Source organism: Engystomops pustulosus, chromosome 9 (genome assembly GCF_040894005.1).
Source record: "Engystomops pustulosus chromosome 9, aEngPut4.maternal, whole genome shotgun sequence".
Taxonomy (NCBI): Eukaryota; Metazoa; Chordata; class Amphibia; order Anura; family Leptodactylidae; genus Engystomops; species Engystomops pustulosus.
Genome location: NC_092419.1, coordinates 106991455 through 107135633, shown reverse-complemented (window position 1 = coordinate 107135633; position 144179 = coordinate 106991455). Strand labels below are relative to the sequence as shown.

General features: G+C 47.2%; 5 protein-coding genes and 1 long non-coding RNA gene across 11 annotated transcripts in view; 5 read left to right on the top strand and 1 right to left on the bottom strand.

Annotated features, from left to right (window-relative positions):
* The first annotated feature begins 36124 nt into the window (after positions 1–36124).
* Positions 36125–119177, top strand: LOC140077847 (lipocalin). Of its 4 annotated transcripts, none has more exons than XM_072125393.1 (7): positions 36125–36284; positions 37406–37545; positions 37653–37729; positions 38740–38853; positions 38928–39029; positions 41075–41101; positions 44368–44487. In XM_072125393.1, the coding sequence occupies exons 1-6, from the start codon at positions 36189–36191 to the stop codon at positions 41086–41088; spliced, it is 543 nt and encodes a 180-aa protein (XP_071981494.1). In that variant the 5' UTR covers positions 36125–36188; the 3' UTR covers positions 41089–41101; positions 44368–44487. The 4 variants fall into 4 exon arrangements, with proteins under 4 accessions (XP_071981494.1, XP_071981495.1, XP_071981492.1 ...); XM_072125394.1 differs by having other exon boundaries at positions 38740–38857; positions 38932–39029; XM_072125391.1 differs by lacking the exons at positions 41075–41101; positions 44368–44487 and adding an exon at positions 119086–119177.
* On the top strand, positions 50879–80718 carry LOC140077360 (olfactory protein-like). Its single transcript, XM_072124451.1, has 8 exons — positions 50879–50962; positions 56614–56761; positions 75427–75563; positions 75650–75720; positions 76144–76254; positions 78921–79022; positions 80242–80267; positions 80569–80718. Exons 2-7 carry the CDS (start codon positions 56669–56671, stop codon positions 80259–80261), a joined length of 534 nt encoding a protein of 177 aa, XP_071980552.1. The 5' UTR covers positions 50879–50962; positions 56614–56668; the 3' UTR covers positions 80262–80267; positions 80569–80718.
* On the top strand, positions 95876–106444 carry LOC140077846 (protein AMBP-like). The gene is made up of 10 exons (XM_072125390.1): positions 95876–96053; positions 96757–96899; positions 97027–97103; positions 97180–97293; positions 97548–97649; positions 101402–101439; positions 101645–101720; positions 105590–105757; positions 105956–106129; positions 106208–106444. The coding sequence occupies exons 1-10, from the start codon at positions 95946–95948 to the stop codon at positions 106237–106239; spliced, it is 1032 nt and encodes a 343-aa protein (XP_071981491.1). The 5' UTR covers positions 95876–95945; the 3' UTR covers positions 106240–106444.
* LOC140077849 (uncharacterized) lies at positions 97541–113015 on the bottom strand. The gene is made up of 3 exons (XR_011849843.1): positions 112602–113015; positions 98157–98308; positions 97541–98023 (listed from the first exon to the last, which is right to left on the bottom strand). It is a non-coding gene; the product is annotated as an uncharacterized lncRNA (long non-coding RNA).
* LOC140077848 (inter-alpha-trypsin inhibitor-like) lies at positions 117016–126435 on the top strand. 3 transcript variants are annotated; one of them, XM_072125398.1, is made up of 6 exons: positions 117016–117038; positions 120922–121079; positions 121513–121576; positions 123856–124023; positions 126099–126261; positions 126339–126435. In XM_072125398.1, coding segments are annotated over exons 2-6 (483 nt in total). In that variant the 5' UTR covers positions 117016–117038; positions 120922–120992; the 3' UTR covers positions 126340–126435. The 3 variants fall into 3 exon arrangements, with proteins under 3 accessions (XP_071981499.1, XP_071981496.1, XP_071981497.1); XM_072125395.1 differs by lacking the exon at positions 117016–117038 and adding an exon at positions 117956–118069; XM_072125396.1 differs by lacking the exon at positions 117016–117038 and adding an exon at positions 120344–120459.
* Positions 126436–141781: 15346 nt separating this feature from the next.
* Positions 141782–144179, top strand: part of LOC140077304 (inter-alpha-trypsin inhibitor-like) — a 15176-nt gene continuing 12778 nt past the window's right edge. The window contains exon 1 of the mRNA XM_072124339.1: positions 141782–141903. The gene's annotated coding sequence lies outside the window, so the exon portion shown is untranslated. The remainder of the gene's footprint in view (positions 141904–144179) is intronic.

The following is a 144179-nucleotide window of genomic DNA, read 5'->3' as shown; positions in this document are numbered from 1 at the left end:
TGTATCTATATGCAGTATGTGTGTATATGTATGTATGTGTGTATATGTATGTTTATGCAGTATGTGTGTATATGTATGTATATGCAGTATGTGAGTATATGTATGTATATGCAGTATGTGCTATATGTATTTATATGCAGTATGTGTGTATATTTATGTATATGAAGTATGTGCTATATGTGTGTATATGCAGTATGTGTGTATATGCTGTGTAAAATTGTTAGTGTAGAACTTTGGAATGTATATAAATGTGTGGATACATGTGTGTATAAATGTGATTGTATAAACATATAAGTTCATAAATATGTATACAGTATATTTTCTTAAGGAGAAGAGGGCCCCATGAGGAGGCCTGCTATGGGGCAAGCCTCTCCTAGTTATGCCTCTGAGTACAATGTATAATCTGTATGTAGTGAGCTCCCCCTAGTAGTTGTGTATAATCTGTATGTAGTGAGCTCCCCCTAGTGGTGGAGTATAACCTGTATGTAGTGATCTCCCCCTAGTGGTGGTGTAGAATCTGTATGTAGTGATCTCCCCCTAGTGGTGGTGTAGAATCTGTATGTAGTGATCTCCCCCTAGTGGTGGTGTATAATGTGTATGTAGTGATCTCCCCCTAGTGGTGGTGTATAATGTGTATGTAGTGATCTCCTCCTAGTGGTGGTGTATAATCTGTATGTAATGATCTCCTCCTAGTGGTGGTGTATAATCTGTATGCAGTGATCTCCTCCTAGTGGTGGTGTATAATGTGTATGTAGTGATCTCCCCCTAGTGGTGGTGTATAATCTGTATGTAGTGATCTCCCCCTAGTGGTGGTGTATAATCTGTATGCAGTGATCTCCTCCTAGTGGTGGTGTATAATGTGTATGTAGTGATCTCCCCCTAGTGGTGGTGTATAATGTGTATGTAGTGAGCTCCCCCTAGTGGTGGTGTATAATCTGTATGTAGTGATCTCCTCCTAGTGGTGGTGTATAATCTGTATGTAGTGATCTCCCCCAAGTGGTGGTGTATAATCTGTATATAGTGAGCTCCCCATAGTGGTGGTGTATAATATGTATGTAGTGACCTCCCCCTAGTGGTGGTGTATAATCTGTATGTAGTGATCTCCCTCTAGTGGTGGTGTATAATCTGTATGTAGTGATCTCCCCCTAGTGGTGGTGTATAATATGTATGTAGTGATCTCCCCCTAGTGGTGATGTATAATCTGTATGTAGTGATCTCCTCCTCGTGGTGGTGTATAATCTGTATATAGTGAGCTCCCCCTAGTGGTGGTGTATAATCTGTATGTAGTGATCTCCTCCTAGTGGTGGTGTATAATGTGTATGTAGTGATCTCCTCCTAGTGGTGGTGTATAATGTGTATGTAGTGAGCTCCTCCTAGTGGTGGTGTATAATGTGTATGTAGTGATCTCCCCCAAGTGGTGGTGTATAATCTGTATATAGTGAGCTCCCCCTAGTGGTGGTGTATAATCTGTATGTAGTGATCTCCCTCTAGTGGTGGTGTATAATCTGTATGTAGTGATCTCCCCCTAGTGGTGGTGTATAATATGTATGTAGTGATCTCCCCCTAGTGGTGATGTATAATCTGTATGTAGTGATCTCCTCCTCGTGGTGGTGTATAATCTGTATATAGTGAGCTCCCCCTAGTGGTGGTGTATAATCTGTATGTAGTGATCTCCTCCTAGTGGTGGTGTATAATGTGTATGTAGTGATCTCCTCCTAGTGGTGGTGTATAATGTGTATGTAGTGAGCTCCTCCTAGTGGTGATGTATAATCTGTATGTAGTGATCTCCCCCTAGTGGTGGTGTATAATCTGTATGTAGTGAGCTCCCCCTAGTGGTGATGTATAATCTGTATGTAGTGAGCTCCCCCTAGTGGTGGTGTATAATGTGTATGTAGTGATCTCTCCCTAATGGTGGTGTATAATATGTATGTAGTGATCTCCCCCTAGTGGTGGTGTATAATCTGTATGTAGTGATCTCCCCCTAGTGGTGGTGTATAATCTGTATGTAGTGATCTCTCCCTAATGGTGGTGTATAATCTGTATGTAGTGATCTCCTCCTAGTGGTGGTGTATAATCTGTATGTAGTGATCTCCCCCTAGTGGTGGTGTATGATCTGTATGTAGTGATCTCCCTCTAGTGGTGTATAATCTGTATGTAGTGAGCTCCCCCTAGTGGTGGTGTATAATCTGTATGTAGTGAGCTCCTCCTAGTGGTAGTGTATAATGTGTATGTAGTGATCTCCTCTTAGTGGTGGTGTATAATCTGTATGTAGTGAGCTCCCCCTAGTGGTGGTGTATAATGTGTATGTAGTGATCTCCCCCTAGTGGTGGTGTATAATGTGTATGTAGTGAGCTCCCCCTAGTGGGGGTGTAGAATCTGTATGTAGTGAGCTCCCCCTAGTGGTGGTGTATAATGTGTATGTAGTGATCTTCCCCTAGTGGTGGTGTATAATCTGTATGTAGTGATCTCCTCCTAGTGGTGTTGTATAATCTGTAGGTAGTGAGCTCCCCCTAGTGGTGATGTATAATCTGTATGTAGTGATCTCCCCCTAGTGGTGGTGTATAATCTGTATGTAGTGATCTCCCCCTAGTGGTGGTGTATAATCTGTATATAGTGATCTCCTCCTAGTGGTGGTGTATAATCTGTATGTAGTGATCTCCCCCTAGTGGTGATGTATAATGTGTATGTAGTGATCTCCCCCTAGTGGTGATGTGTAATCTGTATATAGTGAGCTCCCCCTAGTGGTGATGTATAATCTGTATGTAGTGATCTCCCCCTAGTGGTGGTGTATAATCTGTATGTAGTGATCTCCCCCTAGGGGTGGTGTATAATCTGTATGTAGTGAGCTCCCCCTAGTGGTGGTGTATAATCTGTATGTAGTGATCTCCCCCTAGTGGTGGTGTATAATGTGTATGTAGTGATCTCCTCCTAGTGGTGGTGTATAATCTGTATGTAGTGATCTCCCCCTAGTGGTGGTGTATAATCTGTATGTAGTGAGCTCCCCCTAGTGGTGGTGTATAATCTGTATGTAGTGATCTCCTCCTAGTGGTGGTGTATAATCTGTATGTAGTGACCTCCCCCTAGTGGTGGTGTATAATCTGTATGTAGTGATCTCCCTCTAGTGGTGGTGTATAATCTGTATGTAGTGATCTCCCCCTAGTGGTGGTGTATAATCTGTATGTAGTGATCTCCCCCTAGTGGTGGTGTATAATCTGTATGTAGTGATCTCCTCCTAGTGGTGGTGTATAATGTGTATGTAGTGATCTCCTCCTAGTGGTGGTGTATAATCTGTATGTAGTGATCTCCCCCTAGTGGTGGTGTATAATCTGTATGTAGTGAGCTCCCCCTAGTGGTGGTGTATAATCTGTATGTAGTGATCTCCCCCTAGTGGTGGTGTATAATCTGCATGTAGTGAGCTCCCCCTAGTGGTGGTGTATAATCCGTATGTAGTGATCTCCTCCTAGTGGTGGTGTATAGTCTGTATGTAGTGATCTCCTCCTAGTGGTGGTGTATAATCTGTATGTAGTGATCTCCCTCTAGTGGTGGTGTATAATCTGTATGTAGTGATCTCCCCCTAGTGGTGGTGTATAATCTGTATGTAGTGATCTCCCCCTAGTGGTGGTGTATAATCTGTATATAGTGACCTCCCCCTAGTGGTGGTGTATAATCTGTATGTAGTGATCTCCCTCTAGTGGTGGTGTATAATCTGTATGTAGTGATCTCCCCCTAGTGGTGGTGTATAATCTGTATGTAGTGATCTCCCCCTAGTGGTGGTGTATAATCTGTATGTAGTGATCTCCTCCTAGTGGTGGTGTATAATGTGTATGTAGTGATCTCCTCCTAGTGGTGGTGTATAATCTGTATGTAGTGATCTCCCCCTAGTGGTGGTGTATAATCTGTATGTAGTGAGCTCCCCCTAGTGGTGGTGTATAATCTGTATGTAGTGATCTCCCCCTAGTGGTGGTGTATAATCTGCATGTAGTGAGCTCCCCCTAGTGGTGGTGTATAATCTGTATGTAGTGATCTCCTCCTAGTGGTGGTGTATAGTCTGTATGTAGTGATCTCCTCCTAGTGGTGGTGTATAATCTGTATGTAGTGATCTCCCTCTAGTGGTGGTGTATAATCTGTATGTAGTGATCTCCCCCTAGTGGTGGTGTATAATCTGTATGTAGTGATCTCCCCCTAGTGGTGGTGTATAATGTTTATGTAGTGAGCTCCCCCTAGTGGTGGTGTATAATCTGTATGTAGTGAGCTCCCCCTAGTGGTGGTATATAATCTGTATGCAGTGATCTCCCCCTAGTGGTGGTGTATAATCTGTATGTAGTGATCTCCCCCTAGTGGTGGTGTATTATCTGTATGTAGTGATCTCCTCCTAGTGGTGGTGTATAATCTGTATGTAGTGAGCTCCCCCTAGTGGTGGTGTATAATCTGTATGTAGTGATCTCCTCCTAGTGGTGGTGTATAATGTGTATGTAGTGAGCTCCCCCTAGTGGTGGTGTATAATGTGTATGTAGTGATCTCCCCCTAGTGGTGGTGTATAATGTGTATGTAGTGATCTCCCCCTAGTGGAGGTGTATAATCTGTATGTAGTGATCTCCCCCTAGTGGTGGTGTATAATCTGTATGTAGTGATCTCCTCCTAGTGGTGGTGTATAATCTGTATGTAGTGAGCTCCCCTAGTGGTGGTGTATAATGTGTATGTAGTGATCTCCCCCTAGTGGTGGTGTATAATCTGTATGTAGTGATCTCCCCCTAGTGGTGGTGTATAATCTGTATGTAGTGATCTCCTCCTAGTGGTGGTGTATAATGTGTATGTAGTGATCTCCTCCTAGTGGTGGTGTATAATCTGTATGACCTCCTCCTAGTGGTGGTGTATAATCTGTATGTAGTGATCTCCCCCTAGTGGTGGTGTATAATGTGTATGTAGTGATCTCCCCCTAGTGGTGGTGTATAATCTGTATATAGTGACCTCCCCCTAGTGGTGGTGTATAATCTGTATGTAGTGATCTCCCTCTAGTGGTGGTGTATAATCTGTATGTAGTGATCTCCCCCTAGTGGTGGTGTATAATCTGTATGTAGTGATCTCCCCCTAGTGGTGGTGTATAATGTGTATGTAGTGATCTCCTCCTAGTGGTGGTGTATAATGTGTATGTAGTGATCTCCCCCTAGTGGTGGTGTATAATCTGTATGTAGTGAGCTCCCCCTAGTGGTGGTGTATAGTAAGTTATTTGCACTATATGTACTTGCAGTGATGAGGTTCAGCCTTCCTCTCTCACGTTGCCCCCTACTCCCCCCTTTGTATCTCTCTTTCTGTATAATGAGATTATGGGATTATCATGGCAGTGCCGCTCCGGCATCTATAACATTCTCCGGCACAATTCTCCGGTTCGGCTGCGGTCAGATTCCACAGGATCAGGTTTATGTCCTGCAGGGAACCACAAGTCGCCCCAATGACGGAGACCCCGGGGGAAGCAAATCCCTTCATAATCTAACGGAAAATGTAATTCAAAGTGGATAATCCGGGATCATTAAAGGGGAGGGGGCAGAGAATGTGATGTACGGTGCATGGAGAGGGGACCCCAGGACATGCGCACTATGGCTGAACTCTGACCTTCCTGGCCAAGGTGTAATTCCCTTTTAAGTGCTCTGATCTCTCCTGCACAGAGTGTCCATGGCTGGGGGTCCGCGATCTGCTGGGTCAGTTGCTGGGACACAATTCTGGGTGAATAACATGTTTTCCCTGACATCACAGCACAAGCCGAACCTGCCAGAAGCCCAGAACAGCACAACCCAGGCCCAATGTCCTCTATATATATGGGGGGGGGTATTATATATACACTCACCGGCCACTTTATTAGGTCCACCATGCTAGTAACGGCTTGGACCCCCTTGTGCCTTCAGAACTGCCTCAATTCTTCGTGGCATAGATACAACAAGGTGCTGGAAGCTCCTCAGAGATTTTGCTCCATATTGACATGATGGCATCACACAGTTGCCGCAGATTTGTCGGCTGCACATCCATGATGCGAATCTCCCGTTCCACCACATCCCAAAGATGCTCTATTGGATTGGGATCTGGTGACTGTGGAGGCCATTTGTGTCCAGTGACCTCATTGTCATGTTCAAGAAACCAGTCTGAGATGATTCCAGCTTTATGACATGGCGCATTATCCTGCTGAAAGTAGCCATCAGATGTTACAGGGTACATTGTGCTCATAAAGGGATGGACATGGTCAGCAACAATACTCAGGTAGGCTGTGGCGTTGTACCAAGGGGCCCAAAGACACCATGACACCACCACCACCAGCCTGACCCGCTGATACAAGGCAGGATGGATCCATGACACCACCACCACCAGCCTGAGCCGCTGATACAAGGCAGGATGGATCCATGACACCACCACCACCAGCCTGACCCGCTGATACAAGGCAGGATGGATCCATGACACCACCACCACCAGCCTGAGCCGCTGATACAAGGCAGGATGGATCCATGACACCACCACCACCAGCCTGACCCGCTGATACAAGGCAGGATGGATCCATGACACCACCACCACCAGCCTGAGCCGCTGATACAAGGCAGGATGGATCCATGCTTTCATGTTGTTGACGCCAAATTCTGACCCTACCATCCGAATGTTGCAGCAGAAATCGAGACTCATCAGACCAGACAACGTTTTTCCAATCTTCTACTGTCCAATTTCAATGAGCTTGTGCAAATTGTTGCCTCAGTTTCCTGTTCTTAGCTGAAAGGAGTGGCACCCGGTGTGGTCTTCTGCTGCTGTAGCCCATCTGCCTCAAAGTTGGACGTACTGTGCGTTCAGAGATGCTCTTCTGCCTACCTTGGTTGTAACGGGTGGTGATTTGAGTCACTGTTGCCTTTCTATCAGCTTGAACCAGTCTGCCCATTCTCCTCTGACCTCTGGCATCAACAAGGCATTTCCGCCCACAGAACTGCCGCTCACTGGATGTTTTTTCTTTTTCGGACCATTCTCTGTAAACCCTACAGATGGTTGTGCGTGAAAATCCCAGTAGATCAGCAGTTTCTGAAATACTCAGACCAGCCCTTCTGGCACCAACAACCATGCCACGTTCAAAGGCCACAAATCACCTTTCTTCCCCATACTGATGCTCGGGAGAACTGCAGGAGATTGTCTTGACCATGTCTACATGCCTAAATGCACTGAGGTGCCGCCATGTGATTGGCTGATTAGAAATTAAGTGTTAACGAGCAGTTGGACAGGTGTACCTAATAAAGTGGCCGGTGAGTGTATATTGTATACATAATGGGGCAGATTTACTTACCCGGCCCATTCGCGATCCAGCGGCGTGTTCTCTGCGGTGGATTCGGGGCTTCCGGTGATTCACTAAGGTAGTTCCTCCAACGTGAGCTGAAATTCCCCGGAATGCACTGATCTTCACCAAGCCGGGCCGAGTGAAGGTAAGCGCGAGTCCCGCGACAATTTTTTTTCCGAATCCTTCGGGTTTTCATTCGGCCACGCCCCCCGATTTCCGTCACGTCCATGCCAGCGCCGATGCACTACAATCCGAACACGTGCGCCAAAATCCCGGGGCAATTCAGGGAAAAATCGTCGGAAATATTCGGGTAACACGTCGGGAAAACGCAAATCGGGCCCTCAGTAAATGACCCCCAATGTGTATATATTGGGGATCATTTACTAAGGGCCCGATTCGCGTTTTCCCGACGTGTTACCCGAATATTTCCGATTTGCGCCGATTTTCCCTGAATTGCCCCGGGATTTTGGCGCACGCGATCGGATTGTGGCGCATCGGCACCGGCATGCACGCAACGGAAATCGGGGGCGTGGCCGAACGAAAACCCAACGGATTCGGAAAAAACGAATTTAAAAAAGGAAATTGTGTCGCGGAGCTTGCACTCACCTTCATCCAGGATAGGATCGTGAACTTCAGTGCATTTCAGGGAACTTCAGCGCAGCAGCGCCACCTGGTGGACGTCGGAGGAACTGCCTTGATGAATCCGAGCCGGACCCGAATCCAGCGCAGAAAACGCACCGCTGGATCGCGAATGGACCGGGTAAGTAAATCTGCCCCAATATATACTATATACACCATGTACACTATACGCACCATATACACCATATACACCATACACACTATTTACACCCCATACACCATGTACACTATATACACCATGTACAGTATATACACCATGTACACTATATACACCATATACACCATGTACACCATATACATTATATACACTGTGTACACTATATACATTATAAACACCATGTACACCATATACATTATATACACTGTGTACACTATATACATTATATACACCATGTACACTATATACACCATATACACCATGTACACCATATACATTATATACACTGTGTACACTATATACATTATATACACCATGTACACTATATACACTATATACATTATATACATCATGTACACTATATACACCATATACACTATATACACCATATACACTATATACACCCCATACACCATGTACACCATATGCACCTTCTGCCACCCTCTGCCACATCGTCACCCCCTGCCACACCCCCTGGGGGATGTGTAGATGACACTGTTATGGGGGGATGTGTAGGTGACGCTGTTATGGGGGGATGTGTAGGTGACACTGTTATGGGGGATGTGTAGGTGACACTGTTATGGGGGGATGTGTAGGTGACACTGTTATGGGGGGATGTGTAGGTGACACTGTTATGGGGGATGTGTAGGTGACACTGTTATGGGGGGATGTGTAGGTGACACTGTTATGGGGGATGTGTAGGTGACACTGTTATGGGGGGAGGTGTAGGTGACACTGGTATGGGGGAGGTGTAGGTGACACTGTTATGGGGGATGTGTAGGTGACACTGTTATGGGGGGGGTGTAGGTGACACTGTTATGGGGGGATGTGTAGGTGACACTGTTATGGGGAGATGTGTAGGTGACACTGTTATGGGGGGATGTGTAGGTGACACTGTTATGGGGGATGTGTAGGTGACACTGTTATGGGGGATGTGTAGGTGACACTGTTATGGGGGGATGTGTAGATGACACTGTTATGGGGGGATGTGTAGGTGACACTGTTATGGGGGATGTGTAGGTGACACTGTTATGGGGGGATGTGTAGGTGACACTGTTATGGGGGATGTGTAGGTGACACTGTTATAGGGGGATGTGTAGATGACACTGTTATGGGGGGATGTGTAGGTGACACTGTTATGGGGGGATGTGTAGATGACAATGTTATGGGGGGGATGTGTAGGTGACACTGTTATGGGGGATGTGTAGATGACACTGTTATGGGGGATGTGTAGGTGACACTGTTATCGGGGATGTGTAGATGACACTGTTATGGGGGATGTGTAGGTGACACTGTTATGGGGGGATGTGTAGGTGACACTGTTATGGGGGGATGTGTAGGTGACACTGTTATGGGGGGATGTGTAGATGACACTGTTATGGGGGATGTGTAGATGACACTGTTATGGGGGGATGTGTAGATGACACTGTTATGGGGGGATGTGTAGGTGACACTGTTATGGGGGGAGGTGTAGGTGACACTGTTATGGGGGGAGGTGTAGAGGACACTGTTATGGGGGATGTGTAGGTGACAGTGTTATGGGGGGATGTGTAGATGACACTGTTATGGGGGATGTGTAGAGGACACTGTTATGGGGGATGTGTAGGTGACAGTGTTATGGGGGGATGTGTAGATGACACTGTTATGGGGGATGTGTAGGTGACACTGTTATGGGGGATGTGTAGGTGACAGTGTTATGGGGGGATGTGTAGATGACACTGTTATGGGGGGGGATGTGTAGGTGACACTGTTATGGGGGGATGTGTAGGTGACACTGTTATGGGGGATGTGTAGATGACACTGTTATGGGGGATGTGTAGGTGACACTGTTATGGGGGATGTGTAGATGACACTGTTATGGGGGATGTGTAGGTGACACTGTTATGGGGGATGTGTAGATGACACTGTTATGGGGGATGTGTAGGTGACACTGTTATGGGGGGATGTGTAGGTGACACTGTTATGGGGGATGTGTAGGTGACACTGTTATGGGGGGATGTGTAGGTGACACTGTTATGGGGGGGATGTGTAGATGACACTGCTATGGGGGGATGTGTAGGTGACACTGTTATGGGGGGATGTGTAGGTGACACTGTTATGGGGGATGTGTAGGTGACACTGTTATGGGGGGATGTGTAGGTGACACTGTTATGGGGGATGTGTATGTGACACTGTTATGGGGGGATGTGTAGGTGACACTGTTATGGGGGATGTATAGGTGACAGTGTTATGGGGATGTGTAGGTGACACTGTTATGGGGATGTGTAGGTGACACTGTTATGGGGGGATGTGTAGGTGACACTGTTATGGGGGAGGTGTAGGTGACACTGTTATGGGGGGATGTGTAGGGGACACTGTTATGGGGGGATGTGTAGGTGACACTGTTATGGGGGATGTGTAGATGACACTGTTATGGGGGATGTTTAGGTGACACTGTTATGGGGGATGTGTAGGTGACACTGTTATTGGGGGATGTGTAGATGACACTGTTATGGGGGATGTGTAGGTGACACTGTTATGGGGGATGTGTAGATGACACTGTTATGGGGGGATGTGTAGGGGACACTGTTATGGGGGAGGTGTAGGGGACACTGTTATGGGGGGGGGTGTAGGTGACACTGTTATGGGGGATGTGTAGGTGACACTGTTATGGGGGGATGTGTAGGTGACAGTGTTATGGGGGGATGTGTAGGTGACACTGTTATGGGGGATGTGTAGGTGACACTGTTATGGGGGATGTGTAGGTGACACTGTTATGGGGGGATGTGTAGGTGACACTGTTATGGGGGATGTGTAGGTGACACTGTTATGGGGGATGTGTAGGTGACACTGTTATGGGGGGATGTGTAGGTGACACTGTTATGGGGGATGTGTAGATGACACTGTTATGGGGGATGTGTAGGTGACACTGTTATGGGGGATGTGTAGATGACACTGTTATGGGGGATGTGTAGGTGACACTGTTATGGGGGATGTGTAGATGACACTGTTATGGGGGATGTGTAGGTGACACTGTTATGGGGGGATGTGTAGGTGACACTGTTATGGGGGATGTGTAGGTGACACTGTTATGGGGGGATGTGTAGGTGACACTGTTATGGGGGGGGATGTGTAGATGACACTGCTATGGGGGGATGTGTAGGTGACACTGTTATGGGGGGATGTGTAGGTGACACTGTTATGGGGGATGTGTAGGTGACACTGTTATGGGGGGATGTGTAGGTGACACTGTTATGGGGGATGTGTATGTGACACTGTTATGGGGGGATGTGTAGGTGACACTGTTATGGGGGATGTATAGGTGACAGTGTTATGGGGATGTGTAGGTGACACTGTTATGGGGATGTGTAGGTGACACTGTTATGGGGGGATGTGTAGGTGACACTGTTATGGGGGAGGTGTAGGTGACACTGTTATGGGGGGATGTGTAGGGGACACTGTTATGGGGGGATGTGTAGGTGACACTGTTATGGGGGATGTGTAGATGACACTGTTATGGGGGATGTTTAGGTGACACTGTTATGGGGGATGTGTAGGTGACACTGTTATTGGGGGATGTGTAGATGACACTGTTATGGGGGATGTGTAGGTGACACTGTTATGGGGGATGTGTAGATGACACTGTTATGGGGGGATGTGTAGGGGACACTGTTATGGGGGAGGTGTAGGGGACACTGTTATGGGGGGGGTGTAGGTGACACTGTTATGGGGGATGTGTAGGTGACACTGTTATGGGGGGATGTGTAGGTGACAGTGTTATGGGGGGATGTGTAGGTGACACTGTTATGGGGGATGTGTAGGTGACACTGTTATGGGGGATGTGTAGGTGACACTGTTATGGGGGGATGTGTAGGTGACACTGTTATGGGGGATGTGTAGGTGACACTGTTATGGGGGATGTGTAGGTGACACTGTTATGGGGGATGTGTAGGTGACACTGTTATGGGGGATGTGTAGATGACACTGTTATGGGGGATGTGTAGGTGACACTGTTATGGGGGGATGTGTAGGTGACACTGTTATGGGGGATGTGTAGATGACACTGTTATTGGGGGATGTGTAGGTGACACTGTTATGGGGGATGTGTAGATGACACTGTTATGGGGGGAGGTGTAGGGGACACTGTTATGGGGGAGGTGTAGGGGACACTGTTATGGGGGGGATGTGTAGATGACACTGTTATGGGGGATGTGTAGATGACGCTGTTATGGGGGATGTGTAGGTGACACTGTTATGGGGATGTGTAGGTGACACTGTTATGGGGGGATGTGTAGGTGACACTGTTATGGGGGAGGTGTAGGTGACACTGTTATGGGGGGATGTGTAGGTGACAGTGTTATGGGGGATGTGTAGGTGACACTGTTATGGGGGATGTGTAGGTGACACTGTTATGGGGGAGGTGTAGGGGACACTGTTATGGGGGGATGTGTAGGTGACAGTGTTATGGGGGATGTGTAGATGACACTGTTATGGGGGATGTGTAGGTGACACTGTTATGGGGGGATGTGTAGGTGACACTGTTATGGGGGATGTGTAGGTGACACTGTTATGGGGGATGTGTAGATGACACTGTTATGGGGGATGTGTAGGTGACACTGTTATGGGGGGATGTGTAGGTGACACTGTTATGGGGGGATGTGTAGATGACACTGTTATGGGGGGATGTGTAGGTGACACTGTTATGGGGGGAGGTGTAGGGGACACTGTTATGGGGGGATGTGTAGGTGACACTGTTATGGGGGGATGTGTAGGGGACACTGTTATGGGGGGATGTGTAGGTGACACTGTTATGGGGGTGTGTGTAGATGACACTGTTATGGGGGGGATGTGTGGGGGACACTGTTATGGGGGGTGTGTAGATGACGCTGTTATGGGGGATGTGTAGATGACACTGTTATGGGGGGAGGTGTAGGGGACACTGTTATGGGGGATGTGTAGGTGACACTGTTATGGGGGGATGTGTAGGTGACACTGTTATGGGGGTGTGTGTAGATGACACTGTTATGGGGGGGATGTGTAGGGGACACTGTTATGGGGGGATGTGTAGATGACACTGTTATGGGGGGATGTGTAGATGACACTGTTATGGGGGATGTGTAGATGACACTGTTATGGGGGATGTGTAGGTGACACTGTTATGGGGGGATGTGTAGATGTTATGGGGGATGTGTAGGTGACACTGTTATGGGGATGTGTAGGTGACACTGTTATGGAGGATGTGTAGGTGACACTGTTATGGGGGATGTGTAGGTGACACTGTTATGGGGGGGATGTGTAGGTGACACTGTTATGGGGGGATGTGTAGATGACACTGTTATGGGGGGGATGTGTAGGTGACACTGTTATGGGGGATGTGTAGGTGAAACTGTTATGGGGGGGATGTGTAGGTGACACTGTTATGGGGGATGTGTAGGTGACACTGTTAAGGGGGGGATGTGTAGCTGACACTGTTATGGGGGGATGTGTAGGTGACACTGTTATGGGGGATGTGTAGGTGACACTGTTATGGGGGGATGTGTAGATGACACTGTTATGGGGGGATGTGTAGGTGACACTGTTATGGGGGGATGTGTAGATGACACTGTTATGGGGGATGTGTAGATGACGCTGTTATGGGGGATGTGTAGGTGACACTGTTATGGGGGATGTGTAGATGACACTGTTATGGGGAGATGTGTAGGTGACAATGTTATGGGGGGATGTGTAGATGACACTGTTATGGGGGGATGTGTAGGTGACACTGTTATGGGGAGATGTGTAGATGACACAGTTATGGGGGATGTGTAGATGACACTGTTATGGGGGGATGTGTAGGTGACACTGTTATGGGGGATGTGTAGGTGACACTGTTATGGGGGATGTGTAGATGACACTGTTATGGGGGGATGTGTAGATGACACTGTTATGGGGGATGTGTAGAAAACACTGTTATGGGGGATGTGTAGGTGACACTGTTATGGGGGATGTGTAGGTGACACTGTTATGGGGGATGTGTAGGTGACACTGTTATGGGGGGGATGTGTAGGTGACACTGTTATGGGGGATGTGTAGATGACACAGTTATGGGGGGATGTGTAGGTGACACTGTTATGGGGGATGTGTAGGTGACACTTATGGGGGGATGTGTAGGTGACAATGTTATGGGGGATGTGTAGGTGACACTGTTATGGGGGATGTGTAGGTGACACTGTTATGGGGGGGATGTGTAGGTGACACTGTTATGGGGGATGTGTAGATGACACTGTTATGGGGGGATGTGTAGGTGACACTGTTATGGGGGATGTGTAGGTGACACTGTTATGGGGGGGATGTGTAGGTGACAATGTTATGGGGGATGTGTAGGTGACACTGTTATGGGGGATGTGTAGGTGACACTGTTATGGGGGGATGTGTAGGTGACACTGTTATGGGGGGATGTGTAGATAACACTGTTATGGGGGGATGTGTAGATGACACTGTTATGGGGGATGTGTAGGTGACAATGTTGTGGGGGATGTGTAGGTGACACTGTTATGGGGGATGTGTAGGTGACACTGTTATGGGGGATGTGTAGGTGACACTGTTATGGGGGGGATGTGTAGGTGACAATGTTATGGGGGATGTGTAGGTGACACTGTTATGGGGGATGTGTAGGTGACACTGTTATGGGGGATGTGTAGGTGACACTGTTATGGGGGGGATGTGTAGGTGACAATGTTATGGGGGATGTGTAGGTGACACTGTTATGGGGGATGTGTAGGTGACACTGTTATGGGGGGATGTGTAGGTGACACTGTTATGGGGGATGTGTAGATGACACTGTTATGGGGGATGTGTAGAAAACACTGTTATGGGGGATGTGTAGGTGACACTGTTATGGGGGATGTGTAGGTGACACTGTTATGGGGGGATGTGTAGATGACACTGTTATGGGGGATGTGTAGGTGACACTGTTAGGGGGGGGGAGGTGTAGGTGACACTGTTATGGGGGGATGTGTAGGTGACACTGTTATGGGGGGGGGTGTAGGGGACACTGTTATGGGGGGATGTGTAGATGACACTGTTATGGGGGATGTGTAGATGACACTGTTATGGGGGGATGTGTAGGTGACACTGTTATGGGGGGATGTGTAGGTGACACTGTTATGGGGGATGTGTAGGTGACACTGTTATGGGGGGATGTGTAGATGACACTGTTATGGGGGATGTGTAGGTGACACTATTATGGGGGATGTGTAGATGACACTGTTATGGGGGGAGGTGTAGGGGACACTGTTATGGGGGATGTGTAGGTGACACTGTTATGGGGGGATGTGTAGATGACACTGTTATGGGGGATGTGTAGGGGACACTGTTATGGGGGGATGTGTAGATGATACTGTTATGGGGGGGATGTGTAGGTGACACTGTTATGGGGGGATGTGTAGATGACAATGTTATGGGGGGGATGTGTAGATGTTATGGGGGGATGTGTAGATGACACTGTTATGGGGGATGTGTAGGTGACACTGTTATGGGGGGGATGTGTAGGTGACACTGTTATGGGAGATGTGTAGATGACACTGTTATGGGGGGGATGTGTAGATGACACTGTTATGGGGGATGTGTAGGTGACACTTATGGGGGATGTGTAGATGACACTGTTATGGGGGATGTGTAGGTGACACTGTTATGGGGGGGATGTGTAGGTGACACTGTTATGGGGGGATGTGTAGATGACACTGTTATGGGGGATGTGTAGATGACACTGTTATGGGGGGATGTGTAGATGACACTGTTATGGGGGATGTGTAGATGACACTGTTATGGGGGATGTGTAGATGACACTGTTATGGGGGATGTATAGGTGACACTGTTATGGGGGGATGTGTAGGTGACACTGTTAGGGGGGATGTGTAGATGACACTGTTATGGGGGGGATGTGTAGATGTTATGGGGGGATGTGTAGATGACACTGTTATGGGGGATGTGTAGGTGACACTGTTATGGGGGGGATGTGTAGGTGACACTGTTATGGGGGGATGTGTAGGTGACACTGTTATGGGGGGGATGTGTAGGTGACACTGTTATGGGGGGATGTGTAGGTGACACTGTTATGGGGGGGATGTGTAGGTGACACTGTTATGGGGGATGTGTAGGGGACACTGTTATGGGGGGATGTGTAGATGATACTGTTATGGGGGAGGTGTAGGTGACACTGTTATGGGGGGGATGTGTAGGTGACACTGTTATGGGGGGGATGTGTAGGGGACACTGTTATGGGGGGTGTGTAGATGACGCTGTTATGGGGGATGTGTAGGTGACACTGTTATGGGGGATGTGTAGGTGACACTGTTATGGGGGATGTGCAGGTGACACTGTTATGGGGGATGTGTAGGTGACACTGTTATGGGGGGATGTGTAGGTGACACTGTTATGGGGGGGATGTGTAGGTGACACTGTTATGGGGGGATGTGTAGGTGACATTGTTATGGGGGATGTGTAGGTGAAACTGTTATGGGGGATGTGTAGGTGACACTTATGGGGGGGATGTGTAGGTGACACTGTTATGGGGGGATGTGTAGATGACGCTGTTATGGGGGATGTGTAGATGACACTGTTATGGGGGGATGTGTAGATGACACTGTTATGGGGGATGTGTAGGTGACGCTGTTATGGGGGATGTGTAGGTGACACTGTTATGGGGGGATGTGTAGATCACACTGTTATGGGGGATGTGTAGGTGACACTGTTATGGGGGATGTGTAGGTGACACTGTTATGGGGGATGTGTAGATGACACTGTTATGGGGGGATGTGTAGGTGACACTGTTATGGGAAGATGTGTAGGTGACACTGTTATGGGGGATGTGTAGATGACACTGTTATGGGGGTGATGTGTAGATGACACTGTTATGGGGGATGTGTAGGTGACACTGTTATGGGGGGATGTGTAGATGACACTGTTATGGGGGATGTGTAGGTGACGCTGTTATGGGGGATGTGTAGGTGACACTGTTATGGGGGATGTGTAGATCACACTGTTATGGGGGATGTGTAGGTGACACTGTTATGGGGGGATGTGTAGGTGACACTGTTATGGGGGATGTGTAGGTGACACTGTTATGGGGGGATGTGTAGATGACACTGTTATGGGGGATGTGTAGATGACACTGTTATGGGGGATGTGTAGGTGACACTGTTATGGGGGATGTGTAGGTGACGCTGTTATGGGGGATGTGTAGGTGACACTGTTATGGGGGGGATGTGTAGATGACACTGTTATGGGGGGAGGTGTAGGTGACACTGTTATGGAGGGTGTATAGGTGACACTGTTATGGGGGATGTGTAGATGACAATGTTATGGGGGGATGTGTAGGTGACACTGTTATGGGGGGATGTGTAGGTGACACTGTTATGGGGGATGTGTAGGTGACACTGTTATGGGGGGATGTGTAGATGACACTGTTATGGGGGATGTGTAGGTGACACTGTTATGGGGGATGTGTAGATGACACTGTTATGGGGGATGTGTAGATGACACTGTTATGGGGGATGTGTAGGTGACACTGTTATGGGGGATGTGTAGGTGACACTGTTATGGGGGATGTGTAGGTGACACTGTTATGTGGGATGTGTAGGTGACACTGTTATGGGGGATGTGTAGGTGACACTGTTATGGGGGATGTGAAGGTGACACTGTTATGGGGGGATGTGTAGGTGACACTGTTATGGGGGGGGTGTAGGTGACAGTGTTATGGGGGGATGTGTAGGTGACACTGTTATGGGGGAGGTGTAGATGACACTGTTATGGGGGTGATGTGTAGATGACACTGTTATGGGGGATGTGTAGGTGACACTGTTATGGTGGATGTGTAGGTGACACTGTTATGGGGGGATGTGTAGGTGACACTGTTATGGGGGATGTTTAGGTGACACTGTTATGGGGGGATGTGTAGATGACACTGTTATGGGGGATGTGTAGATGACACTGTTATGGGGGGATGTGTAGGGGACACTGTTATGGGGGGATGTGTAGATGACACTGTTATGGGGGGAGGTGTAGGGGACACTGTTATGGGGGAGGTGTAGGGGACACTGTTATGGAGGATGTGTAGGTGACACTGTTATGGGGGATGTGTAGATGACACTGTTATGGGGGGAGGTGTAGATGACACTGTTATGGGGGGGATGTGTAGGGGACACTATTATGGGGGGTGTGTAGATGACGCTGTTATGGGGGGATGTGTAGATGACACTGTTATGGGGGGATGTGTAGGTGACACTGTTATGGGGGGATGTGTAGATGACACTGTTATGGGGGGAGGTGTAGGGGACACTGTTATGGGGGAGGTGTAGGGGACACTGTTATGGAGGATGTGTAGATGACACTGTTATGGGGGATGTGTAGATGACACTGTTATGGGGGGAGGTGTAGGGGACACTGTTATGGGGGAGGTGTAGGGGACACTGTTATGGGGGATGTATAGGTGACAGTGTTATGGGGGATGTGTAGATGACACTGTTATGGGGGGATGTGTAGATGACACTGTTATGGGGGGGGTGTAGGTGACACTGTTATGGGGGGATGTATAGGTGACAGTGTTATGGGGGGATGTGTAGGTGACACTGTTATGGGGGGGGGTAGGTGACACTGTTATGGGGGATGTATAGGTGACAGTGTTATGGGGGGATGTGTAGGTGACAATGTTATGGGGGATGTGTAGGTGACACTGTTATGGGGGGATGTGTAGGTGACACTGTTATGGGGGGATGTGTAGGTAACACTGTTATGGGGGATGTGTAGGTGACACTGTTATGGGGGATGTGTAGGTGACAGTGTTATGGGGGGATGTGTAGGTGACACTGTTATGGGGGATGTGTAGGTGACACTGTTATGGGGGATGTGTAGGTGACACTGTTATGGGGGATGTGTAGGTGACACTTATGGGGGGATGTGTAGGGGACAGTGTTATGGGGGGATGTGTAGGTGACACTGTTATGGGGGATGTGTAGGTGACACTGTTATGGGGGGATGTGTAGGTGACACTGTTATGGGGGATGTGTAGATGTTATGGGGGGATGTGTAGGTGACACTGTTATGGGGGGAGGTGTAGGGGACACTGTTATGGGGGGATGTGTAGGTAACACTGTTATGGGGGGATGTGTAGGTGACACTGTTATGGGAGATGTGTAGGTGACACTGTTATGGGGGGATGTGTAGGTGACACTGTTATGGGGGGATGTGTAGGTGACACTGTTATGGGGGATGTGTAGGTGACACTGTTATGGGGGATGTGTAGGTGACACTGTTATGGGGAGATGTGTAGGTGACACTGTTATGGGGGGATGTGTAGGTGACACTGTTATGGGGGATGTGTAGGTGACACTGTTATGGGGGATGTGTAGGTGACACTGTTATGGGGGATGTGTAGGTGACACTGTTATGGGGGGATGTGTAGGTGACACTGTTATGGGGGAGGTGTAGGTGACACTGTTATGGGGGGGATGTGTAGGGGACACTGTTATGGGGGATGTGTAGATGACACTGTTATGGGGGATGTGTAGATGACACTGTTATGGGGGATGTGTAGGTGACACTGTTATGGGGGATGTGTAGGTGACACTGTTATGGGGGATGGGTAGATGACGCTGTTATGGGGGATGTGTAGGTGACACTGTTATGGGGGGAGGTGTAGGGGACACTGTTATGGGGGGATGTGTAGGTGACACTGTTATGGGGGATGTGTAGGTGACACTGTTATGGGGGGATGTGTAGATGACACTGTTATGGGGGGGATGTGTAGGGGACACTATTATGGGGGGTGTGTAGATGACACTGTTATGGGGGGATGTGTAGGTGACACTGTTATGGGGGATGTGTAGATGACACTGTTATGGGGGATGTGTAGGTGACACTGTTATGGGGGGATGTGTAGGTGACACTGTTATGGGGGGATGTGTAGGTGACACTGTTATGGGGGATGTGTAGATGACACTGTTATGGGGGGATGTGTAGGTGACACTGTTATGGGGGATGTGTAGATGACACTGTTATGGGGGGAGGTGTAGGGGACACTGTTATGGGGGAGGTGTAGGGGACACTGTTATGGGGGGGATGTGTAGATGACACTGTTATGGGGGATGTGTAGATGACGCTGTTATGGGGGATGTGTAGGTGACACTGTTATGGGGGGATGTGTAGGTGACACTGTTATGGGGGATGTGTAGATGACACTGTTATGGGGGGAGGTGTAGGTGACACTGTTATGGGGGATGTGTAGATGACACTGTTATGGGGGGATGTGTAGGTGACACTGTTATGGGGGATGTGTAGGTGACACTGTTATGGGGGGATGTGTAGGTGACACTGTTATGGGGGAGGTGTAGGTGACACTGTTATGGGGGGATGTGTAGGTGACAGTGTTATGGGGGATGTGTAGGTGACACTGTTATGGGGGATGTGTAGGTGACACTGTTATGGGGGGAGGTGTAGGGGACACTGTTATGGGGGATGTGTAGGTGACACTGTTATGGGGGATGTGTAGATGACACTGTTATGGGGGATGTGTAGGTGACACTGTTATGGGGGGATGTGTAGGTGACAGTGTTATGGGGGATGTGTAGGTGACACTGTTATGGGGGATGTGTAGGTGACACTGTTATGGGGGGAGGTGTAGGTGACACTGTTATGGGGGGATGTGTAGATGACACTGTTATGGGGGATGTGTAGGTGACACTGTTATGGGGGATGTGTAGGTGACACTGTTATGGGGGATGTGTAGATGACACTGTTATGGGGAGATGTGTAGGTGACACTGTTATGGGGGGATGTGTAGATGACACTGTTATGGGGGGATGTGTAGGTGACACTGTTATGGGGGGAGGTGTAGGGGACACTGTTATGGGGGGATGTGTAGGTGACATTGTTATGGGGGTGTGTGTAGATGACACTGTTATGGGAGGGATGTGTAGGGGACACTGTTATGGGGGATGTGTAGGTGACACTGTTATGGGGGATGTGTAGATGACACTGTTATGGGGGGATGTGTAGATGACACTGTTATGGGGGATGTGTAGGTGACACTGTTATGGGGGATGTGTAGGTGACACTGTTATGGGGGATGTGTAGATGACGCTGTTATGGGGGATGTGTAGATGACACTGTTATGGGGGGAGGTGTAGGGGACACTGTTATGGGGGATGTGTAGGTGACACTGTTATGGGGGGATGTGTAGGTGACATTGTTATGGGGGTGTGTGTAGATGACACTGTTATGGGAGGGATGTGTAGGGGACACTGTTATGGGGGATGTGTAGGTGACACTGTTATGGGGGATGTGTAGATGACACTGTTATGGGGGGGATGTGTAGATGACACTGTTATGGGGGATGTGTAGGTGACACTGTTATGGGGGGATGTGTAGGTGACACTGTTATGGGGGATGTGTAGATGACGCTGTTATGGGGGATGTGTAGATGACACTGTTATGGGGGGAGGTGTAGGGGACACTGTTATGGGGGATGTGTAGGTGACACTGTTATGGGGGGATGTGTAGGTGACACTGTTATGGGGGTGTGTGTAGATGACACTGTTATGGGGGGGATGTGTAGGGGACACTGTTATGGGGGGATGTGTAGATGACACTGTTATGGGAAGATGTGTAGGTGACACTGTTATGGGGGAGGTGTAGGTGACACTGTTATGGGGAGGATGTGTAGATGACACTGTTATGGGGGATGTGTAGGTGACACTGTTATGGGGGGATGTGTAGGTGACACTGTTATGGAGGGATGTGTAGGTGACACTGTTATGGGGGGATGTGTAGATGACACTGTTATGGGGGGGATGTGTAGGGGACACTATTATGGGGGGTGTGTAGATGACACTGTTATGGGGGGATGTGTAGGTGACACTGTTATGGGGGATGTGTAGGTGACACTGTTATGGGGGATGTGTAGGTGACACTGTTATGGGGGATGTGTAGATGACACTGTTATGGGGGGATGTGTAGATGACACTGTTATGGGGGGATGTGTAGATGACACTGTTATGGGGGATGTGTAGATGACACTGTTATGGGGGATGTGTAGGTGACACTGTTATGGGGGGATGTGTAGATGTTATGGGGGATGTGTAGGTGACACTGTTATGGGGATGTGTAGGTGACACTGTTATGGAGGATGTGTAGGTGACACTGATATGGGGGATGTGTAGGTGACACTGTTATGGGGGGGATGTGTAGGTGACACTGTTATGGGGGGATGTGTAGATGACACTGTTATGGGGGGGATGTGTAGGTGACACTGTTATGGGGGATGTGTAGGTGACACTGTTATGGGGGGGATGTGTAGGTGACACTGTTATGGGGGGATGTGTAGGTGACACTGTTATGGGTGATGTGTAGGTGACACTGTTATGGGGGGGATGTGTAGGTGACACTGTTATGGGGGATGTGTAGGTGACACTGTTATGGGGGATGTGTAGGTGACACTGTTATGGGGGTGTGTGTAGGTGATACTGTTATGGGGGGGATGTGTAGGTGACACTGTTATGGGGGGATGTGTAGGTGACACTGTTATGGGGGGATGTGTAGATGACACTGTTATGGGGGATGTGTAGGTGACACTGTTATGGGGGGATGTGTAGATGACACTTATGGGGGGATGTGTAGGTGACACTGTTATGGGGGGATGTGTAGGTGACACTGTTATGGGGGGATGTGTAGGTGACACTGTTATGGGGGATGTGTAGGTGACACTGTTATGGGGGATGTGTAGATGACACTGTTATGGGGGGATGTGTAGATGACACTGTTATGGGGGATGTGTAGAAAACACTGTTATGGGGGATGTGTAGATGACACTGTTATGGGGGATGTGTAGGTGACACTGTTATGGGGGATGTGTAGGTGACACTTATGGGGGATGTGTAGGTGACACTGTTATGGGGGGGATGTGTAGGTGACACTGTTATGGGGGATGTGTAGATGACACTGTTATGGGGGATGTGTAGAAAACACTGTTATGGGGGATGTGTAGGTGACACTGTTATGGGGGATGTGTAGGTGACACTGTTATGGGGGGATGTGTAGATGACACTGTTATGGGGGATGTGTAGGGGACACTGTTATGGGGGGATGTGTAGATGACACTGTTATGGGGGATGTGTAGGTGACACTGTTATGGGGGGGATGTGTAGGTGACAATGTTATGGGGGGATGTGTAGGTGACACTGTTATGGGGGATGTGTAGGTGACACTGTTATGGGGGGATGTGTAGATGACACTGTTATGGGGGATGTGTAGGTGACACTTATGGGGGATGTGTAGGTGACACTGTTATGGGGGGATGTGTAGGTGACACTGTTATGGGGGGATGTGTAGGTGACACTGTTATGGGGGGATGTGTAGGTGACATTGTTATGGGGGATGTGTAGGTGACACTGTTATGGGGGATGTGTAGGTGACACTTATGGGGGGATGTGTAGGTGACACTGTTATGGGGGGATGTGTAGATGACACTGTTATGGGGGGATGTGTAGATGACACTGTTATGGGGGATGTGTAGGTGACGCTGTTATGGGGGATGTGTAGGTGACACTGTTATGGGGGGATGTGTAGATCACACTGTTATGGGGGATGTGTAGGTGACACTGTTATGGGGGATGTGTAGGTGACACTGTTATGGGGGATGTGTAGATGACACTGTTATGGGGGGATGTGTAGGTGACACTGTTATGGGAAGATGTGTAGGTGACACTGTTATGGGGGATGTGTAGATTACACTGTTATGGGGGATGTGTAGATGACACTGTTATGGGGGGATGTGTAGATGACGCTGTTATGGGGGATGTGTAGGTGACGCTGTTATGGGGGGATGTGTAGATGACACTGTTATGGGGGATGTGTAGGTGACACTGTTATGGGGGATGTGTAGGTGACACTGTTATGGGGGGAGGTGTAGGTGACACTGTTATGGGGGATGTGTAGGTGACACTGTTATGGGGGGATGTGTAGGTGACACTGTTATGGGGGGAGGTGTAGGTGACACTGTTATGGGGGGGATGTGTAGGTGACACTGTTATGGGGGGATGTGTAGGTGACACTGTTATGGGGGGATGTGAAGGTGACACTGTTATGGGGGATGTGTAGGTGACGCTGTTATGGGGGATGTGTAGGTGACACTGTTATGGGGGATGTGTAGATGACACTGTTATGGGGGATGTGTAGGTGACACTGTTATGGGGGATGTGTAGGTGACACTGTTATGGGGGGATGTGTAGATGACACTGTTATGGGGGGGATGTGTAGATGACACTGTTATGGGGGGATGTGTAGATGACACTGTTATGGGGGATGTGTAGGTGACACTGTTATGGGGGATGTGTAGGTGACACTGTTATGGGGGGAGGTGTAGGTGACACTGTTATGGGGGATGTGTAGGTGACACTGTTATGGGGGGATGTGTAGGTGACACTGTTATGGGGGGAGGTGTAGGTGACACTGTTATGGGGGGGATGTGTAGGTGACACTGTTATGGGGGGATGTGTAGGTGACATTGTTATGGGGGGATGTGAAGGTGACACTGTTATGGGGGATGTGTAGGTGACACTGTTATGGGGGATGTGTAGGTGACGCTGTTATGGGGGATGTGTAGGTGACACTGTTATGGGGGGGATGTGTAGATGACACTGTTATGGGGGGATGTGTAGGTGACACTGTTATGGAGGGTGTATAGGTGACACTGTTATGGGGGATGTGTAGATGACAATGTTATGGGGGGATGTGTAGGTGACACTGTTATGGGGGGATGTGTAGGTGACACTGTTATGGGGGATGTGTAGATGACACTGTTATGGGGGATGTGTAGGTGACACTGTTATGGGGGATGTGTAGGTGACACTGTTATGGGGGATGTGTAGGTGACACTGTTATGTGGGATGTGTAGGTGACACTGTTATGGGGGATGTGTAGGTGACACTGTTATGGGGGATGTGAAGGTGACACTGTTATGGGGGGATGTGTAGGTGACACTGTTATGGGGGGGGTGTAGGTGACAGTGTTATGGGGGGGATGTGTAGGTGACACTGTTATGGGGGAGGTGTAGATGACACTGTTATGGGGGTGATGTGTAGATGACACTGTTATGGGGGATGTGTAGGTGACACTGTTATGGTGGATGTGTAGGTGACACTGTTATGGGGGGATGTGTAGGTGACACTGTTATGGGGGATGTTTAGGTGACACTGTTATGGGGGGATGTGTAGATGACACTGTTATGGGGGATGTGTAGATGACACTGTTATGGGGGGATGTGTAGGGGACACTGTTATGGGGGGGATGTGTAGATGACACTGTTATGGGGGATGTGTAGATGACACTGTTATGGGGGGATGTGTAGGTGACACTGTTATGGGGATGTGTAGATGACACTGTTATGGGGGATGTTTAGGTGACACTGTTATGGGGGGATGTGTAGATGACACTGTTATGGGGGATGTGTAGGTGACACTGTTATGGGGGATGTGTAGATGACACTGTTATGGAGGGATGTGTAGATGACAGTGTTATGGGGGGATGTGTAGGTGACACTGTTATGGGGGGATGTGTAGGTGACACTGTTATGGGGGGATGTGTAGGTGACACTGTTATGGGGGGAGGTGTAGGTGACACTGTTATGGGGAGATGTGTAGATGACACTGTTATGGGGGATGTGTAGGTGACACTGTTATGGGGGGATGTGTAGGTGACACTGTTATGGGGGATGTGTAGATGACACTGTTATGGGGGATGTGTAGATGACAATGTTATGGGGGATGTGTAGGTGACACTGTTATGGGGGAGGTGTAGGTGACACTGTTATGGGGGATGTGTAGGTGACACTGTTATGGGAGGATGTGTAGGTGACACTGTTATGGGGGATGTGTAGATGACACTGTTATGGGGAGATGTGTAGGTGACAATGTTATGGGGGGATGTGTAGATGTTATGGGGGATGTGTAGGTGACACTGTTATGGGGGGATGTGTAGGTGACACTGTTATGGGGGATGTGTAGGTGACACTGTTATGGGGGATGTGTAGATGACACTGTTATGGGGGATGTGTAGGTGACAATGTTATGGGGGATGTGTAGATGACACTGTTATGGGGGGATGTGTAGATGTTATGGGGGATGTGTAGGTGACACTGTTATGGGGGATGTGTAGGTGACAATGTTATGGGGGATGTGTAGATGACACTGTTATGGGGGATGTGTAGATGACACTGTTATGGGGGATGTGTAGATGTTATGGGGGGATGTGTAAATGACACTGTTATGGGGGGATGTGTAGATGACACTGTTATGGGGGATGTGTAGGTGACACTGTTATGGGGGATGTGTAGGTGACACTGTTATGGGGGGGATGTGTAGGTGACACTGTTATGGGGGATGTGTAGATGACACTGTTATGGGGGATGTGTAGGTGACACTGTTATGGGGGATGTGTAGGTGACACTGTTATGGGGGGATGTGTAGGTGACAATGTTATGGGGGATGTGTAGGTGACACTGTTATGGGGGGGATGTGTAGATGTTATGGGGGGATGTGTAGATGACACTGTTATGGGGGATGTGTAGGTGACACTGTTATGGGGGGGATGTGTAGGTGACACTGTTATGGGGGGATGTGTAGGTGACACTGTTATGGGGGGATGTGTAGGTGACACTGTTATGGGGGATGTGTAGATGATACTGTTATGGGGGATGTGTAGATGACACTGTTATGGGGGATGTGTAGGTGACACTGTTATGGGGGATGTGTAGGGGACACTGTTTATGGGGAATATCACGTGAAAGTTATGGGGGGGATGCTGTAGGTGACACTGTTATGGGGGGGGGGGATGTGTAGGTGACCAACTGTTTATGGGGGTGACACTGTTATGGGGGGGGGATGTGTAGGTGACACTGTTATGGGGGGATGTGTAGGTGACACTGTTATGGGGGGGATGTGTAGGTGACACTGTTATGGGGGATGTGTATGTGACACTGTTATGGGGGGATGTGTAGGTGACACTGTTATGGGGGGATGTGTAGGTGACACTTATGGGGGGGATGTGTAGGTGACACTGTTATGGGGGGATGTGTAGATGACGCTGTTATGGGGGATGTGTAGATGACACTGTTATGGGGGGATGTGTAGGTGACACTGTTATGGGGGGGATGTGTAGGTGACACTGTTATGGGGGATGTGTATGTGACACTGTTATGGGGGGATGTGTAGGTGACACTGTTATGGGGGGATGTGTAGGTGACACTTATGGGGGGGATGTGTAGGTGACACTGTTATGGGGGGATGTGTAGATGACGCTGTTATGGGGGATGTGTAGGTGACACTGTTATGGGGGATGTGAAGGTGACACTGTTATGGGGGGATGTGTAGGTGACACTGTTATGGGGGGGGTGTAGGTGACAGTGTTATGGGGGATGTGTAGGTGACACTGTTATGGGGGAGGTGTAGATGACACTGTTATGGGGGTGATGTGTAGATGACACTGTTATGGGGGAGGTGTAGATGACACTGTTATGGGGGGGATGTGTAGATGACACTGTTATGGGGGATGTGTAGGTGACACTGTTATGGGGGGATGTGTAGATGACACTGTTATGGGGGATGTGTAGGTGACACTGTTATGGGGGATGTGTAGGTGACACTGTTATGGGGAGATGTGTAGGTGACACTGTTATGGGGGATGTGTAGGTGACACTGTTATGGGGGATGTGTAGGTGACACTGTTATGGGGGATGTGTAGATGACACTGTTATGGGGGATGTGTAGGTGACACTGTTATGGGGGGATGTGTAGATGACACTGTTATGGGGGATGTGTAGGTGACACTTATGGGGGATGTGTAGATGACACTGTTATGGGGGATGTGTAGGTGACACTGTTATGGGGGATGTGTAGGTGACACTGTTATGGGGGGATGTGTAGGTGACACTGTTATCGGGGATGTGTAGGTGACACTTATGGGGGATGTGTAGATGACACTGTTATGGGGGAGGTGTAGGTGACACTGTTATGGGAGGATGTGTAGGTGACACTGTTATCGGGGATGTGTAGGTGACACTTATGGGGGATGTGTAGATGACACTGTTATGGGGGAGGTGTAGATGACACTGTTATGGGGGAGGTGTAGGTGACACTGTTATGGGGGGATGTGTAGATGACACTGTTATGGGGGATGTGTAGGTGACACTGTTATGGGAGGATGTGTAGGTGACACTGTTATGGGGGATGTGTAGGTGACACTGTTATGGGGGATGTGTAGGTGACACTGTTATGGAGGGATGTGTAGGTGACACTGTTATGGGGGATGTGTAGGTGACACTGTTATGGAGGGATGTGTAGGTGACACTGTTATGGGGGGATGTGTAGATGTTATGGGGGATGTGTAGGTGACACTGTTATGGGGGATGTGTAGGTGACACTGTTATGGGGTATGTGTAGGTGACACTGTTATGGGGGGATGTGTAGGTGACACTGTTATGGGGGATGTGTAGATGACACTGTTATGGGGGGATGTGTAGGTGACACTGTTATGGGGGATGTGTAGATGACACTGTTATGGGGGATGTGTAGATGACACTGTTATGGGGGATGTGTAGATGACACTGTTATGGGGGATGTGTAGATGACACTGTTATGGGGGATGTGTAGGTGACACTGTTATGGGGGGAGGTGTAGGTGACACTGTTATGGGGGGAGGTGTAGGTGACACTGTTATGGGGGGAGGTGTAGAGGACACTGTTATGGGGGATGTGTAGGTGACGCTGTTATGGGGGATGTGTAGATGATACTGTTATGGGGGGATGTGTAGATGACACTGTTATGGGGGGATGTGTAGGTGACACTGTTATGGGGGTTGTGTAGGTGACACTGTTATGGGGGATGTGTAGGTGACACTGTTATGGGGTATGTGTAGGTGACACTGTTATGGAGGATGTGTAGGTGACACTGTTATGGGGGATGTGTAGGTGACACTGTTATGGGGGATGTGTAGGTGACACTGTTATGGGGGATGTGTAGGTGACACTGTTATGGGGGGGATGTGTAGGGGACACTGTTATGGGGGGATGTGTAGATGACACTGTTATGGGGGATGTGTAGATGACACTGTTATGGGGGGATGTGTAGATGACACTGTTATGGGGGATGTGTAGGGGACACTGTTATGGGGGGATGTGTAGATGACACTGTTATGGGGGATGCTTAGGGGACACTGTTATGGGGGGATGTGTAGATGACACTGTTATGGGGGATGTGTAGGTGACACTGTTATGGGGGATGTGTAGGTGACACTGTTATGGGGGGATGTGTAGGTTACACTGTTATGGGGGGGATGTGTAGATGACACTGCTATGGGGGATGTGTAGGTGACACTGTTATGGGGGAGGTGTAGGTGACACTGTTATGGGGGATATGTAGGTGACACTGTTATGGGGGAAGGTGTAGGGGACACTGTTATGGGGGATGTGTAGGTGACACTGTTATGGGGGATGTATAGGTGACAGTGTTATGGGGATGTGTAGGTGACACTGTTATGGGGATGTGTAGGTGACACTGTTATGGGGGATGTGTAGGTGACACTGTTATGGTGGATGTATAGGTGACAGTGTTATGGGGGATGTGTAGGTGACACTGTTATGGGGGATGTGTAGGTGACACTGTTATGGGCGATGTGTAGGTGACACTGTTATGGGGGATGTGTAGGTGACACTGTTATGGGGGGGATGTGTAGGTGACACTGTTATGGGGGGATGTGTAGATGACACTGTTATGGGGGATGTGTAGATGACACTGTTATGGGGGGATGTGTAGATGACACTTTTATGGGGGATGTGTAGGGGACACTGTTATGGGGGGATGTGTAGATGACACTGTTATGGGGGATGTGTAGGGGACACTGTTATGGGGGGATGTGTAGATGACACTGTTATGGGGGATGTGTAGGTGACACTGTTATGGGGGATGTGTAGGTGACACTGTTATGGGGGGAGGTGTAGGGGACACTGTTATGGGGGGATGTGTAGGTGACACTGTTATGGGGGGATGTGTAGGTGACACTGTTATGGGGGATGTGTAGGTGACACTGTTATGGGGGGATGTGTAGGTTACACTGTTATGGGGGGGATGTGTAGATGACACTGCTATGGGGGATGTGTAGGTGACACTGTTATGGGGGAGGTGTAGGTGACACTGTTATGGGGGATGTGTAGGTGACACTGTTATGGGGGAAGGTGTAGGGGACACTGTTATGGGGGATGTGTAGGTGACACTGTTATGGGGGATGTATAGGTGACAGTGTTATGGGGGATGTGTAGGTGACACTGTTATGGGGATGTGTAGGTGACACTGTTATGGGGGATGTGTAGGTGACACTGTTATGGGGGATGTGTAGGTGACACTTATGGGGGGATGTGTAGGTGACACTGTTATGGGGGGATGTGTAGATGACACTGTTATGGGGGGATGTGTAGATGACACTGTTATGGGGGGATGTGTAGGTGACACTGTTATGGGGGGGATGTGTAGGTGACACTGTTATGGGGGATGTGTAGATGACACTGTTATGGGGGATGTGTAGGTGACACTGTTATGGGGGGATGTGTAGGTGACACTGTTATGGGGGATGTGTAGGTGACACTGTTATGGGGGATGTGTAGGTGACACTGTTATGGGGGATGTGTAGATGACACTGTTATGGGAGATGTGTAGATGACACTGTTATGGGGGGATGTGTAGATGACACTGTTATGGGGGGAGGTGTAGGGGACACTGTTATGGGGGAGGTGTAGGGGACACTGTTATGGAGGATGTGTAGGTGACACTGTTATGGGGAATGTGTAGATGACACTGTTATGGGGGGAGGTGTAGGGGACACTGTTATGGGGGAGGTGTAGGGGACACTGTTATGGGGGATGTATAGGTGACAGTGTTATGGGGGATGTGTAGATGACACTGTTATGGGGGGGTGTAGGTGACACTGTTATGGGGGGATGTATAGGTGACAGTGTTATGGGGGGATGTGTAGGTGACACTGTTATGGGGGGGGTAGGTGACACTGTTATGGGGGGATGTATAGGTGACAGTGTTATGGGGGATGTGTAGGTGACACTGTTATGGGGGATGTGTAGGTGACACTGTTATGGGGGGATGTGTAGGTGACACTGTTATGGGGGGATGTGTAGGTAACACTGTTATGGGGGATGTGTAGGTGACACTGTTATGGGGGGATGTGTAGGTGACACTGTTATGGGGGATGTGTAGGTGACACTGTTATGGGGGGATGTGTAGGTGACACTGTTATGGGGGATGTGTAGATGTTATGGGGGGATGTGTAGGTGACACTGTTATGGGGGGAGGTGTAGGGGACACTGTTATGGGGGGATGTGTAGGTAACACTGTTATGGGGGGATGTGTAGGTGACACTGTTATGGGAGATGTGTAGGTGACACTGTTATGGGGGATGTGTAGGTGACACTGTTATGGGGGGATGTGTAGGTGACACTGTTATGGGGGATGTGTAGGTGACACTGTTATGGGGAGATGTGTAGGTGACACTGTTATGGGGGATGTGTAGGTGACACTGTTATGGGGGGATGTGTAGGTGACACTGTTATGGGGGAGGTGTAGGTGACACTGTTATGGGGGGGATGTGTAGGGGACACTGTTATGGGGGATGTGTAGATGACACTGTTATGGGGGATGTGTAGATGACACTGTTATGGGGGATGTGTAGGTGACACTGTTATGGGGGATGTGTAGGTGACAGTGTTATGGGGGATGTGTAGGTGACACTGTTATGGGGGATGGGTAGATGACGCTGTTATGGGGGATGTGTAGGTGACACTGTTATGGGGGGAGGTGTAGGGGACACTGTTATGGGGGGATGTGTAGGTGACACTGTTATGGGGGATGTGTAGGTGACACTGTTATGGGGGGATGTGTAGATGACACTGTTATGGGGGGGATGTGTAGGGGACACTATTATGGGGGGTGTGTAGATGACACTGTTATGGGGGGATGTGTAGGTGACACTGTTATGGGGGATGTGTAGATGACACTGTTATGGGGGATGTGTAGGTGACACTGTTATGGGGGGATGTGTAGGTGACACTGTTATGGGGGGATGTGTAGGTGACACTGTTATGGGGGATGTGTAGATGACACTGTTATGGGGGGATGTGTAGGTGACACTGTTATGGGGGATGTGTAGATGACACTGTTATGGGGGGAGGTGTAGGGGACACTGTTATGGGGGAGGTGTAGGGGACACTGTTATGGGGGGGATGTGTAGATGACACTGTTATGGGGGATGTGTAGATGACGCTGTTATGGGGGATGTGTAGGTGACACTGTTATGGGGGGATGTGTAGGTGACACTGTTATGGGGGATGTGTAGATGACACTGTTATGGGGGGAGGTGTAGGTGACACTGTTATGGGGGATGTGTAGGTGACACTGTTATGGGGGGATGTGTAGGTGACAGTGTTATGGGGGATGTGTAGGTGACACTGTTATGGGGGATGTGTAGGTGACACTGTTATGGGGGGAGGTGTAGGGGACACTGTTATGGGGGGATGTGTAGGTGACACTGTTATGGGGGATGTGTAGATGACACTGTTATGGGGGATGTGTAGGTGACACTGTTATGGGGGGATGTGTAGGTGACACTGTTATGGGGGGAGGTGTAGGGGACACTGTTATGGGGGGATGTGTAGGTGACACTGTTATGGGGGGATGTGTAGGGGACACTGTTATGGGGGGATGTGTAGGTGACACTGTTATGGGGGGGTGTGTAGATGACACTGTTATGGGAGGGATGTGTAGGGGACACTGTTATGGGGGGATGTGTAGGTGACACTGTTATGGGGGGATGTGTAGGTGACACTGTTATGGGGGGGTGTGTAGATGACACTGTTATGGGAGGGATGTGTAGGGGACACTGTTATGGGGGGTGTGTAGATGACGCTGTTATGGGGGATGTGTAGATGACACTGTTATGGGGGGAGGTGTAGGGGACACTGTTATGGGGGATGTGTAGGTGACACTGTTATGGGGGGATGTGTAGGTGACACTGTTATGGGGGTGTGTGTAGATGACACTGTTATGGGGGGGATGTGTAGGGGACACTGTTATGGGGGGATGTGTAGGTGACACTGTTATGGGGGGATGTGTAGATGACACTGTTATGGGGGATGTGTAGATGACACTGTTATGGGGGATGTGTAGGTGACACTGTTATGGGGGGATGTGTAGATGTTATGGGGGATGTGTAGGTGACACTGTTATTGGGATGTGTAGGTGACACTGTTATGGAGGATGTGTAGGTGACACTGTTATGGGGGATGTGTAGGTGACACTGTTATGGGGGGGATGTGTAGGTGACACTGTTATGGGGGATGTGTAGATGACACTGTTATGGGGGGATGTATAGGTGACAGTGTTATGGGGGATGTGTAGGTGACACTGTTATGGGGGATGTGTAGGTGACACTGTTATGGGGGATGTGTAGGTGACACTGTTATGGGGGGATGTGTAGGTGACACTGTTATGGGGGGAGGTGTAGGGGACACTGTTATGGGGGGATGTGTAGGTGACACTGTTATGGGGGATGTGTAGGTGACACTGTTATGGGGGGATGTGTAGATGACACTGTTATGGGGGGGATGTGTAGGTGACACTGTTATGGGGGATGTGTAGGTGACACTGTTATGGGGGGGATGTGTAGGTGACACTGTTATGGGGGGATGTGTAGGTGACACTGTTATGGGGGATGTGTAGGTGACACTGTTATGGGGGGATGTGTAGATGACACTGTTATGGGGGGATGTGTAGGTGACACTGTTATGGGGGGATGTGTAGATGACACTGTTATGGGGGATGTGGAGGTGACACTGTTATGGGGGATGTGTAGATGACACTGTTATGGGGGATGTGTAGGTGACACTGTTATGGGGGGATGTGTAGGTGACACTGTTATGAGGGATGTGTAGGTGACACTTATGGGGGATGTGTAGATGACACTGTTATGGGGGGATGTGTAGATGACACTGTTATGGGGGATGTGTAGATGACGCTGTTATGGGGGATGTGTAGGTGACACTGTTATGGGGGATGTGTAGATGACACTGTTATGGGGAGATGTGTAGGTGACAATGTTATGGGGGGATGTGTAGATGACACTGTTATGGGGGGATGTGTAGATGACACTGTTATGGGGGGATGTGTAGATGACACTGTTATGGGGGGATGTGTAGGTGACACTGTTATGGGGGGGATGTGTAGGGGACACTGTTATGGGGGGATGTGTAGATGACACTGTTATGGGGGGATGTGTAGGTGACACTGTTATGGGGAGATGTGTAGATGACACTGTTATGGGGGATGTGTAGATGACACTGTTATGGGGGGATGTGTAGGTGACACTGTTATGGGGGATGTGTAGGTGACACTGTTATGGGGGATGTGTAGGTGACACTGTTATGGGGGATGTGTAGGTGACACTGTTATGGGGGGATGTGTAGGTGACACTGTTATGGGGGATGTGTAGGTGACACTGTTATGGGGGATGTGTAGATGACACTGTTATGGGGGGATGTGTAGATGACACTGTTATGGGGGATGTGTAGATGACACTGTTATGGGGGGATGTGTAGGTGACACTGTTATGGGGGATGTGTAGAAAACACTGTTATGGGGGATGTGTAGATGACACTGTTATGGGGGATGTGTAGGTGACACTGTTATGGGGGATGTGTAGGTGACACTTATGGGGGATGTGTAGGTGACACTGTTATGGGGGGGATGTGTAGGTGACAATGTTATGGGGGATGTGTAGGTGACACTGTTATGGGGGATGTGTAGGTGACACTGTTATGGGGGATGTGTAGGTGACACTGTTATGGGGGGATGTGTAGGTGACACTGTTATGGGGGGATGTGTAGGTGACACTGTTATGGGGAGATGTGTAGATGACACTGTTATGGGGGGATGTGTAGATGACAATCTTATGGGGGGATGTGTAGGTGACACTGTTATGGGGGGATGTGTAGGTGACACTGTTATGGGGGATGTGTAGGTGACACTGTTATGGGGGAGATGTGTAGGTGACACTGTTATGGGGGGATGTGTAGATGACAATCTTATGGGGGGATGTGTAGGTGACACTGTTATGGGGGGATGTGTAGGTGACACTGTTATGGGGGATGTGTAGGTGACACTGTTATGGGGGAGATGTGTAGGTGACACTGTTATGGGGGGATGTGTAGATGACAATGTTATGGGGGGATGTGTAGGTGACACTGTTATGGGGGATGTGTAGATGACACTGTTATGGGGGATGTGTAGATGACACTGTTATGGGGGATGTATAGGTGACACTGTTATGGGGGGATGTGTAGGTGACACTGTTATGGGGGGATGTGTAGATGACAATGTTATGGGGGGATGTGTAGGTGACACTGTTATGGGGGATGTGTAGATGACACTGTTATGGGGGATGTGTAGATGACACTGTTATGGGGGGATGTGTAGATGACACTGTTATGGAGGGATGTGTAGGTGACACTGTTATGGGGGGATGTGTAGGTGACACTGTTATGGGGGATGTGTAGATGACACTGTTATGGGGGATGTGTAGGTGACACTTATGGGGGATGTGTAGGTGACACTGTTATAGGGGATGTGTAGGTGACACTGATATGGGGGATGTGTATGGGGGGCTTGGTATCACACGTTGTTGTGTCCCCCCATTATTGCACTTTGTACAGGTTCTGTATTAGGGGTTGCAGGGGGCTCATCCTGACATTACTCCGTACACAGCACTTCCAGGGATTCTGCGCTTCCAGGGATTTTGTTATTCGATGAGCTGCACAGCTGGAACAGGCAGAAAATCTGATGACACCTGTGTACCCGGCCCCAGCGTCCCCCTACCCACTGGGCACATTCCATAACCTTCTCTGCGGGGGCACATGGGGGGGCGCCATGGAATGTGCCCGGCTCCCGCCCCCGGCCAGGAGAACCTGTATATAAGAGCGTCAGCTCCAGCATCAGCATCAGTACAGCCAGCAGAGACATCAGAGCCACCAGGACCATGAAGGGACTCATGCTCAGCCTCGCCCTCCTCGCCCTCTCTGCCCTCTGTGCCCAGGGCGATGTGCCCGTACAGCCAGACTTCCAAGAGGACAAGGTAAGTCCCAGCACAGCTCCGGCACTGCTATGTTACTCTAGACTGATTATATATACACAGAGATGAGTTTGTCTTTTGACGCAGTAGGATTTACATAGGACTGCTTAGAGAATAAGGGCTACTACAGAAGTAATAAAACTTTCCAATATAGTTCATCCTCGAAATCAAGATCACTGCTTGCTGCCTGTGAATAGGGCTATTCTTGTGTACATCACAGCTGAGGGTCTGTTACAATTGTATCCAGTCCAGGCTGTCCCCTGACGCTCTTTAGTTTTTATCTCGCTGTGCCTTGTGCACTATATTTAGTCGGCGCCACAATATTTGTCCTTTTTGGACACTCGCTCCTTTTTTTTTTCGGCGCAGCTTTGAAATCCTGACACTTTTTCTTTACTTTTAGTTTTCTGCAACTTTTTTTTGGCGCAATTTCTAGTGCACACTCAGAGCTACAATAACCGGCTGCACCAAGGTCTATGTCACCATCATGGATGTGGAGACAGTTTTGACACTTTTGGGTCCCGTGCCAATTCATTAAGCCCTTGCACCACAATTTAAAAAACCGGACACTTTGCCCTCCAACGTATGAATACGGGTAGGAAGCCTCAGCCTGGAGTCTGGGTGGTTTGGAATACCCAGAGGAGACATATTCTAGCAAACCCTCAGCCAGCTTAGATGTGGATGATTCTATTTACTGACAGCAAGCAGAGATCATAATGGTAAATGTATCCAAAATTTACAAAGGGGCATTTATTATTTTAGGCGCAGGGCGGTTCTGCTAGATTTTTCCGTGTGATGTAAGTTAGTGGAGCAAGGGATGAATGAATTGGCGCACGGACTAAAAGTTTTAGAACTCCCCAGACTGTCTTTTAGCTGCTCTAATTTTGCGCCACAAAAGGAGTCCGAAATCTAGAAGCGCATAAAAACTGTTGGATTCACGAGCGGCACCACAATTTTGCACCCAAAAAAGGAACAAGTTATGAGAGTCAGAAAACACGAATATGGTGAAAGCACAGAAAGGAAAAAAAAAGTGAAATAAATTGCGCCAGTTTTCCGCGTGGAAGTGGGTGATTTCTATATTATTACTATATGTAGCCATGTGATATAACGTGCGCTGCGTTCTGTAGATTGTGGGGAAGTGGTACGGCATCGGACTGGCCTCCAACTCCAACTGGTTCCAGGCCCGCAAGCAGCAGATGAAGATGTGCACCACCGTCATCACCCCCACCGCCGATGGGAACCTGGACGTCGTCGCCACCTATCCCAAGTAAGTAACGAGCCCCCTCCTATCTGCATCTGGGAAAGCTGGGTGGCAACTAAACTGACTGCCAATACAGCTGCTCCGAAATGATCATATCCGCTCTAATATTCCAGGCAGGATCGATGTGAGCAGAAGAGCATGACCTACATCAAGACCGAGGAGCCCGGACGCTACCTGTCCAAGAGTCCACGTAAGTCGCGCCCCAGCGGATCCAACAATGTAGAGACCATAGAACGCACAGCGTTACACAACACACACCCCACCTCCACTTATTACTGCACGTAGAGAGAGAGATAAGTGGCCGCAGGACCTACCTGGTGCCAATGACCTTTAGTAAGTAGTCAGCATCACCGGGAGCTGCAGAGATCATCATGTACAATGTTCACTGTGTAGAATGTAAAATACAATAATAGTCTAGAATCAAATGTAACAATGTAACAGAATATAACAATGTAACAGAATATAACAATGTAACAGAATATAACAATGTAAAATATAGTAATGGGATATAATGAATAATTGTCAAGGAAATCTCCCATCACAATCCATCCTGATAAACCAGGGACATTACTCATAGATCCAGGCATAGACTGTGATAATCTTCTTATACTCGTTATTTGTGCAGCCTCCTTCCTTCTAAAATCGACTTTTATAATTCTACCAATGAGCTTGGGGTGTTACCGGGGCCCCTCTGTGCTGTAGCTTCAGGAGGTTTTTACACTATGCTAGTAACCCCCCGCCCACTGTTTGAGATTATATCAAGCAGAGGGTGGGGGTAGTGCTGTGGAAGCAGAATAGAGGGATGATCAGGAGACAGTGTAACAGCCTGTGAAGCTACAGATTGATTGTAAAAGGAAGGAGGCAATGGATAATACATACAAGCAGATCACCACAGTCCCGGTGCCTGGATCTATGAGGAAGTGTCTCTGGTTTATCAGGAAGCATTGTGATAATAGAATGTAAAATAACTTACTTTAAAACATTTTTACTAATATGATATAATGTACATAAATATTTGATAAAAATGAAAGATAATACAAAATGTAAGGTAATATAGAAGAATGGAATAATTTGAGTGACATCAAATAATTAAAAACAATATAAAATAATAATTGAATGTATGAAAGATGATGTAATATTACATAATAATCTATATAACATAATATATAATATGTATAATAATCTGCTTCCTCCTCCCAGGTTACGGCAGTGACCACGTTATCCGCGTGGTGGAGACCAACTATGACGAGTACACCCTGATGTACACCCTCAAGACCAAGGGCAACGAGGTCAGCACCATCGTGTCTCTGTTTGGTAAGTCTCAACCATGCGGGGTCAGGGGTCATGGGTCGTATCATGATAAGATCTCATCACTCTCTACATTGCAGGCAGGACACCGGTCCTGAGACCCGAGCTCCTGGAGAAATTTCAGAAATTTGCCAAGGAACAAGGACTGACCGAGGACCAGACTCTAATCCTGCCCCAGACTGGTAATATATGACGTCTTCCTCCATGTGTAGTCCCTATGACAAACGCCACGTCCTCATGGCAGCTACTGTGGTGCAGCGCACCTATGACAACTACTACAGGGCCATAGAGGCAGCACAAAGTCCAGTGACCCAGGATGACCCTCAGCTGTCTCTCAGGCAGCCATAGTGCCCCATGGTCCATAGTGGGCATTCCCTGCCACTGCACCCCCCATGATACCTGTTATGTCCCCTATGGGACAGCCCCTATGTGCCACTATAATATATGTAGTGGCACCTTCACTATTACTGAGCCCCTATGACAGTGGTGGCGAACCTATGGCATGCGTGCCAGACAGGGCACGCAGAGCCCTCTCTGCTGGCACGCGCACCATTGCCTCCACCATGTCTGTTTTATTAATGGAGCTCCGGCCAGGCTACAAGCTGCTGCTACGTGCCGGAGCTCCAGTGATTCAATAAGCATCGGAGAGGCAGAGCAGAGGGTAACACACTCTCTGCTCTGCTACATACACCTCAGCCCTCGGACGGACTGTCGGCTTCACAGTGCAGGCAGCAGCTGACCTGTCCTGCCATAACTTGTGAAGCAGCAGCAGTGTGTCACTGCCTCTCTTTGCTCCCTCCCTCCTCCTCCTCACTGAACCTGAGCCCGGGAAGCCAGAAGCCGGCAGCCAGGAGTTCACAGCAGCAAGATGACTGCTAAGGAAGATAAGGGAATGCAGTCCTTCACTACAGGCAGGGGAAGCCAGGTACTGCATTGTCTGCTGTCTGTGTAAGTGTTAATAATTGACTTCAGTGTTTTGTGCCCTCCACCCCACAACACCCAGTTTGCCCCAGTGAGGAGATCTTGCTAAATAGGTTTCCCCATCCCCCTCAGTGCCTGATAGTTTGTATTTATTGTACCAGATGCGACTTGGACCTCATTGAGTCACTTTTCCTGGCACTTTCAGTCCCTGCCCCTGTTTCCCTCTCCCACAGCGCTGCTTTCACCTTCTAAATTTTGATAGATTAAGGCCCCTTTCACACTTGCGAGTGTGATGCGCTGAACTTGCATGCGCTGGATTGCCCGGGCTGAATGCTGCAAACCAGAACTGACCTGACCTGACATGCTGAATTCAGTACCAGTTTGCAGCGTTCAGGCCGGGAGATCCAGGCAGCGCATGCTGCGAGTTCAGCGCATCACGCTCACAAGCGTGGAAGAGGCTTTAAGCCTAAATTCTTGTGATTGACATAGATCCCCACATGTTTGGATTGTAAACAATGGAAAACATGGGGTGCGAGTTCATGGATGCGATGGTGCAGTCAGACGTACCGCTCTGATTAAGTTTAGAAACTGAATTAAAGTGCATGGGGGCTAACCATGGCTCGATTTATATATGTGTTTCTATGTCTTGTTGAAAGCAAGACACTGGGTGCTAGCTGACAATCTAATGCACTTCCATAGCAATGCATATATGATCGGGCCATGGCTCACGCCCCCCCCCCCCCCCATTCACTTTTAATGCTCTTTCTAAACATAATGAAAGTGGTGCATCTGATCGCACCCTCAGTCAATCACAGTGTGTGAACATGGACTAAAGAAGAGGACTAATCCTAAGAGGAAGCAAGAAAGGGAACGCTAAAACTGGTGTAGCAGTAGCATTGGTGTCCTTTTACATGATGCCATATCTTCACTGTATGGCGGTGATAATTATCACTATATGGCGCCAATGTTCATCACTGGCATTAAAAGCAATTACTGTATGGTGGTAATATTAAGCATGATGCCATGTTGTTGTAATAGTGATGCTCATCATGTGGCAGTATTATTTGGCCTTTAAATAGTGTTATTGTGGGTATTATTGGTCTAAATTACCATGCTGGCACTTTGCGATAGATAAGTGGGTGTAGGCTTGCAGTTTGGGCACTCGAGTTCTGAAAGGTTCGCCATCACTGCCCTATGACAACCATAATATCACAATGTTAGGGCTCCATCATCTGTGTCATCCTCTGCATTGTACTTTACAACACTTTGTAGCCCAAACTCATCCAATCTTGTCTTCTCCTTCCAGACAACTGCATGTAAACAAGTCTACAGGGTGAGTATAGGCTCCTCTGTATGGCATGTCTATGTGTGATCTCCAGTATAGGCTCCTCTGTATAACAGGTCTATGTGTGATCTCCAGTATAGGCTCCTCTGTATGGCATGTCTATGTGTGATCTCCAGTATAGGTTCCTCTGTATGGCATGTCTATGTATAATCTCCAGTATAGGCTCCTCTGTATAGTAGCTCTATGTGTGATCTCCAGTATAGACCCCTCTGTATAGCAGCTCTATGTGTGATATCCAGTATAGGCTCCTCTGTATAGCAGGTCTATGTATAATCTCCAGTATAGGCTCCTTTGTATAACAGGTCTATGTGTGATCTCCAGTATAGGCTCCTCTGTATAGCAGGTCTATGTGTGATCTCCAGTATAGGCTCCTCTGTATAGCAGGTCTATGTGTGATCTCCAGTATAGGCTCCTCTGTATAGCAGGTCTATGTGTGATCTCCAGTATAGGTTCCTCTGTATAGCAGCTCTATGTGTGATCTCCAGTATAGGCTCCTCTGTATAGCAGGTCTATGTATAATATCCAGTAAAGGCTCCTCTGTATAGCAGGTCTATGTATAATCTCCAGTATAGGCTCCTCTGTATAGCAGGTCTATGTGTGATCACCAGTATAGGCTCCTCTGTATAGCAGGTCTATGTGTGATCTCCAGTATCGGCTCCTCTGTATAGCATGTCTATGTGTGATCTCCAGTATAGGCTCCTCTGTATAGAAGCTTTATATGTGATCTCCAGTATAGGCTCCTCTGTAAAGAAGCTATGTGTGTGATCTCCAGTATAGGCTCCTTTGTATAAAAGCTCTCTGTGTGATCTCCCGCATAGGCACCTCTGTAAAGCAGGTCTATGTGTGATCTCCAGTATAGGCTCCTCTGTATAGCAGCTCTATGTGTGATCTCCAGTATAGGCTCCTCTGTATAGCAGGTCTATGTGTGATCTCCAGTATAGGCTCCTCTGAATAGCAGTTCTATGTATAATCTCCAGTAAAGGCTCCTTTGTATAGCAGGTGTATATGTGATCTCCAGTATAGGCTCCTCTGTATAGCAGCTCTATGTGTGATCTCCAGTATAGGCTCCTCTGTGTAGCATGTCTATGTGTTATCTCTAGTATAGGCTCCTCTGTATAGCAGCTCTATGTGTGATCTCCAGTATAGGCTCCTCTGTATAGCAGTTCTATGTGTGATCCCCAGTATAGGCTCCTCTGTATAGCATGTCTATGTGTAATCTCCAGTATAGGCTCCTCTGTATATCATGTCTATATGTGATCACCAGTATAGGCTCCTCTGTACAGCAGCTCTAAGTGTGATCTCCAGTATAAGCTCCTCTGTATAGCAGGTCTATGTGTGATCTCCAGTATAGGCTCCTCTGTATAGCAGCTCTATGTGTGATCACCAGTATAGGCTCCTCTGTATAGCAGCTCTATGTGTGATCACCAGTATAGGCTCCCCTGTATAGCAGCTCTCTGTGTGATTTCCAGTATAGGCTCTTCTGTATAGCAGCTCTATGTGTGATCTCCAATATAGGCTCCTCTGTATAGAAGCTCTATGTGTGATCTGCAGTATAGGCTCCTCTCTATAGCAGCTCTATGTGTGATCTGCAGTATAGGTTCCTCTGTATAACAGGTCTATGTGTGATCTCCAGTATAAGCTCCTCTGTATAGCAGCTCTATGTGTGATTTTCAGTATAGGCTCTTCTGTATAGCAGCTCTATGTGTGATCTCCAGTATAGGCTCCTCTGTATAGCAGGTCTATGTGTGATCTCCAGTATAGGCTCCTCTGTATAACAGGTCTATGTGTGATCTCCAGTATAGGCTCCTCTGTATAGCAGCTCTATGTGTGATTTCCAGTATAGGCTCCTCTGTATAGCAGCTCTATGTGTGATCTCCAGTATAGGTACTTCTGTATAGCAGCTCTATGTGTGATCTCCAGTATAGGCTCCTCTGTATAGCAGCTCTATGTGTGATCTCCAGTATAGGCTCCTCTGTATAACAGGTCTATGTGTGATCTCCAGTATAAGCTCCTCTTTATAGCAGCTCTATGTGTGATTTTCAGTATAGGCTCTTCTGTATAGCAGCTCTATGTGTGATCTCCAGTATAGGCTCCTCTGTATAGCAGGTCTATGTGTGATCTCCAGTATAGGCTCCTCTGTATAACAGGTCTATGTGTGATCTCCAGTATAGGCTCCTCTGTATAGCAGCTCTATGTGTGATCTCCAGTATAGGCTCCTCTGTATAGCAGTTCTATGTGTGATCCCCAGTATAGGCTTCTCTGTATAGCATGTCTATGTGTAATCTCCAGTATAGGCTCCTCTGTATAGCATGTCTATGTGTAATCTCCAGTATAGGCTCCTCTGTACAGCAGCTCTGTGTGTGATCACCAGTATAGGCTACCCCGGAATATAGCAGCTCTCTGTGTGATTTCCAGTATAGGCTCTTCTGTATAGCAGCTCTATGTGTGATCTCCAATATAGGCTCCTCTGTATAGAAGCTCTATGTGTGATCTCCAATATAGGCTCCTCTGTATAGAAGCTCTATGTGTGATCTGCAGTATAGGCTCCTCTCTATAGCAGCTCTATGTGTGATCTCCAGTATAGGCTCCTCTGTATAACAGGTCTATGTGTGATCTCCAGTATAGGCTCCTCTGTATAACAGGTCTATGTGTGATCTCCAGTATAGGCTCCTGTGTATAGCAGCTCTATGTGTGATTTCCATTATAGGCTCCTCTGTATAGCAGCTCTATGTGTGATCTCCAGTATAGGTACTTCTGTATAGCAGCTCTATGTGTGATCTCCAGTATAGGCTCCTCTGTATAGCAGCTCTATGTGTGATCTCCAGTATAGGCTCCTCTGTATAGCAGCTCTATGTGTGATCTCCAGTATAGGCTCCTCTGTATAGCTGGTCTATGTGTGATCTCCAGTATAGGCTCCTCTGTATAGCAGCTCTATGTGTGATCTCCAGTATAGGCTCCTCTGTATAGCAGGTCTATGTGTGATCTACAGTATAGGCTCCTCTGTATAGTAGGTCTATGTGTGATCTTCAGTATAGGCTCCTCTGTATAGCAGCTCTATGTGTGATCTCCAGTATAGGCTCCTCTGTATAGCAGCTCTATGTGTGATCTCCAGTATAGGCTCCTCTGTATAGCAGACCTTTGTGGAGTATCGGTATCGTCCTATATATTAACTGAATCTGTTGCAGACCCACTGACTACACAGGGATTACACAAATGACACATTTACTAAAAGCTGAAATCTCTTTTCTCCCCAGATTGAAGCTGCAGTACCCTGAAGTGTCCACTAGACGGCGTCTGTGTTGTAGATGGAGATAGCGCTACAGTAATGTCTGTACATTTCTGCTGCTCTCAATAAATTGCATGACCCCCCACAAGTAGTTTTTGCATCATTGACTGTGTATCCCCCCCCCCCCCCCTACGCTATATACCCCGGGGACACAACATGCAGCCTTATTCTCACTAATATTATCACAAGCGGATACTTTCACTTGCAAGCAGTGCTCTGCCATCTTCTGAAATACTTTGTGCTGCTGGACAGATCACTTATGTCCCAATACTCAGCATTCCCATCCCCTGACATACTCTGTGCTGCTGGGGCAGCCATATATTTAGGTGTAAACCCATCCGTACATTGTGGGGCTGACCCGTGACCTGAGCTGACCTCTTTGTGCGTCTTAAATTACGGGTGTTATCACTGAGCCGAGGGGGAAGGAGCCGGGATGTTCTCTCGTCAGATAAGGCGCAGGATTTGGCAGAACCTGCGCCTGATAAGAAAAAAAAATGTGAATAGGATCTGATCCGATACTCGAGAGGTGGTAATACAATCTGTACCTGAGTGTTGTGGCCGCGACCTTATCACCTACCTGTGACCCATAAGTCACGACACCCCATCGACCGGCCGGATCAGCACAGCCACAGCTTTTGTATCTGGAATTAGAACTTGTAGATAAGAGGAGACCGGAGGCGCCAGATATACGAATACGACCAGTGATTTACCATCATCCAAAGATACAGAAAATACACTAAAACCTTAGTATTAGGGGGGGTATGTGACTGATTACATGGGGACAATGTCGCCTCTCAGTGTCCAGGTCCCGCCATACTGGGAGCAAGATGATGGGGGCCAATTATCAATTGTGGTGCAAGGTCCCTTTTTTTGGGACACGAATCGTGTGATAATTTGCACCGGGATATTAGATGGTGGTGCAACGCATGTATTAGTTGGTGCACAACCGAAAATGGTCCAAACTAACTCCACACTCATGAAAGTGAAATAGAACTTGATAGAGCAGCTTTATGTTGCACTTATTATGCACCACAAATTGATGGGTTTTCTTTCTCGGCGTGAAAGAGCTCCCATGCTGACCCCTGACCACTGCTGGCTATGATAGAAAGGTGTCAGGACACACAGGACATGGCAGCTCGCTGTGTATGGGGGGTGTAGTCACAGAGGGGTCAGAGCGTCCATGCTGACCCCTGACCACTGCTGGCTATGATAGAAAGGTGTCAGGACACACAGGACATGGCAGCTCGCTGTGTATGGGGGTGTAGTCACAGAGGGGTCAGAGCTCCCATGCTGACCCCTGACCACTGCTGGCTATGATAGAAAGGTGTCAGGACACACAGGACATGGCAGCTCGCTGTGTATGGGGGGTGTAGTCACAGAGGGGTCAGAGCGTCCATGCTGACCCCTGACCACTGCTGGCTATGATAGAAAGGTGTCAGGACACACAGGACATGGCAGCTCGCTGTGTATGGGGGTGTAGTCACAGAGGGGTCAGAGCTCCCATGCTGACCCCTGACCACTGCTGGCTATGATAGAAAGGTGTCAGGACACACAGGACATGGCAGCTCGCTGTGTATGGGGGGTGTAGTCACAGAGGGGTCAGAGCGTCCATGCTGACCCCAGACCACTGCTGGCTATGATAGAAAGGTGTCAGGACACACAGGACATGGCAGCTCGCTGTGTATGGGGGGTGTAGTCACAGAGGGGTCAGAGCACCCATGCTGACCCCTGACCACTGCTGGCTATGATAGAAAGGTGTCAGGACACAGGACATGGCAGCTCGCTGTGTATGGGGGTGTAGTCACAGAGGGGTCAGAGCGCCCATGCTGACCCCTGACCACTGCTGGCTGTGATAGAAAGGTGTCAGGACACACAGGACATGGCAGCTCGCTGTGTATGGGGGGTGTAGTCACAGAGAGGTCAGAGCACCCATGCTGACCCCTGACCACTGCTGGCTATGATAGAAAGGTGTCAGGACACAGGACATGGCAGCTCGCTGTGTATGGTGGGTGTAGTCACAGAGGGGTCAGAGCGCCCATGTTGACCCCTGACCACTGCTGGCTATGATAGAAAGGTGTCAGGACACACAGGACATGGCAGCTCACTGTGTATGGGGGGTGTAGTCACAGAGGGGTCAGAGCACCCATGCCAACCCCTGACCACTGCTGGCTATGATAGAAAGGTGTCAGGACACACAGGACATGGCAGCTCGCTGTGTATGGGGGCTGTAGTCACAGAGGAGTCAGAGCCCCCATGCTGACCCCTGACCACTGCTGGCTATGATAGAAAGGTGTCAGGACACAGGACATGGCAGTTCGCTGTGTATAGGGGGTGTAGTCACAGAGGGGTCAGAGCACCCATGCTGACCCCTGACCACTGCTGGCTATGATGGAAAGGTGTCAGGATACACAGGACATGGCAGCTCGCTGTGTATGGGGGTGTAGTAACAGAGGGGTCAGAGCACCCATGCTGACCCCTGACCACTGCTGGCTATGATAGAAAGGTGTCAGGACACACAGGACATGGCAGCTTGCTGTGTATGGGGGGGGGGGTGTAGTCACAGAGGGGTCAGAGCGCCCATGCTGACCCCTGACCACTGCTGGCTATGATAGAAAGGTGTCAGGACACACAGGACATGGCAGCTCGCTGTGTATGGGGGGTGTAGTCACAGAGGGGTCAGAGCACCCATGCTGACCCCTGACCACTGCTGGCTATGATAGAAAGGTGTCAGGTCACACAGGACATGGCAGCTCGCTGTGTGTGGGGGTGTAGTCACAGAGAGGTCAGAACGCCCATGCTGACCCCTGACCACTGCCGGCTATGATAGAAAGGTGTCAGGACACACAGGACATGGCAGCTCGCTGTGTATGGGGGGTGTAGTCACAGAGGGGTCAGAGCACCCATGCTGACCCCTGACCACTGCTGGCTATGATAGAATGGTGTCAGGACTCACAGGACATGGCAGCTCGCTGTGTATGGGGGGTGTAGTCACAGAGGGGTCAGAACGCCCATGCTGACCCCTGACCACTGCTGGCTATGATAGAAAGGTGTCAGGACACAGGACATGGCAGCTCGCTGTGTATGGGGGGTGTAGTCACAGAGAGGTCAGAGCTCCCATGCTGACCCTTGACCACTGCTGGCTATGATAGAAAGGTCACAGGACATGGCAGTTCGCTGTGTATAGGGGGTGTAGTCACAGAGGGGTCAGAGCGCCCATGCTGACCCCTGACCACTGCTGGCTATGATAGAAAGGTGTCAGGACACACAGGACATGGCAGCTCGCTGTGTATGGGGTTGTAGTCACAGAGGGGTCAGAGCGTCCATGCTGACCCCTGACCACTGCTGGCTATGATAGAAAGGTGTCAGGATACACAGGACATGGCAGTTCGCTGTGTATGGGGGGTGTAGTCAAAGAGGGGTCAGAGCGCCTATGCTGACCCCTGACCACTGCTGGCTATGATAGAAAGGTGTCAGGACACAGGACATGGCAGCTCCCTGTGTATGGAGGGTGTAGTCACAGAGGGGTCAGAGCGCCCATGCTGACCCCTGACCACCGCTGGCTATGATAGAAAGGTGTCAGGACACACAGGACATGGCAGCTCTCTGTGTATGGGGGGTGTAGTCACAGAGAGGTCAGAGCGCCCATGCTGACCCCTGACCACTGCTGGCTATGACAGAAAGGTGTCAGGACACACAGGACATGGCAGCTCGCTGTGTACAGGGGGTGTAGTCACAGAGGGGTCAGAGCGTCCATGCTGACCCCTGACCACTGCTGGCTATGATAGAAAGGTGTCAGGACACAGGACATGGCAGCTCGCTGTGTATGGGAGGTGTAGTCACAGAGGGGTCAGAGCGTCCATGCTGACCCCTGACCACTGCTGGCTATGATAGAAATGTATAAGGACACACAGGACATGGCAGCTCGCTGTGTATGGGGGGTGTAGTCACAGAGGGGTCAGAGCGTCCATGCTGACCCCTGACCACTGCTGGCTATGATAGAAAGGTGTCAGGACACACAGGACATGGCAGCTCGCTGTGTATGGGGGTGTAGTCACAGAGAGGTCAGAGCACCCATGCTGACCCCGGACAACTGCTGGCTATGATAGAAAGGTGTCAGGACACACAGGACATGGCAGCTCGCTTTGTTTGGGGGGTGTAGTCACAGAGGGGTCAGAGCACCCATGCTGACCACTGACCACTGCTGGCTATGATAGAAAGGTGTCAGGACACACAGGACATGGCAGCTCGCTGTGTATGGGGGGGTGTAGTCACAGAGGGGTCAGAGCGCCCATGCTGACCCCTGACCACTGCTGGCTATTATAGAAAGGTGTCAGGACACACAGGACATGACAGCTCGCTGTGTATGGGGGTGTAGTCACAGAGGGGTCAGAGCGTCCATGCTGACCCCTGACCACTGCTGGCTATGATAGAAAGGTATCAGGACACACAGGACATGGCAGCTCGCTGTGTATGGGGGTGTAGTCACAGAGGGGTCAGAGCCCCCATGCAGACCCCTGACCACTGCTGGCTATGATAGAAAGGTGTCAGGACACAGGACATGGCAGCTCGCTGTGTATGGGAGGTGTAGTCACAGAGGGGTCAGAGCGTCCATGCTGACCCCTGACCACTGCTGGCTATGATAGAAAGGTATAAGGACACACAGGACATGGCAGCTCGCTGTGTATGGGGGGTGTAGTCACAGAGGGGTCAGAGCGTCCATGCTGACCCCTGACCACTGCTGGCTATGATAGAAAGGTGTCAGGACACACAGGACATGGCAGCTCGCTGTGTATGGGGGTGTAGTCACAGAGAGGTCAGAGCACCCATGCTGACCCCGGACAACTGCTGGCTATGATAGAATGGTGTCAGGACACACAGGACATGGCAGCTCGCTTTGTTTGGGGGGTGTAGTCACAGAGGGGTCAGAGCACCCATGCTGACCACTGACCACTGCTGGCTATGATAGAAAGGTGTCAGGACACACAGGACATGGCAGCTCGCTGTGTATGGGGGGGTGTAGTCACAGAGGGGTCAGAGCGCCCATGCTGACCCCTGACCACTGCTGGCTATTATAGAAAGGTGTCAGGACACACAGGACATGACAGCTCGCTGTGTATGGGGGTGTAGTCACAGAGGGGTCAGAGCGTCCATGCTGACCCCTGACCACTGCTGGCTATGATAGAAAGGTATCAGGACACACAGGACATGGCAGCTCGCTGTGTATGGGGGTGTAGTCACAGAGGGGTCAGAGCCCCCATGCAGACCCCTGACCACTGCTGGCTATGATAGAAAGGTGTCAGGACACAGGACATGGCAGCTCGCTGTGTATGGGGGGTGTAGTCACAGAGGTCAGAGCGCCCATGCTGACCACTGCTGGCTATGATAGAAAGGTGTCAGGACACACAGGACATGGCAGCTCGCTGTGTATGGGGGGGTGTAGTCACAGAGGGGTCAGAGCACCCATGCTGACACCTGACCACTGCTGGCTATGATAGAAAGGTGTCAGGACACACAGGACATGGCAGCTCGCTGTGTATGGGGGTGTAGTCACAGAGGGGTCAGAGCGCCCATGCTGACCCCTGACCACTGCTGGCTATGATAGAAAGGTGTCAGGACACACAGGACATGACAGCTCGCTGTGTATGGGGGGTGTAGTCACAGAGGTCAGAGCGCCCATGCTGACCACTGCTGGCTATGATAGAAAGGTGTCAGGACACACAGGACATGGCAGCTCGCTGTGTATGGGGGGGTGTAGTCACAGAGGGGTCAGAGCGCCCATGCTGACCCCTGACCACTGCTGGCTATGATAGAAAGATGTCAGGACACAGGACATGGCAGCTCGCTGTGTATGGGGGATGTAGTCACAGAGGAGTCAGAGCACCCATGCTGACCCCTGACCACTGCTGGCTATGATAGAAAGGTATCAGGACACACAGGACATGGCAGCTCGCTGTGTATGGGGGGTGTAGTCACAGAGTTCTTAACCTTTAGGTTCATGTGCCAAATTATTAATCCCTTGTGCCCCTATCTTACATCCCACACAACTGTGGCCCAAACACATAGGGGATTATTTACTTACATTCCCTTTGTAGTTCACAGAAAGTGCATTTTCACTAAGATCGTGCGCCGGATATCCTGCATGTGTCGCTTCCCCGCTCAAGTCCCCGGAGTTCACCTTCTTCTTCCTGGTGCATGTAAGTGCATTGTCCATGTATAATGCGATATGCGGGGAGTCACTAAGATCGTGCGCCCGATATCCTGCATGTGTCGCTTCCCCGCTCAGGTCCCTGGAGTTCACCTTCTTCTTCCTGGTGCATGTAAGTGCATTGTCCGTGTATAATGCGCTGTGCGGGGAGTCACTAAGATCGTGCGCCCGATATCCTGCATGTATCGCTTCCCCGCTCAGGTCCCCGGAGTTCACCTTCTTCTTCCTGGTGCATAAAAGTGCATTGTCCGTGTATAATGCGCTGTGCGGGGAGTCACTAAGATCCTGCCCCCGATATCCTGCATGTGTCGCTTCCCCGCTCAAGTCCCCGGAGTTCACCTTCTTCTTCCTGGTGCATGTAAGTGCATTGTCCGTGTATAATGCGATGTGCGGGGAGTCACTAAGATCCTGCACCCGATATCCTGCATGTGTCACTTCCCCGCTCAGGTCCCCGGAGTTCACCTTCTTCTTCCTGGTGCATGTAAGTGCATTGTCCATGTATAATGCGATGTGCGGGGAGTCACTAAGATCGTGCGCCCGATATCCTGCATGTGTCGCTTCCCCGCTCAGGTCCCCGGAGTTCACCTTCTTCTTCCTGGTGCGTGTAAGTGCATTGTCCGTGTATAATGCGCTGTGCGGGGAGTCACTAAGATCCTGTGCCCGAAATCCTGCATGTGTCGCTTCCCCGCTCAGGTCCCCGGAGTTCACCTTCTTCTTCCTGGTGCATGTAAGTGCATTGTCCGTGTATAATGTGCTGTGCGGGGAGTCACTAAGATCCAGCTCCCAATATCCTGCATGTGTCGCTTCCCCGCTCAGGTCCCTGGAGTTCACCTTCTTCTTCCCGGTGCATGTAAGTGCATTGCCTTGCGACACTATTTGAAAGTTGAATCCAGCGCTCAGTCCGAATCAGTCAGATCCTCGGATGGCACGCCCCCTAATTTTTGTCGCATGGAAGCAGCGCAGCTGTGCCAAAAAACTGTCGCATGTGATACAATCCCTGCGCCGACCCCTGTTAAATACCTGTCCAAGCCGTGCACTCCCCAAAAAAGGCGAACAGTCCGACAAAAGTGCAGCATGACCCTTAGTAAATGAGCCCCATAATAAATACATATGCTCCAAAGACGTTTCTCTTTAGTCCAAACAACTGAATTGCATCATGTGAACGTGGCCTTAAGTTCCAACCAATTGGGCCCCTCTCATCTCCCCCTAATATTGTGGTCCCTAATCTCTTCATGTTGTGGCTCCTTCTCATCTCTCCCTTATATTGTGGCTCATCATCTCTCCCTTATATTGTGGCTCAGCATCTCATCCTCTTATTTTGACTCCTCTTCTCCCACTCATATTATAACCTCATTTCCCCTTAAAATTGTAGCCTCTCATCTCCCCCTCATATTTTGGCTTCTTACATTGTATCTCCTTCTTATCACCATATTACTGAGGCCCCTCATATCCTTCTCATTTTGTGGCTCCTTGTTTGCACCTAAGATTTTGGCCCCAATCTCCTCCTCATATTGTGGCCTCTCATCACCCCCACATATTGTGGGCCCTCAACTCTCCATTATTTGGGGCCCCTTATCTCCCCCCATATAATGTCCTCTCTCCCTAATATTTTGGCACCTCTTATAAACCTCTCATATTGTGGCCCCATTCATAATCTCTTCATATTGTGGGCACTCATCTTCACCTCATATTGTGACCTCTTATCTTCTCCCACCTTTGATCTTTCCTTATATTGAGGTCTAACATCTCCTTATGTTATAACCTCTCATCTCCCCCTCATATTTTGCTCCTTTTTATCTCCCCCTGATATTGTGTCCTCTCATCTCCCCCTCATATTGTGGTCCCTCATCTCCTCCTCATATTGTGGCCTCTCATCTCCCCTCATATTGTGGCCTCTCATCTCCCCTCATATTGTGCCCCCTCTCATCTCCCCCTCATATTGTGTCCTCTCATCTCCTCCTCATATTGTGCCCTCTCATCTCCCCCTCATATTGTGGTCCCTCATCTCCTCCTCATATTGTGGCCTCTCATCTCCCCTCATATTATGGCCTCTCATCTCCTCCTCATATTGTGTCCCCTCTCATCTCCCCCTCATATTGTGTCCTCTCATCTCCTCCTCATATTGTGGCCCCTCTCATCTCCCCTCATATTGTGGTCTCTCATCTCCTCCTCATATTGTGGTCCCTCATCTCCTCCTCATATTGTGGCCTCTCATCTCCCCTCATATTATGGCCTCTCATCTCCTCCTCATATTGTGTCCCCTCTCATCTCCCCCTCATATTGTGTCCTCTCATCTCCCCCTCATATTGTGTCCCATCTCATCTCCTCCTCATATTGTGTCCCCTCTCATCTCCTCCTCATATTGTGTCCCCTCTCAACTCCTCCTCATATTTTGGTCCCCCTCATCTCCCCTCATATTGTGGCCTCTCATCTCCCCCTCATTTTGTGGTCCGTCATCTCTCCCTCATCATGTGGCCCCTCTCATCTCCTCCTCATATTGTGTCCCCTCTCATCTCCCCCTCATATTGTGGTCCCTCATCTCCCCTCATATTGTGGTCCCTCATCTCCCCTCATATTGTGGCCTCTCATCTCCCCCTCATATTGTGATCCCTCATCTCCCCTCATATTGTGGCCTCTCAACTCCTCCTCATATTTTGGCCCCTCTCATCTCCCCTCATATTGTGGCCTCTCATCTCCCCCTCATATTGTGGTCCCTCATCTCCCCTCATATTGTGGCCTCTCAACTCCTCCTCATATTTTGGCCCCTCTCATCTCCCCTCATATTGTGGCCCCTCTCATCTCCCCTCATATTGTGGACCCTCTCATCTCCTCCTCATATTGTGGCCCTTCTCATCTCCCCCTCATATTGTGTCCTCTCATCTCCTCCTCATATAGTGGCCTCTCATCTCCTTCTCATATTGTGGCCTCTCATCTCCTCCTCATACTGTGGTCTCTCATCTCCCCCTCATATTGTGGCCTCTCATCTCCCCCTCATATTGTGGCCTCTCATCTCCCCCTCATATTGTGGCCCCTCTCATCTCCCCCTCATCTTGTGGCCCCTCTCATCTCCCCCTCATATTGTGGCCCCTCTCATCTCCCCCTCATATTGTGGCCGCTCTCATCTCCCCCTCATATTGTGGCCGCTCTCATCTCCCCCTCATATTGTGGCCTCTTATCTCCCCCTCATATTTTGGCCTCTCATCTCCCCCTCATATTGTGGCCGCTCTCATCTCCCCCTCATATTGTGGCCGCTCTCATCTCCCCCTCATATTGTGGCCGCTCTCATCTCCCCCTCATATTGTGGCCGCTCTCATCTCCCCCTCATATTGTGGCCTCTCATCTCCCCCTCATATAGTGGCCTCTCATCTCCCCCTCATATAGTGGCCTCTCATCTCCTCCTCATATTGTGGCCTCTCATCTCCTCCTCATATTGTGGCCTCTCATCTCCTCCTCATATTGTGTCCCCTCTCATCTCCCCCTCATATTGTGTCCTCTCATCTCCCCCTCATATTGTGTCCCCTCTCATCTCCTCCTCATATTGTGTCCCCTCTCAACTCCTCCTCATATTTTGGCCCCCCTCATCTCCCCTCATATTGTGGCCTCTCATCTCCCCCTCATATTGTGGTCCGTCATCTCTCCCTCATCATGTGGCCCCTCTCATCTCCTCCTCATATTGTGTCCCCTCTCATCTCCCCCTCATATTGTGGTCCCTCATCTCCCCTCATATTGTGTCCCCTCTCATCTCCCCCTCATATTGTGGTCCCTCATCTCCCCTCATATTGTGGCCTCTCATCTCCCCCTCATATTGTGGTCCCTCATCTCCCCTCATATTGTGGCCTCTCAACTCCTCCTCATATTTTGGCCCCTCTCATCTCCCCTCATATTGTGGCCTCTCATCTCCCCCTCATATTGTGGTCCCTCATCTCCCCTCATATTGTGGCCTCTCAACTCCTCCTCATATTTTGGCCCCTCTCATCTCCCCTCATATTGTGGCCCCTCTCATCTCCCCTCATATTGTGGACCCTCTCATCTCCTCCTCATATTGTGGCCCTTCTCATCTCCCCCTCATATTGTGTCCTCTCATCTCCTCCTCATATAGTGGCCTCTCATCTCCTTCTCATATTGTGGCCTCTCATCTCCTCCTCATACTGTGGCCTCTCATCTCCTCCTCATACTGTGGTCTCTCATCTCCCCCTCATATTGTGGTCTCTCATCTCCCCCTCATATTGTGGCCTCTCATCTCCCCCTCATATTGTGGCCTCTCATCTCCCCCTCATATTGTGGCCCCTCTCATCTCCCCCTCATATTGTGGCCCCTCTCATCTCCCCCTCATATTGTGGCCGCTCTCATCTCCCCCTCATATTGTGGCCTCTCATCTCCCCCTCATATTTTGGCCGCTCTCATCTCCCCCTCATATTTTGGCCGCTCTCATCTCCCCCTCATATTGTGGCCGCTCTCATCTCCCCCTCATATTGTGGCCGCTCTCATCTCCCCCTCATATTGTGGCCGCTCTCATCTCCCCCTCATATTGTGGCCGCTCTCATCTCCCCCTCATATTGTGGCCTCTCATCTCCCCCTCACATAGTGGCCTCTCATCTCCTCCTCATATTGTGGCCTCTCATCTCCTCCTCATACTGTGGCCTCTCATCTCCCCCTCATATTGTGTCCTCTCATCTCCTCCTCATAGTGTGTCTCCTCTCATCTCCCCCTCACATTGTGGCCGCTCTCATCTCCCCCTCATATTGTGTCCTCTCATCTCCCCCTCATATTGCTCTTCTCATCTCCTCATATTGTGTCCTCTCATCTCCCCCTCATATTGTTCTTCTCATCTCCTCATATTGTGTCCTCTCATCTCCCCCTCATATTGTGGCCTCTCATCTCCTCCTCATATTGTGGCCTCTCATCTCCTCCTCATATTGTGGCCTCTCATCTCCTCCTCATATTGTGGCCTCTCATCTCCTCCTCATATTGTGGCCTCTCATCTCCTCCTCATATTGTGGCCTCTCATCTCCTCCTCATATTGTGGCCTCTCATCTCCTCCTCATATTGTGACCTCTCATCTCCCCCTCATATTGTGGCCTCTCATCTCCCCCTCATATTGTGACCTCTCATCTCCCCCTCATATTGTGGCCTCTCATCTCCTCCTCATATTGTGGCCTCTCATCTCCTCCTCATATTGTGGCCTCTTATCTCCCCCTCATATTGTTCTTCTCATCTCCTCATATTGTGGCCTCTCATCTCCCCCTCATATTGTTCTTCTCATCTCCTCATATTGTGGCCCTTCTCATCTCCCCCTCATATTGTTCTTCTCATCTCCTCATATTGTGGCCCTTCTCATCTCCCCCTCATATTGTGTCCCCTCATCTCCTCCTCCTAGGGGGTTGGACATTGGGGCACATTTACTAAGGATCCGTCGGACGCATTTCCCTTGGGTTTTCCCAAATTTTTTCATTTTGCGCTGAATTACCCCCGGTTTTTGGCGCACGCGATCAGATTGTGGTGCATCGGCGCCGGCTTTCATGCAACACAGATCGGGGGGCGACTGTAGGACAACCCAACTGATTCGGACAAAGTGCCGAATTTAAAAACCAAATTGTGTCGCACTCACTTGCACCGGGAAAAAGATGGTGAACTCCGGCGGACCTCAGCGGGGAAGCGACACCTGCAGGAAGTTGGACGCATGATCTTAGTGAATCGCGGCAGCTCCGAATCCTCCTCGGACATTCCGGGTCGGTGGCGTCAATGGGACGGGTAAGTAAATGTGCCCCATTATCATTTCCATTGTGGGGCTGAGAAGTAATCCCACAGCCGGACCACTCACTGTACAATGTGCAACTCTGCATAAAATATCACGGATTCATTTCACCCTTTTGGCACCTGTTCTGCTTGTGGTGACATTGATCCCTCAACCAGCAGAACCAGAGGCGCCAATTACATAATGCAAGATTCTCCAACAATGGATTTTTATGTTTGGTATTTTACAATTGTCACCAATTTGTGTATAAATAGAGAGGCTCGGAGTCAGGAACCTCACATCTACTCACTACTCCTCACTACCACAACCATGATCCAATATACCGCAGCCATCCTGCTCCTCCTCTCCATCCAATGCCAGGCTCAGGAGGTGAAGCCTCAGGAAAACTTGGACATGCACAAAGTAAGTTGAGTATTATAGTAGTTATATTCCTGTACATAGGGGGTAGTATTATAGCAGTTATAGTCTTGTACATAGGGGGCAGTATTATAGTAGTTATATTCTTGTACATAGGGGGCAGTATTATAGTAGTTATATTCTTGTACATAGGGGGCAGTATTATAGTAGTTATATTCCTGTACATAGGGGGCAGTATTATAGTAGTTATATTCCAGTACATAGGGGCAGTATTATAGTAGTTATATTCCTGTACATAGGGGGCAGTATTATAGTAGTTATATTCCTGTACATAGGGGGCAGTATTATAGTAGTTATATTCTTGTACATAGGGGGCAGTATTATAGTAGTTATATTCTTGTACATAGGGGGCAGTATTATAGTAGTTATATTCTTGTACATAGGGGGCAGTATTATAGTAGTTATATTCTTGTACATAGGGGGCAGTATTATAGTAGTTATATTCCTGTACATAGGGGGCAGTATTATAGTAGTTATATTCCAGTACATAGGGGCAGTATTATAGTAGTTATATTCCTGTACATAGGGGGCAGTATTATAGTAGTTATATTCCTGTACATAGGGGGCAGTATTATAGTAGTTATATTCCTGTACACAGGGGGCAGTATCATAGTAGTTATATTCTTGTACATAGCGGCAGTATTATAGTAGTTATATTCCTGTACATAGGGGGCAGTATTATAGTAGTTATATTCCTGTACATAGGGGGCAGTATTATAGTAGTTATATTCCTGTACATAGGGGGCAGTATTATAGTAGTTATATTCCTGTACATAGGGGGCAGTATTATAGTAGTTATATTCTTGTACATAGGGGGCAGTATTATAGTAGTTTTATTCTTGTACATAGGGGGCAGTATTATAGTAGTTATATTCCTGTACATAGGGGGCAGTATTATAGTAGTTATATTCTTGTACATAGGGGGCAGTATTATAGTAGTTATATTCCTGTACATAGGGGCAGTATTATAGTAGTTATATTCCTGTACATAGGGGGCAGTATTATAGTAGTTATATTCTTGTACATAGGGAGCAGTATTATAGTAGTTATATTCTTGTACATAGGGGGCAGTATTATAGTAGTTATATTCCTGTACATAGGGGGCAGTATTATAGTAGTTATATTCCTGTACATAGGGGGCAGTATTATAGTAGTTATATTCCTGTACACAGGGGGCAGTATCATAGTAGTTATATTCTTGTACATAGCGGCAGTATTATAGTAGTTATATTCCTGTACATAGGGGGCAGTATTATAGTAGTTATATTCCTGTACATAGGGGGCAGTATTATAGTAGTTATATTCCTGTACATAGGGGGCAGTATTATAGTAGTTATATTCCTGTACATAGGGGGCAGTATTATAGTAGTTATATTCTTGTACATAGGGGGCAGTATTATAGTAGTTTTATTCTTGTACATAGGGGGCAGTATTATAGTAGTTATATTCCTGTACATAGGGGGCAGTATTATAGTAGTTATATTCTTGTACATAGGGGGCAGTATTATAGTACTTATATTCCTGTAAATAGGGGCAGTATTATAGTAGTTATATTCCTGTACATAGGGGGCAGTATTATAGTAGTTATATTCTTGTACATAGGGAGCAGTATTATAGTAGTTATATTCTTGTACATAGGGGGCAGTATTATAGTAGTTATATTCCTGTACAGAGGGGGCAGTATTATAGTAGTTATATTCCTGTACATAGGGGGCAGTATTATAGTAGTTATATTCCTGTACACAGGGGGCAGTATCATAGTAGTTATATTCTTGTACATAGCGGCAGTATTATAGTAGTTATATTCCTGTACATAGGGGGCAGTATTATAGTAGTTATATTCCTGTACATAGGGGGCAGTATTATAGTAGTTATATTCCTGTACATAGGGGGCAGTATTATAGTAGTTATATTCCTGTACATAGGGGGCAGTATTATAGTAGTTATATTCTTGTACATAGGGGGCAGTATTATAGTAGTTTTATTCTTGTACATAGGGGGCAGTATTATAGTAGTTATATTCCTGTACATAGGGGGCAGTATTATAGTAGTTATATTCCTGTACATAGGGGGCAGTATTATAGTAGTTATATTCTTGTACATAGGGGGCAGTATTATAGTAGTTATATTCTTGTACATAGGGGGCAGTATTATAGTAGTTATATTCTTGTACATAGGGGGGCAGTATTATAGTAGTTATATTCCTGTACATAGGGGGCAGTATTATAGTAGTTATATTCTTGTACATAGGGGGCAGTATTATAGTAGTTATATTCTTGTACATAGGGGGCAGTATTATAGTAGTTATATTCTTGTACATAGGGGGCAGTATTATAGTAGTTATATTCTTGTACATAGGGGGCAGTATTATAGTAGTTATATTCTTGTACATAGGGGGCAGTATTATAGTAGTAATATTCTTGTACATAGGGGGCAGTATTATAGTAGTTATATTCTTGAACATAGGGGGCAGTATTACAGTAGTTATATTCCTGTACATAGGGGGCAGTATTATAGTAGTTATATTCCTGTACATAGGGGGGCAGTATTATAGTAGTTATATTCTTGTACATAGGGGGCATTATTATAGTAGTTATATTCTTGTACATAGGGGGCAGTATTATAGTAGTTATATTCCTGTACATAGGGGGCAGTATTATAGTAGTTATATTCCTGTACATAGGGGGCAGTATTATAGTAGTTATATTCTTGTACATAGGGGGCAGTATTATAGTAGTTATATTCTTGTACATACGGGGCAGTATTATAGTAGTTATATTCTTGTACCTAGGAGCAGTATTATAGTAGTTATATTCTTGTACATACGGGACAGTATTATAGTAGTTATATCCTTGTACATAGGGGACAGTATTATAGTAGTTATATTCTTGTACATAGGGGTAGTAATATAGTAGTTATATTCTTATACATAGGAGGCAGTATTATAATAGTTATATTCTTGTACATAGGGGACAGTATTATAGTAGTTATATTCCTGTACATAGGGGGCAGTATTATAGTAGTTATATTCTTGTACATAGGGGGCAGTATTATAGTAGTTATATTCTTGTACATAGGGGGCAGTATTATAGTAGTTATATTCTTGTACATAGGGGTAGTAATATAGTAGTTATATTCTTATACATAGGAGGCAGTATTATAATAGTTATATTCTTGTACATAGGGGACAGTATTATAGTAGTTATATTCCTGTACATAGGGGGCAGTATTATAGTAGTTATATTCTTGTACATAGGGGGCAGTATTATAGTAGTTATATTCTTGTACATAGGGGGCAATATTATAGTAGTTATATTCTTGTACATAGGGGACAGTATTATAGTAGTTATATTCCTGTACATAGGGGGCAGTATTATAGTAGTTATATTCCTGTGCATAGGGGGCAGTATTATAGTAGTTATATTCCTGTACATAGGGGGCAGTATTATAGTAGTTATATTCTTGTACATAGGGGGCCGTATTATAGTAGTTATATTCCTGTACATAGGGGGCAGTATTATAGTAGTTATATTCCTGTACATAGGGGGCAGTATTATAGTAGTTATATTCCTGTACACAGGGGGCAGTATTATAGTAGTTATATTCTTGTACATAGCGGCAGTATTATAGTAGTTATATTCCTGTACATAGGGGGCAGTATTATAGTAGTTATATTCTTGTACATAGGGGGCAGTATTATAGTAGTTATATTCTTGTACATAGGGGGCAGTATTATAGTAGTTATATTCTTGTACATAGGGGGCAGTATTATAGTAGTTATATTCCTGTACATAGGGGGCAGTATTATAGTAGTTATATTCCTGTACATAGGGGGCAGTATTATAGTAGTTATATTCTTGTACATAGGGAGCAGTATTATAGTAGTTATATTCTTGTACATAGGGGGCAGTATTATAGTAGTTATATTCCTGTACATAGGGGGCAGTATTATAGTAGTTATATTCCTGTACATAGGGGGCAGTATTATAGTAGTTATATTCCTGTACATAGGGGGCAGTATTATAGTAGTTATATTCTTGTACATAGGAGGCAGTATTATAGTAGTTATATTCTTGTACATAGGGGGCAGTATTATAGTAGTTATATTCCTGTACATAGGGGGCAGTATTATAGTAGTTATATTCTTGTACATAGGGAGCAGTATTATAGTAGTTATATTCTTGTACATAGGGGGCAGTATTATAGTAGTTATATTCCTGTACATAGGGGGCAGTATTATAGTAGTTATATTCCTGTACACAGGGGGCAGTATTATAGTAGTTATATTCTTGTACATAGCGGCAGTATTATAGTAGTTATATTCCTGTACATAGGGGGCAGTATTATAGTAGTTATATTCCTGTACATAGGGGGCAGTATTATAGTAGTTATATTCTTGTACATAGGGGGCCGTATTATAGTAGTTATATTCCTGTACATAGGGGGCAGTATTATAGTAGTTATATTCTTGTACATAGGGGGCAGTATTATAGTAGTTATATTCTTGTACATAGGGGGCAGTATTATAGTAGTTATATTCTTGTACATAGGGGGCAGTATTATAGTAGTAATATTCTTGTACATAGGGGGCAGTATTATAGTAGTTATATTCTTGAACATAGGGGGCAGTATTACAGTAGTTATATTCCTGTACATAGGGGGCAGTATTATAGTAGTTATATTCCTGTACATAGGGGGGCAGTATTATAGTAGTTATATTCTTGTACATAGGGGGCATTATTATAGTAGTTATATTCTTGTACATAGGGGGCAGTATTATAGTAGTTATATTCCTGTACATAGGGGGCAGTATTATAGTAGTTATATTCCTGTACATAGGGGGCAGTATTATAGTAGTTATATTCTTGTACATAGGGGGCAGTATTATAGTAGTTATATTCTTGTACATAGGGGGCAGTATTATAGTAGTTATATTCTTGTACCTAGGAGCAGTATTATAGTAGTTATATTCTTGTACATACGGGACAGTATTATAGTAGTTATATCCCTGTACATAGGGGACAGTATTATAGTAGTTATATTCTTGTACATAGGGGTAGTAATATAGTAGTTATATTCTTATACATAGGAGGCAGTATTATAATAGTTATATTCTTGTACATAGGGGACAGTATTATAGTAGTTATATTCCTGTACATAGGGGGCAGTATTATAGTAGTTATATTCTTGTACATAGGGGGCAGTATTATAGTAGTTATATTCTTCTACATAGGGGGCAGTATTATAGTAGTTATATTCTTGTACATAGGGGTAGTAATATAGTAGTTATATTCTTATACATAGGAGGCAGTATTATAATAGTTATATTCTTGTACATAGGGGACAGTATTATAGTAGTTATATTCCTGTACATAGGGGGCAGTATTATAGTAGTTATATTCTTGTACATAGGGGGCAGTATTATAGTAGTTATATTCTTGTACATAGGGGGCAATATTATAGTAGTTATATTCTTGTACATAGGGGACAGTATTATAGTAGTTATATTCCTGTACATAGGGGGCAGTATTATACTAGTTATATTCTTGTACACAGGGGGCAGTATTATAGTAGTTATATTCTTGTACATAGGGGGCAGTATTATAGTAGTTATATTCTTGTACATAGGGGGCAGTATTATTGTAGTTATATTCTTGTACATAGGGGGCAGTATTATAGTACTTATATTCCTGTACATAGGGGCAGTATTATAGTAGTTATATTCCTGTACATAGGGGGCAGTATTATAGTAGTTATATTCTTGTACATAGGGGGCAGCATTATAGTAGTTATATTCTTGTAGATAGGGGGCAGTATTATAGTAGTTATATTCCTGTGCATAGGGGGCAGTATTATAGTAGTTATATTCCTGTACATAGGGGGCAGTATTATAGTAGTTATATTCTTGTATATAGGGGGCCATATTATAGTAGTTATATTCCTGTACATAGGGGGCAGTATTATAGTAGTTATATTCCTGTACATAGGGGGCAGTATTATAGTAGTTATATTCCTGTACACAGGGGGCAGTATTATAGTAGTTATATTCTTGTACATAGCGGCAGTATTATAGTAGTTATATTCCTGTACATAGGGGGCAGTATTATAGTAGTTATATTCCTGTACATAGGGGGCAGTATTATAGTAGTTATATTCTTGTACATAGGGGGCAGTATTATAGTAGTTATATTCTTGTACATAGGGGGCAGTATTATAGTAGTTATATTCTTGTACATAGGGGGCAGTATTATAGTAGTTATATTCCTGTACATAGGGGGCAGTATTATAGTAGTTATATTCCTGTACATAGGGGGCAGTATTATAGTAGTTATATTCTTGTACATAGGGAGCAGTATTATAGTAGTTATATTCTTGTACATAGGGGGCAGTATTATAGTAGTCATATTCCTGTACATAGGGGGCACTATTATAGTAGTTATATTCCTGTACATAGGGGGCAGTATTATAGTAGTTATATTCCTGTACATAGGGGGCAGTATTATAGTAGTTATATTCTTGTACATAGGAGGCAGTATTATAGTAGTTATATTCTTGTACATAGGGGGCAGTATTATAGTAGTTATATTCCTGTACATAGGGGGCAGTATTATAGTAGTTATATTCTTGTACATAGGGAGCAGTATTATAGTAGTTATATTCTTGTACATAGGGGGCAGTATTATAGTAGTTATATTCCTGTACATAGGGGGCAGTATTATAGTAGTTATATTCCTGTACACAGGGGGCAGTATTATAGTAGTTATATTCTTGTACATAGCGGCAGTATTATAGTAGTTATATTCCTGTACATAGGGGGCAGTATTATAGTAGTTATATTCCTGTACATAGGGGGCAGTATTATAGTAGTTATATTCTTGTACATAGGGGGTCGTATTATAGTAGTTATATTCCTGTACATAGGGGGCAGTATTATAGTATTTATATTCCTGTACATAGGGGGCAGTATTATAGTAGTTATATTCCTGTACATAGGGGGCAGTATTATAGTAGTTATATTCTTGTACATAGGGAGCAGTATTATAGTAGTTATATTCTTGTACATAGGGGGCAGTATTATAGTAGTTATATTCCTGTACATAGGGGGCAGTATTATAGTAGTTATATTCCTGTACATAGGGGGCAGTATTATAGTAGTTATATTCCTGTACATAGGGGGCAGTATTATAGTAGTTATATTCTTGTACATAGGAGGCAGTATTATAGTAGTTATATTCTTGTACATAGGGGGCAGTATTATAGTAGTTATATTCCTGTACATAGGGGGCAGTATTATAGTAGTTATATTCTTGTACATAGGGAGCAGTATTATAGTAGTTATATTCTTGTACATAGGGGGCCGTATTATAGTAGTTATATTCCTGTACATAGGGGGCAGTATTATAGTAGTTATATTCTTGTACATAGGGGGCAGTATTATAGTAGTTATATTCTTGTACATAGGGGGCAGTATTATAGTAGTTATATTCTTGTACATAGGGGGCAGTATTATAGTAGTAATATTCTTGTACATAGGGGGCAGTATTATAGTAGTTATATTCTTGAACATAGGGGGCAGTATTACAGTAGTTATATTCCTGTACATAGGGGGCAGTATTATAGTAGTTATATTCCTGTACATAGGGGGGCAGTATTATAGTAGTTATATTCTTGTACATAGGGGGCATTATTATAGTAGTTATATTCCTGTACATAGGGGGCAGTATTATTTTAGTTATATTCCTGTACATAGGGGGCAGTATTATAGTAGTTATATTCTTGTACATAGGGGGCAGTATTATAGTAGTTATATTCTTGTACATAGGGGGCAGTATTATAGTAGTTATATTCTTGTACCTAGGAGCAGTATTATAGTAGTTATATTCTTGTACATACGGGACAGTATTATAGTAGTTATATCCCTGTACATAGGGGACAGTATTATAGTAGTTATATTCTTGTACATAGGGGTAGTAATATAGTAGTTATATTCTTATATATAGGAGGCAGTATTATAATAGTTATATTCTTGTACATAGGGGACAGTATTATAGTAGTTATATTCCTGTACATAGGGGGCAGTATTATAGTAGTTATATTCTTGTACATAGGGGGCAGTATTATAGTAGTTATATTCTTCTACATAGGGGGCAGTATTATAGTAGTTATATTCTTGTACATAGGGGTAGTAATATAGTAGTTATATTCTTATACATAGGAGGCAGTATTATAATAGTTATATTCTTGTACATAGGGGACAGTATTATAGTAGTTATATTCCTGTACATAGGGGGCAGTATTATAGTAGTTATATTCTTGTACATAGGGGGCAGTATTATAGTAGTTATATTCTTGTACATAGGGGGCAATATTATAGTAGTTATATTCTTGTACATAGGGGACAGTATTATAGTAGTTATATTCCTGTACATAGGGGGCAGTATTATACTAGTTATATTCTTGTACACAGGGGGCAGTATTATAGTAGTTATATTCTTGTACATAGGGGGCAGTATTATAGTAGTTATATTCTTGTACATAGGGGGCAGTATTATTGTAGTTATATTCTTGTACATAGGGGGCAGTATTATAGTACTTATATTCCTGTACATAGGGGCAGTATTATAGTAGTTATATTCCTGTACATAGGGGGCAGTATTATAGTAGTTATATTCTTGTACATAGGGGGCAGTATTATAGTAGTTATATTCTTGTACATAGGGGGCAGTATTATAGTAGTTATATTCCTGTGCATAGGGGGCAGTATTATAGTAGTTATATTCCTGTACATAGGGGGCAGTATTATAGTAGTTATATTCTTGTATATAGGGGGCCATATTATAGTAGTTATATTCCTGTACATAGGGGGCAGTATTATAGTAGTTATATTCCTGTACATAGGGGGCAGTATTATAGTAGTTATATTCCTGTACACAGGGGGCAGTATTATAGTAGTTATATTCTTGTACATAGCGGCAGTATTATAGTAGTTATATTCCTGTACATAGGGGGCAGTATTATAGTAGTTATATTCCTGTACATAGGGGGCAGTATTATAGTAGTTATATTCTTGTACATAGGGGGCAGTATTATAGTAGTTATATTCTTGTACATAGGGGGCAGTATTATAGTAGTTATATTCTTGTACATAGGGGGCAGTATTATAGTAGTTATATTCCTGTACATAGGGGGCAGTATTATAGTAGTTATATTCCTGTACATAGGGGGCAGTATTATAGTAGTTATATTCTTGTACATAGGGAGCAGTATTATAGTAGTTATATTCTTGTACATAGGGGGCAGTATTATAGTAGTCATATTCCTGTACATAGGGGGCACTATTATAGTAGTTATATTCCTGTACATAGGGGGCAGTATTATAGTAGTTATATTCCTGTACATAGGGGGCAGTATTATAGTAGTTATATTCTTGTACATAGGAGGCAGTATTATAGTAGTTATATTCTTGTACATAGGGGGCAGTATTATAGTAGTTATATTCCTGTACATAGGGGGCAGTATTATAGTAGTTATATTCTTGTACATAGGGAGCAGTATTATAGTAGTTATATTCTTGTACATAGGGGGCAGTATTATAGTAGTTATATTCCTGTACATAGGGGGCAGTATTATAGTAGTTATATTCCTGTACACAGGGGGCAGTATTATAGTAGTTATATTCTTGTACATAGCGGCAGTATTATAGTAGTTATATTCTTGTACATAGGGAGCAGTATTATAGTAGTTATATTCTTGTACATAGGGGGCAGTATTATAGTAGTTATATCCCTGTACATAGGGGGCAGTATTATAGTAGTTATATTCTTGTACATAGGGGGCAGTATTATAGTAGTTATATTCCTGTACATAGGGGGCAGTATTATAGTAGTTATATTCTTGTACATAGGGGGCCGTATTATAGTAGTTATATTCCTGTACATAGGGGGCAGTATTATAGTATTTATATTCCTGTACATAGGGGGCAGTATTATAGTAGTTATATTCCTGTACATAGGGGGCAGTATTATAGTAGTTATATTTTTGTACATAGGGAGCAGTATTATAGTAGTTATATTCTTGTACATAGGGGGCAGTATTATAGTAGTTATATTCCTGTACATAGGGGGCAGTATTATAGTAGTTATATTCCTGTACATAGGGGGCAGTATTATAGTAGTTATATTCCTGTACATAGGGGGCAGTATTATAGTAGTTATATTCTTGTACATAGGAGGCAGTATTATAGTAGTTATATTCTTGTACATAGGGGGCAGTATTATAGTAGTTATATTCCTGTACATAGGGGGCAGTATTATAGTAGTTATATTCTTGTACATAGGGAGCAGTATTATAGTAGTTATATTCTTGTACATAGGGGGCAGTATTATAGTAATTATATTCCTGTACATAGGGGGCAGTATTATAGTAGTTATATTCCTGTACACAGGGGGCAGTATTATAGTAGTTATATTCTTGTACATAGCGGCAGTATTATAGTAGTTATATTCCTGTACATAGGGGGCAGTATTATAGTAGTTATATTCCTGTACATAGGGGGCAGTATTATAGTAGTTATATTCTTGTACATAGGGGGCAGTAATATAGTAGTTATATTCTTGTACATAGGGGGCAGTATTATAGTAGTTATATTCTTGTACATAGGGGGCAGTATTATAGTAGTTATATTCCTGTACATAGGGGGCAGTATTATAGTAGTTATATTCCTGTACATAGGGGGCAGTATTATAGTAGTTATATTCTTGTACATAGGGAGCAGTATTATAGTAGTTATATTCTTGTACATAGGGGGCAGTATTATAGTAGTTATATTCCTGTACATAGGGGGCAGTATTATAGTAGTTATATTCCTGTACATAGGGGGCAGTATTATAGTAGTTATATTCCTGTACATAGGGGGCAGTATTATAGTAGTTATATTCTTGTACATAGGAGGCAGTATTATAGTAGTTATATTCTTGTACATAGGGGGCAGTATTATAGTAGTTATATTCCTGTACATAGGGGGCAGTATTATAGTAGTTATATTCTTGTACATAGGGAGCAGTATTATAGTAGTTATATTCTTGTACATAGGGGGCAGTATTATAGTAGTTATATTCCTGTACATAGGGGGCAGTATTATAGTAGTTATATTTCTGTACATAGGGGGCAGTATTATAGTAGTTATATTCCTGTACATAGGGGGCAGTATTATAGTAGTTATATTCTTGTACATAGGGAGCAGTATTATAGTAGTTATATTCTTGTACATAGGGGGCAGTATTATAGTAGTTATATTCCTGTACATAGGGGGCAGTATTATAGTAGTTATATTCCTGTACATAGGGGGCAGTATTATAGTAGTTATATTCCTGTACATAGGGGGCAGTATTATAGTAGTTATATTCTTGTACATAGGGGGCAGTATTATAGTAGTTATATTCTTGTACATAGGGGGCAGTATTATAGTAGTTATATTCCTGTACATAGGGGGCAGTATTATAGTAGTTATATTCTTGTACATAGGGGGCAGTATTATAGTAGTTATATTCCTGTACATAGGGGGCAGTGTTATAGTAGTTATATTCCTGTACATAGGGGGCAGTGTTATAGTAGTTATATTCCTGTACATAGGGGCAGTATTATAGTAGTTATATTCCTGTACATAGGGGGCAGTATTATAGTAGTTATATTCTTATACATAGGAGGCAGTATTATAATAGTTATATTCTTGTACATAGGGGGCAGTATTATAGTAGTTATATTCCTGTACATAGGGGACATTATTATAGTAGTTATATTCCTGTACATAGGGGGCAGTATTATAGTAGTTATATTCTTGTACATAGGGGGCAATATTATAGTAGTTATATTCTTGTACATAGGGGACAGTATTATAGTAGTTATATTCCTGTACATAGGGGGCAGTATTATAGTAGTTATATTCTTGTACACAGGGGGCAGTATTATAGTAGTTATATTCTTGTACATAGGGGGCAGTATTATAGTAGTTATATTCTTGTACATAGGGGGCAATATTATAGTAGTTATATTCTTGTACACAGGGGGCAGTATTATAGTAGTTATATTCTTGTACATAGGGGCCAGTATTATAGTAGTTATATTCCTGTACATAGGGGCCAGTATTATAGTAGTTATATTCCTGTACATAGGGGGCAGTATTATAGTAGTTATATTCTTGTACATAGGGGGCAGTATTATAGTAGTTATATTCTTGTACATAGGGGCAGTTTTATAGTAGTTATATTCTTGAACATAATGGGCAGTATTATAGTAGTTATATTCTTGTACATAGGGGGCAGTATTATAGTACTTATATTCCTGTACATAGGGGCAGTATTATAGTAGTTATATTCCTGTACATAGGGGGCAGTAATATAGTAGTTATATTCTTGTACATAGGGAGCAGTATTATAGTAGTTATATTCTTGTACATAGGGGGCAGTATTATAGTAGTTATATTCCTGTACATAGGGGGCAGTATTATAGTAGTTATATTCCTGTACATAGGGGGCAGTATTATAGTAGTTATATTCCTGTACACAGGGGGCAGTATCATAGTAGTTATATTCTTGTACATAGCGGCAGTATTATAGTAGTTATATTCCTGTACATAGGGGGCAGTATTATAGTAGTTATATTCCTGTACATAGGGGGCAGTATTATAGTAGTTATATTCCTGTACATAGGGGGCAGTATTATAGTAGTTATATTCCTGTACATAGGGGGCAGTATTATAGTAGTTATATTCTTGTACATAGGGGGCAGTATTATAGTAGTTTTATTCTTGTACATAGGGGGCAGTATTATAGTAGTTATATTCCTGTACATAGGGGGCAGTATTATAGTAGTTATATTCCTGTACATAGGGGGCAGTATTATAGTAGTTATATTCTTGTACATAGGGGGCAGTATTATAGTAGTTATATTCTTGTACATAGGGGGCAGTATTATAGTAGTTATATTCTTGTACATAGGGGGGCAGTATTATAGTAGTTATATTCCTGTACATAGGGGGCAGTATTATAGTAGTTATATTCTTGTACATAGGGGGCAGTATTATAGTAGTTATATTCTTGTACATAGGGGGCAGTATTATAGTAGTTATATTCTTGTACATAGGGGGCAGTATTATAGTAGTTATATTCTTGTACATAGGGGGCAGTATTATAGTAGTAATATTCTTGTACATAGGGGGCAGTATTATAGTAGTTATATTCTTGAACATAGGGGGCAGTATTACAGTAGTTATATTCCTGTACATAGGGGGCAGTATTATAGTAGTTATATTCCTGTACATAGGGGGGCAGTATTATAGTAGTTATATTCTTGTACATAGGGGGCAGTATTATAGTAGTTATATTCTTGTACATAGGGGGCAGTATTATAGTAGTTATATTCCTGTACATAGGGGGCAGTATTATAGTAGTTATATTCCTGTACATAGGGGGCAGTATTATAGTAGTTATATTCTTGTACATAGGGGGCAGTATTATAGTAGTTATATTCTTGTACATAGGGGGCAGTATTATAGTAGTTATATTCTTGTACCTAGGAGCAGTATTATAGTAGTTATATTCTTGTACATACGGGACAGTATTATAGTAGTTATATCCCTGTACATAGGGGACAGTATTATAGTAGTTATATTCTTGTACATAGGGGTAGTAATATAGTAGTTATATTCTTATACATAGGAGGCAGTATTATAATAGTTATATTCTTGTACATAGGGGACAGTATTATAGTAGTTATATTCCTGTACATAGGGGGCAGTATTATAGTAGTTATATTCTTGTACATAGGGGGCAGTATTATAGTAGTTATATTCTTGTACATAGGGGGCAGTATTATAGTAGTTATATTCTTGTACATAGGGGGCAAAATTATAGTAGTTATATTCCTGTACATAGGGGGCAGTATTATAGTAGTTATATTCTTGTACATAGGGGCAGTATTATAGTAGTTATATTCTTGTACATAGGGGGCAGTATTATAGTAGTTATATCCTTGTACATAGGGAGCAGTATTATAGTAGTTATATTCTTGTACATAGGGGACAGTATTATAGTAGTTATATTCCTGTACATAGGGGGCAGTATTATAGTAGTTATATTCTTGTACACAGGGGGCAGTATTATAGTAGTTATATACTTGTACATAGGGGGCAGTATTATAGTAGTTATATTCTTGTACATAGGGGGCAGTATTATTGTAGTTATATTCTTGTACATAGGGGGCAGTATTATAGTACTTATATTCCTGTACATAGGGGCAGTATTATAGTAGTTATATTCCTGTACATAGGGGGCAGTATTATAGTAGTTATATTCTTGTACATAGGGGGCAGTATTATAGTAGTTATATTCTTGTACATAGGGGGCAGTATTATAGTAGTTATATTCCTGTGCATAGGGGGCAGTATTATAGTAGTTATATTCCTGTACATAGGGGGCAGTATTATAGTAGTTATATTCTTGTACATAGGGGGCCGTATTATAGTAGTTATATTCCTGTACATAGGGGGCAGTATTATAGTAGTTATATTCCTGTACATAGGGGGCAGTATTATAGTAGTTATATTCCTGTACACAGGGGGCAGTATTATAGTAGTTATATTCTTGTACATAGCGGCAGTATTATAGTAGTTATATTCCTGTACATAGGGGGCAGTATTATAGTAGTTATATTCCTGTACATAGGGGGCAGTATTATAGTAGTTATATTCTTGTACATAGGGGGCAGTATTATAGTAGTTATATTCTTGTACATAGGGGGCAGTATTATAGTAGTTATATTCCTGTACATAGGGGGCAGTATTATAGTAGTTATATTCCTGTACATAGGGGGCAGTATTATAGTAGTTATATTCTTGTACATAGGGAGCAGTATTATAGTAGTTATATTCTTGTACATAGGGGGCAGTATTATAGTAGTTATATTCCTGTACATAGGGGGCAGTATTATAGTAGTTATATTCCTGTACATAGGGGGCAGTATTATAGTAGTTATATTCTTGTACATAGGAGGCAGTATTATAGTAGTTATATTCTTGTACATAGGGGGCAGTATTATAGTAGTTATATTCCTGTACATAGGGGGCAGTATTATAGTAGTTATATTCTTCTACATAGGGAGCAGTATTATAGTAGTTATATTCTTGTACATAGGGGGCAGTATTATAGTAGTTATATTCCTGTACATAGGGGGCAGTATTATAGTAGTTATATTCCTGTACACAGGGGGCAGTATTATAGTAGTTATATTCTTGTACATAGCGGCAGTATTATAGTAGTTATATTCCTGTACATAGGGGGCAGTATTATAGTAGTTATATTCCTGTACATAGGGGGCAGTATTATAGTAGTTATATTCTTGTACATAGGGGGCCGTATTATAGTAGTTATATTCCTGTACATAGGGGGCAGTATTATAGTAGTTATATTCCTGTACATAGGGGGCAGTATTATAGTAGTTATATTCCTGTACATAGGGGGCAGTATTATAGTAGTTATATTCTTGTACATAGGGAGCAGTATTATAGTAGTTATATTCTTGTACATAGGGGGCAGTATTATAGTAGTTATATTCCTGTACATAGGGGGCAGTATTATAGTAGTTATATTCCTGTACATAGGGGGCAGTATTATAGTAGTTATATTCCTGTACATAGGGGGCAGTATTATAGTAGTTATATTCTTGTACATAGGAGGCAGTATTATAGTAGTTATATTCTTGTACATAGGGGGCAGTATTATAGTAGTTATATTCCTGTACATAGGGGGCAGTATTATAGTAGTTATATTCTTGTACATAGGGAGCAGTATTATAGTAGTTATATTCTTGTACATAGGGGGCAGTATTATAGTAGTTATATTCCTGTACATAGGGGGCAGTATTATAGTAGTTATATTCCTGTACACAGGGGGCAGTATTATAGTAGTTATATTCTTGTACATAGCGGCAGTATTATAGTAGTTATATTCCTGTACATAGGGGGCAGTATTATAGTAGTTATATTCCTGTACATAGGGGGCAGTATTATAGTAGTTATATTCTTGTACATAGGGGGCAGTATTATAGTAGTTATATTCTTGTACATAGGGGGCAGTATTATAGTAGTTATATTCCTGTACATAGGGGGCAGTATTATAGTAGTTATATTCCTGTACATAGGGGGCAGTATTATAGTAGTTATATTCCTGTACATAGGGGGCAGTATTATAGTAGTTATATTCTTGTACATAGGGAGCAGTATTATAGTAGTTATATTCTTGTACATAGGGGGCAGTATTATAGTAGTTATATTCCTGTACATAGGGGGCAGTATTATAGTAGTTATATTCCTGTACACAGGGGGCAGTATTATAGTAGTTATATTCTTGTACATAGCGGCAGTATTATAGTAGTTATATTCCTGTACATAGGGGGCAGTATTATAGTAGTTATATTCCTGTACATAGGGGGCAGTATTATAGTAGTTATATTCTTGTACATAGGGGGCAGTATTATAGTAGTTATATTCTTGTACATAGGGGGCAGTATTATAGTAGTTATATTCTTGTACATAGGGGGCAGTATTATAGTAGTTATATTCCTGTACATAGGGGGCAGTATTATAGTAGTTATATTCTTGTACATAGGGAGCAGTATTATAGTAGTTATATTCTTGTACATGGGGGCAGTATTATAGTAGTTATATTCCTGTACATAGGGGGCAGTATTATAGTAGTTATATTCCTGTACATAGGGGGCAGTATTATAGTAGTTATATTCCTGTACATAGGGGGCAGTATTATAGTAGTTATATTCCTGTACATAGGGGGCAGTATTATAGTAGTTATATTCTTGTACATAGGAGGCAGTATTATAGTAGTTATATTCTTGTACATAGGGGGCAGTATTATAGTAGTTATATTCCTGTACATAGGGGGCAGTATTATAGTAGTTATATTCTTCTACATAGGGAGCAGTATTATAGTAGTTATATTCTTGTACATAGGGGGCAGTATTATAGTAGTTATATTCCTGTACATAGGGGGCAGTATTATAGTAGTTATATTCCTGTACACAGGGGGCAGTATTATAGTAGTTATATTCTTGTACATAGCGGCAGTATTATAGTAGTTATATTCCTGTACATAGGGGGCAGTATTATAGTAGTTATATTCCTGTACATAGGGGGCAGTATTATAGTAGTTATATTCCTGTACATAGGGGGCAGTATTATAGTAGTTATATTCTTGTACATAGGGAGCAGTATTATAGTAGTTATATTCTTGTACATAGGGGGCAGTGTTATAGTAGTTATATTCCTGTACATAGGGGGCAGTATTATAGTAGTTATATTCCTGTACATAGGGGGCAGTATTATAGTAGTTATATTCCTGTACATAGGGGGCAGTATTATAGTAGTTATATTCTTGTACATAGGGGGCAGTATTATAGTAGTTATATTCTTGTACATAGGGGGCAGTATTATAGTAGTTATATTCCTGTACATAGGGGGCAGTATTATAGTAGTTATATTCTTGTACATAGGGGGCAGTATTATAGTAGTTATATTCCTGTACATAGGGGGCAGTGTTATAGTAGTTATATTCCTGTACATAGGGGGCAGTATTATAGTAGTTATATTCCTGTACATAGGGGCAGTATTATAGTAGTTATATTCCTGTACATAGGGGCAGTATTATAGTAGTTATATTCCTGTACATAGGGGACAGTATTATAGTAGTTATATTCTTGTACATAGGGAGCAGTATTATAGTAGTTATATTCTTGTACATAGGGGGCAGTATTATAGTAGTTATATTCTTGTACATAGGGGGCAGTATTATAGTAGTTATATTCCTGTACATAGGGGGCAGTATTATAGTAGTTATATTCCTGTACATAGGGGGCAGTATTATAGTAGTTATATTCTTGTACATAGGGAGCAGTATTATAGTAGTTATATTCTTGTACATAGGGGGCAGTGTTATAGTAGTTATATTCCTGTACATAGGGGGCAGTATTATAGTAGTTATATTCCTGTACATAGGGGGCAGTATTATAGTAGTTATATTCCTGTACATAGGGGGCAGTATTATAGTAGTTATATTCTTGTACATAGGGGGCAGTATTATAGTAGTTATATTCTTGTACATAGGGGGCAGTATTATAGTAGTTATATTCCTGTACATAGGGGGCAGTATTATAGTAGTTATATTCTTGTACATAGGGGGCAGTATTATAGTAGTTATATTCCTGTACATAGGGGGCAGTGTTATAGTAGTTATATTCCTGTACATAGGGGGCAGTATTATAGTAGTTATATTCCTGTACATAGGGGCAGTATTATAGTAGTTATATTCCTGTACATAGGGGCAGTATTATAGTAGTTATATTCCTGTACATAGGGGACAGTATTATAGTAGTTATATTCTTGTACATAGGGAGCAGTATTATAGTAGTTATATTCTTGTACATAGGGGGCAGTATTATAGTAGTTATATTCTTGTACATAGGGGGCAGTATTATAGTAGTTATATTCCTGTACATAGGGGGCAGTATTAAACTAGTTATAATATCTATTAGGAATATAACTATACTTTAATAGCGCCCCCTCTCTTCATGAATTATCTCCTCAGTTTTCAGGTAAGTGGTATGGCATTGTAGCCGCATCAAACTGCCCAATGTTTCTACAAATGAAGAAGGGTATGACCCTCCCTACTGTGATTTATTCCGTGGATGGAAATGTTGTGAAGAACAAAGCAGCCTTTAAGACGTAAGTAACTTCCGGCCACTTTTCTAGGTTGATAAATAATCTGTAGGTGAATGATACAATGTTTTCTTCCTATTTCCTAATCTTAGACCCGATGGCTGCAAGCAGATGGAGGCCGTCTTTACCACCATCGCCAATGGTCATTATACTCATAAATCAGGTCAGTACCTGACATCAGACCCCCCTCCCCCCATCTCACCCCCTACGACACCCCCCGGATGTGAGCAGGAGCAGATCAGGACAACGTTTCTAGTTCTGAATATAAACAATAAATATCTTCAGTCACTGACAGCAAACAGAGATTTTGAAAATGATAGAGATAGCAGAATTTGTACAAGAGAATGAAGCCAGCAGAACAGCCCCATTCTCTGTCTAGTGGCCAAACTGTGTTACTGCAGCTCAGCCCCAATATGCTGCATTACCTGGCCTGGCCACTGCATGGAGTAGGGAGCTGTACTTCTTTCAGGATCAGAATCAGTTGATGATGGGGGGGTCCCGGCCATCACCCCCCCATATTATATAGATCCTGATACATACTGGTGTCACTGGTCTTCCCATATAATAATCATTTTTTCCCTTGCAGTGCATGGAGACAATGAGGTCATCATCATTGGCACAGACTACTTGTTATTCGCCATGGAATATACAAAGACTGTCCATGAGGGACAGACCTGCATAACCCTCAAACTGCTAGGTAAGTGATGCAGGAAGCTGGGTAAAGGGGAGACCCTCTAAATAGCCTGGGCAGAGAGAATCCCACCACTGAAACCTCCAGCGATCACCTGCAGATCCTTTATAGTGAACTAGCTGTAGCCCCCGGCGTTGTCCGGGATAGTAAATAACTGCTATAACAAAAAAGAATGGGTTAACAAAAAGTATTTTATATGTATCTATAGACTATCTCCGTCACTGACACTGTCTGTCTCAGGCAGTCTCCGTCACTGACACTGTCTGTCTCAGGCAGTCTCTGTCACTGACACTGTCTGTCTCAGGCAGTCTCCGTCACTGACACTGTCTGTCTCAGGCAGTCTCTGTCACTGACACTGTCTGTCTCAGGCAGTCTCTGTCACTGACACTGTCTGTCTCAGGCAGTCTCCGTCACTGACACTGTCTGTCTCAGGCAGTCTCCGTCAATGACACTGTCTGTCTCAGGCAGTCTCCGTCAATGACACTGTCTGTCTCAGGCAGTCTCCGTCACTGACACTGTCTGTCTCAGGCAGTCTCTGTCACTGACACTGTCTGTCTCAGGCAGTCTCTGTCACTGACACTGTCTGTCTCAGGCAGTCTCTGTCACTGACACTGTCTGTCTCAGGCAGTCTCCGTCACTGACACTGTCTGTCTCAGGCAGTCTCCGTCAATGACACTGTCTGTCTCTGGCAGTCTCCGTCACTGACACTGTCTGTCTCAGGCAGTCTCCGTCAATGACACTGTCTGTCTCTGGCAGTCTCCGTCACTGACACTGTCTGTCTCAGGCAGTCTCCGTCACTGACACTGTCTGTCTCAGGCAGTCTCCGTCACTGACACTGTCTGTCTCAGGCAGTCTCCGTCACTGACACTGTTTGTCTCAGGCAGTCTCCGTCACTGACACTGTCTGTCTCTGGCAGTCTCCGTCAATGACACTGTCTGTCTCAGGCAGTCTCTGTCACTGACACTGTCTGTCTCAGGCAGTCTCTGTCACTGACACTGTCTGTCTCAGGCAGTCTCTGTCACTGACACTGTCTGTCTCAGGCAGTCTCTGTCACTGACACTGTCTGTCTCAGGCAGTCTCCGTCACTGACACTGTCTGTCTCAGGCAGTCTCCGTCAATGACACTGTCTGTCTCAGGCAGTCTCCGTCACTGACACTGTCTGTCTCAGGCAGTCTCTGTCACTGACACTGTCTGTCTCAGGCAGTCTCCGTCACTGACACTGTCTGTCTCAGGCAGTCTCCGTCACTGACACTGTCTGTCTCAGGCAGTCTCCGTCACTGACACTGTCGGTCTCTGGCAGTCTCCGTCAATGACACTGTCGGTCTCAGGCAGTCTCCGTCAATGACACTGTCGGTCTCAGGCAGTCTCCGTCACTGACACTGTCTGTCTCAGGCAGTCTCCGTCACTGACACTGTCTGTCTCAGGCAATCTCTGTCACTGACACTGTCTGTCTCAGGCAATCTCTGTCACTGACACTGTCTGTCTCAGGCAATCTCTGTCACTGACACTGTCTGTCTCAGGCAATCTCTGTCACTGACACTGTCTGTCTCAGGCAATCTCTGTCACTGACACTGTCTGTCTCAGGCAATCTCTGTCACTGACACTGTCTGTCTCAGGCAATCTCTGTCACTGACACTGTCTGTCTCAGGCAATCTCTGTCACTGACACTGTCTGTCTCAGGCAATCTCTGTCACTGACACTGTCTGTCTCAGGCAATCTCTGTCACTGACACTGTCTGTCTCAGGCAGTCTCTGTCACTGACACTGTCTGTCTCAGGCAGTCTCTGTCACTGACACTGTCTGTCTCAGGCAGTCTCTGTCACTGACACTGTCTGTCTCAGGCAGTCTCTGTCACTGACACTGTCTGTCTCAGGCAGTCTCTGTCACTGACACTGTCTGTCTCAGGCAGTCTCCGTCACTGACACTGTCTGTCTCAGGCAGTCTCCGTCAATGACACTGTCTGTCTCAGGCAGTCTCCGTCAATGACACCGTCTGTCTCAGGCAGTCTCTGTCACTGACACCGTCTGTCTCAGGCAGTCTCTGTCACTGACACTGTCTGTCTCAGGCAGTCTCTGTCACTGACACTGTCTGTCTCAGGCAGTCTCTGTCACTGACACTGTCTGTCTCAGGCAGTCTCCGTCACTGACACTGTCTGTCTCAGGCAGTCTCCGTCAATGACACTGTCTGTCTCAGGCAGTCTCCGTCACTGACACTGTCTGTCTCAGGCAGTCTCTGTCACTGACACTGTCTGTCTCAGGCAGTCTCCGTCACTGACACTGTCTGTCTCAGGCAGTCTCCGTCACTGACACTGTCTGTCTCTGGCAGTCTCCGTCAATGACACTGTCGGTCTCAGGCAGTCTCCGTCACTGACACTGTCTGTCTCAGGCAATCTCTGTCACTGACACTGTCGGTCTCAGGCAATCTCTGTCACTGACACTGTCTGTCTCAGGCAATCTCTGTCACTGACACTGTCTGTCTCAGGCAATCTCTGTCACTGACACTGTCTGTCTCAGGCAGTCTCTGTCACTGACACGGTCTGTCTCAAGCAGTCTCTATCACTGACACTGTCTGTCTGTCTGTCTGTCTGTCTATGCCACGTCCGCAGAGATCAGGGGTGCTGTGGGATGGTGTAACACTGTTCAGTAACTGGAATTAATGCTTCTTTATCCTCAGCGAGAGACACAGCACTGCCCGATGAAATACAACATAAATTTAAGGATTTCATGCACGGCATGGGCCTCAAGGATGACGACATGGCTATATTCCCAAAAGGAGGTACATGGAGAAAACAGGATCCACATGTGGGAAGATACTGGGATATAGGATTGTAATGTGGGAATTATAGGAGTAAATTATCAGAATATGTGATATAGGATTATAATATGGGATTACGTCATATATAGGAGTGTGGGAATGTACAAAAGGACTAGAGGATTGTAATATATTAGTAATCTGGGAATGTGTGATAGAAAGGGCTTTACCTGGGGATGTACTGAGATATATACTTGTAATATAATATGGGAATACACTGGAGTGTAGGGTTATTATATGGGATTATATTGTAGTGCAGGGTTACACTATGGGATTATATTGTAGTGTAGAGTTATAATATGGAATTATATTGTAGTGTAGAGTTATAATATGGGATTATATTGTAGTGTAGGGTTATAATATGGGATTATATTGTAGTGTAGAGTTATAATATTGGATTATATTATAGTGTAGGTTTATTATATGGGAATATATTGCAGTGTAGGGTTATAATATGGGATTATATTGTAGTGTAGGGTTATAATATGGGATTATATTGTAGTGTAGGGTTATAATATGGGATTATATTGTAGTGTCAGGTTATAATATGGGATTAGATTGTAATGTAAAGTTATAAAATGGGATTATATTGTAGTGTAGGGTTATAATATGGGATTACATTGTAGTGTAGGGTTATAATATGGGATTATATTGTAGTGTAGGGTTATAATATGGGATTATATTGTAGTGTAGGGTTATTATATGGGAATATAATGCAGTGTAGGGTTATAATATGGGATTATATTGTAGTGTAGGGTTATAATATGGGATTATATTGTAGTGTAGGGTTATAATATGGGAATACACTGTAGTGTAGGGTTATAATATGGGATTATATTATAGTGTAGGGTTATTATATGGGAATATACTGCAGTGTAGGGTTATAATATGGGATTATATTGTAATGTAGGGTTATAATATGGGATTAGATTGTAGTGTAGGGTTATAATATGGGATTATATTGTAGTGAAGAGTTATAATATGGGATTATATTGTAGTGTAGGGTTATAATATGGGATTATATTGTAGTGTAGGGTTATATTATGGGGTTATATTGTAGTGTAGGGTTATATTATGGGATTATATTGTAGTGTAGGGTTATTATATGGGAATACACTGGCATATAGTGTTTTATGGGGTCTTTTTATTACAATGTTTGATACCATTTTCAATCAATTTGCAGATATTTGTGTCCCCAAGTGATTGTAGGTAAGTCTGTTTTATAATTCTAATATCTGATAATCCAGAGTGTGGTCCTGGCATATGGCTGCACAGCTATTCTCTGCAGCTCCACATACACCTGCACACCCAGCTCACACTCTATACCAATGATATGGAGGGAAGGTGTTTGCTCCTGATTTGTCCAATTTCCTAATAATCCAGAATATTTCTACTTATCTATGTATCTGTACAGACTGGCAGTGCGCGGCTTCTACCAATATTGACTGTGACAGGCGGCTGCTCCCGGGATCAGTCACCTCTGACCTTCTCTTCTGTTTATGTTTTACAGAGATTACACCAAGAGCGTCCCCCACACATCCCCCCGAAACTCTGCACATCCCCCCGAATCTCTGCACATCCCCCCGAATCTCTGCACATCCCCCCACACCCTCCCCGTATCATGAAATCATCTCTGATCTACTAAAACATCTAATAAATCCATAGAAAGCAAAGAATTGTCTTCTGTATTGTATGTTTACATAACTCATGTGATACAGTGTATCTAATCCTATCGTGTGTGGTCCTGCCTGCTGAACCGTGTATCTAATCCTATCGTGTGTGATAGCCTGCTGGGGTACAGTCCTGGTATCTCAGCCACTCTCTAGAGGTGCACGGCCCCATCATCATATATTTGTTTTTTGGGATCTATTGGAAAACAAGGAGAAACTTTACTTTTAGATCTTAAAGATAAACTTCTGCTTCTGGTTAATGATTCTGAGCAAATGAAAGGAAAAGTTCAAAGATGAGAAGAGAAAAGTTACGGTCAGAAATAACATCACACCTGAGATAGAATGGGGGAGACAGCGGACACCCGAAAATACATCATGTATATCCTCAGCGTCAATGTATAGGAAAGAGGACACTGCCCCTGTCCCCCAAGTGTCAGCGCGTCCCTGTCCTGTCCCCCAAGTGTCAGCGTGTCCCTGTCCTGTCCCCCAAGTGTCAGCGTGTCCCTGTCCTGTCCCCCAAGTGTCAGCGCGTCCCTGTCCTGTCCCCCAAGTGTCAGCGTGTCCCTGTCCTGTCCCCCCAAGTGTCAGCGTGTCCCTGTCCTGTCCCCCAAGTGTCAGCGTGTCCCTGTCCTGTCCCCCCCAAGTGTCAGCGTGTCCCTGTCCTGTCCCCCCAAGTGTCAGCGTGTCCCTGTCCCGTACCCCCAAGTGTCAGCGTGTAACTGTCCTGTCCCCCAAGTGTCAGCGCGTCCCTGTCCTGTCCCCCAAGTGTCAGCGTGTCCCTGTCCTGTCCCACAAGTGTCAGCGTGTCCCTGTCCTGTCCCCCAAGTGTCAGCGTGTCCCTGTCCTGTCCCCCAAGTGTCAGCGTGTCCCTGTCCTGTCCCCCAAGTGTCAGCGTGTCCCTGTCCTGTCCCCCCAAGTGTCAGCGTGTCCCTGTCCTGTCCCCCAAGTGTGAGCGTGTCCCTGTCCTGTCCCCCCAAGTGTCAGCGTGTCCCTGTCCTGTCCCCCCAAGTGTCAGCGCGTCCCTGTCCCCCAAGTGTCAGCGTGTCCCTGTCCTGTCCCCCCAAGTGTCAGCGTGTCCTTGTCCTGTCCCCCAAGTGTCAGCGTGTCCCTGTCCTGTCCCCCAAGTGTCAGCGTGTCCCTGTCCTGTCCCCCCAAGTGTCAGCGTGTCCCTGTCCTGTCTCCCCAAGTGTCAGCGTGTCCCTGTCCTGTTCCCCAAGTGTCAGCGTGTCCCTGTCCTGTCCCCCAAGTGTCAGCGTGTCCCTGTCCTGTCCCCCCAAGTGTCAGCGTGTCCCTGTCCTGTCCCCCCAAGTGTCAGCGTGTCCCTGTCCTGTCCCCCCAAGTGTCAGCGCGTCCCTGTCCTGTCCCCCCAAGTGTCAGCGTGTGCCTGTCCTGTCCCCCAAGTGTCAGCGTGTCCCTGTCCTGTCCCCCAAGTGTCAGCGTGTGCCTGTCCTGTCCCCCAAGTGTCAGCGTGTCCCTGTCCTGTCCCACAAGTGTCAGCGTGTCCCTGTCCTGTCCCACAAGTATCAGCGTGTCCCTGTCCTGTCACCCCAAGTGTCAGCGTGTCACTGTCCTGTTCCCCCAAGTGTCAGGGTGTCCCTGTCCTGTCCCCCAAGTGTCAGCGTGTCCCTGTCCTGTCTCCCCAAGTGTCAGCGTGTCCCTGTCCTGTCCCCCCAAGTGTCAGCATGTCCCTGTCCTGTACCCCCCCAAGTGTCAGCCTGTCCCTGTCCTGTCCCCCCAAGTGTCAGCGTGTCCCTGTCCTGTCCCCCAAGTGTCAGTGTGTCCCTGTCCTGTCCCCCAAGTGTCAGCGTGTCCCTGTCCTGTCTCCCCAAGTGTCAGCCTGTCCCTGTCCTGTCCCCCCAAGTGTCAGCGTGTCCCTGTCCTGTCCCCCCAAGTGTCAGCGTGTCCCTGTCCTGTCCCCCCAAGTGTCAGCGTGTCCCTGTCCTGTCCCCCCAAGTGTCAGCGTGTCCCTGTCCTCTCCCCCAAGTGTCAGCGTGTCCCTGTCCTGTCCCCCAAGTGTCAGCGTGTCCCTGTCCTGTCCCCCAAGTGTCAGCGTGTCCCTGTCCTGTCCCCCCAAGTGTCAGCGTGTCCCTGTCCTGTCCCCCCCAAGTGTCAGCGTGTCCCTGTCCCCCCAAGACTGCCCAAATAAAATTAAAACCATACCCACCGGGAGCTCAGGCCCCTTTAACCCTAACTAATATTCGCCGATAAAATAACACAGAGACTTGTATTAAAGTTGAACTTATGTGGGTTGACGTGAGGGTCGGCCACAATATTAATGTAATAAAATTTCTTAAATTTTTATATATTATTTTTTGTATTTTTTAAAACATAATCTTAACCCCTTCGTGTCTATGCCATTTTAGACCTTCAGGACCAGGCCTGATTTTTTAAATTTGCCCTGTGTCATTATAGGTGGTTATAACTTTGTGACGCTTTAACATATCCAGGGGATTTTGAGATTGTTTTACCGTCACACATTGTACTTCAAAGTAATAGAAAAATTTTGATGATATCTTTTGTGTTTAGTTATGAATAGAGATGAGCGAACATGCTCGTCCGAGCTTGATGCTCGGTCGAGCATTAGGGTACTCGAAACTGCTCGTTACTCGGACGAATACTTCGCCCGCTCGAGAAAATGGCAGCTCCCGCCGTTTTGCTTTTTGGCGGCCAGAAACAGAGCCAATCACAAGCCAGGAGACTCTGCACTCCACCCAGCATGACGTGGTACCCTTACACGTCGATAGCAGTGGTTGGCTGGCCAGATCAGGTGACCCTGGGATAGACTAGCCGCTGGCCGCGCTGCTCGGATCATTCTGTCTCTGGATGCCGCTAGGGAGAGAGCTGCTGCTGGTCAGGGAAAGCGTTAGGGTGTTCTATTAGCTTACTGTTAGGCAGGAGTGATTCTCCAAGAACCCAACAGCCCTTCTTAGGGCTACAATAACGTTCTACTTTTTTTATTTTAATTTGCATCTAGTACCATTTTGTGAGGAATTAGCAGGGGGACTTGCTACCGTTGTGTTTAGCTCTTAGTGGCACACATATCCATAGCAAAGACCGAAGTGGGAAAATTCAGTAGGGGTTGGATTTCAATTAGGCACTAACTCAGTGTCATCTCATCTGGCATAGTAGTGTGCTTTGATACTTGGCTAGAAAATAGCCATAGGAGAATACAAAGAGCTTACTTACGCGTACAGTAGCGTTCTATATATTTGATTTCTGGTTGATCTGCTGGTGGCTGTACTTTCTGCAGTGCATGTACTAGCCAATTCTGAGCAATTTGTAGTGAGACTTGCGACCGCTGTGTTCTGCGCTTAGTGACGCACATATCCATAGCAAAGACCGAAGTGGGAAAATTCAGTAGGGGTTGGATTTCAATTAGGCACTAACTCAGTGTCATCTCATCTGGCATAGTAGTGTGCTTCCTTTGATACTTGGCTAGAAAATAGCCATAGGAGAATACAAACAGCTTCTTGAAGCCTACAGTAGCGTTCTATATATTTGATTTCTGGTTGATCTGCTGGTGGCTTTAGTTTCTGCAGTGCATGTACTTGCCAATTCTGAGCAATTTGTAGTGAGACTTGCGACCGCTGTGTTCTGCGCTTAGTGGCGCACATATCCATAGCAAAGGCCGAAGTGGGAAAATTCAGTAGGGGTTGGATTTCTATTAGGCAATAACTCAGTGTCATCTCATCTGGCATAGTAGTGTGCTTCCTTTGATACTTGGCTAGAAAATAGCCATAGGAGAATACAAACAGCTTCTTGAAGCCTACAGTAGCGTTCTATATATTTGATTTCTGGTTGATCTGCTGGTGGCTGTAGTTTCTGCAGTGCATGTACTTGCCAATTCTGAGCAATTTGTAGTGAGACTTGCGACCGCTGTGTTCTGCGCTTAGTGGCGCACATATCCATAGCAAAGGCCGAAGTGGCAAAATTCAGTAGGGGTTGGATTTCTATTAGGCACTAACTCAGTGTCATCTCATCTGGCATAGTAGTGTGCTTCCTTTGATACTTGGCTAGAAAATAGCCATAGGAGAATACAAACAGCTTCTTGAAGCCTACAGTAGCGTTCTATATATTTGATTTCTGGTTGATCTGCTGGTGGCTTTAGTTTCTGCAGTGCATGTACTTGCCAATTCTGAGCAATTTGTAGTGAGACTTGCGACCGCTGTGTTCTGCGCTTAGTGGCGCACATATCCATAGCAAAGGCCGAAGTGGGAAAATTCAGTAGGGGTTGGATTTCTATTAGGCAATAACTCAGTGTCATCTCATCTGGCATAGTAGTGTGCTTCCTTTGATACTTGGCTAGAAAATAGCCATAGGAGAATACAAACAGCTTCTTGAAGCCTACAGTAGCGTTCTATATATTTGATTTCTGGTTGATCTGCTGGTGGCTGTAGTTTCTGCAGTGCATGTACTTGCCAATTCTGAGCAATTTGTAGTGAGACTTGCGACCGCTGTGTTCTGCGCTTAGTGGCGCACATATCCATAGCAAAGGCCGAAGTGGCAAAATTCAGTAGGGGTTGGATTTCTATTAGGCACTAACTCAGTGTCATCTCATCTGGCATAGTAGTGTGCTTCCTTTGATACTTGGCTAGAAAATAGCCATAGGAGAATACAAATAGCTTCTTGAAGCCTACAGTAGCGTTCTATATATTTGATTTCTGGTTGATCTGCTGGTGGCTGTAGTTTCTGCAGTGCATGTACTTGCCAATTCTGAGCAATTTGTAGTGAGACTTGCGACCGCTGTGTTCTGCGCTTAGTGGCGCACATATCCATAGCAAAGGCCGAAGTGGGAAAATTCAGTAGGGGTTGGATTTCTATTAGGCAATAACTCAGTGTCATCTCATCTGGCATAGTAGTGTGCTTCCTTTGATACTTGGCTAGAAAATAGCCATAGCAATAGGATAGGATTGTTTGGTTTTAAAAACTCAAAAAAAAACAAAAAACACAAAAAAAAAACAAAAAACACAAAAAAACACAAAAAAAAACAAAAAGAAGTAAAAAAAAAAAAAAAGTTATAACTCTCATTTTAAAAATGTTTAACCCGAGGGCTAGGGGTAGAGGACGAGGGCGGGGACGTGGGCGTCCAACTACTGCAGGGGTCAGAGGCCGTGGTCCTGGGCGGGGTGAGACACCACCTGCTGATGAGGGAGCAGGGGAACGCCGCAGAGCTACACTCCCTAGGTTCATGTCTGAAGTTACTGGGACTCGTGGTAGAGCACTGTTGAGGCCAGAACAGTGCGAACAGGTGATGTCGTGGATTGCTGACAATGCTTCGAGCAATTTGTCCACCACCAGTCAGTCTTCCACGCAGTCCACCCATGTCACCGAAATCCCCACTCCTCCAGCTCCTGCACCTCAGCCTCCTCCCCCCCAGTCTGCCCCCTCCCAGGAAAATTTGCCATTGGAACCGGCATACTCTGAGGAACTGTTTTCTGGACCCTTCCCACAGTCACAAACCACTTGTCCGGTTGCTGCTGAGCAATTTTCCGATGCCCAGGTTTTCCACCAGTCACAGTCTGTGGGTGATGATGACCTTCTTGACGTAGTGGAAGTGTGTAAAGAGGTGTCCGACGATGAGGAGACACGGTTGTCAGACAGTGGGGAAGTTGTTGTCAGGGCAGGAAGTCCGAGGGGGGAGCAGACTGAGGGATCGGAGGATGATGAGGTGACAGACCCAAGCTGGGTTGAGAGGCCGGGTGAACACAGTGCTTCTGAGACGGAGGAGAGTCCTCGACCTGAACAGGTTGGAAGAGGCAGTGGTGGGGCCAGACGGAGAGGCAGGGCCAGAGCTGGTGCATCAGCGCCACTGTCAACTAGTGAAGCTCCCGTGGTGAGGGCTCTTGCGGCGAGGGCTAGATCTTCAGAAGTGTGGAGGTTCTTTAAGGAAACACCGGATGACCGACGGACTGTGGTGTGCAACATTTGCCAAACCAGGCTCAGCAGGGGTTCCACCACTACTAGCTTAACTACCACCAGTATGCGCAGGCATATGAATGCTAAGCACCCCACTCAGTGGCAACAAGCCCGTTCACCTCCGGCCGTGCACACCACTGCTCCTTCCCCTGTGTCAGCTGCTAGTCAGCCCCCTGCCCAGGACCCTGGCACAAAAACCCCATCGTCGCCTCCACGATCCTCCACAGCATCCACCAGCGTTCAGCTCTCCATACCCCAGACGCTGGAGCGGAAACGCAAATATAGTGCAACCCACCCGCACGCCCAAGCCCTTAATGTGCACATCTCCAGATTGCTTAGCCTGGAGATGCTGCCCTATAGGCTAGTAGAGACCGAGGCCTTTCGCAACCTCATGGCGGCGGCCGCCCCTCGGTATTCGGTCCCCAGCCGCCACTACTTTTCCCGATGTGCCGTCCCAGCCCTGCACCAGCACGTGTCAGACAACATCATCCGTGCCCTGACCAACGCCGTTTCTGACAAGGTCCACCTGACCACGGACACGTGGATGAGTGCTGCCGGGCAGGGCCACTATATATCGCTGACGGCACATTGGGTTAACTTGGTGGAGGCTGGGACCGAGTCTGACCCTGGGGCTGCTCATATACTGCCGACGCCGAGGATTGCGGGGCCTACCTCGGTCCAGGTGTTTCAGGCCTACTATGCCTCCTCCTCCTCCCACCCCTCCTCCACCTCCTCCTCCGAACTACCATCCGTGGGCACGGCGCCATCAGTCGGTAGCTCTAGGCACAGCAGCAGTGCTGTCGCTAAGCGACAGCAGGCGGTGCTCAAACTGCTGAGCCTAGGCGACAAAAGGCACACCGCCCAAGAGCTATTACAGGGCATCACGGCGCAGACTGATCTGTGGCTGGCACCGCTGAACCTCAAGCCGGGAATGGTTGTGTGTGACAACGGCCGTAACCTGGTGGCGGCTCTGCAACTCGGCAGACTGACACATGTGCCATGCCTGGCCCATGTGTTAAATCTGATAGTGCAGCGTTTCCTCAAGACATACCCCAATCTGTCTGATTTGCTCACGAAGGTGCGCCGCATCTGTGCGCATTTCAGGAAGTCCAGCCCAGATGCTGCCACTCTCAGGGCAGCGCAGCGCCGCCTCCAACTGCCCGCTCACCGACTGTTGTGCGACGTGCCCACGAGGTGGAATTCAACACTGACCATGTTATCCAGAGTTTACCAGCAGCGCAGAGCGATTGTAGACTGCCAGATGTCAACTTCCACCAGAACTGGTAGTCAGGTCAGTCAGCTTCCTCAAGTCTACAATGAGGAGTGGACGTGGATGTCTGATATCTGTCAGGTGCTGAGTAACTTTGAGGAGTCAACACAGATGGTCAGTGGCGATGCCGCCATCATCAGCCTCACCATCCCGCTGCTTGGCCTGTTGAAAAACTCTCTGGTCAGCATGAAGTCGGAAGCTTTGCGCTCGTCACAAGAGACGGGGGAAGAATATTCCCTTGTTGATAGCCAAAGCACCCTGAGGTCTGTTTCTCAGCGCATATCGGAGGAGGTGGAGGTGGAGGAGGATGAGGAGGAAGAGGAGGAGAATGTTGGCGAGACACAAGAGGGGACCATTGTTGAGTCCTTCACTGTTCAGCGTGTATGGGCAGAAGAAGAGGAGTTGGAGGAGTTGGAGGAGGAGGAAATGGACAGTCAGGCCAGTGAGGGGAGTGAATTCTTACGCGTTGGTACTCTGGCGCATATGGCAGATTTCATGCTAGGCTGCCTATCCCGTGACCCTCGCGTTCAAAGAATTTATTCCAGCACCGATTACTGGGTGTTCACTCTCCTGGACCCACGGTACAAGCAAAATCTTTCCACTCTCATCCCTGCAGAGGAAAGGAGTGTGAGAATGCATGAATACCAGCAGGCCCTGGTGCACAAGCTGAAACAGTATTTCCCTTCTGACAGCGCTAGCGGCAGAGTGCGTAGTTCTGCGGGACAAGTAGCGAGGGAGAGTAGGCGAGCAGGCAGCTTGTCCAGCACTGGCAAGGGTACGCTTTACAAGGCTTTTGCCAGCTTTATGTCACCCCAGCAAGACACTGTCACCTGTCCCCAGTCGGCAGAGTAGGGCTGATCTTTACAGAAAGATGGTGAGGGAGTACGTAGCTGACCATACCATCGTCCTAAATGATCACACAGCTCCCTACAACTACTGGGTTTCAAAGCTGGACATGTGGCACGAACTGGCGCTGTACGCCTTGGAGGTTCTTGCCTGCCCTGCCGCTAGCGTCTTGTCCGAGCGGGTTTTCAGTGCAGCTGGTGGCATCATCACCGATAAGCGTACACGCCTGTCGACTGACAGCGCTGACAGGCTGACGCTTATTAAAATGAATAAAGGCTGGATTTCTCAGAATTTCCAATCTCCACCAGGTGAAGGAAGCTCAACCTGAATAATTGATCCACTCCTCCTCCTCCTCCTCATTTTCCTCCTTCTCCTCCTCTTTGTACAGTAAAGCAGAGGAAAATGGCTATTTTTTGACAGGGCCCACTGGCTCTTGCTATAGTACTTCATGCATTTAATTTTTCTGGAGGGCCACCTACCCGGTCCTCTGTTTGAAACAATTTTTGTGAGTGCCACATACAGGCACTCAATCTATTCCATTTTTCTGGAGGGCCACCTACCCGGTCCTCTGTTTTAAAAAATTTTTGGGACTGCCACATACAGGCACTCAATCTATTCCATTTTACTGGAGGGCCACCTACCTGCTCCTCTGGTTTGAAACATTTTTGGGACTGCCACATACAGGCACTCAATCTATTCCATTTTACTGGAGGGCCACCTACCTGCTCCTCTGGTTTGAAAAATGTTTGGGACTGCCACATACAGGCACTATCCAAATTAAATTGTCTCCATAGCAGCCTCCACACGTTGTCTCCATTGCTACCTCCAAAAGTCGTCCATATAGCTGCCTCCATACATCGTCCCTTTATCAAACGAGGTGTGTCAGGCAGAAATTTGGGTTGTTTTCATGGATTCCACATCAAAGTTGTTAACTTTGTCGCCACCCTGCTGTGTTATCCACAAAATATACTGGCAAACTTTTACCATTTAGGGATATTATTTCAGCGCTTCTTGCGCATCTGTTTACATTCCCCTCACCCGGCATATCCTAAACTTATAAGAACGCTACTACACTTGATCTTATACAAAAGGTTCTTAGAAGTGCTGTTTGGGGAGTAGCCTAGAGACAGGGGCTTGGATTGGCGAAAGCTCGCCTGGCAGCGGAGCGCCAGCTCCATGCGCATCATGCGCTTCTTGCGCATCTGTTTACATTCCCCTCACCCGCCATATCCCAAACTTATAAGAACGCTACTACACTTAACTTGGTGCAGGCTGGGACCGAGTCTGACCCTGGGGCTGCTCATATACTGGCGACGCAGAGAATTGCGGGGCCTACCTCGGTCCAGGTCTCAAAGGCCTACTATACCTCCTCCCACCCCTCCTCCACCTCCTCCTCCTCCGAATTACCATCCGTGGGCATGGCGCCATCAGTCGGTAGCTCTAGGCACAGCAGCAGTGCCGTCGCTAAGCGACAGCAGGCGGTGCTGAAACTGCTGAGCCTAGGCGATAAAAGGCACACCGCCCAAGAGCTATTACAGGGCATTCCACATCAAAGTTGTTAACTTTGTCGCCACCCTGCTGTGTAATCCACAAAATATACTGGCAAACTTTTACCATTTAGGGATATTATTTCAGCGCTTCTTGCGCATCTGTTTACATTCCCCTCACCCGGCATATCCTAAACTTATAAGAACGCTACTACACTTGATCTTATACAAAAGGTTCTTAGAAGTGCTGTTTGGGGAGTAGCCTAGAAACAGGGGCTTGGATTGGCGAAAGCTCGCCTGGCTGCAGAGCGCCAGCTCCATCACAAGATCCAACTAACATAGTTGCAGCACCTTTAATCTACTACTAGTTCACTGCCTCCATAATAATAATAATCTTTATTTATATAGCGTCATCATATTCTGCAGCGCTTTACAAATCATAGGAAACAAATACAAATGTAATGTAACAGAGCACAACATTTGTATGGAACAACAGGAGTGAGGTCCCTGCTCGCCAGAGCTTACGGTTTATGAAGATGATGGGGTAACACGAGGTAAAAGAATATTTAATGGTCAAGCCATTCTTCTTAGGGAATAGAAAAAAATATAATAAATGGAATTGCTGTCGCTTGAAACACTCAGCCGTCATCTTATATACCAGGTCCAGGGTGAATGGGACTGCAGAGAAGTCTGGTGCCTGTTGGTTGCTGGATAACAGATGGGAGGACGACACAGGACGGGTTAGTAGAAGAGTTAAAACTTCATGCAGTTAATGAGTGTTATAGGCTTGCCTAAAGAAATGGGTTTTAAGAGCACGTTTGAAACTTTGGAGGTTAGGTATTAGTCTGATAGTCCGGGGCAGAGCATTCCATAGAATTGGTGCAGCTCTAGAGAAGTCTTGGAGACGCGAGTGGGAGGTCCGCACTAGGGTAGAGGTTAATCTAAGATCACTGGCGGATCTAAGAGCACGGGTTGGGCGATAGACTGAGATAAGAGAGGAGAGGTAGGGGGGTGCAGCATTATACAGAGCTTTATGGATGAGGGTTATTATTATTTTAAACTATTCGAAAGGAGACTGGCAGCAAGTGCAGCGACTGGCATGAACTGTAAGCATACATGGTCCCCTTATCAAACGAGCTGTGTCAGGCAGAATTTGGGGTTGTTTTCATGGCTTCCATGTTAACTTTGTCGCCACCCTGCTGTGTAATCCACAAAATATACTGGCAAACTTTTATCATGTACCGATATTATTTGAGCGCTTCTTGCTCACCTCCTTTGGTTCCTCTCTGCCACCCATTGGTTTGAAGCCTGAGTCCATTTAGGGTATGTCGCCATGACACTCTCTAGCCTGCTGCCGCTGCCTCTGCATGCCGTCCCCTATAGTGTCAGGGTCAATTATTGGATGTTTTAGATGCTATCTAGCTTCATTCTGTCACTCTGTCATGGCCATGCTGTTGCCCATAATTTTGGCATAATGGTGCGATTAGGCAGCCTCAGAGGCATCCATGCATGCTGCCCCTGCTGTTTCCTGTCCATTTCCGTGGTGTTTCCATCCTTTTCTGAGGTTCCCAGGTGTTTGGCCAAGCTTCCCTGTGCAGAGCCTTGGTCCCCTTGAAAAATGCTCGAGTCTCCCATTGACTTCAATGGGGTTCGTTATTCGAGACGAGCACTCGAGCATCGGGAAAAGTTCGTCTCGAATAACGAGTACCCGAGCATTTTAGTGTTCGCTCATCTCTAGTTATGAATAAAATTGAAATTTGGCAAAAATTTCTGAAAATTTTTCATTTTCAAAGTTCAAAATTTTCTGCTTTTCAGGCAGATAGTCATAGCACCCAAGTAACTTTATAACTAACATTTCCCGAATGTCTGCTTTATATTGGCGCAGGGTTTTATGCATCTTCTCTCTTTTCTAGGTTGTTAGGAGGTTCAGAATTTTGGGTGCAATTTTTCTCATTTTTATGAAAATCGCCAAAACCCTTATTTAGAGGCACATGCTCAGGTCTAAGTGACTTTGAGAGGCCTAAACAGCAGTAAAACCCCATGTATCACGCCATTTTAGAAACTACACCCCTCAATGTGTAAAAAATCAACTTTAAGAAGTATGTTAACCCTTTAGATGCTTCACAGTGGTTAAAACAAAATGGAGGTCTAATTTACAAGCTGTCATTTTTTTTAGACAATATATTAATTTTGGCCAAAAATTAAACCGTCACAAAGTATTAAATGACAAAAAACTCCACAAAGTTTGATACCCAATTTCTCCCGAGTATAAGGATGCCCCATATGTGGTGGTGACTGCTGTACGGCCGCACGGCCGGGCATAGAAGGGAAGCTGCGCCATTCAGAACAGATCTGCAATGTCACATCTTACAGGCTATAAAATGTTTATTTTTTTGTAATTTGGACATATAGGGGGTTATTTTTTTTGTGGATGAAATCCACTTTTCAGGGACATCATTTACGGTGGGGCTCAATAGCCAATAATCAGATTTTATTAACTCTTTCTTGGTGGTGGTTAAAAAAATCAATTCTTGTTTATGGTTTTTAGCATTTTTTTCGCCGGACGTTCACCATACCATAAAAATAATGTGTTATCTTTATTCTACGGGTCATCACGATTACAGCGATACCCCCCTTATATGGCATTTTTATGGTTAACTTGTTTTGCAGAATATAGAACTAATTTTGTGAGAAATTTGCTTGTTTTTGCTTGCCGTGTAACAATGGGCAGAACATTTATATTTTTTGGTTTACAGAGTTGGTTTATAGCTTATTTTTTGCGGGACAAGCTGTACTTATTCTTGGTATCATGTCGGGGTAAATTTTACTTTTTGATTACTTTTTATGCGCTTTTTATGAGGTCAGATGTGAAAATTTCATAATTTTTGCAAGTTTTTTTGTGTTTTTTTTTACGCCGTTCACCGTACGGGTTCAGTGACGATTTTATTCTATTGTACGGGTTGTAACGGACGTTGTGATGCCCAATATGTTGTGTTTTTTTTTGTGATTTTTATGTTTTATTGTATTATTGCATGGGATGGGACTTCAAGGGACTTTTATTCTTTTTTAATAATTTTTTTTAATTGCACTTTTTTTTTTTTAACTTTTTTTTACTGTTTTATTTTGTCCCAGGGTGGGACATGAACAAGTGATCATTTGATCACTTGTTCATTGTAATATACTGCAATACTAATGTATTGCAGCATATTACATAGTCAGCCTATGCATTCTGCATAGGCTGATATCAGCACTGTTAGGATCGTGCTGTAAGCACGATCCTAACAGGCTTCTAGTGAAGGCAACCCTGGGGGCCTTATCGGGCTTCAGGGTTGCCATGGCAACGATCGGCACCTCCGTGCCATGCACGGAGGGTGCCGATCGTCGCGGCGATTCACTATAGACGCTGCGGTCACAATGACCGCGGCGTCTATAGGGTTAAACAGCCAGGATCGCGATAGTCGCGATCCTGGCTGTTACTGCGGGATCCCGGCTACCGCGTACCGCCGGGATCCCGCGGCGATCGCCCGGGCTCAGCTTCTGAGCCCTGGTGATCGCCATGACGTGATACTACGTCAAGGTGCGGGAACGACCCGCATCCTATGACGTAGTATCACGTCAGGGTGCGGGAAGGGGTTAACAGGTAACAAATATAAACAATAAACAAAGAGCAACAAAACCCCTCCCACCTGTATGCCTGCCAGCCAATGGGCATGTAGGCCAAATAACCAAACTAACCGCCAGCTGTGACAAAAGCAACGCCGAAAGTACCTGAAACAAAAGGGAGGGCGGGTGGGAAACGCAATCCAGAAAGAGGGTGAGTGACGTCTGCAGCCCCTATTTAAGGACTGCCCAAATAAAATAAAACCATGAACCACCGGGAGCTCAGGCCCCTTTAACCTTAAACCAATATTCGCCGATAAATAAACACACAGAGACTTGTATTAACGTTAAACATATGTGGGTTGACATGAGGGTCGGCCACAGCTTTATATATTATTATTATAATAAACATCTTGTATTTTTTTTATATTATTTTTTTGTATTATTTAAAACATAACTTGACAGGTAACAAATTTAAACAAACAAAGAGCAACCAAACCCCTCCCACCTGTATGCCTGCCAGCCAATGGGCATGTAGGCCAAATAACCCAACTAACCGCCAGCTGTGACAAAAGCAAAGCCGAAAATACCGTAAACAAAGGGAGGGCGGGTGGGAAACGCAATCCAGAAAGAGGGTGAGTGACGTCTGCAGCCCCTATTTAAGCTATGCTCACTTCCTGTACCACCCACGCCACAAGCCCGCCCCTAGTCACGTAGCCCCGCCCCTAGTCACATAGCCCCGCCCCTAGTCACGTAGCCCCCACCTCCCTGGTATGCGCAGGGAGACAGAAAGGAAAGGGAAAAACCACCTCAGTTAAAGAGGGCCTATTCCTGTACTTATAACCCCGCTAACTAAGACCCCTTTGTGCAGTCATTAGCCCAACGGCTATACGCCTCCGGGCTTGCAAGTGTCAGCGTGTCCCTGTCCTGTCCCACCAAGTGTCAGCGTGTCCCTGTCCTGTCCCCCAAGTGTCAGCGTGTCCCTGTCCTGTCCCACCAAGTGTCAGCGTGTCCCTGTCCTGTCCCCCCAAGTGACAGCATGTCCCTGTCCTGTCCCCACAAGTGTCAGCGTGTCCCTGTCCTGTTCCCCCCAAGTGTCAGCGTGTCCCTGTCCTGTCCCCCAAGTGTCAGCCTGTCCCTGTCCTGTCCCCCAAGTGTCAGCATGTCCCTGTCCTGTCCCCCAAGTGTCAGCGCGTCCCTGTCCTGTCCCCCCCAGGTGTCAGCCTGTCCTGTCCTGTCCCCCAAGTGTCAGCGTGTCCCTGTCCTGTCCCCCCCAGGTGTCAGCCTGTCCTGTCCTGTCCCCCAAGTGTCAGCGTGTCCCTGTCCTGTCCCCCCAAGTGTCAGCGTGTCCCTGTCCTGTCCCCCCAAGTGTCAGCGCGTCCCTGTCCTGTCCCCCCAAGTGTCAGCGTGTCCCTGTCCTGTCCCCCAAGTGTCAGCGTGTCGCTGTCCTGTCCCCCAAGTGTCAGCGTCTCCCTGTCCTGTCCCCCAAGTGTGAGTGTGCCCCTGTCCTGTCCCCCCAAGTGTCAGCGTGTCCCTGTCCTGTCCCCCCAAGTGTCAGTGTGTCCCTGTCCTGTCCCCCCAAGTGTCAGCGTGCCCCTGTCCTGTCCCCCCAAGTGTCAGCGTGTCCCTGTCCTGTCCCCCCAAGTGTCACCGTGTCCCTGTCCTGTCCCCCAAGTGTGAGTGTGCCTCTGGAGAGAGGGGAGTAATCTGCTTGTTATATGCTGTCAGGATCAGGTCGGTGCCGCTGACTATTTTCTCTCCCGTGTCTCCTGCTCTCAGTGATATATAATATATAGAGAATAATAAAATATCGGATTCATGGTTCTCCTTGGTGACATCTAATGTTATTGGTCCTGAGGCTACGATGCTGATAACCTCCTGGCTGCCATCTATGGGAGATATAGGTTGGTGTATTATTATTGATCGGCTGTGCTCTGGGAGGAGGGGTCTCCTGTTCCTCTTTATTTGAAGTTCACATCAAAACGTCCCATTGCCATTGGTTGGATTTTGTCCATGTCACAGGTCGTTCCCTCTGCTGACACATTACACAATTGGGAGGTGACAGAGGCGGCAGTGTATCCCGGAGCTGACCATCAGGATGAAGCTTTATCTGTGTCTCCTGCCGACCCTCCTAGGATTAGTGACTGGGACCCCCGTCCAGAGTGGAGACCCCGTCCCAACACAGGAGAACTTTGATGTCAATGGGGTAAGAACATAAAGGGTTAATATACTCAGAGCCTTCCCATTAGACCAGTGTCCATCTATTAGTGTCCGGCTACCTATATAATGTAGGGTCAGGATGTTGTTGGGTTACATTGTAACAACCAAGAATAACTGACCTTAGTGACCCTAGAGATGTGATCAGCTTGACCACGGCGGGATCCTGAGCTGGACCACGGCGGGATCCTGAGCTGGACCACGGCGGGATCCTGAGCTGGACCACGGCGGGATCCTGAGCTGGACCACGGCGGGATCCTGATCTGGACCACGGCGGGATCCTGATCTGGACCACGGCGGGATGCTGATCTGGACCACGGCGGGATGCTGATCTGGACCACGGCGGGATCCTGATCTGGACCACGGCGGGATCCTGATCTGGACCACGGCGGGATCCTGATCTGGACCACGGCGGGATCCTGATCTGGACCACGGCGGGATCCTCAGCTGGACCACGGCGGGATCCTCAGCTGGACCACGGCGGGATCCTCAGCTGGACCACCGCGGGATCCTCAGCTGGACCACCGCGGGATCCTCAGCTGGACCACCGCGGGATCCTCAGCTGGACCACCCCGGGATTCTCAGCTGGACCACTCCGGGATCTTCCAGTGCACTGTTGGGCCGGTCCAACCTGGAGTATAAGGAGGTTGCGTTGTCGCTATTTCTTTTAACCCATTGTCTGCTCTTCCCAGATTTTCGGTAAGTGGTACGACATCGCCATCGGCTCCACCTGTAAATGGCTCAAAAAATACAAGGGAAAATATGACATGGGGACACTGGAGCTGAACGAAGGTCCGACAGATGAAGAGATCGAAACCCTCAGCACCAGGATGAGGTAAGACACTACACCTAATGGGCCCCAGAGAGTGGAGGGGTGCCCCCTAGCTACATGCTATACCACTGCCATCTAGAGGCCGGCTGAGAGTACAGCAAGCACCAACACCTGTGTTATTTCCTCATAGACGTGGAATCTGCTCCCAAGTTTCCGGCACCTATAAGAAGACTGATGTCCCCGGGAAGTTTACATATATTAGTGAGAGTAAGTTTCCCTATAGATTTCCTGATATGTCACGGCTTCACTACCTGTATAACAGCCGCTGTGTCCTCCCCTGCAGGATACGGAGCACAAGTGGTTAACTACATCGTGTTCACCAACTACAAGGAATATGCCACCATGCTGATGAGGAAGACCAAGAGGGGAGAGACCACCACCACGGTCAAGCTGTACGGTGAGTGCCCGGCGCCCCCTAGTCATGTAATACTTAAAGGGGCGCTCCAGCCAACTCAGATATATCTAGTGCAGGACGTACAGGGACATGTATAATAAAGAGGTCACCCTCACCTATACTACTGAATAGTAACAGAAATTTAAAGGGGAACTCCACCCAATATTAATTTTAGGATAGATCTACTGATACATAGTGAATTTTGTATCAAGTTGTAATATCAATATAATATAACATTCTTTTCTTTCGGGGGACAGGGAGAACCCCGGAGCTGAGGCAGAGTCTCATCGATGACTTCAGGCAGTTCGCCTCGGAGCAAGGGATCGCAGAGGACTCCATCTTTGTCCTTGAGAATAAAGGTAAGTTTTCTGTCCATCACTGGATTATGTTAGCGCTTAGATTAGGGTCATGTTTGCACTTTATTTAAGGCTGCAATGCCCTTTCCTTTTGGAGACCCCCAGTATCAGCACAGGAACATCACTGGACTCCTTACTCCTCGGGAAATCATCCCCCTAGTGGTGACAGACACTGATGCTGAGGAGTGTGAGATTTCCCCCTCCCTCTCCTGCAGACTCTGTTTTAAGGCTCTGCACAAACTGATTGGTTCCATTATCATCCTTTTCATTGCCTGTGGATGTTCTCTTCCTTCTTTACACATATACACAGTCTGTGTGATAACCCTTCCTCTCCTGCCGAGTCCGGCCCTCAGTGCTCTGCTTTCTCCATACGCAACCTGTTAAAGGGAACCCGTCATCAGGACACACATTTTCACCTAAGGGCAGGCTCCCATAGCCTTTTTAACACAATCTGCCTTTATAATTAACATTATTGCTTTTACTCACTTTTAAAAGTTGATACAAGTTTACCTGGATCCATGTCAGCAAACTGCATTGAGTCATAGGGGTGTCAGAGCTCCGGAGTCATCATCATTATCTCCTCTCTGCTCTGCCAGCTCTTCCTCTCTTGCTCCTTTCCCCTCACTCCTGCTGATGAGAACTGATAAGGGGTCTGCTAAAGGCTACATGGGGGAGAGAGGAAAGAAGAAGATTTAGTAAAGCAGAGAGCAGATAATGATGATGCTTGGATCCTTGTAACCAACGTTTTTATGACTTAATACAGCTTGCTGGCAGGGAGGCGGCTATACATTTATTTACTTTTAAAAGTGAGTGGAATCAGTAATGTTAATTATAAAAGCAGATTGGGAATTATGAAAATGTGTGATCCTGATGACAGCTTCTCTTTAGTTTCCTCTCCCTCCGCATTGTCTGCTGTGCTTTGTCCTGCTTTACAGAGATACACAGCCCTTCTCCTTAGATGCTCAGCTTTCTGTACACACATACACCCAGCCTTTATGATTCCCCTTCCTCTCCTGCAGAGTCCTGCCATCTACTTCCCCTATACATGGATACATAGCCCCTGTATTCCCCCTCCCTCCTCCCTCTGTACACAGATACACAGCCTGTGTCACCCCTTCCTCTCCTGCAGAGTCCTGCCATCTACTTCCCCTATACATGGATACATAGCCCCTGTATTCTCCCTCATCACTCCCTCCTCCCTCTGTACACAGATACACAGCCTGTGTCACCCCTTCCTCTCCTGCAGGGTCCTGCCATCTACTTTCCCTATACATGGATACATAGCCCCTGTATTCCCCCTCCCTCCTCCCTCTGTACACAGATACACAGCCTGTGTCACCCCTTCCTCTCCTGCAGAGTCCTGCCATCTACTTTCCCTATACATGGATACATAGCCCCTGTATTCCCCCTCCCTCTTCCCTCTGTACACAGATACACAACCTGTGTCACCCCTTCCTCTCCTGCAGAGTCCTGCCATCTACTTCCCCTATATATGAATACATAGCCCCTGTATTCTCCCTCATCACTCCCTCCTCCCTCTGTACACAGATACACAGCCTGTGTCACCCCTTCCTCTCCTGCAGAGTCCTGCCATCTACTTTCCCTATACATGGATAAAGGCCCCTGTATTCCCCCTCCCTCTGTACACAGATACACAGCCTGTGTCACACCTTCCTCTCCTGCAGAGTCCTGCCATCTACTTTCCCTATACATGGATACATAGCCCCTGTATTCCCCCTCCCTCCTCCCTCTGTACACAGATACACAGCCTGTGTCACACCTTCCTCTCCTGCAGAGTCCTGCCATCTACTTCCCCTATATATGAATACATAGCCCCTGTATTCCCCCTCCCTCCTCCCTCTGTACACAGATACACAGCCTGTGTCACACCTTCCTCTCCTGCAGAGTCCTGCCATCTACTTCCCCTATATATGAATACATAGCCCCTGTATTCCCCCTCCCTCCTCCCTCTGTACACAGATACACAGCCTGTGTCACACCTTCCTCTCCTGCAGAGTCCTGCCATCTACTTCCCCTATATATGAATACATAGCCCCTGTATTCCCCTCCCTCCTCCCTCTGCACACAGATACACAGCCTGTGTAACCCCCTTCATCTCCTGCAGATGCTCTGTGTTGTATACGCACTCCCAGCCTGGGTGACTCTCCTGCACAGTCTGTAGTGGGTCCCTGCTTCCCCAATACTCAGATACACAGGCCGTGTATTCCCTCTCCTTCCCGTGTCAGCTGCTGTATATACTCCTGTTCTATACAATGGTACCAGTAGGGTCACTAACCCCTGGTAAGGAGGATCTGAACCTAAAGGAGGGTTGGGGGATGTACACACGGCACAAAGGAGACAGGTAGAGGGTCAGAGGGCAGGCCAAGGTCAGGGCAGGCAGAGTCAATATGGCAAACAAGACAAAGGTCAGGACAGGTGGAAGAGGGAAGAGGTTCAGAATGGAGAAAACAAGTACAGACAGAACTATGGCAAACAGCAGTGAAACCTAGGTGCCTTCTATAACCAGGTTATTTAAAGGGATCGCACATGTGGCCTCCTCCCCATCCTTATGAAATCTCAGTGAGTAAAGGTAAGAAGAAGCCGACACAGCCAGGAGCCATGTGCTGTCAGATCTAAGCCACACAGACTCTACAACATGGTGATATCTACCTGACCAGCCAGGAATGCAGGACCCCCAAGATCCATCACATCCACCAGATCCATCGCATCCACCAGATCCACCAGATCCATCACATCCACCAGATTCACCAGATCCATCACATCCACCAGATCCATCAGATCCATCCCATCCACCGGATCCATCAGATCCCCCAGATCCATCACATCCACCGGATCCATCAGATCCCCCAGATCCATCACATCCACCAGATCCAACAGATCCGTCACATCCACCAGATCCACCAGATCCATCAGATCCACCAGATTCACCAGATCCATCACATCCACCAGATCCATCACATCCACCAGATCCATCACATCCCCCAGATCCATCACATCCACCAGATCCATCAGATCCCCCAGATCCATCACATCAACCAGATCCATCAGATCCATCAGATCCAACAGATCCGTCACATCCACCAGATCCGTCAGATCCACCAGATCCATCACATCCACCAGATCCATCACATCCACCAGATCCATCACATCCACCAGATCCATCACATCCACCAGATCCCCCAGATCGATCACATCCACCAGATCCATCAGATCCATCAGATCCATCAGATCCATCAGATCCACCAGACCCGTCAGATCCACCAGATCCGTCAGATCCACCAGATCCGTCAGATGCACCAGATCCACCAGATCCCCCAGATCCATCACTTCCACCAGATCCATCAGATCCCCCAGATCCATCACATCCACCAGATCCAACAGATCCGTCACATCCGTCAGATCCACCAGATCCGTCAGATGCACCAGATCCACCAGATCCCCCAGATCCATCACATCCACCAGATCCATCAGATCCCCCAGATCCATCACATCCACCAGATCCAACAGATCCGTCACATCCGTCAGATCCACCAGATCCATCAGATCCATCAGATCCATCAGGTCCACACGTTCATAAGTGGCAACAAACAGAAGCATAAGAGCCTGAACAAGCAGGGGCCCCCTGATATAGCAAAGCCAGATCCCTGCTATGACCCCACTTCATACAAGCAGCAGATGCCGATGCATAGAGACCTAACAATATGAAATATCTCTCGTTTTCCTTTCCCGAACAGGTGAATGTACCCCCGGAGATATCGAGGTGCCTCGCATGGTAAGAGACGTTACACTGATTTCCCCTTTTGCTGTAAGTGGATATGATTTACAGGTCCTGCACACACAGATGCAGGGTCCTAGGACCACCTGTCTGGCCGTGAGGCTATGCACTGGTCTGGATGAGAGAATCAGATCTATTCACTGACAGCAAGCAGACTGCACATTACACAGACTGAGCTGCATACAATTGTTTCCATTTTCAGAGATCTCGGAGAGCAGCGGCTAATGAGGCAGAGGAGGGGTCCGGGGATGACACCCCCTTTAAGAACAGCAAGTCAGGTAAGTGCCCCTCCATCATCGCTCTTTTTTGTAATAGACCTAGTGTCACAATTTGCCAGATCTCTGTTTGCTGCCAAAAGCCGAAAATGAGATAGATAGTAGTTTAGTACAGATCCAATAGTTCTGCAGCTGAGCTTTTGCTACTGTGTATCAGTGTAGATTATTCTAATCACAGCAGTAAAACATGTTACACTGTAACGATTCCTACAGCCACTCTGCTCTGAGTGAATCCTGGAATATAAATCCACATATCACAGTCCTGCTGCTACTCACAACATACACACAAAGGTCTGATTACCTCCAGGGACAATAACTAACACTGTCTGCAGATTGCACAGAGCACAGCAGTGTGAGGTCTGATTACACATCTCTCCAGGGACAGTACATAACACTGGCTGCAGAGAACACAGAGCACAGCAGTGTGAGGTCTGATTACACATCTCTCCAGGGACAATACATAACACTGGCTGCAGAGAGCACAGGGCACAGCATTGTGAGGTCTGATTACACATCTCTCCAGGGACAGTACATAACACTGGCTGCAGAGAGCACAGAGCACAACAGTGTGAGGTCTGATTACACATCTCTCCAGGGACAATACATAACACTGGAGGCAGAGAGCATAGAGCACAGCAGTGTGAGGTATGATTACACATCTCTCCAGGGACAATACATAACACTGGCTGCAGAGAGCACAGAGCACAGCAGTGTGAGGTATGATTACACATCTCTCCAGGGACAATACATAACACTGGCTGCAGAGAGCACAGAGCACAGCAGTGTGAGGTCTGATTACACATCTCTCCAGGGACAATACATAACACTGGCTGCAGAGAGCACAGTGCACAGCAGTGTGAGGTGTGATTACACATCTCTCCAGGGACAATACATAACACTGGCTGCAGAGAGCACAGAGCACAGCAGTGTGAGGTCTGATTACACATCTCTCCAGGGACAGTACATAACACTGGCTGCAGAGAGCACAGAGCACAGCAGTGTGAGGTCTGATTACACATCTCTCCAGGGACAATACATAACACTGGCTGCAGAGAGCACAGGGCACAGCAGTGTGAGGTATGATTACACATCTCTCCAGGGACAGTACATAACACTGGCTGCAGAGAGCACAGAGCACAGCACTGTGAGGTCTGATTACACATCTCTCCAGGGACAATACATAACACTGGCTGCAGAGAGCACAGAGCACAGCAGTGTGAGGTATGATTACACATCTCTCCAGGGACAATACATAACACTGTCTGCAGAGAGCACAGAGCACAGCAGTGTGAGGTCTGATTACACATCTCTCGAGGGACATAACACTGGCTGCAGAGAGAACAGAACACAGCAGTGTGAGGTATGATCACACATCTCTCCAGGGACAGTACATAACACTGGCTGCAGAGAGCACAGAGCACAGCAGTGTGAGGTCTGATTACACATCTCTCCAGGGACAGTACATAACACTGGCTGCAGAGAGCACAGAGCACAGCAGTGTGAGGTCTGATTACACATCTCTCCAGGGACAATACATAACACTGGCTGCAGAGAGCACAGAGCACAGCAGTGTGAGGTATGATTACACATCTCTCCAGGGACAGTACATAACACTGGCTGCAGAGAGCACAGAGCACAGCAGTGTAAGGTATGATTACACATCTCTCCAGGGACGGTACATAACACTGGCTGCAGAGAGCACAGAGCACAGCAGTGTGAGGTATGATTACACATCTCTCCAGGGACAATACATAACACTGGCTGCAGAGAGCACAGAGCACAGAAGTGTGAGGTATGATTACACATATCTCCAGGGACAGTACATAACACTGGCTGCAGAGAGCACAGAGCACAGCAGTGTGAGGTATAATTACACATCTCTCCAGGGACACTACATAACACTGGCTGCAGAGAGCACAGAGCACAGCAGTGTGAGGTATGATTACACATCTCTCCAGGGACAGTACATAACACTGGCTGCAGACAGCACAGAGCACAGCAGTGTGAGGTCTGATTACACATCTCTCCAGGGACAATACATAACACTGGCTGCAGAGAGCACAGAGCACAGAAGTGTGAGGTATGATTACACATCTCTCCAGGGACAATACATAACACTGGCTGCAGAGAGCACAGAGCACAGCAGTGTGAGGTATGATTACACATCTCTCCAGGGATAACACCTAACACTGGCTGCAGAGAGCACAGAGCACAGCAGTGTGAGGTCTGATTACACATCTCTCCAGGGACAATACATATCACTGGCTGCAGAGAGCACAGAGCACAGCAGTGTGAGGTCTGATTACACATCTCTCCAGGGACAATACACAGCACTGGCTGCAGAGAACACAGAGCACAGCAGTGTGAGGTCTGATTACACATCTCTCCAGGGACAATACATAACACTGGCTGCAGAGAGCACAGAGCACAGCAGTGTGAGGTATGATTACACATCTCTCAAGGAACAATAACTAACACTGTCTGCAGAGAGCACAGAGCACAGCAGTGTGAGGTATGATTACACATCTCTCCAGGGACAGTACATAACACTGGCTGCAGAGAGCACAGAGCACAGCAGTGTGAGGTATGATTACACATCTCTCCAGGGACAATACATAACACTGACTGCAGAGAGCACAGAGCACAGCAGTGTGAGGTATGATTACACATCTCTCCAGGTACAATAACTAACATTGTCTGCAGAGAGCACAGAGCACAGCAGTGTGAGGTATAATTACACATCTCTCCAGGTACAATACATAACACTGCCTGCAGAGAGCACAGAGCACAGCAGTGCGAGGTATGATTACACATCTCTCCAGGTACAATACATAACACTGGCTGCAGAGAGAACAGAGCACAGCAGTGTGAGGTCTGATTACACATCTCTCCAGGGACAATACATAACACTGGCTGCAGAGAGCACAGAGCACAGCAGTGTGAGGTCTGATTACACATCTCTCCAGGGACAATACATAACACTGGCTGCAGAGAGCACAGAGCACAGCAGTGTGAGGTCTGGTTACACATCTCTCCAGGGACAATACATAACACTGGCTGCAGAGAGCACAGAGCACAGCAGTGTGAGGTATAATTACACATCTCTCCAGGTACAATACATAACACTGTCTGCAGAGAGCACAGAGCACAGCAGTGTGAGATCTGATTACACATCTCTCCAGGTACAATACATAACACCGGCTGCAGAGAGCATAGAGCACAGCAGTGTGAGGTATGATTACACATCTCTCCAGGGACAATACATAACACTGGCTGCAGAGAGTACAGAGCACAGCAGTGTGAGGTATGATAACACATCTCTCCAGGGACAATACATAACACTGGCTGCAGAGAGCACAGAGCACAGCAGTATGAGGTCTGATTACACATCTCTCCAGGGACAATAGATAACACTGGCTGCAGACAGCACAGAGCACAGCAGTGTGAGGTATGATTACACATCTCTCCAGGGACAATACATAACACTGGCTGCAGAGAGCACAGAGCACAGCAGTGTGAGGTATGATTACACATCTCTCCAGGGACAATACATAACACTGGCTGCAGAGAGCACAGAGCACAGCAGTGTGAGGTCTGATTACACATCTCTCCAGGGACAATATAAAACACTGGTTACAGACAGCACAGAGCACAGCAGTGTGAGGTATGATTACACATCTCTCCAGGGACAATACATAACACTGGCTGCGGAGAGCACAGAGCACAGCAGTGTGAGGTATGATTACACATCTCCCTGGGGACAATACATAACACTGGCTGCAGAGAGCACAGAGCACAGCAGTGTGAGGACATACCCCCAGCACATGTATAAGATATATAAATGATGTATCTGCTCCTTGTCCCCCTTGCAGCTGGATGCCACATGCTGCCCGCTGCTGGTCCTTGCTTGGGGTCCTTAAACCGCTATTTCTACAACTCCTCCTCCATGGCCTGCGAGACGTTCCGATATGGCGGATGCCTTGGAAATCTGAACAACTTTGATAAAGAGCGAGATTGTCTCCAGACCTGCAGGACGGAAGGTGAGGGGATCGATGGGCACCATGAAATCCTAAAAAATAGAGGGCATTGCCCAATATTTCCACTGAGGGCAAGGTGTCCCCCCAAGTACTGGCAGACCCCTGACACCACTACCCCCAACTACATCCCCATAACCATATTTCGGGTTTAGTGATCCCCCACATTCCTGGTCCTGGCTGATCCGGTCATCTCTCTTCCAGCCGCCTGCCGCTTACCCATAGTCCGGGGCCCCTGCAGGGGCATCCACCCTCGCTGGGCATTTGATGCCACACAAGGAAAGTGCATCACCTTCCAATATGGCGGCTGCCAAGGAAATGGTAACCACTTCTACACAGAGAAGGAATGTAAGGAGTACTGTGGAGTCCCTACAAATGGTGAGTGCCAACCCTGGGATGCCACGAGGTGCCGACACTCCGTCATAATTGACTAACTTTACAATTTTTACATTTCAGATGAGCAAGAATTTATAGATACGGACAATTAAGGGGCCGCGCTCTGCCGCCATGTGCCTCGACCAGGGACCTGCTAGATGGGACCGGAGTAACCTGGAGAGACGGATCTGTAATGGGAAGACTCGTCCTCCATCATATATGTCATTATATTGTCTGCAAAGTAAAAAGTGTGGAAGGGGACGGAGGAATCCAATAATGTTTTGATATTTTATTAAACTTTTCCAAAAACATGGAAAACGACTTTGCCTTTTTTCAGGTTGTTTTATCCTTTAACTATTGCATGACATTTTAGGAACACTCCATCCAAGATTACTACATATATATGGTACCAGAACCAAGCTTACTACATAGATACAGGACCAGAAACAAGCAGAGACAGACAGCCTAATACTGTACCAGGTTTATCACAGTGGGGCGCATTTACTTACCCGGTCCTGTCGCGATCCCGCAGCTTGTTCTCCTACGAGGATTTGGGTTCTGCTGGGATTCACTAAGGTCGTGCGCCCGTATCCAGCAGGTGTCACTGCTGCGCTGAGGTCCCCCGGAGTTCACCTTCTTCTTCCCGGTGCATGTAAGTACGTGTCAAGCGACACAAATTCTTTTTTAAATGCTGCATTTTTTTCTGAATCCGACGAATTTTCCAACGCCCACGCCCCCTGACACAAAGCCGGTGCGGGGGCAATTTGGCGCAAATTGAAATATTCTGGAAACCCGACGAGAATGCACGATTCGGACCCTTAGTAAATGAGCCCCAAGGACTGCAGCATAAATATTTGGGGGAACCTCCCCTCCCCTGCCCCCCACCTCACAAAAGGCACATACCTTATATACTCGAGTATAAGCCTAGTTGGTAATACATTTCAGATGTCTTTATAAATGTTTTATCGATGGCTCAATCCATGGGAATTGAGACAGAATTCTTCTAAAAAAGACTTTTATTAATTAATTCTGTTACTGAAAATCCAGACATGGAGGTGGAGTTACGTCCTGTATACATTCAGGCTACTCCGCCCACTAACTGACGCTGTCACTGCAAACGCCCCTCCTTCATGAATGTGCAACATCCCCCACCGGGGCCTTCTCTTGGGTCCTGGAGGCAGCCGGGGGCCCAGAATACTGGAGTGGCTGGCGGTTGCGGCCTAGGAACCCTGTGGTCACGGTGCTTGGTATGGAGGACCAGAGGGCTGTCCTACAGCCTGGCAGCTCTCCAGCAGGTGGTGTGTGCAAGAAATATGGAGGGAGAGGCTGATGCAATGAATTCTCCATGGGGCAACCCCTGAGTGTCTGTAGGATGAGTCCCCTGGGTGATGGGTGGGGAGCCCGTGGTGGTAACAGCCGTATCCAGGGATCAGGTGGAGGCAACGTTGTGCAAAATAAGTCAAGGTTCTTTATTGGAACAACTGCAGGTAACAGCCTAAACGATTTTGTAACAGAATCCGGATTGCTGGAGTGGTCATGGAGAGTGATCCTCAGGAGTTGGATCACCAGCCTGGTAGTAAGTGCAGGCTGGGATGTAGCTGTGTCCAATTGTGGAAGCTGCTGCTTGTGTCCTGGGTGTTGCTGAGTTCTGTTTGCATCAATAAAGGTGTGCTACACACTATCTCTCTAGTCACTCTGTCTCTGTGATAGGACCTGGGGCCTAAGAGCTGCTCATGTGGTGAGAGCCTGGGCCTAGGGGCTAAGCACTCTCTGACACTGACCTAGCCCCTCCCAGACTGGAGGGCATGCAACAGAACACCTTAGGTAAACCACCTGTAAGGGCACTTTAATTGTTTACCCAGAACACAAATATCAGTAAACTGTAACTTCCAAAATATGACAGACACTTCTTGCTGGGTGGAAAATTAGGTCACAGCTTTATTTATTTTATATATTAACCCGTAATATCCAAAATCAGGCACTTGGAATAGAATCACACATTTTTGAGCTCTGGAAGCTGTATGCCAGCTGGACTCCCAGCTGCCAATTCGGCCAACCGAGCAATCACCATCTCAAATCTTCCACCATTCCGCCACCAGCAGATCCGTGTACCCCTACATGGATCTGCGCCCCCACCCAACAAGAAGAAGTGTCTACTCAATACTATCAGAAAAACCCCAGAGGAATATATTCAGGCCCATCTCTTGGTAACACTGTTTGGACACATTACATCTGCTCGTTCCCACTATCTCCCTGTGCCGTACTAGATCACCACACTTATAGTGCATGAAATGGACCATGCCGGAGTTAACCGTATACCCGGCCCACTCCACAGCAGTAGAATTCCTAGAACCTTGCCAGATAACTCAGGGAACTTTCTTCAAAACATTGTTTTCACAATTTCTGGAAGAAGATTGCACACTGCCAAGGCCCGTCTCATTAAGGTCAATAATACAGCCTCTGGGAGGACCTGAATCCATTTTAAGCCCTGGATAGACCTCCAAAATACATCTGCCTGTTGAAACCCCCAAAAACTCGTTCCCACCAGGGAGACCTGAAATATGTACAAATGACACAGAATGTTGTCATGAGGCAAACATTAACCAGAGAACCTGAAACTATAAGAGGGTAAAAAAGCAATCCCACAATACATCAGGCAGGGAGCAGAGCATGTAGTCCTTCCAAACCTCATAACCTCCAAACCTGGGAGGCTCTAAACCCCTCAGCTGCTGCCCCAATCTGAAAGGAATGGGTGCCCTCATAAGATAAGAGAAAGATAGGTAATCCTTTATTAGTCCCACAGTGGGGAAATTTACACCCAGGATTCACATCTTCTTGGGTCCAACCTAAGAACCCCAACATATTTAAAATATCACCTGAAATTAAATATGGGAAAGTGAGGGGAGGAGGCACATTCATGAACTAAAAATTGGGACCCAAACCGAGATAAAGATAAAATCACCTGAGAGACTGTAACCGGGCCAGAGACAGCCCCTAGAAACCCATACAGCTGTACCTGACGATTATCGGGCAACTATTATGCCTATAATAGTATTGTATCGATATACAAACACTTGGTCCTAAGTGAATTACCCCTTAATAAACAGAAGGTAGGAGGGTGGCTGAACGAGAGATAGGATCCCTGATACAAATGGTCACAAAACTAGGGGTTAGGCTTAAGGCAAAGGAAAACAAGGTCTTGTATTCTAGGTGCTGGGTAGCACCTAACCAGGTCATATGACAAGTTGTGAAGAAAATGGCCACCGGGTGGACCCCGGACCTTCCATAGCCGATATTGGATGCCACTGGTGAAAAGACCTGGAGACTCAAACTGGACAAATTGCAGCCAAAGTATAAAAACACTCAGTACATGTTGGGCCCATTAGGTGATGTTCAACTCCAAACAGCAAAAAAACCAAGCAAGTTACACAACAGGGAAAGACCCGGAAGGGATGAATAAGATTACAACAAGTCAATAACAAACTACAACCCAAAGTGATCAGCACAGAAATCGCTTCTCATATGGGAAACAATAGCCCCACAAATCAATGCAACCACAAATGGGAAGAGATCCAGAAAAGTCAGGTTCTGGTCCGGGCCAGAGTCAGATCACTGTGGTGCCCAAGGTTCTCCAGCACACATCCCCAAATTCCAACCAAAGCCACAGGAGACCCGGCTCTGGCCGTCAGCATGTAATAACATTGGCATGGCAACAAAATCATCACTAAATTGTAAGGTGAACATAAAGTCTGGTGATAATATGGATGCGATGTTCTGATATTATAAAACAAGCACAAATGCTGTGAGACAAAAACTCCCCCAGCGGTGTAACCCTGCGAGCGCCAACCACAAAGAGAGAAAAACTCCCCCAGCGGTGTAACCCTGCGAGCAACAACCACAAAGAGAGAAAAACTCCCCCAGCGGTGTAACCCTGCGAGCAACAACCACAAAGCCAAAGAGAAAACCTCCCCCAGCGGTGTAACCCTGCGAGCAACAACCACAAAGCCAAAGAGAGAAAAACTCCCCCAGCGGTGTAACCCTGCGAGCACCAACCACAAAGCCAAAGAGAGAAAAACTCCCCCAGCGGTGTAACCCTGCGAGCAACAACCACAAAGCCAAAGAGAAAAACTCCCCCAGCGGTGTAACCCTGCGAGCAACAACCACAAAGAGAGAAAAACTCCCCCAGCGGTGTAACCCTGCGAGCACCAACCACAAAGCCAAAGAGAAAACCTCCCCCAGCGGTGTAACCCTGCGAGCAACAACCACAAAGCCAAAGAGAGAAAACCTCCCCCAGCGGTGTAACCCTGCGAGCAACAACCACAAAGCCAAAGAGAAAAACTCCCCCAGCGGTGTAACCCTGCGAGCAACAACCACAAAGCCAAAGAGAAAACCTCCCCCAGCGGTGTAACCCTGCGAGCAACAACCACAAAGCCAAAGAGAGAAAAATTCCCCCAGCGGTGTAACCCTGCGAGCAACAACCACAAAGCCAAAGAGAGAAAAACTCCCCCAGCGGTGTAACCCTGCGAGCAACAACCACAAAGCCAAAGAGAGAAAAACTCCCCCAGCGGTGTAACCCTGCGAGCAACAACCACAAAGCCAAAGAGAGAAAAACTCCCCCAGCGGTGTAACCCTGCGAGCAACAACCACAAAGCCAAAGAGAAAACCTCCCCCAGCGGTGTAACCCTGCGAGCAACAACCACAAAGCCAAAGAGAAAACCTCCCCCAGCGGTGTAACCCTGCGAGCAACAACCACAAAGAGAGAAAACCTCCCCCAGCGGTGTAACCCTGCGAGCAACAACCACAAAGCCAAAGAGAGAAAAATTCCCCCAGCGGTGTAACCCTGCGAGCAACAACCACAAAGCCAAAGAGAGAAAAACTCCCCCAGCGGTGTAACCCTGCGAGCAACAACCACAAAGCCAAAGAGAGAAAACCTCCCCCATCGGTGTAACCCTGCGAGCAACAACCACAAAGCCAAAGAGAAAACGTACAAAAGACGTGTACAAAGCAATAATAATAGTGTATCCTGCGGCAAATGGCTGAGGACCGAGCACAGGCCTCAAGCCTTATCCGGGGGGATATCAAAACTATGCAGGAAAATGTAAACAAAGGGGCACAAACAGCAAAATTACAGGATCTACAGACAAATCATCCAAATAGTAACAGAGCGATAAAAAAGGGGTAACATATTAGACAACCCCGCCCAGGAAAGAACTAAAATGTTTCCCACTGCAATAACTTTACTTCTCCATGTACCAAATTATCTCCGTACATGTCCCCCAAGATCCGCAAAAGTACCACACCACAAGATGGCGCTACACAACACCGATCAGCATAGTAATTATATAAAGGAAATGAAGTAATGGTGGGAAGACAAGTATCACAATAATACTCACCGTCCACATAGCCGCTCAATCTGGGGGCACAAACAAGAAACACAAAGCCAAATCAATAACCAACCAGGCCATCGGGACCCCCGGCCGCCTACTGGTGAGGAAACACAACACGGATATAAGAAACATAATATATCTGAGCTTCCTCAGAAAACATCCCGGCATAGACCGGCTCTTGGAGAAGGATAGGGGTAAATGAGACAGTACTGCGCTGGTTACTTCTTTGGAACTATCCAAAGGAGAAATGTGCATGTCAAGAAATGGGGAGTGGAGGCTGAAGGGCAGGGGCACCTAAAAGGGGCACCACCACCCCTCCCCGGGAAACTTATTTCTATATATTTTCCAAAGGACACTGGGATGGCCTATTGCGACTGTCCTGAAAAAAAAAAAAAAACAACCCACATTATTAAACACACATGAAATAAGGAAACAAAACCTAAAAATTGAACACAGTTAACAACCTTAGAAGAATCATCTCAACCCCATCTCTAGCGCACTCACCGCCATCGTTTCATCCAAGGTGCTATCTTAGAAGGATAATTGGAAACGGGACAGAGACATACAATACGTTCATGTGCGCCCCCCACAGGAGAGGCATTAGAACTTATACTTACAGAGGTAGCGTCCCTCATTGCAGAACCATCAGCTCCGGGTCATAACCGGAACCTGTGCATGGTGTCGTATCACCACCAGAAAGGCCACCTGTGTCTTGCATGAAGAATAAATTGCCTCCCGATATGTGAACATCCCAAAATAACACTCAAGTGATTTTCACCCATCACATCTCAAAACAGAGAAAGCCTTGGGGTATTAATTGATAATCTCAGCTCCTTAGTGTTAGGGACTTGGGTCTGTGTTGTTAGGATTACTTGTTCCTTATCTGCTGTAAGCAGTTCTGACACAAGGACCAGATATCAATGTAAGCATTGGCCCATATCCTCTCCCCAATCTCCATATCTATATGGGTTCCATTATACAGTCCTTATGGTCACCTGCGTGCACAGGTGCCGGAGCCGCGCTAATATCTACCATAGCAGAGGGAACCTGTGTAATAGGCCATAAGAGAGGAGACTATTCTGTCTCACCATTGAGTCGCTCCCACACCCGCAGCTCCTCCATATTGTAGCTCAGCAGTTGGTGCAGGAATAGATGGACGATCCACAGGAACTGAAGTCACTGGAGGAACCAGGCCACGATCCTGGAATGACCCACTGTGGTCCCGCATATGCCGTTCACGGCTTCATGTACCAGTCATCGTCTTAGCGCTCGGGACCCACCGGAGATGATGGGGAGCGCCGCCTTGACGAACTGGACAACCTGGCCGCGGCCTGCGCCAGGTTGAATTAAACTCCGCAGAGCCGCGGCGGGAGCGCCAGCGTAACTCCCGGACGGAGGAAGGGGATTATGGGTATGAGATCTGTGACCATGGGAAACAACAAGGAGTAATACTGAAGTGACCGCAGCCCCTGGCTACAGGGGAGCGACAGAAGAGGCTGACACAGCAAGTGAGGGGTTAATTACAGCAGATCCCTGACTGGAGAGGGCTGTAGTGACATCTTCTACAGATACAGCACATGAGGGGTTAATTACAGAAGCTTCCTGCTAAGGAGAAAACTGCAGTGAGAGCCTCTACAGCTGCAGCATGTGAGGGGTTAATCCCAGCAGCCCCCTGACTATGGGGTGTGGGGGGCTGCAGTGGTATCTGCCACAGACACAACTACTGGGGACTGTACTGACCCCCAGAAACCACCTGAGAAGGTGCAGGGGCGTCCTCTGAGGACTGAGCACAACCAGTATGAGCTCCCACTATTACTGTGGGAACTACAGGGAGAGATGATGGGAGTGGTAGTGCAGGGAGAGATGATGGGAGTGGTAGTGCAGGGAGAGATGATGGGAGTGGTAGTGCAGGGAGAGATGATGGGAGTGGTAGTGCAGGGAGAGATGATAGAAGGGCATGGAGCTGCAGACTCTGAGCAGGGACATGGAGCTGCACCTGTGGTTAGTGAAGGAGCAGAGACCAGAGCAGAGTTACTACTGCTGTGTCTCTGCCTCCAGCTGTATGTGGTTACATGAGGAGAAGCAGAGCTACTGCAGGGTCTCCTCACCTCATGAGAGGCCTGGGGGTGGGGGAGGGTCTGGCCGGGCTGAGGCCTGGGGGTGGGGGAGGGTCTGGCCGGGCTGAGGCCTGGGGGTGGGGGAGGGTCTGGCCGGGCTGAGGCAGGAGCAGGGAGACTACATGGCCTCCTGCCTGGGGATGGAGCAGACACTGGCAGGAGATGATTCCTCACCTTCAGTGTCTGGATGGGGCCTCCATAGATACACAGGCGCCTGAGCCCTGGACACAGCACAGTCCTGCAGCGCACACCAGCCTGACCCCAGGAGAGGGACAGCGCACACCAGCCTGACCCCAGGAGAGGGACAGCGCACACCAGCCTGACCCCAGGAGAGGGACAGCGCACACCAGCCTGACCCCAGGAGAGGGACAGCGCACACCAGCCTGACCCCAGGAGAGGGACACCGCACACAAGCCTGACCCCAGGAGAGGGACAGCGCACACCAGCCTGACCCCAGGAGAGGGACAACGCACACCAGCCTGACCCCAGGAGAGGGACAGCGCACACCAGCCTGACCCCAGGAGAGGGACAGCGCACACAAGCCTGACCCCAGGAGAGGGACAGCGCACACCAGCCTGACCCCAGGAGAGGGACAGCGCACACCAGCCTGACCCCAGGAGAGGGACAGCGCACACAAGCCTGACCCCAGGAGAGGGACAGCGCACACCAGCCTGACCCCAGGAGAGGGACAGCGCACACCAGCCTGACCCCAGGAGAGGGACAGCGCACACAAGCCTGACCCCAGGAGAGGGACAGCGCACACCAGCCTGACCCCAGGAGAGGGACAGCGCACACCAGCCTGACCCCAGGAGAGGGACAGCGCACACAAGCCTGACCCCAGGAGAGGGACAGCGCACACCAGCCTGACCCCAGGAGAGGGACAGCGCACACCAGCCTGACCCCAGGAGAGGGACAGCGCACACCAGCCTGACCCCAGGAGAGGGACAGCGCACACCAGCCTGACCCCAGGAGAGGGACAGCGCACACAAGCCTGACCCCAGGAGAGGGACAGCGCACACAAGCCTGACCCCAGGAGAGGGACAGCGCACACCAGCCTGACCCCAGGAGAGGGACAGCGCACACCAGCCTGACCCCAGGAGAGGGACAGCGCACACCAGCCTGACCCCAGGAGAGGGACAGCGCACACAAGCCTGACCCCAGGAGAGGGACAGCGCACACCAGCCTGACCCCAGGAGAGGGACAGCGCACACAAGCCTGACCCCAGGAGAGGGACAGCGCACACCAGCCTGACCCCAGGAGAGGGACAGCGCACACCAGCCTGACCCCAGGAGAGGGACAGCGCACACAAGCCTGACCCCAGGAGAGGGACAGCGCACACCAGCCTGACCCCAGGAGAGGGACAGCGCACACAAGCCTGACCCCAGGAGAGGGACAGCGCACACCAGCCTGACCCCAGGAGAGGGACAGCGCACACAAGCCTGACCCCAGGAGAGGGACAGCGCACACAAGCCTGACCCCAGGAGAGGGACAGCGCACACCAGCCTGACCCCAGGAGAGGGACAGCGCACACCAGCCTGACCCCAGGAGAGGGACAGCGCACACCAGCCTGACCCCAGGAGAGGGACAGCGCACACCAGCCTGACCCCAGGAGAGGGACAGCGCACACCAGCCTGACCCCAGGAGAGGGACAGCGCACACCAGCCTGACCCCAGGAGAGGGACAGCGCACACCAGCCTGACCCCAGGAGAGGGACAGCGCACACCAGCCTGACCCCAGGAGAGGGACAGCGCACACCAGCCTGACCCCAGGAGAGGGACAGCGCACACCAGCCTGACCCCAGGAGAGGGACAGCGCACACCAGCCTGACCCCAGGAGAGGGACAGCGCACACCAGCCTGACCCCAGGAGAGGGACAGCGCACACCAGCCTGACCCCAGGAGAGGGACAGCGCACACCAGCCTGACCCCAGGAGAGGGACAGCGCACACCAGCCTGACCCCAGGAGAGGGACAGCGCACACCAGCCTGACCCCAGGAGAGGGACAGCGCACACCAGCCTGACCCCAGGAGAGGGACAGCGCACACCAGCCTGACCCCAGGAGAGGGACAGCGCACACCAGCCTGACCCCAGGAGAGGGACAGCGCACACCAGCCTGACCCCAGGAGAGGGACAGCGCACACCAGCCTGACCCCAGGAGAGGGACAGCGCACACCAGCCTGACCCCAGGAGAGGGACAGCTTGAGTGTCGCCTATAAAGAGGGAGATATCTTTGAGTGATCAGTCATATATATACCCTCTGGTCCTGTAGGAGGGGAGGACATTATGAGGTAAGCAACAGGGGAGGAGTGAGAACACATCTTAAAGGCACAGATCACCAACCCTATAAAAGTGCAATAGTACCCAAACGCAGTGGCGTACCGACCGCGGTCGCAGCGGTCGCCATTGAGACCGGGCCCATCGGACGGGGGGGCCCGGGCGACCGTCTCAATGGCGACCGCGGTCGGTACGCCACTGGCAGTCGGGCAGGGGCCTCCGTCCGTCCGGACAGGAAGCTCCTGCCCGTCACTGAATAGTGCTCGATGCGGCAGTAAGCGGCCGCTCGAGCACTATAACTGGAGCGATGTGGCCGGAAGACAACCCCGGCGCACATCGCTCCATGAACTGGGATGCGCGGCCGCGTGATGACGTCATCACGCGGCCGCGCACCCCTTCCTGCCTGCCCGCGGCAAGAAGATAGAAGACGCGGACCCGCTGCCAGTGGTGAGTATAGGGTTTTTTTTAAAATGGGGCTTATTGTATAATTAATTAATTGGGGGGGGGATATGTAATAATTGTGTGTGGGGGGGGGGAATCTAATAATTAATTGTGGGGGGGGCACAATATGTAATAATTAATTGTGTGGGGGGGAGAGATTTTAATAATTAAGTGTGTGTGTGTGGGGGAATATGTAATAATTAATTGTGGGGGGTAGAATATGTAATAACTCATTATGGGGGGGAGAGTATATTTAATAATTCATTATGGGGGGAGAGAATATTAAATAATTAATTGTGGGGGGGCAGAATATGTAATAATCACTGAAATATCGGTTAGCAGAAAGGGTTTTGAGGGTTTTTTTTAGGTAAAGTTGGGGAGGGGGGGGGCCCCATTAGGAATTTTGTCCCGGGGCCCAGTGGGCTCTAGTTACGCCACTGCCCAAACGTTTACCCCTTTGCATCTAATAACATCAGCCCCCAGTCTAGGGGTACCTTCCTTAAACAGTCAGGTGTACCCCACAGTCCAGGGGTTTTTTATTCACCTGGTCAGGTGGTAAGTGTACATGTGTACATGGTGCAGTACAGTGTACACGGTGCAATACAATTCGTAGACAAATCACATAACTTAACCCTTGCCTGGACAGGCAGTATCTACAGCTGCTGATGCCTAATAATGACTGCATGATCCCTAAGGTGAGTTGCGCAGAATCACCTGCTGGGGGGCCACAGATAAAGGGCCTCATTCGCAAACACTCCTCTGCTCATGCGTTGGCAGGGGTGTTGCAAATGTAGTAGTTGAGAGAGACGCTGTCTGTCTGTGATTCGCTACAGAGAATTCCTGAGGGAGGGGTGATGAGGATAGCGCTATTAAGGGCTAATCCTCACGTCCCCGCAATCCTTTTCTAACTTTTATTGCCCTAATATGCTAATTTTCTAAAGAGGCTACTAGGGCTTGGAGAAAGCGGAGCTGAGGCTACACAAAGCGGCTACTCCACATCCCATTAGCCTCTTTGATCCTCCTACCGGTATATCTACGGCATGCAGCTATGTGGAGCTGCATGCCCTTGTCCGTGGAGCTGGCGTTCTGCGCAGGCCCGCGGCTGTACAGTCACTACTTCGAAGCCGGAGCTTCTGCGCATTCACAGAACTCCGGCTTTGCGGAGAAGGGCGTGCAGCTGCTCGTAGCCGTGCGGCAAAGATATGCCGATAGGAGGATCAAAGAGGCTACTGGGGTGTGGTGTATCCGCTGCGTGTAGCCTCAGCTCCGGCTACTCCACGCCCCAGTTGCCTCTTTAGAAAATTTGCATATTAGGACAATAAAAGTTAGAAAAAGATACCTTAATAGGTAGATCCGTGGTGGGGGGTTCCTGTAATGAATGGGATCAGTGTCAGTAAACGGTAATTTGCTTTTGAGTTGTTTACCTGGGTCTATAAAAAAGTTTTGTTGGCGGCCAACTCCATGGTATGTTTACCTCTTCTCCTGCCAACTTAATGATTTGATACCTCCTGACACCTCAATACACATCCTGACACCTCCTGACACCTCCTGACACATCCTGACTCCGCCTGACAACTCCTGACACCCCCTGACACCTCAATACACATCCTAACTCCACCTGACACCTCCTGACACCTGCTTATCAGATGTTTCATGCTCACATAAAATCTGCGGCGCCAGCTGCATATTCCATATCCCAGAACACCTGAAACTGACTAAGACACAGGTGAGTCTGATGAATGACTGGTGGTAGTGATTATACTAGACTGAGGACTGACTGGTGGCAGTGATTATACTAGACTGAGGACTGGCTGGTGGCAGTGATTATACTAGACTGAGGACTGGCTGGTGGCAGTGATTATACTAGACTGAGGACTGACTGGTGGTAGTGGTTATACTAGACTGAGGACTGACTGGTGGCAGTGATTATACTAGACTGAGGACTGACTGGTGGCAGTGATTATACTAGACTGAGGACTGACTGGTGGCAGTGATTATACTAGACTGAGGACTGACTGGTGGTAGTGATTATACTAGACTGAGGACTGACTGGTGGTAGTGGTTATACTAGACCAGTGATGGGCAACCTTTTGAGCTTGGTGTGTCAAAATTCGCCAAAAAACCGAGCATAACTCGGGTGGTGTGTCACCTTGAGAAAAAAAACCTAATTTTGTGATATTTAGAGTTTAAATAACAAATATGTATAGTTATTTAACTTACCTGCTTAGTGACTTCTTTATTAATCTGTCAGTTGGTTTCTTTTGTTGGTCTTGCTGTTATTTAACTTGTGTGGGGTGCCATGAACTAAGATAAGTGAGGGGGAGGGGGAATTCTTCCAGTGATGGGGAGCCTGTGGCAGTCCAGCAACAGCCAGTTTTAAGGACATTTGTGTCCTGAGAAGTGCCCCCCAAAAAGTGTACATCACAGCCCAGCCCGGCAGAGCTCAACTCAATAAACTAACTTACCTAACTGGCACAGGCTCCAACGACACCACGAGCCTCCGTTACTCCTCTTCAGGCCGCTTCAGCTCCTGTGTAGATGTTCCCGCGCAGGCACAGCATAGGTTGCGTCTTTGCGAGCCGGGGCTGCTCTGTGTCCACGCTCCACTCTGGCGTCATTGGGCGGCCTCCGCAGAGCAGGACAGGAGGACAGGAGCAGCAGCTGCAATCTCTCTGACTGAGATGCAGCCGCTCGCTGCAGACCACATCGCCAACCGACCGCCCGACCGGCCCCAGACAACAGACAACTGCACTACAGCAATTTTTCTCCAGCAGCCGTGTGTCACTGAAAATGGCTACGTGTGTCAGTGCTGACACGCGTGTCATAGGTTGGCCATCACTGTACTAGACTGAGGACTGACTGGTGGTAGTGATTATACTAGACTGAGGACTGACTGGTGGCAGTGATTATACTAGACTGAGGACTGACTGGTGGTAGTGGTTATACTAGACTGAGGACTGACTGGTGGTAGTGGTTATACTAGACTGAGGACTGACTGGTGGTAGTGATGATACTAGACTGAGGACTGACTGGTGGCAGTGATTATACTAGACTGAGGACTGACTGGTGGTAGTGATTATACTAGACTGAGGACTGACTGGTGGCAGTGATTTTACTAGACTGAGGACTGACTGGTGATAGTGATTATACTAGACTGATGAGTGACTGGTGGTAGTGATTATACTAGACTGAGGACTGACTGGTGGCAGTGATTATACTAGACTGAGGACTGACTGGTGGTAGTGGTTATACTAGACTGAGGACTGACTGGTGGTAGTGGTTATACTAGACTGAGGACTGACTGGTGGCAGTGATTATACTAGACTGAGGACTGACTGGTGGTAGTGATTATACTAGACTGAGGACTGACTGGTGGCAGTGATTATACTAGACTGAGGACTGACTGGTGGCAGTGATTATACTAGACTGAGGACTGACTGGTGGCAGTGATTATACTAGACTGAGGACTGACTGGTGGCAGTGATTATACTAGACCAGTGATGGCCAACCTATGACACGCGTGTCAGCACTGACACACGTAGCCATTTTCAGTGACACACGGCTGCTGGAGAAAAATTGCTGTAGTGCAGTTGTCTGTTGTCTGGGGCCGGTCGGGCGGTCGGTTGGCGATGTGGTCTGCAGCGAGCGGCTGCATCTCAGTCAGAGAGATCGCAGCTGCTGCTCCTGTCCTCCTGTCCTGCTCTGCGGAGGCCGCCCAATGACGCCAGAGTGGAGCGTGGACACAGAGCAGCCCCAGCTCGCAAAGACGCAACCTATGCTGTGCCTGCGCGGGAACATCTACACAGGAGCTGAAGCGGCCTGAAGAGGAGTAACGGAGGTCCGTGGTGTCATTGGAGCCTGTGCCAGTTAGGTAAGTTAGTTTATTGAGTTGAGCTCTGCCGGGCTGGGCTGTGATGTACACTTTTTGGGGGGCACTTCTCAGGACACAAATGTCCTTAAAACTAGCTGTTGCTGGACTGCCACAGGTTCGCCATCACTGGAATAATTCCCCCTCCCCCTCACTTATCTTAGTTCATGGCACCCCACACAAGTTAAATAACAGCAAGACCAACAAAAGAAACCAACTGACAGATTAATAAAGAAGTCACTAAGCAGGTAAGTTAAATAACTATACATATTTGTTATTTAAACTCTAAATATCACAAAATTAGGTTTTTTTTCTCAAGGTGACACACCACCCGAGTTATGCTCGGTTTTTTGGCGAATTTTGACACACCAAGCTCAAAAGGTTGCCCATCACTGTACTAGACTGAGGACTGACTGGTGGTAGTGATTATACTAGACTGAGGACTGACTGGTGGCAGTGATTATACTAGACTGAGGACTGACTGGTGGCAGTGATTATACTAGACTGAGGACTGACTGGTGGCAGTGATTATACTAGACTGAGGACTGACTGGTGGCAGTGATTATACTAGACTGAAGACTGACTGGTGGTAGCGATTATACTAGACTGAAGTCCCTATTCTGTACCTCAGTTGTCAGCGTGTCTCTGTTCTGTACCCCAAGTGTCAGCGTGATTTTCAAATCTGCTCTTCTGCTCTATACATTGATTAGGTTCCCTCCTCCGCTGACACATTACACATTTGGGAGGTGACAGAGGCGGCAGTGTATCCCGGACCATCAGGATGAAGCTTTATCTGTGTCTCCTGCCGCCCCTCCTGCTCTTACTGACTGGGACCCCCGTCCTGAGTGAAGACCCCGTCCCCAATAGGGTAAGATCCCAGAGATGACTGCGAGGGGATCTATAGGGTGTAATAAAGGGTTAATATACTGAGATTCTTCCCTATGTTCTAGAATATTGATCATATAGCAGCCTCCCCCACCCCCAGGGTCGGGTGAATGTAGAAGATTGGGATCTATTATTCCATTCTGATACAATTGTTTCATACATCATTGAGTACAATCAGTGTTACCCTGGAATCTCAACGGTTAAAAAAAAACCTCTTTGCCCCAATATCCAACAAACTCTCAAAAGACCCTCGTAGCCTCCATATTGTTCTGTCCTCATCTCATCATGTGTCACACAGATGCAGGGGCTTAGGACAAGCTGTCTGGCATTGATGCTTTATAGTAAATGCTTCCATTCCCTGACAGCAAGCAGAGCTCATTACACAGACTGACCTGATGTTATTTCTCCATATTCAGAGATCTGAGAGAGCAGCGAGGGATGAGGACGAGGATGAGCCCAGAAATGACAGCAGGAGGTCCGGTAAGTCCCATCATCTCACATCCCAAATATGACTTTGCTTTGTAAAAACTTTTCACATCTCTGCTTGCTTCCAGGGAATGAACAAATCTATATTTAGAGCCAGATCTACAGATCTAATGGTTCTGCAGCTGAGCTTTTGCTACAATGTATCAGACTATCCTAATCACAGCAGTAACAGGTATTTCTTCTGTTCTGGACGTGAGGCTAATTCCTTCCATCTATTCTGATACAATGGGGGTCATTTACTAAGGGCCCGAATCGCGTTTTTCCGATGGGTTATCCGAATATTTCCGTTTTGCACCGATTTTCCCTGATTTGCCACGGGATTTTGCCGCACACGATCGGATTGTGTCGCATCGGCGCCGGCATGCACGCGATGGAAATCGGGGTGACCTGGTCGTAAAAAAACCTGACGGTTTCTGAAAAACCGCTACATTTTTTTAAAAAAAGTGTCGCTTGACATGCACTTACCTGCACCCAGGGTAGGACGGTGAAGTTCAGTGCACTCCGATGGAATTCAGCGCAGCAGCGACACCTAGTGGACGTCAGAGGAACTACCTTAGTGAATCGCCGGAAGACCCGAATCCTCTGCAGAGAACGCGCCGCTGGATCGCGAATGGACCGGGTAAGTAAATCTGCCCCAATATGTAACAATCCCCACAGCCCTCCGCTCTGTGTAATAGATGGAGAAGACTCTACAGAAGAAACTCAGAGCAGAGGAGAGGGGCTGTTATACATCTCAATGCACAGAACATAGAGCACAGCAGGGTGAGGATGGAGCACAGCAGGGTGAGGATGGAGCACAGCAGGGTGAGGATGGAGCACAGCAGGGTGAGGATTTCGCTTTTTCAGTGTTGCAATGTTGCAATCTTAGAAAATTGGTCACAGTTCTGCTGCTACTAACACCATCCACAAAGGTATAATTACACATCTTTACAGGGCTACACAGAGCTTAGAGCACAGCAGTGTGAGGACACACCTTATCTATACCTGCAGTGTAACTCCATTCATTCATAGGACGTGGAGTCTCCATCGCCATGTCCTGCAGGAGACAGATACAGAGGAAAATAAGTATAAGGTTCTGTGCTGATTTGGCGAGATCTGTAATTATTTTTGTAGATCTTTGCAGAACATCACCCCCCAAAGTATGATGTCCAGTAATATTATAGACAATGGGGTGGAGCTCTGGCAGGGCTGCTCGGAGCCTGGGAGCAGAGAAGTATGTAAGGTTGTGGTGTTACCATATCACAGCTTTGTATGGAAGGAATTGGTTAGTTTGTATCTTCCATTCAGTGCTATACATTACCACGCAATTGGGGTCATTTACTAAGGGCCTGATTCACGTTTTCCCAACGTGTTACACGAATATTTCCGATTTGCGCCGATTACCCCTGCATTGCCCTGGGATTTTGGCGCACGCGATCGGATTGTATCGCACCGGCGCTGGCATGCACGCGACGGAAATCGGGTGGGGGGGGGGGGCGTGGCCGAATGAAAACCCGACGAATTCGGAAAACCCGCCGCATTTAAAAAAAAAAAAGTGTCGCAAGACTTGCGCTTACCTTCACTAGGAATAGGCCGGTGAACTTGAGTGCATTTCGGCGCACCTCGGGGAACTTCAGCGCCACCTGGTGGACGTCGGAGGAACTACCTTGGTGAATCCCGGCCGGACCCGAATCCTCCACAGAGAACGCGCCGCTGGATCGCGAATGGACCGGGTAAGTAAATCTTCTCACCAAGCCCCTGCTTATCGTCCTGTAGTCCATCCCAGCCTCGTGTCCCTGGTCTCCAGGTCTTTGGTCTTGCCCATGGTGGAGAGGATGGAGAGTGATTGAGGGTTTAGACAGGTGTCTTTTATACAGGTAACGAGTTCAAACAGGTGCAATTAATACAGGTAATGAGTGCAGAGTAGGAGGAGTTATGGGTAATGAATGCAGAGTAGAAGGAGCTACAGGTAATGAGTGCAGAGTAGGAGGAGCTACCGGTAATGAGTGCAGAGTGGGAGGAGCTACCGGTAATGAGTGCAGAGTGGGAGGAGCTACCGGTAACGAGTGCAGAGTAGGAGGAGCTTTTTAGAGAAAAACTAACAGGTCTGTTGGTGCCTGGATTCTTGCTGGTTGGTTGATTTCCTGGATTCTGTCTCTCTGTGTATCTACAATATTAATTACAGACCGTCCCATTCTTTGTTGGTGAGACAGCTTGGCAGATTATCACATACTTATATTTGCCCTGGTATATAACTAATGCAAAACCCCATGTATGTTCTGTGCCCTTTGCAGCCGCATGCGCCCTGCCCCCGGATGCTGGTTCCTGTGAGGAGCAACTCACACGCTATCACTACGACCCCTCCTCTATGACCTGTAAGACTTTCAAATATGGCGGCTGCGGTGGAAACATGAATAACTTTGTTGAATATAAAGATTGTCTTCAGACCTGCAAAACATCAGGTCAGTTATTATTGTTTTTATAGTCACCCCCAGAGTTCAATGAGAAATAGGAAGTGGAAGAGTGAGTGTCCCACACGACCCTCGGCACCACAATCCCCCACAGGAGAAACCCTTTTCACTCACCTCAGTAAAACAGAGCTCAGTGAGCCAGTAGAACTTCCACCAGCCTCTTGACAGTCCATTATTACAGGATTATATTGGGCCAGAGGTCAGCCCAGGTAGCGTGTACATTAGACCATGATCACAGACTTGTGTGTTCATAGATTGAGATAAAAGGACAAACCAGGTAAAAGTTAGATATTAAATTGCCTTAAGGTCACACTAGATGCAGCAGTATACACAAAATACAAGTGATGGTGCAAAACATTTTTACAGATGAACAAATGAAAGCAAGTTAGTGTCTGCTACTCCACTAGGAGCGCGAAATTTATGGGGCAGATTCGCGATCCAGCGGCGCGTTCTCTGCGGTGGATTCGGGTCCGGCCGGGATTCACTAAGGTAGTTCCTCCGACGTCCACCAGGTGGCGCTGCTGCGCTGAAGAGCATCGGAATGCACTGGAGTTCACCGAGCCATCCTGGATGAAGGTAAGCGCGTGTCGCATTTTAAAATGCGGCGTTTTTTCCGAATCCGTCAGGGTTTTTTTACGGCCACGCCCCCCGATTTCCATCGCGTGCATGCCGGCGCCGATGCGCCACAATCCGGTCACGTGCGCCGAAATCCCGGGGCAACACAGGGAAAATCGGCGCAAAATGGAAAAATTCGTGTATCACGTCGCAAAAACGCGAATCGGGCCCTTCGTAAATGACCCCCTATATGTTCCTTATGTATGTGGTGGTCAGCAAGGACCTCCCTCCCACTGGGATCCAGTGTACTGTAACATCAGCACTGACAAGGAGTCAGAACTTCTTAATGGCAGATCATGGAGACTAGTTTCTGGTGCCATTGGATCCAGATGGAACTTAAAGGGAACCTGTCACCAGGGACCTCATTTTTCACTAAAGACAGATTGTAATAGCCCATGACACCTGTATTGTACATCTGCCTTTCTGTCTTCTCTAAGCATTTGCATTACTAAATAATTGTGTGTTAAAACTTACTCTTGCATCCTGACAAAATCCCGGGGTAGTCACAGGGGCTGGACTTTGGTTTTCATGCATTTCAAAAAACAACATGTGACTTGCCTGAGCTGCAGGCTGCCTCCATGTTTGTGCTCCTGTACAGCTCGTCCCTCCCCCACTGATGTCAGGCTGACCAGGCTGTGACCTCTGAGAAGAAGCAGGAGGTGGAGCTGTACAGAAGCACAAAGGTGGGGGCCAAGCTCTGAGGAGTGAGTAACACAGACAAGGCACATGTTGTTTTTTAAAATGCATCCAATCCAAAGTCCAACCCCTGTGACTACCCCAGGATTTTGTCAGGGAGCAAGGTAAGTTATAACACATAATTATATTGTAATGCAAATACTTAGAAAAGGCAGAAAGGCATGCTTGTAATAGAGCTGTAATGGGCTTCTTTAGTGAAAATGAGGTCCCTGGTGACAGGTTCCCTTTAAGGTCATTTGAACAGTAAATATGACCAGTCTACTCTGCTTCCATTGAGAGCTCCAGGTATCTCCTCACCTGAGGGCTCCTAGATGGATGGAGATCCTGGATGTGTTTGTCCTGCTCCCTAGTTCCAGGAATTTACACTGTATCTGGGGCTCACCATAACTTCATAAATTTTGGCTCCAGCTAGTCCAGTTGAGGTCTTCTCAACCTTTGAGAAAAGGACCCCTGCTGTTTATTAGCTTGTAATAAGATAACAGTGGATGTGGAGGGGTGTTGTCCTGCACATGATATAGATTTGACCCTCTTGCTATGTATGCCAAACCTGTGCCAGTCTTCAGGTGCTTAGGAACAACACCTCCACCGGGAAACAGGGGCTCGGTGCAACGTGTCTATTGAGAAGCTTCTTAGGGCATGGAGCCCCCGCAAGTACCAGCAGCCACAACTACCTGCTTCCACACCCCCCATATCCATTCTCCAGTCTATGTGACCCCCCCGAGTCCATAACCCTGACCCAGGCATCTGTCTTCCAGCTGCCTGCTACTTACCCATAGAAGAAGGCCCCTGCAAGGCGTCCATCCCTCGATGGGGCTTTGATGCCGCTCAAGGAAAGTGCGTCAGCTTCAATTTTGGCGGCTGCAAAAGAAACGGTAACAACTTCAAATCAGAGAACAAATGCAAGAAGAAGTGTAAATGGTGAGAACCAAGACTGATGCCATGCGAAGCCCACATGAGAAAGGACCCAAAACTGACCATAAATTATTACATTTCAGATGGGAGCGGAGTGATAGACTATGAGTAACCTGCGGAGATGGATCCGTAACGGGAAGACTTGTCCTCCATCATGAAATAAACGGATATACGTCATTACATTGTCTGCTTTGCATTATTATTTCGGCTGGAGTTATCCTTTAAATCTTACATGTAAATAATAAAACCCCCCCTGCACCTCTGACAGTGCTGTAGTACCACATTATGGCCACCACTTGGATGGCACTGCCCGTGACCCGCAGCTCTGTCCTGTCTGAGGGCCGGTTCATGTCTCTGTTGGGTCTTCATTCATTTCCTTCTCGTTGCGTTCGCATGTTGCAGTTGAATTTGCTTTATGGAAAACCATTCAATGAAATCTGTGAGGAGCTTGTCCCAATCGCATGTGTGTTTTAACAAAAATGCAGGCAATCGGTAATGAGCACCACGTGTTTTGACAGTACAAAAGGGGTCATTTACTAAGGGCCCGATTTGCGGTTTCCCAACGTGTTACCTGAATATTTCGGCTCGGATCATTCTGTGTCTGGATGCCGCTAGGGAGAGAGCTGCTGCTGGTCAGGGAAAGCGTTAGGGTGTTCTATTAGCTTACTGTTAGGCAGGAGTGATTCTCAAAGAACCCAACAGCCCTTCTTAGGGCTACAATAACGTTCTACTTTTTTTATTTTAATTTGCATCTAGTACCATTTTGTGAGGAATTAGCAGGGGGACTTGCTACCGTTGTGTTTAGCTCTTAGTGGCACACATATCCATAGCAAAGACCGAAGTGGGAAAATTTAGTAGGGGTTGGATTTCAATTAGGCACTAACTCAGTGTCATCTCATCTGGCATAGTAGTGTGCTTTGATACTTGGCTAGAAAATAGCCATAGCAATAGGATAGCATTGTTTGGTTTTAAAAACTCAAAAAAAAAACAAAAAACACAAAAAAAAACAAAAAACACAAAAAAAAACAAAAAAAAGTTAAAAAAAAAATAAAGTTATAACTCTCATTTTAAAAATGTTTAACCCGAGGGCTAGGGGTAGAGGACGAGGGCGGGGACGTGGGCGTCCAACTACTGCAGGGGTCAGAGGCCGTGGTCCTGGGCGGGGTGAGACACCACCTGCTGATGAGGGAGCAGGGGAACGCCGCAGAGCTACACTCCCTAGGTTCATGTCTGAAGTTACTGGGACTCGTGGTAGAGCACTGTTGAGGCCAGAACAGTGCGAACAGGTGATGTCGTGGATTGCTGACAATGCTTCGAGCAATTTGTCCACCACCAGTCAGTCTTCCACGCAGTCCACCCATGTCACCGAAATCGCCACTCCTCCAGCTCCTGCACCTCAGCCTCCTCCCCCCCAGTCTGCCCCCTCCCAGGAAAATTTGGCATTTGAACCGGCATACTCTGAGGAACTGTTTTCTGGACCCTTCCCACAGTCACAAACCACTTGTCCGGTTGCTGCTGAGCAATTTTCCGATGCCCAGGTTTTCCACCAGTCACAGTCTGTGGGTGATGATGACCTTCTTGACGTAGTGGAAGTGTGTAAAGAGGTGTCGGACGATGAGGAGACACGGTTGTCAGACAGTGGGGAAGTTGTTGTCAGGGCAGGAAGTCCGAGGGGGAGCAGACTGAGGGATCGGAGGATGATGAGGTGACAGACCCAAGCTGGGTTGAGAGGCCGGGTGAACACAGTGCTTCTGAGACGGAGGAGAGTCCTCGACCAGAACAGGTTGGAAGAGGCAGTGGTGGGGCCAGACGGAGAGGCAGGGCCAGAGCTGGTGCATCAGCGCCAAATGTGTCAACTAGTGAAGCTCCCGTGGCGAGGGCTCTTGCGGCGAGGGCTAGATCTTCAGAAGTGTGGAGGTTCTTTAAGGAAACACCGGATGACCGACGGACTGTGGTGTGCAACATTTGCCAAACCAGGCTCAGCAGGGGTTCCACCACTACTAGCTTAACTACCACCAGTATGCGCAGGCATATGAATGCTAAACACCCCACTCAGTGGCAACAAGCCCGTTCACCTCCGGCCGTGCACACCACTGCTCCTTCCCCTGTGTCAGCTGATAGTCAGCCCCCTGCCCAGGACCCTGCCACAAAAACCCCATCGTCGCCTCCACGATCCTCCACAGCATCCACCAGTGTTCAGCTCTCCATACCCCAGACGCTGGAGCGGAAACGCAAATATAGTGCAACCCACCCGCACGCCCAAGCCCTTAATGTGCACATCTCCAGATTGCTTAGCCTGGAGATGCTGCCCTATAGGCTAGTAGAGACCGAGGCCTTTCGCAACCTCATGGCGGCGGCCGCCCCTCGGTATTCGGTCCCCAGCCGCCACTACTTTTCCCGATGTGCCGTCCCAGCCCTGCACCAGCACGTGTCAGACAACATCATCCGTGCCCTGACCAACGCCGTTTCTGACAAGGTCCACCTGACCACGGACACGTGGACGAGTGCTGCCGGGCAGGGCCACTATATATCGCTGACGGCACATTGGGTTAACTTGGTGGAGGCTGGGACCGAGTCTGACCCTGGGGCTGGTCATATACTGCCGACGCCGAGGATTGCGGGGCCTACCTCGGTCCAGGTGTTTCAGGCCTACTATGCCTCCTCCTCCTCCCACCCCTCCTCCACCTCCTCCTCCGAACTACCATCCGTGGGCACGGCGCCATCAGTCGGTAACTCTAGGCACAGCAGCAGTGCCGTCGCTAAGCGACAGCAGGCGGTGCTCAAACTGCTGAGCCTAGGCGACAAAAGGCACACCGCCCAAGAGCTATTACAGGGCATCACGGCGCAGACTGATCTGTGGCTGGCACCGCTGAACCTCAAGCCGGGAATGGTTGTGTGTGACAACGGCCGTAACCTGGTGGCGGCTCTGCAACTCGGCAGACTGACACATGTGCCATGCCTGGCCCATGTGTTAAATCTGATAGTTCAGCGTTTCCTCAAGACATACCCCAATCTGTCTGATTTGCTCACGAAGGTGCGCCGCATCTGTGCGCATTTCAGGAAGTCCAGCCCAGATGCTGCCACTCTCAGGGCAGCGCAGCGCCGCCTCCAACTGCCCGCTCACCGACTGTTGTGCGACGTGCCCACGAGGTGGAATTCAACACTGACCATGTTATCCAGAGTTTACCAGCAGCGCAGAGCGATTGTAGACTGCCAGATGTCAACTTCCACCAGAACTGGTAGTCAGGTCAGTCAGCTTCCTCAAGTCTACAATGAGGAGTGGACGTGGATGTCTGATATCTGTCAGGTGCTGAGTAACTTTGAGGAGTCAACACAGATGGTCAGTGGCGATGCCGCCATCATCAGCCTCACCATCCCGCTGCTTGGCCTGTTGAAAAACTCTCTGGTCAGCATGAAGTCGGAAGCTTTGCGCTCGTCACAAGAGACAGGGGAAGAATATTCCCTTGTTGATAGCCAAAGCACCCTGAGGTCTGTTTCTCAGCGCATATCGGAGGAGGTGGAGGTGGAGGAGGATGAGGAGGAAGAGGAGGAGAATGTTGGCGAGACACAAGAGGGGACCATTGTTGAGTCCTTCACTGTTCAGCGTGTATGGGCAGAAGAAGAGGAGTTGGAGGAGTTGGAGGAGGAGGAAATGGACAGTCAGGCCAGTGAGGGGAGTGAATTCTTACGCGTTGGTACTCTGGCGCATATGGCAGATTTCATGCTAGGCTGCCTATCCCGTGACCCTCGCGTTCAAAGAATTTATTCCAGCACCGATTACTGGGTGTTCACTCTCCTGGACCCACGGTACAAGCAAAATCTTTCCACTCTCATCCCTGCAGAGGAAAGGAGTGTGAGAATGCATGAATACCAGCAGGCCCTGGTGCACAAGCTGAAACAGTATTTCCCTTCTGACAGCGCTAGCGGCAGAGTGCGTAGTTCTGCGGGACAAGTAGCGAGGGAGAGTAGGCGAGCAGGCAGCTTGTCCAGCACTGGCAAGGGTACGCTTTACAAGGCTTTTGCCAGCTTTATGTCACCCCAGCAAGACACTGTCACCTGTCCCCAGTCTCGGCAGAGTAGGGCTGATCTTTACAGAAAGATGGTGAGGGAGTACGTAGCTGACCATACCATCGTCCTAAATGATCACACAGCTCCCTACAACTACTGGGTTTCAAAGCTGGACATGTGGCACGAACTGGCGCTGTACGCCTTGGAGGTTCTTGCCTGCCCTGCCGCTAGCGTCTTGTCCGAGCGGGTTTTCAGTGCAGCTGGTGGCATCATCACCGATAAGCGTACACGCCTGTCGACTGACAGCGCTGACAGGCTGACGCTTATTAAAATGAATAAAGGCTGGATTTCTCAGAATTTCCAATCTCCACCAGGTGAAGGAAGCTCAACCTGAATAATTGATCCACTCCTCCTCCTCCTCATTTTCCTCCTTCTCCTCCTCTTTGTACAGTAAAGCAGAGGAAAATGGCTATTTTTTGACAGGGCCCACTGGCTCTTGCTATAGTACTTCATGCATTTAATTTTTCTGGAGGGCCACCTACCCGGTCCTCTGTTTGAAACAATTTTTGTGAGTGCCACATACAGGCACTCAATCTATTCCATTTTTCTGGAGGGCCACCTACCCGGTCCTCTGTTTTAAAAAATTTTTGGGACTGCCACATACAGGCACTCAATCTATTCCATTTTACTGGAGGGCCACCTACCTGCTCCTCTGGTTTGAAAAATGTTTGGGACTGCCACATACAGGCACTCAATCTATTCCATTTTTCTGGAGGGCCACCTACCCGGTCCTCTGTTTTAAAAAATTTTTGGGACTGCCACATACAGGCACTCAATCTATTCCATTTTACTGGAGGGCCACCTACCTGCTCCTCTGGTTTGAAAAATGTTTGGGACTGCCACATACAGGCACTCAATCTATTCCATTTTACTGGAGGGCCACCTACCTGCTCCTCTGGTTTGAAAAATGTTTGGGACTGCCACATACAGGCACTCAATCTATTCCATTTTACTGCAGGGCCACCTACCTGCTCCTCTGGTTTGAAAAATGTTTGGGACTGCCACATACAGGCACTCAATCTATTCCATTTTACTGGAGGGCCACCTACCTGCTCCTCTGGTTTGAAAAATTTTTGGGACTGCCACATACAGGCACTCAATCTATTCCATTTTACTGCAGGGCCACCTACCTGCTCCTCTGGTTTGAAAAATATTTGGGACTGCCACATACAGGCACTCAATCTATTCCATTTTACTGGAGGGCCACCTACCTGCTCCTCTGGTTTGAAAAATTTTTGGGACTGCCTGATACAGGCACTATCCAAATTAAATTGTCTCCATAGCAGCCTCCACACGTTGTCTCCATTGCTACCTCCAAAAGTCGTCCATATAGCTGCCTCCATACATCGTCCCTTTATCAAACGAGGTGTGTCAGGCAGAAATTTGGGTTGTTTTCATGGATTCCACATCAAAGTTGTTAACTTTGTCGCCACCCTGCTGTGTTATCCACAAAATATACTGGCAAACTTTTATCATTTACCAATATTATTTCAGCGCTTCTTGCGCATCTGTTTACATTCCCCTCACCCGGCATATCCTAAACTTATAAGAACGCTACTACACTTGATCTTATACAAAAGGTTCTTAGAAGTGCTGTTTGGGGAGTAGCCTAGAGACAGGGGCTTGGATTGGCGAAAGCTCGCCTGGCAGCGGCCGCCAGCCGCCAGCTCCATGCGCATCATGCGCTTCTTGCGCATCTGTTTACATTCCCCTCACCCGCCATATCCCAAACTTATGAGAACGCTACTACACTTAACTTGGTGCAGGCTGGGACCGAGTCTGACCCTGGGGCTGGTCATATACTGCCGACGCAGAGAATTGCGGGGCCTACCTCGGTCCAGGTCTCAAAGGCCTACTATACCTCCTCCCACCCCTCCTCCACCTCCTCCTCCTCCGAATTACCATCCGTGGGCATGGCGCCATCAGTCGGTAGCTCTAGGCACAGCAGCAGTGCCGTCGCTAAGCGACAGCAGGCGGTGCTGAAACTGCTGAGCCTAGGCGATAAAAGGCACACCGCCCAAGAGCTATTACAGGGCATTCCACATCAAAGTTGTTAACTTTGTCGCCACCCTGCTGTGTAATCCACAAAATATACTTGCAAACTTTTACCATTTAGGGATATTATTTCAGCGCTTCTTGCGCATCTGTTTACATTCCCCTCACCCGCCATATCCTAAACTTATAAGAACGCTACTACACTTGATCTTATACAAAAGGTTCTTAGAAGTGCTGTTTGGGGAGTAGCCTAGAGACAGGGGCTTGGATTGGCGAAAGCTCGCCTGGCAGCGGCCGCCAGCCGCCAGCTCCATGCGCATCATGCGCTTCTTGCGCATCTGTTTACATTCCCCTCACCCGCCATATCCCAAACTTATGAGAACGCTACTACACTTAACTTGGTGCAGGCTGGGACCGAGTCTGACCCTGGGGCTGGTCATATACTGCCGACGCAGAGAATTGCGGGGCCTACCTCGGTCCAGGTCTCAAAGGCCTACTATACCTCCTCCCACCCCTCCTCCACCTCCTCCTCCTCCGAATTACCATCCGTGGGCATGGCGCCATCAGTCGGTAGCTCTAGGCACAGCAGCAGTGCCGTCGCTAAGCGACAGCAGGCGGTGCTGAAACTGCTGAGCCTAGGCGATAAAAGGCACACCGCCCAAGAGCTATTACAGGGCATTCCACATCAAAGTTGTTAACTTTGTCGCCACCCTGCTGTGTAATCCACAAAATATACTTGCAAACTTTTACCATTTAGGGATATTATTTCAGCGCTTCTTGCGCATCTGTTTACATTCCCCTCACCCGCCATATCCTAAACTTATAAGAACGCTACTACACTTGATCTTATACAAAAGGTTCTTAGAAGTGCTGTTTGGGGAGTAGCCTAGAGACAGGGGCTTGGATTGGCGAAAGCTCGCCTGGCTGCAGAGCGCCAGCTCCATCCCAAGATCCAACTAACATAGTTGCAGCACCTTTAATCTACTACTAGTTCACTGCCTCCATAATAATAATAATAATAATCTTTATTTATATAGCGTCATCATATTCTGCAGCGCTTTACAAATCATAGGAAACAAATACAAATGTAATGTAACAGAGCACAACATTTGTATGGAACAACAGGAGTGAGGTCCCTGCTCGCCAGAGCTTACGGTTTATGAAGATGATGGGGTAACACGAGGTAAAAGAATATTTAATGGTCAAGCCATTCTTCTTAGGGAATAGAACAAAATATAATAAATGGAATTGCTGTCGCTTGAACCACTCAGCCGTCATCTTATATACCAGGTCCAGGGTGAATGGGACTGCAGAGAAGTCTGGTGCCTGTTGGTTGCTGGATAACAGATGGGAGGACGACACAGGACGGGTTAGTAGAAGAGTTAAAACTTCATGCAGTTAATGAGTGTTATAGGCTTGCCTAAAGAAATGGGTTTTAAGAGCACGTTTGAAACTTTGGAGGTTAGGTATTAGTCTGATAGTCCGGGGCAGAGCATTCCATAGAATTGGTGCAGCTCTAGAGAAGTCTTGGAGACGCGAGTGGGAGGTCCGCACTAGGGTAGAGGTTAATCTAAGATCACTGGCGGATCTAAGAGCACGGGTTGGGCGATAGACTGAGATAAGAAAGGAGAGGTAGGGGGGTGCAGCATTATACAGAGCTTTATGGATGAGGGTTATTATTATTTTAAACTGTATTCGAAAGGAGACTGGCAGCCAGTGCAGCGACTGGCATGAACTGTAAGCATACATGGTCCCCTTATCAAACGAGCTGTGTCAGGCAGAATTTTGGGTTGTTTTCATGGCTTCCATGTTAACTTTGTCGCCACCCTGCTGTGTAATCCACAAAATATACTGGCAAACTTTTATCATGTACCGATATTATTTGAGCGCTTCTTGCTCACCTCCTTTGGTTCCTCACCCATTGGTTTGAAGCCTGAGTCCATTTAGGGTATGTCGCCATGCCACTCTCTAGCCTGCTGCCGCTGCCTCTGCATGCCGTCCCCTATAGTGTCAGGGTCAATTATTGCATGTTTTAGATGCTATCTAGCTTCATTCTGTCACTCTGTCATGGCCATGCTGTTGCCCATAATTTTGGCATAATGGTGCGATTAAGCAGCCTCAGAGGCATCCATGCATGCTGCCCCTGCTGTTTCCTGTCCATTTCCGTGGTGTTTCCATCCTTTTCTGAGGTTTCCAGGTGTTTGGCCAAGCTTCCCTGTGCAGAGCCTTGGTCCCCTTGAAAAATGCTCGAGTCTCCCATTGACTTCAATGGGGCTCGTTATTCGAGACGAGCACTCGAGCACCGGGAAAAGTTCGTCTCGAATAACGAGTACCCGAGCATTTTAGTGTTCGCTCATCTCTAGTCGTATTCCATAGTGGTTGTACATGGAGCAGGGAAAGGCAGCCACACAGTTTCCATGTTCTTTTCAGTGGAAAGTTAGATACAAAACTGGCACAAACGCTTTGATAAATGTGGCCCAATTTGTTATTGTTGTTTTCCGTTCTCTCCTGATATTCTCTATGTGACTACAATATTCTGCTAGGTCCACGTCCACACAGTGACCTCCCATGTATGGCCTCAGTCAGACGGCCGGCCCTACGTAGTGATTTTAATGCAAGGCTACGGCCTGGGCGACCATATGATCCACGCGGCCAAGCTCCCCCATTTCCGTCGCGTGCATGCCGGCGCCGATACGCCACAATAAGATCGCGTGCGCCAAAATCCCGGAGCAATACAGGGAAAATCGGCGCAAAATGGAAAAATTCGCGTAACCCGCCGGTAAAGACTCGATTCGGGCCCTTAGTAAATGACCCCCAATATATGCAAACTTGGAAAATCTCTGGTGGATTGCATTATGTCTGTTTTAAGTAATGAAATCATCAGACACTATATACAGAGGGAGAGGACATCATCAGACACTATATACAGAGGGGAGGACATCATCAGACACTATATACAGAGGGGAGGACATCATCAGACACTATATACAGAGGGGAGGACATCATCAGACACTATATACAGAGGGGGAGGACATCATCAGACACTATATACAGAGGGGGAGGACATCATCAGACACTATATACAGAGGGAGAGGACATCATCAGACACTATATGCAGAGGGGGAGGACATCATCATACACTATATACAGAGGGAGAGGACATCATCATACACTATATACAGAGGGGGAGGACATCATCAGACACTATATACAGAGGGGGAGGACATCATCAGCCACTATATACAGAGCGAGAGGACATCATCAGACACTATATACAGAGGGGGAGGACATCATCAGCCACTAAATACAGAGGGGGAGGACATCATCAGACACTATATACAGAGGGAGAGGACATCATCAGACACTATATACAGAGGGGGAGGACATCATCAGACACTATATACAGAGGGAGAGGATATAATCAGACACTATATACAGAGGGGGAGGACATCATCAGACACTATATACAGAGGGGAGGACATCATCAGACACTATATACAGAGGGGGGGACATCATCAGACAATTTATACAGAAGCGGAGGACATGATCATACACTATATACAGAGGCAGAGGACATCATCAGACACTATATACAGAGGGAGAGGATATCATCAGACACTTTATACAGAGGCGGAGGACATGATCATACACTATATACAGAGGGGGAGGACATCATCAGACACTATATACAGAGGTAGAGGACATCATCAGACACTATATACAGAGGGGGGGACATCATCAGACACTATATACAGAGGGGGGGCATCATCAGACACTATATACAGAGGGAGAGGATATCATGAGACACTTTATACAGAGGCGGAGGACATGATAATACACTATATACAGAGGCAGAGGACATCATCAGACACTATATACAGAGGGAGAGGACATCATCAGACACTATATACAGAGGCAGAGGACATCATCAGACACTATATACAGAGGGGGAGGACATCATCAGACACTATATACAGAGGGAGAGGACATCATCAGACACTATATACAGAGGCAGAGGACATCATCAGACACTATATACAGAGGGGGAGGACATCATCAGACACTATATACAGAGGGGAAGGAAATCATCAGACACTATATACAGAGGGACAGGATATAATCAGACACTATATACAGAGGGGAGGACAACATCAGACACTATATACAGAAGGGAGGACATCATCATACACTATATACAGAGGGGGAGGACATTATCAGACAATATATACAGAGGGAGAGGACATCATCAGACACTATATACAGAGGGGGAGGACATCATCAGACACTATATACAGAGGGACAGGATATAATCAGACACTATATACAGAGGCAGAGGACATAATCAGACATTATATACAGAGGGGGAGGACATCATCAGACACTATATACAGAGGGACAGGATATAATCAGACACTATATACAGAGGCAGAGGACATAATCAGGCACTATATACAGAGGGGAGGACATCATCAGACACTATATACAGATGGGGAGGACATCATCAGACACTATATACAGAGGGGGAGGACATCATCAGACACTATATACAGATGGGGAGGACATCATCAGACACTATATACAGAGGGAGAGGATATCATCAGACAATATATACAGAGGGAGAGGATATCATCAGACAGTATATACAGAGGCAGAGGACATAATCAGACACTATATACAGAGGGGGAGGACATCATCAGACACTATATACAGAGGGGGAGGACATAATCAGACACTATATACAGAGGGAGAGGATATCATCAGACAATATATACAGAGGGAGAGGATATCATCAGACACTATATACAGAGGGAGAGGATATCATCAGACAGTATATACAGAGGGGAGGACATCATCAGACACTATATACAGAGGGAGAGGACATCATTAGACACTATATACAGAGGGGGAGGACATCATCAGACACTATATACAGAGGGGTAGGACAACATAAGGCTCTATATACAGAGGGGGGGCATCATCAGACACTATATACAGAGGGGGGGCATCATCAGACACTATATACAGAGGGGGAGGATATAATCAGACACTATATACAGAGGCAGAGGACATCATCAGACACTATATACAGAGGGGGAGGACATCATCAGACACTATATACAGAGGGGGAGGACATCATCAGACACTATATACAGAGGGAGACGACATCATCAGACACTATATACTGAGGGGAGGACATCATCAGACAATATATACAGAGGGAGAGGATATCATCAGACAGTATATACAGAGGGGAGGACATCATCAGACAATATATACAGAGGGAGAGGACATCATCAGACAATATATACAGAGGGAGAAGACATCAGATACTGTATACAGAGGGAGAAGACATCATCAGACACTATATACAGAGGGAGAGGATATAATCAGACATTATATAAAGAGGGAGAGGATATCAGCAGACACTATATACAGAGGGGGGGACATCATCAGACACTATATACAGAGGGGGAGGATATCATCATACACTATATACAGAAGGGGAGGACATCATCAGACACTATATACAGAGGGGGAGGACACCATCAGACACTATATACAAAGGGGGAGGACATCATCAGACACTATATACAGAGGGGAGGACATCATCAGACACTATATACAGAGGGGAAGGACATCATCAGACACTATATACAGAGGGGAGGACATCATCAGACACTATATACAGAGGGGAGGACATCATCAGACACTATATACAGAGGGGGAGGACATCATCAGACACTATATACAGAGGGGAGGACATCATCAGACACTATATACAGAGGGGAAGGACATCATCAGACACTATATACAGCGGGGAAGGACATCATCAGACACTATATACAGAGGGGAAGGAAATCATCAAACACCATATACAGAGGGGGAGGACATCATCAGACACTATATACAGAGGGGGAGGACATCATCAGATACTATATACAGAGGGGGAGGACATCATCAGATACTATATACAGAGGGGGAGGATATAATCAGACACTATATACAGAGGGGGAGGACATCATCAGATACTATATACAGAGGGGAAGGACATCATCAGACACTATATACAGAGGGGAGAACATCATCAGACACTATATACAGAGGGGGAAGACATCATCAGATACTATATACAGAGGGGGAGGACATCATCAAACACTATATACAGAGGGAGAGGACATCATCAGACACTATATACAGAGGGGGAGGACATCATCAGACACTATATACAGAGGGAGAGGACATCATCAGACACTATATACAGAGGGGGAGGACATCATCAGACACTATATACATAGGGGGAGAACATCATCAGACACTATATACAGAGGGGCAGGACATCATCAGATACTATATATAGAGGGGGAGGACATCATCAAACACTATATACAGAGGGGGAGAACATTATCAGACACTATATACAGAGGGGGAGGACATCATCATACACTATATACAGAGGGAGAGGACATCATCAGACACTAAATACAGAGGGGGAGGACATCATCAGACACTATATACAGAGGGGAAGGAAATCATCAGACACAATATACAGAGGGGGAGGACATAATCAGACACTATATACAGAGGGGAAGGAAATCATCAGACACTATATACAGAGAGGGAGGACATCATCAGACACTATATACAGAGGGGGAGGATATAATCAAACACTACAGAGGGGAGGACATCATCAGACACTATATATAGAGGGGGAGGACATCATCAGACACTATATACAGAGGGGGAGGACATCATCAGGCACTATATACAGAGGGGGAGGACATCATCAGACACTATATACAGAGGGGAGTACATCATCCGACACTATATACAGAGGGGAGGACATCACCAGACACTATATAAAGAGGGGGAGGACATCATCAGCCACTATATACAGAGGTGAGTACATAATCAGACACTATATACAGAGGGGGAGGACATAATCAGACACTATATACAGAGGGGAAGGAAATCATCAGACACTATATACAGAGGGGGAGGACATCATCAGACACTATATACAGAGGGGGAGGACATCATCAGACACTATATACAGAGGGGGAGGACATCATCGGACACTATATACAGAGGGGAGGACATCATCAGACACTATATACAGAGGGGAGGACATCATCAGGCACTATATACAGAGGCAGAGGACATCATCAGACACTATATACAGAGGGAGAAGACATCATCAGACACTATATACCGAGGGGGAGGACATCATCAGACACTATATACAGAGGGGGAGGACATCATCAGACACTATATACAGAGGGGGAGGACATCATCAGACACTATATACAGAGGGGAAGGAAATCATCAGACACTATATACAGAGAGGGAGGACATCATCAGACACTATATACAGAGGGGGAGGATATAATCAAACACTACAGAGGGGAGCACATCATCAGACACTATATATAGAGGGGGAGGACATCATCAGACACTATATACAGAGGGGGAGGACATCATCAGGCACTATATACAGAGGGGGAGGACATCATCAGACACTATATACAGAGGGGAGTACATCATCCGACACTATATACAGAGGGGAGGACATCACCAGACACTATATAAAGAGGGGGAGGACATCATCAGCCACTATATACAGAGGTGAGTACATAATCAGACACTATATACAGAGGGGGAGGACATAATCAGACACTATATACAGAGGGGAAGGAAATCATCAGACACTATATACAGAGGGGGAGGACATCATCAGACACTATATACAGAGGGGGAGGACATCATCAGACACTATATACAGAGGGGGAGGACATCATCGGACACTATATACAGAGGGGAGTACATTATCAGACACTATATACAGAGGGGAGGACATCATCAGGCACTATATACAGAGGCAGAGGACATCATCAGACACTATATACAGAGGGAGAAGACATCATCAGACACTATATACCGAGGGGGAGGACATCATCAGACACTATATACAGAGGGGGAGGACATCATCAGACATTATATTCATAGGGGGAGGACATCATCAGACACTATATACAGAGGGGAGGACATCATCAGACACTATATACAGAGGGGGAGGACATCATCAGACACTATATACAGAGGGGAGGACATCATCAGACACTATATACAGTGGAGGAGGACACCATTAGACACTATATACAGAGGAGGAGGACACCATTAGACACTATATACAGAGGGGGAGGACATCATCACACACTATATACAGAGGGGAAAGACATCATCAGACACTATATACAGAGGGGAGGACATCATCAGACAATATATAAAGAGGGGGGTACATCATCAGACACTATATACAGAGGGAAGGACATCATCAGACACTATATACAGAGGCGGAGGACATGATCATACACTATATACAGAGGGGGAGGACATCATCACACACTATATACAGAGGGGAAAGACATCATCAGACACTATATACAGAGGGGAGGACATCATCAGACAATATATAAAGAGGGGGGTACATCATCAGACACTATATACAGAGGGAAGGACATCATCAGACACTATATACAGAGGCGGAGGACATGATCATACACTATATACAGAGGGGGAGGACATCATCAGACACTATATACAGAGGGGGAGGACATCATCAGACACTATATACAGAGGGGAGGACATCATCAGACACTATATACAGAGGGGAGGACATCATCAGACACTATATACAGAGGCGGAGGACATGATCATACACTATATACAGAGGGGAGGACATCATCAGACACTATATACAGAGGGGAGGACATCATCAGACACTATATACAGAGGGGAGGACATAATCAGACACTATATACAGAGGGGATGACATGATCTGGTGTTATTTCGCTAATCTAGTATATTTGACCCATTGCTTGATTCTCTGCCTTTGTGTTTGTCTAGTGATTTTGTACTGTACTGTCCTCTTGGTTCTGACCTGTATTTGGTAATTATCTTTCTCTGTTTGTATTGGCTTATCGTTGTCTCTGTGTTGCGCAGACATTTGCATTAGTACACACAGCTGACATGAACACTGCTGACCGGTTCCCTTTAGTATTTATATCGTTTCTTCTTCCTTTTTCTTTGCTATCCAATCCATCTCTTTTGTTGAGAGTTTTCCTTTAAGACTGACAGTATAATGTATGCATTTCTATGTAAATCACTAATCCCTAAAATCCTCCTGTCCTCGGCCAATAGAGAATACACATATATACTGCACTCTGACTGCATCTCTTATCAGTCCCTTGTATACACACAGTCACATTTAGTTTCTCAATTACTTAAATTTAGTGAATGGGATCAGAGTCAGTGAATGGAAATTTGCATTGGAACTGTTTACCTGGGTCCATAAAAAAGGTTTTGTTGGCGTCCAACTCCCTGGTATGTTTACCTCTTCTCCTGCCAACTTTATGATTTGATACCTCCTGACACCTCATGACAACCCCTAACACCTCAATACACATCCTGACTCCACCTGACACCTCCTGACACCTGCTTATCAGCTGCTTATCCTCACATAAACTGCAGCACAAGCTCAATATTGCATATCCTACAAAACCCAACACCCAGGTGATCAAGATACAGGTGAGTTCACAATTTGCTCTATACGAAGAGTTCTGACACTGGCAGTAATTATACTAGACTGAGGACAGACTGGTGGTAGTGATTATTCTAGACTGAGGACTGACTGGTGGCAGTGATTATACTAGACTGAGGACTGACTGGTGGTAGTGATTATACTAGACTGGGGACTGACTGGTGGCAGTGATTATACTAGATTGAGGACTGACTGGTGGTAGTGATTATTCTAGACTGAGGACTGACTGGTGGTAGTGATTATACTAGACTGAGGACTGACTGGTGGTAGTGATTATACTAGACTGAGGACTGACTGGTGGCAGTGATTATACTAGACTGGGGACTGACTGGTGGCAGTGATTATACTAGACTGAGGACTGACTGGTGGTAGTGATTATACTAGACTGAGGACTGACGGGTGCTAGTGATTATACTAGACTGAGGACTGACTGGTGGTAGTGATTATACTAGATTGAGGACTGACTGGTGGTAGTGATTATTCTAGACTGAGGACTGACTGGTGGTAGTGATTATACTAGACTGAGGACTGACTGGTGGTAGTGATTATACTAGACTGAGGACTGACTGGTGGCAGTGATTATACTAGACTGGGGACTGACTGGTGGCAGTGATTATACTAGACTGAGGACTGACTGGTGGTAGTGATTATTCTAGACTGAGGACTGACTGGTGGTAGTGATTATACTAGACTGAGGACTGACTGGTGGTAGTGATTATACTAGACTGAGGACTGACTGGTGGCAGTGATTATACTAGACTGGGGACTGACTGGTGGCAGTGATTATACTAGACTGAGGACTGACTGGTGGTAGTGATTATACTAGACTGAGGACTGACGGGTGCTAGTGATTATACTAGACTGAGGACTGACTGGTGGTAGTGATTATACTAGATTGAGGACTGACTGGTGGTAGTGATTATTCTAGACTGAGGACTGACTGGTGGTAGTGATTATACTAGACTGAGGACTGACTGGTGGTAGTGATTATACTAGACTGAGGACTGACTGGTGGCAGTGATTATACTAGACTGGGGACTGACTGGTGGCAGTGATTATACTAGACTGAGGACTGACTGGTGGTAGTGATTATACTAGACTGAGGACTGACGGGTGCTAGTGATTATACTAGACTGAGGACTGACTGGTGGTAGTGATTATACTAGACTGAGGACTGACTGGTGGCAGTGATTATACTAGACTGGGGACTGACTGGTGGCAGTGATTATACTAGACTGAGGACTGACTGGTGGCAGTGATTATTAGTAGACTGAGGATTGACTGGTGGCAGTGATTATACTAGACTGAGGACAGACTGGTGGTAGTGATTATACTAGACTTAGGACTGACTGGTGGTAGTGATTATACTAGACTGAGGAGTGACTGGTGACAGTGATTATTACTAGACTGAGGACAGACTGGTGGTAGTGATTATACTAGACTTAGGACTGACTGGTGGTAGTGATTATACTAGACTGAGGACTGACTGGTGGTAGTGATTATACTAGACTGAGGACTGACTGGTGGTAGTGATTATACTAGACTGAGGACTGACTGGTGGCAGTGATTATACTAGACTGAGGACTGACTGGTGGTAGTGATTATACTAGACTGAGGACTGACTGGTGGTAGTGATTATACTAGATTGAGGACTGACTGGTGGTAGTGATTATTCTAGACTGAGGACTGACTGGTGGTAGTGATTATACTAGACTGAGGACTGACTGGTGGTAGTGATTATACTAGACTGAGGACTGACTGGTGGCAGTGATTATACTAGACTGAGGACTGACTGGTGGTAGTGATTATACTAGACTGAGGACTGACTGGTGGCAGTGATTATACTAGATTGAGGACTGACTGGTGGTAGTGATTATTCTAGACTGAGGACTGACTGGTGGTAGTGATTATACTAGACTGAGGACTGACTGGTGGTAGTGATTATACTAGACTGAGGACTGACTGGTGGCAGTGATTATACTAGACTGGGGACTGACTGGTGGCAGTGATTATACTAGACTGAGGACTGACTGGTGGTAGTGATTATACTAGACTGAGGACTGACTGGTGGCAGTGATTATACTAGACTGGGGACTGACTGGTGGCAGTGATTATACTAGACTGAGGACTGACTGGTGGCAGTGATTATTAGTAGACTGAGGATTGACTGGTGGCAGTGATTATACTAGACTGAGGACAGACTGGTGGTAGTGATTATACTAGACTTAGGACTGACTGGTGGTAGTGATTATACTAGACTGAG

Excerpts from the sequence above, each read along its gene's own strand:
- LOC140077360 (XM_072124451.1), top strand. The coding sequence starts at position 56,669 with ATGATCCAATATACCGCAGCCATCCTGCTCCTCCTCTCCATCCAATGC. Across the intron at positions 75,564-75,649 it reads AACAAAGCAGCCTTTAAGAC|ACCCGATGGCTGCAAGCAGA; the intron begins GTAAGTAACTTC and ends TCCTAATCTTAG. Across the intron at positions 75,721-76,143 it reads TCATTATACTCATAAATCAG|TGCATGGAGACAATGAGGTC; the intron begins GTCAGTACCTGA and ends TTTCCCTTGCAG.
- LOC140077848 (XM_072125398.1), top strand. The coding sequence starts at position 120,993 with ATGAAGCTTTATCTGTGTCTCCTGCCGCCCCTCCTGCTCTTACTGACT. Across the intron at positions 121,080-121,512 it reads AAGACCCCGTCCCCAATAGG|AGATCTGAGAGAGCAGCGAG; the intron begins GTAAGATCCCAG and ends CTCCATATTCAG. Across the intron at positions 124,024-126,098 it reads TCAGACCTGCAAAACATCAG|CTGCCTGCTACTTACCCATA; the intron begins GTCAGTTATTAT and ends TCTGTCTTCCAG.
- LOC140077846 (XM_072125390.1), top strand. The coding sequence starts at position 95,946 with ATGAAGCTTTATCTGTGTCTCCTGCCGACCCTCCTAGGATTAGTGACT. Across the intron at positions 97,650-101,401 it reads CTTTGTCCTTGAGAATAAAG|GTGAATGTACCCCCGGAGAT; the intron begins GTAAGTTTTCTG and ends TTTCCCGAACAG. Across the intron at positions 101,440-101,644 it reads ATATCGAGGTGCCTCGCATG|AGATCTCGGAGAGCAGCGGC; the intron begins GTAAGAGACGTT and ends TTCCATTTTCAG.
- LOC140077847 (XM_072125391.1), top strand. The coding sequence starts at position 36,189 with ATGAAGGGACTCATGCTCAGCCTCGCCCTCCTCGCCCTCTCTGCCCTC. Across the intron at positions 37,730-38,739 it reads CTACCTGTCCAAGAGTCCAC|GTTACGGCAGTGACCACGTT; the intron begins GTAAGTCGCGCC and ends TCCTCCTCCCAG. Across the intron at positions 39,030-119,085 it reads TCTAATCCTGCCCCAGACTG|ACAACTGCACTACAGCAATT; the intron begins GTAATATATGAC and ends CCCAGACAACAG.